Source organism: Rhamphochromis longiceps, linkage group LG1 (genome assembly GCF_057381845.1).
Source record: "Rhamphochromis longiceps isolate RC_006_pf linkage group LG1, R_longiceps_female_GT1.1, whole genome shotgun sequence".
NCBI classification, from domain to species: Eukaryota; Metazoa; Chordata; class Actinopteri; order Cichliformes; family Cichlidae; genus Rhamphochromis; species Rhamphochromis longiceps.
Window position 1 is genome coordinate 37,274,630 of NC_140557.1, and position 120,777 is coordinate 37,395,406.

Below are 120,777 nucleotides of genomic sequence, written 5' to 3' on the forward strand. Positions count from 1 at the left end.
TTTTTTTTAAATATGACATTTTAAAGTGTACAAATATAACTTGTAATTCATCTATTTAGAATTCAGTACTTACTTAACTCACCGAACACAGTCGAGGGCAAACACACCTCTTCTCCCACGAAGCCACAAGAATCCAGAAACTGTTGCGCACGTTACGAACATATGCTACGGGGTTGCCCTCGTCTGTCTGAATGGTCTCAATTCAAACAGGAAGGATGTTGAAACTCATTTTTACATGTTACACAAACTTAATATTTTCTGTTGTTGATTGATGACAAAAGTATTTTATTCAATATACTCAAACATTTAAGTTAAGGAGCTGTTTTTTAATTTTTGTGTTGCACTGACTTCTAACATTGATTATTCAACTCACTGAAACGTGTACATGTAGACAACTTACTTTTTTTAGCAGAAAAATGCTTTTTTGGTAAGTTCTACCGACAAACACAACGAATATTTTTTAGAGTGTAGTTGGTTCTGCTCAGTATGGGGTACTGGCAGGTTCCATTAACACCTAGAGCTTCGGAGATCTCTGCGTTCGTAACGCCCGATCACTTCCTCCAGTACACAGTGATGCCTTTCGGGTTATGTAATGCGCCCACAACGTTTCAACGCCTTATGCAGCAGGTGCTGTGTGGAGTGACTAAGTGTGAGGCATACTTGGACGGCGTAGTCGTCTATTCCTCCTCGTGGCCTGAACATGTGACAACACTTTCTGAGTTGTTCCAGCGGTTTAGTGATGCCTCCCTCACACTCAACCTTTCTAAATGTAAGTTCGGGAAAGCTACTATTACCTATCTGGGGAAGCAAGTGGGACAAGGGCAGGTACGGCCTGTAACTGCAAAAGTTCAGGCCATTGTTCACTTTCCTGTGCCACAAACCCGGGGCGCTTTGCGTCGGTTTCTGGGCATGGCCGGGTTCTATCGGGGGTTCTGTAAAAACTTTTTGGATGTGGTAAGCCCTTTACCCGACCTCGTTAGCCCCTCGAAGCCTTTTGTGTGGTCTGCTGCATGTCAAACAGCGTTCAGGTCGATCAAAGTGTTGTTGTGTAGTGCGCCGGTGCTTGCAGCACCTGATTTCGGTTGCCTGTTCAAATTGGTTGCCAGCGCATCTGGTGCAGGGGCTGTCTTGCTGCAAGAAAGCAAGCAGGGGATCGACCATCTCGTCTGCTACTTCTCTAAGAAGTTTCATAAACATCAGAGTCATTACAGCACTATCGAGAAAGAGGCTCTTGCCCTGCTATTGGCTCTACAACACTTTAAGGTGTATGTTGGATTGACAGTCAGGTATGTACTGATCACAAGTATGTACTGATCACAATCCACTGGTGTTTCTGTCTCAGATGCATAATTCCAACCAGCGACTGATGCGTTGGTCGCTGCTGCCAGATTTTAACTTGCAGCTTCACTACAAGAAAAGTAAAGATAACGTGCTAGCAGATGCTTTGTCTAGAGCCCTGGAGTTTTCTCCTTGAATTAAATATGTGGTGAAATGTTAATTCTTGGGGTATGGGGGTGTTACAGCTGCCGTCGTGGGCTGGGGTTCTGACATGTAAATGTGAGTGTGCAGGTGCGCCTCCAGGGGTGGTGGATCCCGAAGAGGGTGTGCCAGGATTGGATGCTGCTCTGGAGGTGGAGTATAAGACGGTGCGTTTGAGGACGGCAATCATCCATCCTCAGTTTTACCCCAACTGGCTGGGGCTGCGACATGCCCTGTGTTGTTTTGTGAATCCAGGAGGAAGTAGAGGTGGATCGCCTTTTCAGTTGGGCACAGTTTTCTCATGTTTAGTTAGTCAGGGAGGTAAGTGATTGTTGTTTGGTTATGTTTCTTTGGGGCTAGGTAAGCAGTCGCTCCCCTAAGTTAGTTTCCTTTTGTTTGTTATTTTGGCGTGGGTCCACCCCGAAGCCTGAGTGACTCCTGTGAAACCCATTTTTGTTTCGTGTCTGTAAATAAACCATTTCATTTTTTTTTTTTTTACAAGTGAATAATAATTAATTTAATTACATTAATTAAATCCCAGAAAACGTGCAGACATACTGAAAAGGAAAGAACAGTAAGAATTCAGCACGAGGCAGCAAAATCACCCGATTTAAAAAGTAAATTTCTGTTTATGTTCTTAAATAATCCTTCTTTACCGGTACCACTTTACTGTACTCAGACTTTTTTTTTTTCTTAAATTTTATTTTTGCATTTAAATTAAACATAACATGCTTATACAAAATCAACCAAGAACAATTACTGTTTTTAACATTTGTGAACTTATAAGCATGAAAGGAAAAAAAAAAGAAAGGAAAAAAGAAGAAAAAGAAGAGGAAGAAAAAAAACAAAAAAAAAAACCAAATAAAATAATTCACGCAGAGAGTGAGGCATGAATTATGATCAGTTTTTTTTTTTTTAAGAATTCTAGAAATGGTTGCCAAATCATACAAAAACTCGCCAGTTTCCCCTCTCTATCAAATCTTATCTGCTCCACCCTGGCCACAGACACCATCTCATTAAGCCACCTGTTAAAACACGGGGCCGAAGAAGACCGCCACTGTAAAAGAATAAGTTTCTTTGCAGCCAGCATACCCGTTGTAATTATCTGTTTTTGTGAAAAGGAAAAAGATTCGACTGATGCAAATGATCCAAGTATAGCCAATGTACCATCACGTGGTACTTTTTTCCTAAATTGGTTTGAAAACCACATAAAAATCCGGCTCCAAAAAGCATTCAAAACCGGGCAATGCCAAAATAAATGTGCAAGAGAACCTTCACCGACTTTACATCTGTCACATAAGGGGGATACAGAATTATAGATTAAGTTTAATTAATTAAGTTTAAGTTTAGAAAAGTGTAGTCTATGAATGACTTTAAACTGGATTAGTTTATATCTGGCATTTATTGAGCCTTTCTGAATATTGGACAAACAATTTGACCATTGGTCTTCAGACAGAGGGACCCCGAGGTCTTCAGCCCATGTTTTCTTAATTCGGTCGGAATCAACTGGGATTGTAAAGCACTTAACAAACTGAGATATCAAATGTTTAAAATCTGCTTTCCGAATTATATCAAAGTAAGTATAACTTCGTGGCTTCAGTGGAAAGTCTGAAAAGTTTTGTTGAACAAAATTCCTTATTTGAAGATAACGAAAAAAATGTGATTGAGGTAATTGAAACTTTTCTTGAAGTTGAAGGAAGGACATAAATTTGTCATCTGTATATAAGTCCTCAATGTATTTCAATCCCTTTTCCCCCCATTCTAAAACACCCTATCCATTTTACCTGGTTTAAACAAGTAGTTATGTATTATTGGCATTCCTACTGAAAAATCAGGTAGTTTGAGAGATTTCCTAATTTGACTTAATATCTTTAAGGAGTGTTTAACAACAAAATTACAACTGAGCGAATTGTTAAAAGAACCCGTGTTAGAAAACAATAAGACCGGTAATGAGGCTTCAGATACTGTTGCTGCCTCTACCTGGAGCCAGATCGGAAGCTTGTCATGACAATAATCAATAGGCGAACCCCACTGCCAGTGCAATAGAGCTCTTGAATTTGCTGCCCAATAATAATGTCTAAACACAGGGAGACCTAACCCCCCGCAGGAAGTGTTTTTTTGAAGATGAGCCATGGATATCCGAGGGGGTTTTCCTGCCCAAATAAATGAGTGAATCAATGAATCAAGCTGCTTAAAAAATTTAAGTGGCAAATGAATAGGAAGGTTTTGAAAAAGATATAAAAATCATGGCAAAGATACCATTCTAACTGCATTTATTTGACCGATCAGAGACAGAGGAAGCAGTTTCCATTTTCTAATATCTTCTTTGAGCTTATCCAGCATTTCCAGGAAATTCAATTTATAAAGGAGTTTGGGATTTTTAGAGATCTTAAGACCAAGATACAGTGGGGCAAAAAAGTATTTAGTCAGCCACCGATTGTGCAAGTTCCCCCACCTAAAATGATGACAGAGGTCAGTAATTTGCACCAGAGGTACACTTCAACTGTGAGAGACAGAATGTGAAAAAAAAAAATCCATGAATTCACATGGTAGGATTTGTAAAGAATTTATTGGTAAATCAGGGTGGAAAATAAGTATTTGGTCAATAACAAAAATACAACTCAATACTTTGTAACATAACCTTTGTTGGCAATAACAGAGGTCAAACGTTTACTATAGGTCTTTACCAGGTTTGCACACACAGTAGCTGGTATTTTGGCCCATTCCTCCATGCAGATCTTCTCGAGAGCAGTGATGTTTTGGGGCTGTCGCCGAGCAACACGGACTTTCAACTCCCGCCACAGATTTTCTATGGGGTTGAGGTCTGGAGACTGGCTAGGCCACTCCAGGACTTTCAAATGCTTCTTACGGAGCCACTCCTTTGTTGCCCGGGCGGTGTGTTTTGGATCATTGTCATGTTGGAAGACCCAGCCTCGTTTCATCTTCAAAGTTCTCACTGATGGAAGAAGGTTTTGGCTCAAAATCTCACGATACATGGCCCCATTCATTCTGTCCTTAACACGGATCAGTCGTCCTGTCCCCTTGGCAGAAAAACAGCCCCATAGCATGATGTTTCCACCCCCATGCTTCACAGTAGGTATGGTGTTCTTGGGATGCAACTCAGTATTCTTCTTCCTCCAATCACGACGAGTTGAGTTTATACCAAAAAGTTCTACTTTGGTTTCATCTGACCACATGACATTCTCCCAATCCTCTGCTGTATCATCCATGTGCTCTCTGGCAAACTTCAGACGGGCCTGGACATGCACTGGCTTCAGCAGCGGTACACGTCTGGCACTGCGGGATTTGATTCCCTGCCGTTGTAGTGTGTTACTGATGGTGACCTTTGTTACTTTGGTCCCAGCTCTCTGCAGGTCATTCACCAGGTCCCCCCGTGTGGTTCTGGGATCTTTGCTCACCGTTCTCATGATCATTTTGACCCCACGGGATGAGATCTTGCGTGGAGCCCCAGATTGAGGGAGATTATCAGTGGTCTTGTATGTCTTCCATTTTCTGATGATTGCTCCTACAGTTGATTTTTTCACACCAAGCTGCTTGCCTATTGTAGATTCACTCTTCCCAGTCTGGTGCAGGTCTACAATACTTTTCCTGGTGTCCTTCGAAAGCTCTTTGGTCTTGGCCATGGCGGAGTTTGGAGTCTGACTGTTTGAGGCTGTGGACAGGTGTCTTTTATACAGATGATGAGTTCAAACAGGTGCCATTCATACAGGTAACAAGTGGGGGACAGAAATCTTCTTACAGAAGACGTTACAGGTCTGTGAGAGCCAGAGATTTTCCTTGTTTGAGGTGACCAAATACTTATTTTCCACCCTAATTTACGAATAAATTCTTTACAAATCCTACCATGTGAATTCATGGATTTTTTTTTTTTCACATTCTGTCTCTCACAGTTGAAGTGTACCTCTGGTGCAAATTACTGACCTCTGTCATCATTTTAAGTGGGGGAACTTGCACAATCGGTGGCTGACTAAATACTTTTTTGCCCCACTGTAGGTAAAAGACGTAGTTACTAATTTGAATGGGAGTGAGCTGAGGAACTTTGGGCATAGATTATCTGTTATTGGCATAAATTCAGATTTATCCCAATTGATCATATATCCTGATAATTTCCCAAAGTGTTTAATACAATTTAAAAGATTAGGGAGTGAGATTTCTGGTTTGGAAAGGCAGATCAGTAAGTCATCTGCATACATGTTAACAAGACTTTCCACATTCCCAAATTTAACTCCCTGTATACCTGGGTGGTTTCTTATGTTAATGGCTAGGGGCTCCAGGGCTATATCAAAAAGAAGCGGTGAGAGGGGATCCCCCTGTCTCACCCCGCGTTGTAATTGAAAGGGAGAGGATTTATCTGCATTAGTGAGAATACAGGACACCGGACACAGATAAATCATTTTAATCCAATCCCTAAAGTACTCCCCAAAACCAAATTGTTTTAGAGTCTCAAATATATAAGACCATTCAATCTGATCAAACGCTTTTTGAGCATCCAGAGAAAGTACTGCTGTTTTAACCTCTTTTCCATAACCTGAGTAAATTGTATTTAATAATAAACGGACATTATTAAATGACCATCTACCAGGGATAAAACCTGTTTGATTAGGATGTATAATTGTTGAAATATGTTTACTCAATCTTGTAGCTAAGATTTTGGTTATGATTTTATGATCACAATTTAAAAGAGCAATGGGTCTATAATTTGCTGGATTGCCTTCCTCCTTTCCAGTTTTATGAAGCAAACAAATATTTGCCTCGTAAAGTGAAAACCATTTCATATTTTAACTTATGGTGTGATGTGCTGCTTGGGGTCGAGCAGGGGATGGACCATTCCTCTTGTTGCAGTCGGGTCCCCTAGACCGGCCGTAACACTCATGTATGGATCTCTGTGTCGCCACATCTGCCCAAAGCATAATCTGAAAGGCAAACATTGTGTTTACAGTGCGTATAAAACAGTTTTAGTTTTGTTTTTCGGTTTTATCACAGTTGTTTTAATAACCTCTCCATCTGGATAGTGTTAAAGCCTGGCCACTGTTTAAAGTTTTATCTCCTTTAATTCTGTTCACTGGACATCTTGGTCATCTTTGTGTTATTGGTATCTTTTGAAAACATTTTAATGGAACTGTCTGACAAGTGATATGTCACAGTGTGCTGTAACGTTTGAGCGTAAGTGGTGAGAGAAATTCCCCACTGTACTTAGTGTGCAACTATAATAAGCTAATTAGCACCACACCAACCCATACCATTTGTGGATACAGCTTTGCTCACATTAGCTTAGTATACCAACCTTTGGTCTACATGTAGTCACAGAAAAACCTTGTCAAAACCATCTCCAGCACAAACCCATAGGTGTTGTCACACTATGATGTAAGCATACCATCTGTCTAGAGAATAGAGACTATGTGCACCTTACCATATGCTACTTTCGGTGGGGAAACTCCTGTAGGGCGCTTCGTTTCCGGTGTGATATTCGCGTCTTGTTTACGGTCAGGTTTTCCAAAAAAAGTAAACCAAATGGACGACTCAAGCGGCGATTTAAATTTCTCAAGATGTCTTGGGCATTTACCAAATATATCTGTAGATGATGTTCATCGACTTGTCGATAGTTTTCCCTCGCACCTCAGAGCAGAAGAGAGAAAGGGTTGAAATTTCTCAGCATATACAGTTATGTTCTAAAAATAACCAGCGATAGGTGAAATCTGCGAAGTAGCCAACTTTATTTTTTACAATTATTTTAGATGTTTTAAGGCTGTAAAACCCGTCACTACACACTGCTAGTGATCGATGTAGCGATTCTGTACTGTACAGGAGAGCACGGCACAGCACAGAGGAGCTCGACAATGATCTACAGCCGATCGGGACGCAGAACACAATGCGCTTTAAAAAACACGGCGAAACAGCGAAGCTGCAAAAGGTGAACCGCGTTATAGCGAAGGACCACTGTAATTGTGAAGATACAGTAAGTCACAACATACCCTTCGTAAATACTAACATATAGAGACCCTTGCCAGCAATCATTCATGTATTTTTTATATCCTGTGGCTTTTTTTAACGGTTTGTTGACATGCTGTGTAGGTGTGTACTGATATCGACATAACTGGGAAACATCTGTCTCTGACTATTGTTCACCTTTAGTTTGAATGCTGAACATTTGCCTGTTTAAATCATAAAAACTGTCACTATACAGAGATGTGCTTCTGAATGTGGACGATGTGTCTTCTGCATGGTGAATGGTGAGTGTTCCCACCCTCTGCTCTTTGTAATTTAACGTAATCTTTCCGTTTTCGTATTTTGAGCATGATTTTTGAGTCCACCTTCGCAGTAGCAATTGACTGCAAAATAAAGCTACCGGAAATGTACAACCCTACATCCGGTCTTAACACAGGAAGTTATCATTGTCTTGTGTACAGGGTCTATAAAACATAAACTCTTAATGTTAAATGCTATGAAGTTATTCCTATCTATCATTACACACATAACATCCGTCCATCCACTCGCTTCTTCTTTTCAGGGTCGCCGGAGCCTATCCCAGCTGGCATAGGGCGAGAGACAGGGTACACCCTGGACAGGTCGCCAGTCTGTCGCAGGGCTAACATACAGAGACATTTACTCGCGCAGTCACACCTATTTTGATTGATTAAATTTTTGATTAATTTGGATTAATCAATTAACCTGTCCCCACAAACTGCATGTCTTTGGACAGTGGTAAGAAGCCAGGGTACCCGGAGGGACCCCACACAAACATGGGGAGAACATGCAAACCCCACACAGAAAGCCTGCTGCCTGATGGTGGAATTGAACTCATTACCTTCGTGCTGTGCGGCAACAGTGCTAACCACCATGCTGCCCATCATACACATACCTTTGTTATAAAATGGTGTGTGGATATGATGAAAACTATAAATGTTGAGGTTATACGTGACACTCACTATACAGTCATTGCATTACAGTTTCAATTTTCTTACACAAACAGTAAAGAGGACTCATATTCAGTTCAGCTTTCACTTATTGACTTTTCTGCACTCAACCTATATTAGATGTCTTTTAAATCATAACACAGACAGAATAGAGTTGTCTTTCACTTGGCAATATTTTTCCTTACCAGCCATTTTCCCTTTGTTTTTCTCATCTTATTGATTCCTCACACACTCCCTCTTATATGTTACCTCCCTCTTATATATGCATCTATACATCTCTTTGTTCTGTCTGTCTTTCTGGGCGCTGCACAGCAGTAACAAAGCATAATATTAGGGAGGATGAAGATGTCATGGCGGGCTTATCCTTGTATCTCTATTTCCACAGATGAAACAGAACGTTGTTATTAAACAAGGTTGCCTAGAGCTGCCTACGCACCGTGTCACCTGAAATATCCCCATATCCTCTACTTTTAAATTCTGCACTTTAAAGAGTTGACATTTCAAAGTTTTTTGTGAAGCTGTTCTCTAATTAACACCAGTGAAGACGACTCTGACATTCACGCACTGAGCCAACAGAAACACAAGCTCCCTCTTTCCTGCACTGACAGTCAGAGAGGCCATCTCTCCACATTGCTCATGTACAACATGTTGTAGGTTAATTGGCTGATCCCAGGTGGATGGAGTGATTGATGACCATGAAGAAGCAGAGAGGGACTGAGTAACAGACCGACACCGATGCAGAGTATGGCAGTTGGGGGAAAGAGAAAACTGGGGGACACTGAGACTAATTTAGCATCCTTCCCATCATTACCTGATAGCTGGGGGTGGGTCATTAGCTGAGCCTGTCCTATATGCTGGCTTCATGGTGCAGGATGAGGAACACCTGCTGAAGGTGGCAGATGGCAGATACAAAGAGCCCTGAAATAGACACAGTCAGGAGGGGACTGGTTCACATGATTGAGCTCTTGTTCCATTTCCTGTTGTTGGTTTATGTGTAGAAAACTAAAAGGACAGATTTATTTCTTTTCATTTTTAATGGAAAGACTGGCATTTAAGATGTGGCTCAAATTGTTGCAAAATTAGATGCAAAAGAAAATGCATATAAACGGCTGTATATAAACCACTAGCTTTCTGTGGTAGGAACAATGGCAATAATGTACATTTTGGCATCCTTTTTGAAAATTGCTTTGAAATAAAATGTCAGCTGCTTGACATTTTTATTTCAATAGATTGTTGTAATTTTCACCTTGATTGTCTCATTTTTATCCCTTCCCCTCCCCAAAAGTAAAATATGACGCAACACAAAGGTTTTGAAGTTAGCTTTGTTAAAAGATCCAAGATTGTTATGAAGAGTGTGTCAGACTGAGACAGGCAGTAAAAGCATTAAATCAAAAAAGATGAAAAGAGTTTAAGCTGCTCTAATTTAGGCTCAACAAATACAGGAGAACGTGACGAAGTGAAGGTGTCAAAGCTCTCATTTGTTTTTTCTTTTTGTAAACTCATTACACCGAAGCTTTAAGCATTAAAGTTGTTACTTTGTGTTAAAACATCATTCAATAAAGACTATTTTATAAATTAAACCTTTTCTTTGTAACTATATTGTTACGGCCGAGAGGGCCCGGCTGTGGGTGTGGACTCAAATGCAGACACAGAGGGAGGCAAACGGGCGTGAACACAGTGCTTTATTTACAAGTGTCTAGTGAAATTACACAACAGGAGACTATGAATGCTATGAATTATGAAATGCTATGAACTGTGAACTGTGAGGCCAAACTGTGAACATGAAACTGAGTGCTATGGCTAGGTGCTGGACTTCACGGATGGAAAAAAAGGGGCAGCGGCTTGGATGGAGGTACGCAGTCACTATAATGAGAAGAGACAAGTAGTCAGTGGCAGTCCAGTGAATCACAGCTGCAGGATTAGGCTATGGAGGTTAGGGCTTACGCGTTGCAGGTTTAAAGTGTCATGCGAGGAAGGGGTGTCCAGGGGGTTCCGGGTGAGGAGTGTCCAGAGAGGATCCAGAGTATGCGTGGAGTGAGGGACTTGGCAGGGAGGCAGGCAGGTGTAGTCCGATGGTGGAGAGGAAGAAACCAGATGACAGAACCAGCGTCCAGGCGGAGATGAGAGTAGTTCGGGAAACGTGACTGCCAGGTGGGTCCTATGACAAAGAAAAACACGGTGAGGGAAAAGCAGTAGTTGAGGGTTCTCACAAGGGGTTCGCAGCCTAGCACTGACATGGGTTAGCAGAAGATCTGGCAGAGGTCTGTTGTGAATGCTGGTCTTATATGCAGGTGACTTGATTGGAACCAGGTGTGGAAGCTGATTGGAGTCTCTGCCTGAAGGTAGAACCCAGCGGAGTGGAAAAACCCCGTGCTCACCCGGACCATGACAGTACCCCCTCCTCAACGATCGCCCCCCGGCGACCGAGCAGACCCGGACACGCGACGAGACCTGAAAAAAATCAGAAACAAGCGCCGGGTCCAAGATCAGAGACCGAGACACCCACGAACGCTCCTCAGGCCCGTACCCCACCCAGTCCACCAGAAACTGCCGGCCCCTGCCCCACCGACGCACGTCCAGGATACGCCGCACCGAGAAGGCAGGAAGACCATCGACGAGCCGGGCGGGAGGAGGGGGGTCGGAAGGAGGGCACAGAGGACTAGACAACACTGGCTTGACCTGCGAAACATGGAACACCGGATGGATCCGCAACGATGCAGGCAATGTGAGCCGGACTGCCGCAGGGCCAATCAGCCTGTCAATCACGAAAGGCCCAATATAGTGCGGAGACAGCTTGCGGGAGGTTCCCTGGAGCGGGATATCCTTAGCCGCCAGCCACACTTTTTGCCCCGGAGAGTAAGTAGGAGCCGCCGTGCGCCGCTGGTTGGCGTAGTGGCATTGGCGAGACACAGCGCGCAACAGCGCCTCACGAGTCCGCGTCCAGGCCCGGCGGCAACGCTGCAGATGATGCTGGACAGAAGGCACCGCAAGCTCAGCTTCTTGCTCGGGGAACAGAGGTGGCTGGTAACCTAAGGACGCCTCAAAAGGTGAAAGACCTGTGGCCGAGGCGGTGAGTGTGTTATGCGCATATTCAACCCACGGCAAGAATGTGGACCAAGAGGCCGGATTATGGGCAGTGACGCAGCGAAGAGTGGTCTCGAGTTCTTGGTTCAGGCGCTCAGTTTGGCCATTGGTCTGTGGATGGTAGCCTGAGCTCAAACAGGGCTTGGCCCCCAGGGCCGTACAAAAGGCTCCCCAGGCCTGAGAAGCAAACTGGGGACCCCTGTCAGACACTATTTCCATAGGGATCCCATGGAGTCTGAAAACATGTTCAACCAACAGTTTAGCTGTTTCTGAAGCAGTGGGCAGTTTATCTAGAGCTATGAAATGTGCTGCCTTGGAAAATCTGTCAACTATGGTAAGTATGGTAGTCTTTCCTGCAGAGTTTGGAAGCCCTGTTACAAAATCCAACGCAATATGTGACCATGGCCGGTGTGGGGTGGTTAGTGGGTGAAGCAGTCCGTAAGGACGGTGATTCCTGGACTTATTACGAGCACAAACCGTGCAAGCAGCTACGTATTCACGTACATCCCTATCCAACGTCTCCCACCAAAAGTGTCTCTTCAGTAGCATAGCTGTCCTACCTCGGCCCGGGTGACCTGTGAACTTGGCCGTGTGAACCCATTCCAAAACCTTGGTGCGGGCTGCTGTGGGTACATAGCGCTTGTTAGCTGGACCGGTGCCCGGATCAGGTTCTGCTTGCAGAGCCCGCTGAATGACGGAGTCTACTTCCCATGTGACAGCCCCTACACGACAGCTGGCAGGGAGTATGGAGGGCACCCCTGACCGCTCTGAGGCAGCTTCGAACTGGCGGGAGAGAGCATCTGGCTTAACATTCCGGGTACCTGGGCGATATGAGATAGAAAAGTTGAAACGGGCAAAAAACAGTGACCAACGGGCTTGGCGTGTATTTAGTCTCTTTGCATTCCGTAGGTATGTTAAATTTTTATGGTCTGTCCAGACTATGAATGGGTGCTCAGCCCCCTCCAGCAGGTGCCGCCACTCCTCCAATGCTAGTTTCACAGCAAGCAGCTCACGGTCCCCAATATCGTAGTTTCTCTCTGCCGGAGACAAGCGACGCGAGAAGAAAGCGCAGGGTTGTAACTTTGCTGATGGGCCAGTATGTTGAGACAACACTGCCCCCACTCCAACATCTGATGCGTCCACCTCAACGATGAAGGGCTTGCTGGTGTCGGGCTGAATTAGCACGGGAGCTGTTGTAAACAGTTGTTTCAGCTTGTTGAAAGCTCTGTCGGCTTCGGTAGGCCACGTGAATGGGTGCTTTGTAGACGTGAGGCGTGTTAGAGGTGCAACTACCTGACTGTAGTTCCTGACGAATCGCCTGTAGAAGTTGGCAAAGCCCAGGAATCTCTGGAGAAGCTTACGGGATGTGGGCACCGGCCACTCTGTGACTGCCTTGACCTTTGCTGGATCAGTCTTCAGTTGCCCCCCTGCCAGGATATAACCAAGAAAAGAGACTGACGATGCATGAAACTCACACTTTTCTGCCTTTATGTACAGTTTGTTCTCCAATAAGCGCTGGATGACAGCACGGACATGAGCGTGATGTTCCTGGAGCGATCTGGAAAATACGAGTATGTCATCCAGATATACGAACACAAATCTGTTCAGAAAGTCCCTGAGAACATCATTCACCAAAGCTTGAAATACGGCTGGGGCGTTCGTTAGTCCAAAGGGCATGACCAGGTACTCGAAGTGGCCCAGTGGCGTGTTAAAGGCCGTCTTCCACTCATCTCCCTGCCTAATGCGAACCAAATGATAAGCATTACGAAGATCCAGCTTAGTGAAGATAGTGGCGCCTTGCAGGGACTCTGACACAGAACTGATGAGTGGCAATGGGTATTTATTCTTAATAGTTATGTCGTTGAGACCACGGAAATCAATACATGGTCGTAGCGACCCGTCCTTCTTACCCACAAAGAAGAATCCGGCAGCAACAGGTGAAGACGACGGTCGAATTATTCCAGCAGCAAGTGACTCTCTGATGTACTTCTCCATAGCAACACGTTCTGGTTTAGATATGTTGTATAATCGACTGGAGGGCAAAGGAGCACCGGGGAGAAGGTCTATGGCACAGTCGTATTGTCTGTGAGGCGGCAAAGCTTGCGCCTTACTCTTACTAAAAATCTCTTTGAAATCGTGATATTCCATGGGCACACCAGTGAGATCGGGGGTTGTTTCTTCCAACGCATAGGGCTCCTCGGGGCCCGGGGGACACGCCGACCTCAAACAATTAGCATGGCAGAATACACTCCAGCTTATTATCTTCCGTCCAGACCAATCCAAGTGTGGATTGTGTAGCTTTAACCAAGGGTAGCCGAATGTGAGGGGAGTGTCAGGCGATGAGAGGGCGAAGAAAGTGAGCTCCTCCCTATGATTTCCTGAAGTGATTACAGTCACTGGCTCAGTGTGGTGAGTTATTTGTGCAAAGACCTGGTTATTAAGTGCTTTCGCAGAAATGGGCGGATCTAAAGGCACAAGGTGCAATCCTAACCGTGTGGCGTGGTCAAAACTGATTAGGTTTTGCTCTGAACCGGAGTCGACCAGGGCCTGAAAGGTGTGCGTGGCACGGTTGATAACTAAACTGACTGTGAGAAGCAAACAGGGTTTATCATCACTATGAGAACCGCCCACCCGTATCCCCGAATCTACTGGCGGGCTGGCCCTTTTCCCCTCTTGGGACATGCTGCGATTAAATGTTCTGTCGACCCGCAATAAAAACACGCGCGTGCACGAAAGCGACGCTCTCTCTCCTCCGGCGGCAGCTGAGCGCGGCCGATCTGCATCGGTTCCGGCGCCGCGTCCACGACGGAGGGAGAGGCGGCCGACACAGGCGACTGCATTATGGGTGGGGCTGGCGTAAACGAACACGGAAGTGGGCGGAGGAGGGGACGTTGGGGTTTGTAGTTCCTTTCATTCTCCCTCTCTCTCAGCCTGATGTCAATACGGAGAGAAAGGGAGACTAACTCCTCAAACGTAGCGGGCTCATCCCGTGAAGCAAGCTGATCTTTCATGTTATCATTCAGGGACTGTAGAAAGATTCCCTGCAACGCGTGATCTGGCCACCCCGTCTCCGCGGCGGCCGTTCGAAAATCTATGAGGTAATCAGCAACACTACGGCGACCCTGGCGCAGCTTTAACAACTTACGGGCCGAACTGCCCTCAGAGATAGGATGAGTGAATGTTTTTTTAAACTCACCCAGGAAGTCATCATAAGAGCAAGTTCGCAGGGGATGGCTTGACAGGTATGCTTCTGCCCATTTTAGAGCACGGTCCCGTAATTTCCCTATGAAATAGGAAATCCGAGCGGCGTTGTCAATGAAGGTGCGCGGTGAGCGGCCAAATACCAGATCGCACTGAAGTAGGAACCCCGTGCAGCTCCCCGGATCCCCAGAAAAAGGTTCGGGCTCCGGGGATGATGCGTCGCGAAAAATCGGCCCACTTTGGAGCGCGTAAGCCGAGGCAGGGGACGAAGTGGATGGCTGTGTGTCTTGTGCAGGGGGCGCGGGTTCGGGGGCAGGACGCGGCACGGAAGCGAGGTTAGCTTGTAGAGTCTCTAGGGCAGCAAAGATCTTAGCCTGTCCCTCACCAAGGTCTTTCTGTGAAGCCAGGAGATATTGAATGGATTGCTCGTGGTGACCTAGGATTGCACCTTGTTTCTGAATGGCTGTCCGCTCTGCGTCTGCTGAGTCCATATTGTGGCCAGATCTTACTGTTACGGCCGAGAGGGCCCGGCTGTGGGTGTGGACTCAAATGCAGACACAGAGGGAGGCAAACGGGCGTGAACACAGTGCTTTATTTACAAGTGTCTAGTGAAATTACACAACAGGAGACTATGAATGCTATGAATTATGAAATGCTATGAACTGTGAACTGTGAGGCCAAACTGTGAACATGAAACTGAGTGCTATGGCTAGGTGCTGGACTTCACGGATGGAAAAAAGGGGCAGCGGCTTGGATGGAGGTACGCAGTCACTATAATGAGAAGAGACAAGTAGTCAGTGGCAGTCCAGTGAATCACAGCTGCAGGATTAGGCTATGGAGGTTAGGGCTTACGCGTTGCAGGTTTAAAGTGTCATGCGAGGAAGGGGTGTCCAGGGGGTTCCGGGTGAGGAGTGTCCAGAGAGGATCCAGAGTATGCGTGGAGTGAGGGACTTGGCAGGGAGGCAGGCAGGTGTAGTCCGATGGTGGAGAGGAAGAAACCAGATGACAGAACCAGCGTCCAGGCGGAGATGAGAGTAGTTCGGGAAACGTGACTGCCAGGTGGGTCCTATGACAAAGAAAAACACGGTGAGGGAAAAGCAGTAGTTGAGGGTTCTCACAAGGGGTTCGCAGCCTAGCACTGACATGGGTTAGCAGAAGATCTGGCAGAGGTCTGTTGTGAATGCTGGTCTTATATGCAGGTGACTTGATTGGAACCAGGTGTGGAAGCTGATTGGAGTCTCTGCCTGAAGGTAGAACCCAGCGGAGTGGAAAAACCCCGTGCTCACCCGGACCATGACATATATAAGATAGCTTACTCAACAACTCAACAGCCTAAGAAAGGAGTGCGTGTGCAATGCATTCAGCACACACATAAATGACTGTATTTACTTGCATTAAGTCTAATATGTAGTTGCAGCTGACAACATTAGCATTTACTGCGTCTTCCAGAAACCATTAGACATGACCTCTCCCAAACATTTTTGTTTTTGTTTTGTTTTGGGATTTTTTGTAAAGCTTAGGAGTAAGTGCTTAAAAGGATCATTCCAGTGTCTGTTTCCCATTAATGTGGCTGCTGTGGCTCTCTAGGTCATGGTAATTTTACTCTCTCTGTCTCCATTGTAGAGATTGAAAAGGCTTCCTTGATGTTAGAAAAAATTACCATTGAATTTATTTGTTTACTTTCCATCAGACTTTAAAACAAACATGAAAAGTGATTTACATTAATATTGTGCCTTCTGGAAAAGCTGCAGGAAGCTCGTGCTGTTTGTTCTGATGAAAAAAAGAAAAGCTCACATTATACAACTTACCTTGTCTATATTGGAGCATGCGTCTGTGTGTCTGGGGCTTTTTGACCCTCAGCCCCTGTGGGACGTGGTCATTGAGGGAGGGGCTGGATGCTGCATGTGGGTACTTGTTGGTTCAGTGGCACGTGGCTGCATGTTGTGGCGTTGTCAGGAGGGGGGGCTCTGCCGATGTTTGGGGGTCTGAAGCCATGGGACCTGTTCTTGGCTCGTACCAGGGTGGCCAGCCTCTAGCAGGGTAGCAGCCCATTGCCTCTGGTAAGTCCTTTAGCTTAGCTCCTGCCCTGCAGAAGCCTATCGTAAAAAGAAGAATTCATGGCGTACAAAAAAATATAATTTTTTTGTTTATTTTGTAGTGTACTCAACCTCAGTGAGAAAATCTACATCTTGCAGCTATTTTCTTTGTTTTTTTAACCATTCAGCCATAAAAGACTGATGGGGTTTTCTCATCACCTGATCGATGGGCAGTGTTAAATACCCCAATTCTTTGATCTTTGGGCTGAAGGAAGAACAACACTCGGTGTATAAATGACAAAAGCATTACAAAATTCCGGACGGGAGATGTGCATAGAGAGGGTCACAGCAGATCTGTCATGATCCTGGGTCCTTTTGACCCAGCGTTTTGTGTTTTCTCTTCGCGATTTTGGTTCTGTTCTCTAATTGGTGTTTACCCTGTTTCCCCCCCGTGTGTTCCTGTTTTATTGTGAAGGTCTGCGTCTTATGTGAGTGTTTTCAGTTTGCCTCCCTGGTCTCGTCATGTTAATCACTCCCAGCTGTGTCTCCCACCTGTGTGTAATCTCCCTGTGTTCTGAGTGTATTTAAGTTGTATTTTCTGTCTCAGTAATCGCTGATTCGTCTGTGTTGTTTCCCCTCGGTCTCCCTGCGTCTTCCCGTATGTATTTCCCCGGACCTCCCTGCATCCTCGTTTCTGGTTTGTGTTATTAGTTTTACCCAGTTTAGGTTTTCCTGTTTCATGGTACCCACACCATTGCTGTTTGTATTTTCGGTTGTCAAATAAACACTCATCTGCACCAGAGCTGCCGCATTTTGGGTCCTATTTCATATTCCACACGGCTTGCCCCGGCAAACCGTGACAGTACGAACCAGCCACCATGGACCCAGCGGCAGTAAATCCGTCCGAGGAGCTCCAGGACGACATTACGTACAATGTGGAGATTCTCCTTGGGCTATGGCTAGAGAACCCTCCAGAGGAGCTCCGTCGTGCCGTGGAAAGTCGGCTACAACGGCTCTTTTCTGGCCTGCCATGGCTTCTGCAGTCGCTCCCTCCGACCATGCAGGCTTTTCTCCGGCTCACACCTCACCTCCTCTCAGCCACTCCTACCTCGCTGCCCGACTCGCCGGATGTGATCTTGCCCGGCCCGTCGGAGCCGTCTGCGGGGAGGAGACGCCAATCGCGCCGCAAGCGCGCCACCCCACAGCCGGACGTTCGGGCTTCTAAATCGCCGGCTGTGGTGAGTGAGGACTCTTTTTCATTTTCGGACTGCATGACCGTTCATTCAGGGGCTATGTTCTGTGCAGCATATGATATTGTGAACAGCATATCACCAGCTCAGTTAGCTCCCCCGCAGCCACTCCCAGCTCAGTTAGCTCCCCCGCAGCCACTCCCAGCTCAGTCTCCAGTGTCACTTTCAGCTCAGTCTCCAGTGTCACTTTCAGCTCAGTCTCCAGTGCCACCCTCAGTTCAGTCTCCAGTGCCACCCTCAGTTCAGTCTCCAGTGCCGCCTGTAGCGCAGGCCCCAGTAGCTCCAGTGCCGCCTGTAGCGCAGGCCCCAGTAGCTCCAGAGCCCCCGCTACCCGTAGCCCAGCTCCAGTATCCCCGGTTTCACTCATTCACTCCATGCAGGGAGAAAGTCTAATTTCACCTCAAGGTGCTTTTCATGGTTCAGCCGCCATTGGCACAGTTTGCCGCTCCAGGGCTTCCCCAGAGGCTAGGTCTCAGTCCCCGGCTGATTCTGGACCCCTGAAGTCTATGCAGCCACCTGAGAACTGCACCATGTCAGCGTTGCCTGGGCAGAGCCAGTGCTCAGTGCATCGCCAGTTGCCTTCGTGTTTGCCAGAGGACTCCATGACTGCTGGCTTAATGGTGACTTCTGCTGGAGGGTCCGTAGGACCACTCCGGCCTTCGTCTCTAGTCTCCGCTGGAGGGTCCGAGGGACCGCTCCGGCCTTCGTCTCTAGTCTCCGCTGGAGGGTCCGAGGGACCGCTCCGGCCTTCGTCTCCTGCCTCCGCTGGAGGGTCCGAGGGGCCCGTTCAGCCTCCTGCCTCCGCTGGAGGGTCCGAGGGGCCCGTTCAGCCTCCTGCCTCCGCTGGAGGGTCCGAGGGGCCTGTTCAGCCCATCCAGCCGCCTGCTGTAGCTCCATCATCATCCTCGCCTGCTGCAGCTCCAGGGCCTTCAGCCTCGCCTGCTGCAGCTCCAGGGCCTTCAGCCTCGCCTGGCCCAGCCTCCGTGTCTTCAGCCTCGCCTGGCCCAGCCTCCGTGTCTTCAGCCTCGCCTGGCCCAGCCGCAGAGCCTTCAGCCTCGCCTGGTCCAGCCTCCGCCTCTTCATCCTCGCCTGGCCCAGCCTCCGCCTGTGCTTCGCCTGGCCCAGCTTCTGCCTGTGCTTCGCCTGGCCCAGCTTCAACCTGTGCTTCGCCTGGTCCAGCTTCAGCCTGTGCTTCGCCTGGTCCAGCTTCAGCCTGTGCTTCGCCTGGTCCGGATCGCCATCGCCTGAGTCGCCGCTGTTGCCGTCCGCACGGTCGATCCTCGGAACTGCTCCGTCGTCTCCCTCGTCGCCGCCGTTGCCTTCCGGCCCCCCGACCGCCATTGCCTGAGTGGCCGTCGTTGCCTTCCGCACGGCCGGCCCCCCGACCGCCATCGCCTGAGTGGCCGCCGTTGCCTTCCGCACGGCCGGCCCCCGGACCGCCATCGCCTGAGTGGCCGCCGTTGCCGTCCGCACGGCCGGCCCCCCGAACTGTGTCCACGTCGCCGCCGTTGCCGTCCGCACAGCCGGCCCCCCGAACTGTGTCCACGTCGCCGCCGTTGCCGTCCGCACGGTCGGCCCCCCGAACTGTGTCCGCGTCGCCGCCGTTGCCATCCGCACGGTTGGCCCCCCGAACTGTTTGGACTCCTGTGCTGTCGGCCCCCTGGCCGGCCCCCTGAACTGTTTGGACTCCTGTGCTGTCGGCCCCCTGGACTCTTCTATTTTGGACTCTGTTTTTCCTTTGTTCTGGTGTGCTTCGTTTCTTTTGGGTTTGGGCTCGTTTTTTGTTTTTGTCTTTTGGCCTTCTGGTGCTCCGGTTTTGTTTTGCTTCGAGCCCTCCTTCCTGGGCCCCCACCGCCCGCCCTGGTCGGGTTGTTTTCTGTTTTTTCTGGCTGTTTTGTTTCTTGTTGGGCTGTCTGGAGCCTGCCTTTGAGGGGGGGGTACTGTCATGATCCTGGGTCCTTTTGACCCAGCGTTTTGTGTTTTCTCTTCGCAATTTTGGTTCTGTTCTCTAATTGGTGTTTACCCTGTTTTCCCCCCGTGTGTTCCTGTTTTATTGTGAAGGTCTGCGTCTTATGTGAGTGTTTTCAGTTTGCCTCCCTGGTCTCGTCATGTTAATCACTCCCAGCTGTGTCTCCCACCTGTGTGTAATCTCCCTGTGTTCTGAGTGTATTTAAGTTGTATTTTCTGTCTCAGTAATCACTGGTTCGTCTGTGTTGTTTCCCCTCGGTCTCCCTGCGTCTTCCCGTATGTATTTCCCCGGACCTCCCTGCATCCTCGTTTCTGGTTTGTGTTATTAGTTTTACCCAGTTTAGGTTTTCCTGTTTCATGGTACCCACACCATTGCTGTTTGTATTTTCGGTTGTCAAATAAACACTCATCTGCACCAGAGCTGCCGCATTTTGGGTCCTATTTCATATTCCACACGGCTTGCCCCAGCAAACCGTGACAAAATCTGGACGTGTCTCACAGTTACACAGACTCTAATAGCTTCTCTCCCGCTAAACAAATACAGGCCATTTACCATTTATACCTCAGCAGGATAATGCATCATAAAACAGTGTAATGATTTCGTAATCTTTAATAGTGATGGTAAATTTCATTTTTACTGAATCGAGTTTTAATGAGTCACTCACCAAAGTGAATCGGCTTTTTTGAGTCATTTGATTCACTGAGTCAGTTGACCAGAGAGTGCAAAAAATGTACATTTTCACTCAAACTTAATTTGTTTCTGTTTTCATGTAAATCCTACTGCTAAGATGAATGATTCTAAAAAAAACAACAACTATTTTATAGAGCAAAAAAGAGCAAAAACATTTCTAAAATTAAACAATTTCGTATCAAAATTGCTTAATAAATATTTATTTTGTTTATTTTTATTTTATTAGCATTTTCCTTAAATGTGTTAAATATATATTTTCTCATCTAAATGTCTACTGAGCTGTGAGCCAGGGGGCGGTAATGCACCTTAACATTGGTTGCCAACCAAGAAGAAGAAGAAGCTGTGAGCCAGGAGGGAGGGGGTGAGTGAGTGTTCCCTTTCAGTCGATTCACTCGGTACAACACATAAGTATGGGATATCACGCCCTCGCTTGTCCTGGCTGAAGAAACCTTTAATCACACCTTTAAGGCAGATGACGTGTGATGACACGTGCACGGCCCCGCCTGCATTCATAGCCGCTGTCATCACAGTCATCCCTCGGTTCTTACACTCTTCACCTCGCTGAGAACACCTCTGCTGAGTTGGGCTAGCTAGCTGCTGCTAGTTAGCTCCGTTGTCTGCCAACTTGAACTTAGCTTAACTGCCCCTGTTGGTGTTAGCCTCCACCGCGCAGTTGGTGTGTAGGCTGCCTGCGGAGCGCTAATTTCAAGTTTCCCCGTGCAGTGTTTTGCTTTGTGTTTTGGAATGGACTCCAAACCGAAGCGAGCAAAGCAGAAATCTTCTCTTCGCCCCTGTCCTCAGGGATGCGGTTTGTCTTTGCACGACAGCGACCAGCACGATGCCTGTCCTGTCTGCCTGGGGATCGTCCATGCTAGGAGAGCGTTGACGATGATGACGTACTGGACATCGGCCTGGACATCCATGGTTTGTCGGAGGATGAGCAGGAGAGCTCATTGTCGGCCCAATGTACCGCTGCTGCTGCGCCGGTCGGCCACGGTGACGCCTCTCTTTTCTCCCTGTTTCATCGTGCTGCTGAGAAGCTGCAGGTGGACTGGCCCTCTCCTCTGCCAGCTCAGCCATGTGGTGAATTGAGAAAAGGATCCAAGATGCAGGCACTGACTGGGGTGCGAGTGAATGTTTATTTGCAGAGGTGATAAGCTGACAAAAATAGGAGGAGCAGAGCAGGGAGTAAACCAATCTAAACTGGGGAAAACTAAAGAACTCAACTTAAACCAAACACGCACGGGAGGAGGAACAAAATACACAATGAAAGATGGCGGAGAGACGCAGACTGAACACCGGGTTACACAGAATGATGCAGAGTCCAAAAAGGCCCAGACGGACAAGTTCAGGGGGCCGACCCGGAGGCCGACAGCGCCAGAGGCCAAAACAGTTCAGTTCCGGGGGCCGACCGTGTGAAAGGCAGCGGCAGTGGGGCAGGTCCAGAGGCCAGCCACGCAGTAGGCAGTGGCATGGAAACAGTTCTGGGGCCGACCGTGCGGACGGCAACAGCGGCATAAAAGCAGTTCTGGGGGCCGACCGTGCGGACGGCAACAGCGGCATGAAAGCAGTTCTGGGGGCCGACCGTGCGGACGGCAACAGCGGCATGAAAGCAGTTCTGGGGGCTGACCGTGCGGACGGCAACAGCGGCATGAAAGCAGTTCTGGGGGCCGACCGTGCTCACGACAGTGGTGGCAACAAAGCAAGTCCGGAGGCCGGCCACGGTGGCGAAGATGCCCAACATGCGGCCTGGCAGATGACCGACGATGTTGAGGCGGCAGCTGGGGACCAGAAGGCTGCGTGGCCCCCCAGTACCAGGTGAGAAGGAGGCTGGACCAGACGAGGCAGAAGCAGAGGCTGGACCAGACGAGGCAGAAGCTGAAGCTGAACCAGGCGGTGTGGGTGAAGCTGAAGCTGGACAAGGCGACGGCTGGACCAGGCGGAGGCGAAGCCGAAGCTGAAGCTGGACAAGGCGACGGCGTGGGTGAAGCTGAAGCTGGACCAGGCGACGGCGTGGGTGAAGCTGAAGCTGGAGCTGGCGACGGCGTGGGTGAGGCTGAAGCTGGACCAGGCGACGGCGTGGGTGAAGCTGAAGCTGGACCAGGCGACGGCGTGGGTGAAGCTGAAGCCGGACCAGGCAAAGCTGAGGCAGAGGCTGGACCAGGCGAAGCTGATGAAGCTGATGAGGAGGCTGCTGCGGACGAGGATGATGAGACTGCAGCTGGCGAGGATGATGAGTCTTGGGGCTGGACGGGCTCCTCGGGCCCTCCAGCTGACGAGGCAGGAAGCTGGCTAGGTTCTCCTGAACCTCCAGCTGACGAATCTTGGGGCTGGACGGGCTCCTCGGGCCCTCCAGCTGACGAGGCAGGAAGCTGGCTAGGTTCTCCTGAACCTCCAGCTGACGAGTCTTGAGGCTGGATGGGCCCCTCGGGCCCTCCAGCTGACGAGTCTTGGGGCTGGACGGGCTCTTCGGGCCCTCCAGCTGACAAGGCAGGAAGCTGGACGGGCTCCTCGGGCCCTCCAGCTGATGAGGCAGGAAGCTGGACGGGCTCCTCGGGCCCCCCAGCGAAGACAGTCTCAGAACCAGTGGGCACTGGTGGGCACTCTCACTATGAACAGCCCCAGAAAACACAGTCTCAGAAGCACCAGCGTCCTTAAAACTCACCACAGATGGTCGCACAGGAGTCCCTGAATCCGGCTGTGGGGTGAAGCGCTGGTGGCGCGAACGTTGCTTCCCCACCACTGACGGCTCCGACGGGCAGGGCAAAACCTCCGGCGGGTCGGGCCGTGAAACCTCCGGTGGGTGAAGCTGAGACGGCTGCTTCGGGACGGTCGTAGTCCACTGTTGCTGGGCAGAACCCACCACTTCCCGAGCTTGCACTGCCTCCCGGGCTTTATGCAGCTCAGAGATTAAATCCGTAAATCCCCTGACCTGGTGGAGATAGGGATTTCCATCCAGAATAGCCTCAATGGCATTTAACCCCACAACCTTCGCTCGTGCGTTGGAGGTGTGGGTTACCCAGTCCGCCAGGCGTAGGGCGCGTGTGAGGTCGCTCTCCCCGGTCGAGGCCGCTGGATCCATCTTGTGGTCGCGTCGTACTGTCACGGCTGCACAGCAGTCATGTGGTGAATTGAGAAAAGGATCCAAGATGCAGGCACTGACTGGGGTGTGAGTGAATGTTTATTTGCAGAGGTGATAAGGTGACAAAAACAGGAGGAGCAGAGCGGGGAGTAAACCAATCTAAACTGGGGAAAACTAAAGAACTCAACTTAAACCAAACAAAATACACAATGAAAGATGGCGGAGAGACGCAGACTGAACACCGGGTTACACAGAATGATGCAGACGGACATGGAGTTAAACAGACGACACGACAGAGAGCACAGGAAAACTCAGGGCTTAAATACACGGGGAGGAATCACGGAATGGGCCAAAGGAGGGAGACACAGCTGGGAGCAATTAGGCTAACGAGACAGGGGAGCGGTAAAACTGAACACACTGACATGAAACATGAACTTTCAGAATAAAACAGGAAACTAACAGACACAGAGAACCAGACAGGACACTGAACTTGACAGGCAGACTCATGAGCAGACACAATAACACCATGGACAGACAGAGGGAACACAGAGAAGTGGGAGCAGGCAGGCAAAGAACAGAAACCTAACAAATGGCAAAATCACAACAGAATACACACTCGGAATGAACAAAAGCATAAGGAAACACAAAACACTGAGTCCTCAGACTCAGGACCATGACAGTCGCGGTTCGCGGGGTTTTTCCTCCCACCGGAGCCTGCAACGGCCAAAAACTGCCTTCCCATGTTCCCAGACTTTCTCTGCGAGCTAACAGCATCATGGGACAAACCTCTGTCTACCCGCGTCACTATGGACAGTACATGGAATTGGACGGCGCCGAGGGGGCTGGCCTAGCTAACCCACCCCCTATGGAGCCGTCTCTGGCTGCTTATCTGGCCCCGTCCCATAACCATGGTGTCGGCGGCCCCGCAACTCCGCAACTCTGCCTGCTTCGCAGCTGGAGAAGATTTATCGAGCTCAGGCCGGCACTGCTCGCGCCATGAGCTCTGTCACCATGCTCCAGACGTACCAGGCAATGTGCCTGGCGGAGGTCGGATCGCTGGTTCTTGATGACAGCCCGCTGGCACCTCTTACCTTAACGAGGTCAGAGTCGCCACAGATTACATCCTCTGTGCGTCTCGCTGTGCAGCGCTCTCCCTGGGCAGAGGGATGACTTCGACAGTAGTGGCGCAGAGGCACCTGTGGCTAACCCTCTCTGACGTCCCGGATAGGGACAGGGCGGTATATCTAGACGCACCAGTGTCTGCAGCTGGGTTATTCGGACATTCACTTGAAGCCATTCAGGCTAGATTCGATCTGAGGAAGAAGCAGACGGAAGCTCTGCGCAACATCATCCCCAGACGTCAGCCCAAGCCCACAGCTAGCTCTCACAGGCCCGCCGCTCCTCTGCCGACTGGCAAGAGACCGGCGCCCACTGCTGAAGTGGGTGTTCCGCCAGCGAGAGCACATCCTCCGGCCCGAGCTCCACGCCAGTCGGCCTGGAGCAAAGGCCCACCCTCGGGACCCGACGCCCAGGAGGAAGAAGCCTCAGCCCTCCTAGCTGTGGTTTCGAGTGGAGAGGGGGTCCAGCAGCAGGGAGACGCTGTTTTTACCCCTCTGTTGCCGCACAAGAGGTGCCGCTTAAGTTCTGTTCAGGTTGTCAGCCCCAGAAGGCGCTGCACTTTCCTAACACTGTCTCCCAAGCACAAAACCCCTGCACACAAAATGCCTCATGCCTGTTCAGGTGTGTTAAATGTTCAGGTGACCACATCGAGTGTTCCCGCTGTTTTTCATTGTTGTGCCCCAGAAAAGGTGCCTCCAACAAAATGTATAAATGTACATTTTACAATTTTACAATCAATAAAGAGTGTTGTTTATTCTCAAACAATCACAAATGCTCAGCGTGCAGGCAGAATGAGCCAGTTCAGGCAGGTGATGCAGTCCCCTGCAGACACACTGGGGGGCGACAACGCCCCGCCGACGGTGCTGCAGGTCAGCTGGCTGGCTGCTCACTTCCCTCCGTGGCATGCTTGCGCCCCCTCTCCGTGCGTGCTGTGAACCATTGCCATGGGTTACCGGTTGCAGTTCCGGGTCAAGCCGCCTTGTTTCCAAAGAGTCGTAAACACGACTTTCAACACCGAGGCGGCCATGATAGGAAACAAAGGCGCTATTGCAGAAAAGAGCAATACGAGTGGTCCCCGTTCGGAGACAGACAAAGGTTGGCTTCTGCCAAGTCTTGCATGCCATTCCATCCTGACAGGTAGGTGTGAAAGCGATAGAGGTTCCACAGAAGACTGTCTTCCAGAGCTCAAGTTCGTCATTACTGGGGTCGGAGCTTGGGTTCTCTGGCCATGTATCAGGACTGCTGAGCAGAAAGGGGGGTCCATTAGACCACCAATTAGGCACTTTGAGCTCGGCCAGAGCCTTCCCTCTTGTCAGGTCATCCGCTGGGTTACTCTCTGAGTCTATGTAGCGCCAGGTACAGTGTTCCGTCAACTCCTGTATCTCAGCTACCCTGGCTCCTACAAAAACCTTGTTGCGGCAGGACTGTGAGCTCAACCAAGTGAGAACAGTGGTCGAATCAGACCACAGGACTGTTCTTTCAATCGCTGAGGTGAGTTCCCTATTCAGGGTACTGGCCAGCTGCGCTGCCAGCAAAGCTTCGCAGAGCTCGAGGCGGGGAATAGAGAGAGCTTGTTTGGGGGCTACACAGGATCGAGCTAGGATGAAGGTGAAGGGAACTTGCCCATCCTGTTCTACAGTCCTCATATAAGACACCTCTCCATAAGCTTTCTCAGAAGCATCTGCCAAAATGTGCACCTCACGGATGGCCCCCTTTGAGTTAGCACTGGCAGGAACATAGGCACGTGGGAAGGTAAGGTGAGGTAAAAACTGAAGTTCCGCCTCCCAGTCAGACAAAGCTTGCAGGAGGGTGGAGGGGAGATTCGAGTCGTCCCAACCATGCTTCTTATCCCATAGCTGCCTGAGGAGGAGCTTGGCCTGAGTGGTGAAGGGTAACAGATAGCCCAAAGGGTCGTACTATGAGGCTAGGACTCTATAGATGTTTCTGAGGGTTGGCATCTCATAGGACACGGGCATGTGCTTATACCCCAAGGAGTCGGTATTCCAGTCCAAGCTGAGCCCGAGCGTGGTCTCTAGCGGGTTGGATTTGTCCTCATCTAGCCACAGATCCAGACTCTGTGATCTAGCTTCTGGAGGCAAATGGCTCAGGACACTTGGATCATTACAAGCCCACTGACGTAGCTCAAAGCCGATTTCAGCAACTCTCTTAGCCAATCCACCAGATCTCTAGCTTCTTCCGGTGAGCGTAGTGTAATAAGCTACTTTTCTGACACAGTAATTAGATAAGTATTTTAACAATATTGACTAAGTAATTAGTAATTAGTAATTAATTACTTTTTTAAAGTAACTTACCCAACACTGCACCATAGTGATGGAAATTTATAAGGCTGCTATTTCTTTGTGTCAAGCTGATCTTACTGAAAGAAAAGCTCCATATAGTCTTACTTCGTCTACTTTGTTTTTCTTTCAAAAAACATGCAGACTGCTACGATGCTGTCTGTACTGTTGTTTGACCACTTTACAAAGGTAAATAAAATGCATAAAGAAATGCACCTCAGTTTATTTCAGATTTCCATAACAAGGTTGGTCGCAAAAGTAAGACCCCCATGGATGATTGGATCTTGAGTCAAAGATGGAAAGTGAATGATCATTCTGGAAAAATGCACTAACAGCCCCTACCTTGCAAAGATAAGGGACAAAGAGAGATGACCTTTTGGATCCCACACAGCCTCCACTGGGGTCTTCGGGATTGAATCACATTGTCCTCCATTGTGATTGGGGCCATGGGCTTGTTTCGTTACTTCACACTAAAGCAACTAGCTTGTCACAATGTCACTCTAAGCCAGTGGTTCCCAAACTTTTTTTGCTAGGCCCCCCTTTGTTCGCCCCCCGCGCACAAACACATCCTCCAACCACACACACCTATTTTGCTCCATTGCAGTTTATTTCACACCTCAAACATTTAGTAAACAATTAAGCAAATACAAGTAATCTGCAATAAATTACAGGTAGTAATAAAATAAACTACTAACTCTGTTACGCTACGTCCACACCTACACGGGTGATTTTGAAAACGCAGCTGTTTCATCTACACGTAAACGGCGTTTCGAATCACCAAAAACTGAGATTTTTTTAAAACTCCTTTTTTGCGTTTCCGTGTGGACGAGGAATACAGAGTTCAACACGCAACGTCAAAGGTAAGTGCCTTTTTTCACGTCAGCTGTGCGCCACGTTATTGTTTACATGAGATGAATTGCAGAATGGCAGATAGACACAAAATACTGTTAATCTGACTATCTGCAGGTTTTACACACTTACATACACACACGCAGTTACTGTCCCTCCATTTAGAAAGGCAGATGCTCACGGTGTAATTATTTTACCTGTAGTTATTTTTTTCCTGTGTAATAATATTCAACACTGCTATCAATACATTTTTCCAAAAATGCCTCTCTGTGCAAAATGGGTTCAAAAACATAAACAACTGTGGGATACTGTTTGTCCATGTTTTGAACCAAGGGAACAAATCGTGGCAGGATCAGCCTGATGTTATTTGTATCCCGCTGTAACTTTACTGTATAAAGAGCTAATATCTCCAAAATGTCAGGAGTAGTTAGTCATTATGAGAAGTGTTTGTGAACTAAAAATCAAGAATGTGGGATACTGTTTGTCCGTGATTTGAACAGCCCAGCACGTGCTCCTGACTAAGGGAAAACCAATTATGCAGGGGAGAGCTACCTTGGCACTTGTGCAGGTGAAGCCAAAGGGAAGATATGCTTCACCATATTTTCTAGTCTTTGGCTTAGAATGAAGTTGGTTTGGAAACATATTCAGCGATGCGTCATCTCCTGCTTTGCGTTTGTGTAGGTGCCCCGTGCTAGCAGTGTCCAAGCCTTTTTTCATACCACGCCCCCCTGCAATGGCTCTGCCCCCCCAAGGGGCGGGCCCCACACTTTGGGAAGGTCTGCTCTAAGCTTACTCACAAGATCGGCTGCCTTGAAGGCAAAAGGCTGTTACCCTTCTTCTAATTTTAGCTTCTGTCAGACCACAAGCTGGTCTCTGAGTCCAATCAAGGATCCTGAGCTTGGAAGCAGTGGGCAGCCATAGACATCATAGTTACAGTATTAATTGGTTATGGTTTTAGAAGCGTGGTTGGAGACATTCGAGGCTGTCTCAGTAACACAAGCCTCTCTAATGTTTCAAACAGTCAGACAAGATGAAAAAGAAGGCCTTTTCTGTCATGGTCCCTGTGCTCCGCTGGTCAATCCTCTATTGGGCAGGGCCGGCCCGTGGCATAGGCCGTATAGGCAAATGCTAAGGGCGCTGTCCATCAGGGGGCGCCACGCCAGTGCCACAAATGTTGGGGGAAAAAAAAAAAAGTTGGTACTATTATTTCTAAATACAAAAAATAATCCCACGTTAATTAAAATGCAAAGTAAAGCTTATTTAATAGAAATATTATTTGTTACAACATTACACTACACTGCTGATGTAGGGGGGCGCCACCTAAAATCTTGCCTAGGGCGCCAGATTGGTTAGGGCCGTTTCTGCTATTGGGCAATATGTTTGTGGTTTGTTTGCTCTCTCGCTCTCGCTCTCTCTCTCTCTCACTCTCTCTCTCTCTCGCCACGGTGATGCTCACTGCGGGCTCCCGCTGCTGGCCCACACACCTGCTCATCACCACACTGGCCGCTGATCCCAGCTGATTACTGCACTACTTAGATGGCGAGTCTGCACTAGTCTTCGCTGGATCGTTGAGCTATCAGTGTCAGTTAGACTTGTGTTTCTGCTAACCTGTACTTTGAGAATTTCTTATAATTATCCTTCTAACCCGACGTTTTGTGTGTAGATCGTTTTTGGAACCCGATGCGGAGAGGAGTGATTGAGGGGGAACGTTTTTGTACAGAAAATATGGAACACCCTTCTCCCAACCCTGATTCCCAAGGACCCTGGCGACCCGGACCCGTTTCCCCTGCACGTTGTATATAGCCACTTGGTGTATGTGTTCACTGTAAATAAACGCACTGTCCTTCGCTTAAAGGAAAACCCTGGCCTGTGCCTGAGTCTCTTTCGGAAACCTTATCATTTTCAAACAGTTCTAGACCTCAAAAAACCCCAAAGACTCAATGAAGACAACAATATGGTGAGCTGACACCAGTTCTTGAAAAGCACAAACAAACTGGAGCTTATTTATTCAGTTGTTTGCTAACACCACAGTCTTTCTAGTTTTTCTGCGGTTATGTGTGAAAAGTTACAAGAATTTCAGAAACGCTCTGTCAGTGTCATCCTGAGCTTTGGTCCATTCACACTCATTTACCTTCAAAGTGGGTTGCATGTGTACTGCCTGACATTAGATCTGTGTGGCCTCAATGCCCACTCTTTTAGTTCTATATACGCGTATTGGCCAGTTTGCCGAGAAGCGTCCAGGAAGATGGAGAGCAACAGAGCACGGCAGCCTGCCAAAGGCTGACCGAGAAAAGCGAAAGCACAGGAGGGATTTAGTCAAGTGCTCATTTAAATATGAGTGAGCAACAGACTGTGGAATTTGAATGAGATTATAAAGGGAGACGGGTAGGATGAATTTCAATTTGAGAGCATTACACGTATTCTCTGTGTGTCTCTTCATCCCACTACCCCCGCGCCTTACCCACCATCCTCCCAGAGGTGAGAAAATAACTCCCAACAAAGAAGCGGGAGGGAGGAAGTTGGCAGCGCTGTCGCCAAATAGCGAAGCCCAACGGTTGTTATGGCACGGAGACTCCTCCCCTCCCATTATCTGTGAACATACACACAAACACGCACACACCAGAAAACACAGGTGGGAACACATACACACGCATGCACACACACACAGACTAGGATCTAGGTTAACAGAGCATCATATCCGAGTGCATCTCTCCAGCACTGCAGTGGTACGCATTGCACCTCATCTAAAAGCTCTTTATCAAATTATAGCCTCCAATAGCAATATAGCCGTAGAATATATACATATATATGTACAAAGACAAGATGAGCAGCAGCAGGTTGATGGAAGGCACTGAAGTAGGGAGAAAAAGACAGATGGAGAAAACACAGTGAGTTACAGGGAAAAAAGAGCAAAAAGGGAAAGCCGGGAGGGTGGGAGAGCAGACTGCGAGAGAGAGAGAGAGAGAGAGAGAGAGAGAGAGAGAGAGAGAGAGAGAGAGTGAGGGGGGGAGGTTTATCCAGCAGCGCTGATGAGACAGAAGTTTCAGCTCTGTGCGTTGTACACGGCCAGGACAGAAGAGACCTTCCGCATACATACAGGTGAGACAGCTCACTTCTTCTTCCCCTCTGAAGCGCGGCTTGTAGCCTTTGTGCATGCTGAAACGTAATGCAGACATTCAGGTGCAACAGAGAATGCTAGGAACGCAGCCTAAGTTGTGAGTGTGCTGGCATTCATCGAGCGCATCACTCGGGGTTCAGCAGATGTCCCGAGAGACAAACAAGACAACCAGTCCAGAATGTGCTCTGATTTTTCTGATAAGTAATTTCCCAGATGAGCTCAAAAAGCAAAGGGGCAGCGTAAGTGTTGGTGTGATGTTAATGGATGCTTTAAGTGTTGCTTGCTGTGTAAGTGCTGGGAGAAAAGAGCTATACTGCCTTCAGTGCGCATTCAGCAGTCATGCCGCGTCTGAGCAGCATGCATTATTTATCTGCACTGATCTCCAGAAACAGTGACACCTCACAAAAGCAGAGGGTGTAATGCATATAATGTCTATATAATGTCACATGTGGCAGCTGGGCTGATATAATGCACTGTGGGAATGCGAGCAGAGGGACAACCTGCAGCTTGCATATGTTTAGCTGAGCTACAGTTGCTTTGTCTTGTTTGTAACATCTTGCCACGGTGGGTTGCAGTGTGGCAAAGACAGCATGCGTGGATATCCTATGGTTTATTTATCTGCCATTATCTGCGGCAGAGATACAGGAGAGCAGAAGGAGGCTGTGAATTAGGCTGAGGAGATGAGATCTCTCTTATCTTAAGATGGGTTTTCTGCACAAAGGCGGTTGACTCCTTTTGTCTGCAGATACAATATCTTAATCCGCATCAGTGTAACATACGGCTGCGGCGGGCTACAGATTGATCCTCGTGCTCAGTGTGTGTGCAGATTACACATTTGTCAGGGACATATGCTGGTGTTATTTACAGCATCTGTGTGTGTGTGTGTGTGTGTGTGTGTGCCTGCATCCAGCTGCTTCTGCCTTCTTTTATTGAGGAGCTCTTGATGTCGTGAGAGCAAACAAAGAAACCTAGAGTTATGAGATATAAAAATATACACACTGCCAGCGCAATAAATTGACAAGTAAAGAATTGTCTCAACCAAACACAGCCCGGAGGGAGGGAGCATCAAGCGGTTGAGGAAAGTTTCAAGCTTGTTGCTTTGCAGTAGATTGCAGCTGTAAATGGTGTCGTTTTACCTGTTGTACGGTTTTACCATACAGGCAGAGCCTTCAGTTTTCAGGCCCCTCTTCTCTGGAACCAGTTTCCTGTTTGGATTCAGGAGACAGACACTATCTCTACTTTTAAGATTATTCATTACTAAGATTATTCTCTCACCCCAGCATGTCACAGCAGATGGCCCCGCCCCTCCGTGAGCCTGGTTCTGCCGGAGGTTTCTTCCTGTTAAAAGGGAGTTTTTCCTTCCCACTGTTGCCAAAGTGCTTGCTCATAGGGGGTCATATGATTGTTGGGTTTTTCTCTGTATTTAGTTTTGTAGGATCTACCTTACCATATAAAGCGCCTTGAGACGACTGTTGTTGTGATTTGGTGCTATATAAATAAAATAAAATTGAATTGCTGTATTAAGTCGACCATCCTTTTGACATCATACACTCTATGCAGACGATAGATGTAGCCACATGACATTACGCACTGGTTTGTGGACTTTTTGCTTTTTGGCTGCTGCTTTATCTGTGTCATGATCATGAAACACAAAAGCATGTGTTTCTTAGGATGCTTAACAAAGAAGTAAAACCAGCAGCTTAACAAGTTCTTTGGCTTAAGCAACCAAGTTTTATTCAAGTGAGCCCTTTTTTTCATAATAAATACGAGCCTGTAGCATTTAGTGACAATAGCATATGAAGACTGTAGCTTGAGGCGACTGCATTTACGTACTTCTGAGGATGATGTTTGGGGTTTTAACAGACAGACTGAGATTAAAATAGTTGCAGCTACACAACCCTAAAGCTTCTGTAAATAACATTTAATCTTCTGCATTCCTGCACCAAACAGTCAGCCTGTCTTGTTCATTTGTGCTGACGACCTTGGATTGGAAATCAACTTGTTGCATGCAATATTGTTGCATATTCAACACTAACAGCGTGGTTTGTATGAGTGTGTGAGAGCGAAAAGGCCGGTAACCCCTCTCAAATATTCAAAAAGAAAAAGCTCGAATGCTTGAAAAACAGGGCAAAGATTTATTCAAGTTGAAGCCATGCTGTTCTCAGTCAGTCTCCTTTTTGTCATGCTTTAATTCTCATTTAGAAAGGGCTCACTCTGCTGCTCACTGCTCCAACTGTGACAGGTGCAGCTTTTCCCAAAGGAATGCCTTCTGATGGGAGCTTTAAAAAAAATCTATATCAATGCATTCTTTTTTTCTGGATTTCTCCTGACACATGAAGGGTATAGGAAAGAAAAACAGTGGTCCATCTTTTCATTGACCACATCTACACATAGTTCAGGCGTTCAGTGTTAAAAGGCACTGAAGGCATAAAGAGCCGATCACTACAGATCCAGATCCATCATGATGTTACTGAGGTGTGACTCACTTTAAAAAGAAAACAGCAGAAATGCAGTTTACTTGTACTCGTGCTAGAGAGTTTTCTTTGTTTTCTTTGTATTACTGTGGGGTCTTTACTTTACACCTTGAGAGAACTGTTGTTGTGATTTAGCATTAGATTGATAAATTGAAGTCAATCATTTGCAGAAAAATACTGTATTTATCAAAGCCAACATAAATTATACTTTTTTTGTTGTCCTTTAATCACAGTTTAAAATCTCATAATCACATATAATTTAATATTAATCACACAATTACTGAGCAGTAAGCATCACTATTTTTATCCTTGGAAAATAAAAACACTTAGATGAACCAGAGATCACAAAAATAGATAATGAGATACTTTCTGTGTTTTTGTGCTTAATGGTATTTAACTAAGACACCTGAGTGATGTATGAGCAACTAATTATGTGAGCAACCTTCTCCAAGTCATCTGGGGTAGCAGTGTTTGATCTTTGAAACATCACAGCAAACACAACATTTCAGTTTGGAAATAGTTTGTGCAAATCCAAGCTCAACCACGAGACATTGCTTTTTTTTATTTGTCATGAATTGAAGAGAACAGCTTTGGGGGACATTAAGGCCACCGTCACAAAGAGACCAGCTGGCAACCTGCTGTCAGCTTGTCAAGAATGAGGGAGGTTGCTTGGTGTCACTAGGTGAAATCAGTCACAAAGAAGTATTTGCCACTGTATTGAAAACCTCATTGTAATTGCTGTGGTTGCTAGCAGATTAGTATGGTCACGTGTAATTTATGAGAGAGTTGCCAACACGTGCAAACACTTGTTAACGATTTGGTAAGCAGCAGTGAAACGGGAAACAGAGACCAACCATCTGTAAAGAAAACACCTTTGAAAAGTGGTGGTTTCAACAGAAAGGCACACATTTTATTTTGAAGGTGAACGCTCTCCATTCCTGATTTAGATTTTTCAAATTTCACTACTTGTCTGTGGTTATTTGGCAATTTGCAGACAACTTGTCATCTTCTATACAAACTACAGGCAACCACAGCAATCCAAGGAGTCACGAGTCCCCTGTGTTATTGAGGCTTACCAGGCTATAGTGTGACATTACGGCTGCCAGCACCTTCCAAATAAAACTGAATGTGGAATATTTGCAAGAGCCACTTCAGTCACTGATTGCCCATCTGTAAGCACCAACCAGAATACTCAAAGCAGGTGGAGATCTGTTTGTTCAGAGCTTGCCAATCTTGAAAGCACAACATGCATCCCACGCAGGAAAAAGTAACTACTAAGCCAATTACACGAGATTTTGACCAACAGCAGGTGAGCATGTTGTGGAACAGTGGAAGTGTGAATGCAAAGCATGATGTGAGAAGCACACAAGGAAAAAAGAGAGAAGCACTCTGATTATTTTAAATCTCACACCTTTGGATCAGTGCAAGTTACAAATAAATCCCAAAATAAGCCCCAAGAAGAGGAAAGTGACAGTACTGCAGCAGAGGATGTCTTTGAGTTGTACCGCGTCATCATCTGACAATCCCTCTGTTGCTGCACTAATCTGTCTCCAGCAACATCCTGACGATATCTCTCTCACACACACACACACACACACACACACACACACACACACACACACACACACAGTTCACTCCACCCTGAACCCTTTCATACTTTCCCCGAAGCACAGTCCCCACCCCAAATGGAAAACAATCCATCTGTGGATTCTTCTGTTGTGATTATACAGGTTCACAATGCTTCAATGCTTTTGTTTCCTCACTTTCTCAGGCCATGGAAAAAGACTTTCGGACTGCCTCGAAGAGATTCTAGCAAACCATCAGGCAATTCAGGAGGGGAAAGCGGTGCTTTACCTGCACTGTGTATAGTGCGGGTGGAGTGCTGCTGACTTCGACTGAGAAAATTGTCAGGCGGTGGAAGAAAGGAATACACACCTCTATTGCGTGGAGATCAGGGGCAGTACCCCTGGATTGGCAGACCAGGGTGGTGGTTCCCATCTTTAAGAAAGGGGACCCGGTGTGTGTTCCAACTACAGGGGAATCACACTCCTCAGCCTCCCTGGGAAAGACTATGCCGGGGTGCTGGAAAGGAGAGTTTGTCTGCTAGTCGAAACCTCGGATTCAGGAGGAACAATGCGGTCTTCGTCCTGGTCGTGGAACACTGGATCAGCTCTTTATCCTCTCGAGGATACTTGAGGGGACATGGCCCAACCAGTCTACATGTGTTTTGTGGACTTGGAGAAGGCATTCGATCGTGTCCCTTGGGGTGTCCTGTCGGGGGTGCTCCAGGAGTATGGGGTGACTGGCCCATTGCTACGGGCCATTCAGTCCTTATACAACCGTTGCATAGCCGGCAATAAGTCGAACTTGTTCCTGGTGGGTCAGCCAGGGCAGCCCTTTATCACAGATTCTGTTCATAATTTGTATGGACAGAATTTCAAGGCGTAGCCAAGTGGCAGAAGGCTTTCACTTTGGTGGTCTCAGGATATCATCTCTGCTTTTCGCAGATGATGTGGTTCTGTTGGCTTCATCAGGTGATGGCCTCCAGCTCGCCTTGAATAGTTCGCAGCCGAGTGTGACGCAGCTGGAAATGAGAATCAGCACCTCCAAATCTGAGGCCATGGTCTTCAGGCGGAAAAGAGTGTAGTGCCCACTCCGGGTCAGGGACGAGACCCTGCCCCAAGTGAAGGAGTTTAAGTATCTCTGGGTCTTGTTTGCGAGTGATGGGAGAAGGGAGCGGGAGATCGACAGACGGATTGGTGCGGCGGCCACAGTGATGCGGATGCTGTACCGGTCTGTTGTGTTGAAGAGAGAGCTGAGAGTAAAAGCGAAGCTTTCAGTTGACCAGTCGATCTACGTCCCTACCCTCACCTATGGTCACGAGCTGTGGGTAGTGACCAAAAGAACGAGATCGCGAATAAAAGCGGCAGAAATGGGCTTCCTCCGATGGGTGGCCGGCCTCTCCCTTGGAGATAGGGTGAGAAGTTTGCCCATCCGGGAGGGGCTCAGAGTAGAGCTGCTGCTCCTCCACATCGAAAGGAGCCAGTTGAGGTGGTTCGGGCATCTGACAAGGAGGCCTCCAGGTATGTCCCACCATGAGGAGGCCCCGGGGCAGACCCAGGACATGCTGGAGAGATTACACCTCTCGGCTGGCCTGGGAACACCTTGGTGTCCCCCCGGATAAGCTGGAGGAGTTTGCTGAGGAGACGGAGGTCTGGGCTTCTCTGCTTTGGCTGCTGCCCCCGCGACCCGGCCCCGGATAAGCGGAAGAAAATGAAAGAAAGTATACTTTATTGATCCCCATGGGGAAAGTCCTCTCTGCATTTAACCCATTCACTCAGTGAAGCAGTGGGCAGCCATTGGGCACCCGGGGAGCAGTGTGTAGGGATGGTACTTTGCTCAGGGGTACCTCAGGGTAGCCGTTCAGTGGATTCGAACCACCAACCTTCCGATCATGGGGCCACCACTACCTACTGAGCTATCCCTGCCGCAGTGGATGGATAGATGGATGGGTGAAATAAGTTATCCCACACAGAACAGTGTGCATGCTGTCAAATGCAAGCTGTCTTTAGAACAACTTTCAGTCCAGTTTCCAGAAATTCAACAGTCAGCACAAGTAAACATGACTCACTGCATTGTGTTTGTTTATGACCATCAAGCATTACACAGTGAGCTACCAACGTACAATCATGCAGTAAATGATGGGATGGGAATGACGGGATGGGAATGACGGGAGTGAAAACTGGGTAAAGAGACACTGGTGCTGGTGCAGGTGTAGAGTCAGAAGGGTAAAACAAATAAACAGCAAGGACAGAAGCTGTAAATGGACTGGTTCTTAAGCAGAACTTTCCTCTCTGGTTAAGCACTCAAAGTGCTTCATTCAACTTGTCTTAGTCACATTCATACAAGCGCTTTTTTCCAACATCTAAGTGCTTTCTGTCTAACACTCACACACTCCAGTGAATGCATCAGGGGCAGCTCAGGGTTCAGAGTTTTGGTGAAGCATGCAGACTGAAGCAGCCAGGGATCAAAATACCAACCACCCAATTAGCAGATGACCTGCTGTGACCCTCAGCCACCCCAAACTGTGGTATGAGAAGAAGATTGATGCCCATCTACAAACTTTGTCAAACAGAAGTTCACAGACCAAATTTAGCACCACTTACTACAGGATAAAAACAAACTAGCAGCCACTGCTGGTTTTTACAGTGGCTCTTTAGGGACAGCACAGCTGCTCTTTCAGCTGGTGCGCCTCTTTTAGCCAACTGAAATATCTTTGTTCAAAATTTTAAAAATCTTAAGGAGACTTTTATTATCGCAACTCAGAAATACCAGGAAGGATATAGTCTGGGGTAAAAATAATTGTTTTCACAAGCAGAACAACTCATCTCTGTGCAGGTTGCCAAGAGATGAGTGGAAAAATTGAGTCACTAATCCAACTTAAGGTGGAAATAAGTGAGAGCATGGGCTGGTGCTAAATATAGTAAGCCCAGATGATTAATACTACTGACTTTGGATTCTTCGTCCATGAGGTTGAATTTCAATGTCACAAAGTTTACACAGCAGAATGAAGTGTGATCTCTTTATTGACCCGTGTTGTGGTATATAACCAAAGTGGTAGCTAAACGTGATGTGGACACCAAACTGACTGGACAAACACGACTCAGGATCAGCAGGTTCATCGCTTTCAGCGTGTTTAGAATTTAGTTCAAGAAATGCTTGCATAATCAATTCAATTCAATTTTATTTACACAGCACCAAATCAGAACAACAGTCACCTCAAGGCACTTTATATTGTAAGGTAGACCCTACAATAACACATGCAGAGAAAAACCCAACAATCATATGACCCCCTATGAGCAAGCACTTTGGCAACAGTGGGAAGGAAAAACTCCCTTTTAACAGGAAGAAACCTCTGGCAGAACCAGGCTCAGGGAGGGCGGGGCCATCTGCTGTGACTGCTGCAAGCTCACTAAGCCGCTAGCAAGTCTCTGGACTCTTCTGCTGCTTTCATTGTCCTTCAGTACACAGATGCATTTTCAGTTTGTAGAGAGGATGTGATCAGTCAGCACCGTGGATGTTTGATACACTCACTATTTAAGATACCATGGATTACACACCTCCGTTTATGATAGAAAGGGAACTGGATCAAAATCAAATAAGCATGACAAAGTTGGATATTTCTTAAGCATTAAACAAACGGACCAAAAATAAGTGGGTGGAGATTTCTAACTATATGCTTAGAAGTTCTTTGATTCTGAATATGTGTCCTGCTAGTCTTAGATCATTAAACCCGTCCTGGTGGGCTGGAAACATCCTCCTGTGCTAATTATTCACCTTCCTCACAAGACCATAACAGCTGACCACAAATTGCAGGATAGTTTGCGACGGGAAGTTTGTTGGTGTTTAAATCTTACTGAAATCTAAACCAGCTCCTTACCTGACTACCATCTGTTTCTTCAACCCCTGTAATCGCACATATAATGGGCCGAGGCAGCAGTCAGCTCACTCCCACTGCTGCTTCACTTGTACCTCGTATGTCACTGATGAATCGAACCTCGCCATGTTTTCTGGCAAGAAACTAGGCTGCTGCCACAGCTGATATTCTCCTTGCTTTCTCTCTCTATTCCTTCTCTCTTTCTGTTTCTTTAGCAGGTGAATTGACAGGATTGAGAGAGCAGTGTTTCTGCTTTGGGTTTTCTTTGTACTCAGACACTGGCAGGAAAAAGAAGACACTTACAGGATGGATTAGAGTTCATAGAAATTGATCTCTTCTGTTGTTTGCTAGGGCTGACAAGCTTGGCTTACACCTCCAACTCTTTTTTTCTCTTTCATATTGGATCTGTCAGTTCTCTCTCTTTGTCTTTCCATCTTTCTTTCCATCCCTGCCATGCATCCCATCCCCAGGCTGGTCCGTGTGTCTACAGTTGAGCAGGCAGCTGACAGCTTGGTGACAAGTGCTGAAGAAGGGAGGAGGAAAAGCAGTGAAGGGAAGGAGGGAGGGAGAAGGATTAATGAGAGGGGCAGAAGCAGTAGAGGTCTGCCACTGCACCTCCAGATAACAACCCCCCAATTCTCTTTGATATGAGGCCCAGGTCGCCAGGCTGCTCCATCAGGCTGCTCCATCAGTTTGTATTTTTGAGGAAGGGTTGGGCTCTTATTATACCTTCCTCCCTTTATTTTCTTCGTGTATTTTAAAAGGGAGGAAAAGAGGAACCAGTGTAGGGTGGTGCCAAACCTCCGAAGAATAAAAAGCCAAAAGTAGAACTGAAAAAAACACCTTTGGGAAAGGACAAAAGGAAAGAAACTGGTTATCCACCCAAAGCACGTTCCCCCTGCTGTGCTGATAAATACAGGATGGTGTACAAGAGGAACTGCATGATGTCTCAGCAGTGAGAGGTTGGCAAATACAACATGGGAAATGTCTAAACAACTCGACTACTAAATCAAAACTTTAATACAACAGATACAGACACACTGAGACTTGATATATATATTTGGCAATTACACTCCGATGATCCATCATGGGAGAACTGAATCCCAGCACTGATAGGCTTTAGGACACCTCCCCGGAGTCTGAGGCTTAGATGGAGCTATGACTGAGGTATCTGTGAGTTCGAGATGGGGGGAACGAATGAGTCTGAAAGGGACAATAATGGACACTTAAACCAAACAACGGGAGGCTCATTGGGTCAAAGAAGGTAGAAGGAAGATGATAGGACAAGAGTAATGATGTCAGACAACGTGAGAATTGATATATAAACATGTTTCTACACATGATATAGAAACATGTATAAATCATAGGTTTTAAAAGATGGATGTAACTTCTGGTTCTAAGAAGATTTAGGTACCTTAATCTTAATCTTTAGGAACCTATTCCTAATTAATACCTTAATCCTACAGTCCTTCCAGTGACCAGCAGGGGCAGCTCCTCATCCCAATCCTCTTGATGCAAAAAGAGTCTGATTGTATAGAAGTCTATGGGGAAGCGTCTCTAATGCTAACTTATCTATGACTTCAGTCAAGATTTTAATTGTGAGTTTGTGGTCTCTGTTCTTAGTTTCAAGTCTCATTTAATATGATATGATGTTCATTTTGTAATTTTTCCTCATTTATAATAATAAATTAAACACTAAACATGGAGTGATTTGGAGTGTGTGTCACAGTCTGGCGAGAGCAGACTGTATGTATTGTGAAGAGTGGACCCAAAATGCAGACACCAAGGAACTTGGATCAAAACTTGAGTAACAAAAAGCGAGCCGTTTAATGAGGCTGGCAGAAAAGGTACAAATAACGGGCAAGGCAAACAGAAATAAAACTAACATTAACCTAAACTGGGAGAACTAAACAAACAACATGAAAAAACCTGGACATGAAACCTAGAAACATGGCATGGAGAACATGGCGTGAACAACAGACGACCTGACAATCACACACTGAAAACAGAGGACTTAAATACACAGGAGGTGATTAGGGGAAGTGGAGACACATGAGGAAACAGCTGGCACACATGAACATAATGACGTCACAGTGGGAGAGTAAAACTGAACATGATGAACACAGAACACCAGACCTCTTCACAATAAAACAGGAAACATAATGAGACATAGACATGACAACCCGAACTTGACAACGTAAGACACAGACATGAAACGCATGAAGAGCAGGGGGGATTTAACATGGTTGGAAACACGAGGGGAAAATAATAACTAGAAACACTTAGGCATAATAATACAAACTTGATAACAAATGACACGCAGCATGAAACACGAAGGTTGAGGGGAAACTTAAATACAGGGGAAGAAAACACAAGGAGTCTAATAACCAAATGAACTTAGATAACCTAATGAACAAAATAAACTCAAACTTAAAACGCTGGGTCAAAAGACCCAGGATCATGACAGAGCCCCCCCTTCAAGGGCGGATTCCAGACGCCCAAAACCATGAACAAAGAAAAGAAGCAGCAAGAAAACAAACACGAAACAAAAACAACACAACCCACCCAGGGCGGGCGGTGGGGGCCCAGGATGGAGGGCCAGAAACAAAACAAAGAAACCGAAGCACTCAGTCCAAACACAAGGGCTTAAGAGTCCGAGACCCTGTTTCAGGAGGGCGACCATGATCTTGGCAGAAAAGGAGTTCATGGCACAGTAGTTCAGGTGGCCGACCTGGAGGCCGATGGCACAGTAGTCCATGGTCGAACAGTTCCGGGGGCCGTCCGTGCGGACGGCAATGGTGGCGACATGGAAACCGTTCAGGGGGCCGACCGTGCGGAAGGCGGCGGCGGCGCCCAAGTGTCAGGCGTACCGGCCGAGGCTTGGAGGGCACAGGACCAGGCGAGGCCGAAGACTCTGACGAGGCCGGACCAGGCGAGGCCGAAGACTCTGACGAGGCCGGACCAGGCGAGGCCGAAGACTCTGACGAGGCCGGACCAGGCGAGGCCGAAGAGGCTGGAGCTGCGGCTGACGAAGCACAGGCTGGAGCTGCGGCTGACGAAGCACAGGCTGGAGCTGCGGCTGACGAAGCACAGGCTGGAGCTGCGGCTGACGAAGCACAGGCTGGAGCTGCGGCTGACGAAGCACAGGCTGGAGCTGCGGCTGACGAAGCACAGGCTGGAGCTGCGGCTGACGAAGCACAGGCTGGAGCTGCGGCTGACGAAGCACAGGCTGGAGCTGCGGCTGACGAAGCACAGGCTGGAGCTGCGGCTGACGAAGCACAGGCTGGAGCTGCGGCTGACGAAGCACAGGCTGGAGCTGCGGCTGACGAAGCACAGGCTGGAGCTGCGGCTGACGAAGCACAGGCTGGAGCTGCGGCTGACGAAGCACAGGCTGGAGCTGCGGCTGACGAAGCACAGGCTGGAGCTGCGGCTGACGAAGCACAGGCTGGAGCTGCGGCTGACGAAGCACAGGCTGGAGCTGCGGCTGACGAAGCACAGGCTGGAGCTGCGGCTGACGAAGCACAGGCTGGAGCTGCGGCTGACGAAGCACAGGCTGGAGCTGCGGCTGACGAAGCACAGGCTGGAGCTGCGGCTGACGAAGCACAGGCTGGAGCTGCGGCTGACGAAGCACAGGCTGGAGCTGCGGCTGACGAAGCACAGGCTGGAGCTGCGGCTGACGAAGCACAGGCTGGAGCTGCGGCTGACGAAGCACAGGCTGGAGCTGCGGCTGACGAAGCACAGGCTGGAGCTGCGGCTGACGAAGCACAGGCTGGAGCTGCGGCTGACGAAGCACAGGCTGGAGCTGCGGCTGACGAAGCAGAGGCAGAACCAGGTAACAGTGAGGCAGCCACAGGTGGTGAAGCAGAAGGTGGCCAGACGGGCTCCTCAGGCCCTCCAGCTGACGAAGCATGAGGCTGAACGGGCTCCTCGGGCCCGCCAGCAGACGTGGCGTGAGGCTGGACGGGCTCCTCGGGCCCGCCAGCAGACGTGGCGTGAGGCTGGACGGGCTCCTCGGGCCCGCCAGCAGACGTGGCGTGAGGCTGGACGGGCTCCTCGGGCCCGCCAGCAGACGTGGCGTGAGGCTGGACGGGCTCCTCGGGCCCGCCAGCAGACGTGGCGTGAGGCTGGACATGGCGAGGCTGATGTGGTTCTCCCGAACCTTCAGCAGACGAGACATGAAGCTGGCTGGGTTCTCCCGAACCTCCAGCAGACGAGACATGAAGCTGGCTGGATTCTTCTGAACCTCCAGCAGACGAGACATGAGGCTGGCTGGATTCTCCTGAACCTCCAGCAAACGAAACATGAGGCTGGCTGGGTTCTCCTGAACCTTCAGCAGATGAAGCATGAAGCTGGCTGGGTTCTCCTGAACCTCCAGCAAATGAAGCATGAAGCTGGCTGGGTTCTCCTGAACCTCCAGCAGACGAAACATGAGGCCGGACGGGCTCCCCGGGCCCTCCGGCTGACACTGAAATTGGCTGCACCAGCTGTACCTCCGTCTCCGGCTCCAACCCGGCCTGGATAGCAGTCCCACAGCAGCTTAGCTGAGCCTGATGGCTAGCTTTTCCAGGGCAAACAGTCTCTGTATAGCCGGGTTGCGTTTGTGATACGGGGCGTCGGTGGCGCGCACGCCGCTTTTTCTTAGGAGTGGGAGACGGCGGAGCGATGGGCGGAAGTCCCTGGTAACTCCGAGGTCCCCCGAGAGCCAGTCGAGTTCCCCGGAAAGAGTGCTCGTGCTCCGGAATGAGCCACGGCTTCCACCGGAGCTCCTCCTCCAAGAGAGCGCAGAATATAGACTGGCGCTCGTCGTCGTCCAAGTCTATGGTGTGCGGCGCTTCCTCGCGCTGAACTGTGACAGGAGTATGGCGAGACTGTGATGAGGGCGTGGAAACTGGTGAGCTGAGAGGTGGTGACGCTGCGGCGAATCTCAGCGAACCGACACGAACACACTCAGGTTCCGGAGGCAGCAATGGAGACGACTGATTGTGGGGTTGTTGTGACTGGTGGGTGCTGGAAGCCATTTCCTGACTCGACAGTCCCTGGGCCTGCAGCATCTCCTTTATCCTCGTAAAGGCATCAACTATGGCAGGTGAGTCCGGGAGCTGGAGAAGGCGGGGATCCCTCTCCATAATAGCTTCAGCAGCGTTAATCATTACCAGCTTGCTCTTCAAATCGGGCGCTGTGAGGACGCGGTTGAGGATCGCTTGGATCTGAGCCATCTCCTCCAGACACTCGGTGAGAGCAGAGTCTGCTGGGTCCATGACTGGTCAGGTCGTTCTGTCACAGTCTGGCGAGAGCAGACTGTATGTATTGTGAAGAGTGGACCCAAAATGCAGACACCAAGGAACTTGGATCAAAACTTGAGTAACAAAAAGCGAGCCGTTTAATGAGGCTGGCAGAAAAGGTACAAATAACGGGCAAGGCAAACAGAAATAAAACTAACATTAACCTAAACTGGGAGAACTAAACAAACAACATGAAAAAACCTGGACATGAAACCTAGAAACATGGCATGGAGAACATGGCGTGAACAACAGACGACCTGACAATCACACACTGAAAACAGAGGACTTAAATACACAGGAGGTGATTAGGGGAAGTGGAGACACATGAGGAAACAGCTGGCACACATGAACATAATGACGTCACAGTGGGAGAGTAAAACTGAACATGATGAACACAGAACACCAGACCTCTTCACAATAAAACAGGAAACATAATGAGACATAGACATGACAACCCGAACTTGACAACGTAAGACACAGACATGAAACGCATGAAGAGCAGGGGGGATTTAACATGGTTGGAAACACGAGGGGAAAATAATAACTAGAAACACTTAGGCATAATAATACAAACTTGATAACAAATGACACGCAGCATGAAACACGAAGGTTGAGGGGAAACTTAAATACAGGGGAAGAAAACACAAGGAGTCTAATAACCAAATGAACTTAGATAACCTAATGAACAAAATAAACTCAAACTTAAAACGCTGGGTCAAAAGACCCAGGATCATGACAGAGTGGCTATCTTCTGATTGATAAGTACCTCACTAATCAAATTAATGAGTGTTGTCATTCTGGCTACATCCATCTTTTCTATTCAGTCTGGGGTATAAATACATTCACATTCATTGTTTGTTTGTTTTTTCAAAGCTTTAATTTAAGCATATGTTTTTACTGCTCTGGGATTTATGCTCCCTCACTGGTCAGGAGCTGAGCTGTATGCACAGGGCAGTTTTCAGATGGGGGGGAGCAATGAAAGGACCTGTTGAAACAAACAGACCTTGTGATGAAACACTTTGCATATTCCTGCAGAAAACAAAATCCACCAATAGGCTTTATTTTTTATGTAAATAGCAAAGAACCTAATCCAGCCCTCCAGCTTTTCACTTTCATATAAACTTTACATGGATTTCCATAATACTGCTGTAGATAACGAAGTGAAAACAAGGCACACATAAATCCCAATGAACCCGACCCTCTGACGTCGTAATGCCCCTCATGATCAGGGCTCTTGTGTGTGTCCTGCCCTTTGGCAGCATACTCTGTTTAAAGTTGAAGACATTTACTGTAGCACCAAAATATAATATCAAGTACCTCATTTACACTTAATTCAAATCTAACATGGCAGTGAACTGTGCCACATGTTTGGTAGAGCAGCAGATAATGTTAAGCTCTGAGTCATTCTTAGATAATCTGCCGTAGCTCCTCAGATAAAACATTACATTACAATAAAGATGTGCACACATCACCCAGAGGTTAAGCTGCAGGGATACAGATTTAATCAATGGGACTTTTCCTAACTGGTAATAAATTAATTTTGTAAGTCAAAATATTTACAATGAATTACCCAGTCCCAGTACACTCCCTTATTTAGATTTGTATGTACTGATGGTGGACGTGATGTTTGTTTGTTACATGAAAGCTCCAGATAACATTACCAACTATTGTGCTCATGCTTGGATTCACATTTGATTACAATTTGATTAAAATGTATATCTTAAGAGAATTTTGGAGCAACAGAAATTGCTCAAGTCATGTAAACTTGCACTATTTTATAATCTGCTACTAGAAGATTACGGCATGTCAGCTGAATGGAGCTGGTAGCTTTCAGTGTTTGAATGCAGATAATGCTTTAATAAGACAAGTCTTATTAAAGTCCATCTCCTTCTCTTAGCTGATGAAGGGACCAAAACAAAACTTTACACTTGTGCTAAATAACGACCCTAGACATCTTCTCAGAATGTGTTTAAGGACAATGAAATCCAGAGACATATTTGAATCCTTCATTTTACACTTTGTCAGATAGCTGTTGCAATAACTGTTTTAGTTAAAAAGCAGAAAGTCCTGCTTCTCAGCCTGGTTTAGAAGACAGAGTGAATTAGAAGCATTACAAATCTATAAAGGTGACTTTGAGGGCAACAGAAGGTTTTTTAGCTCAGACTCGGGTGTTACCTGTCATCATCCTGTCCAAGAGCTTCAGACTCATCTGGGATTTTGTCTGCACACTTCTGATTATACGACCTGTGTAACGCAGACATCAGTGGGGATGCTAAAAACAATCTTCTACAGTAGAAATCTTTGATCCAGTCCCAAAGGGCATAATCATTCAGGATCACCCCGTGACTCTTATTTCTTCTCCTGGGGCTGCTCCTTGTGATAATGGACATAATCATAACACTAGACTGAACACTTTGATGTCCATCCTCAGTCCCAGTCTACATTTTGATATTGACTTCTAGTCAGAGGTGTGAACTTTCCTATCCACCCTCCCTCAGAAGCCTGTGCTTTGATTTTGCCCTCCCAGCAGGTAGAGCCGAGGGAGGCGGCTTCACAACATCAGTCGCAGCCTGCTGCCTTCATGGGAAACAGAGCAGACAGTATTGGTCATTATGGAGGCCTTTATGTGCTTTTCACAGAGTATAAGGGCGAGCACGGGCATGCATGTGCAAAATTATTATCATCAAGCTAACTGGAGGACGTACAGGGTAAGATGGGCGTTGAGTGTTCTTTGGTGGAACAAAAAAAGAACCAGGTAACATGTATACTGGTTTTTATGCTTTTTCAGAGCAGGAATGTTACTGGGACTTAATATGTACGTCCTGTACTGTGGATAACTCTATTGACCTTCATATCAACCCGTGGTAAAATCTGATGATGACAGGTACTGTGGATAAACTACTGCACATTTCTGTGTAAAATGCAAGTTAAAAAGTAGAATGCATCAGTTCTGTTTGTCCCGATTTAAAATGTGATGTGTTGCTTTTTGGTTCAAACTGTAAATAGAAACAATGCAGTAATTGTTTTGTTTTTTTTTTGTTTTTTTGTTTTTTTTGTTTTTTGTTTTTTTGTCCCGTTTGGATCTTTAGCCATCAGAATTGTTGTCTTAAGGCCAAGAAAGATGCCAAGCGGATTTATTTTACCAAGTGGATCATCATGGCCTTGCCATATTGGTCCATTTGATTGACCTTTATTATAATTATGAATTTATTTTATTTTCAGTTGCTACAAACGGGACAGACATGACTGGGGGATAGGACAGGGAGAAAGAATGAAAGAAAGAGAGGGAGAGAAAGAAAGAAAACCAGAGGGGAGAAGAGACGGTGAGAAAGGGGGGAAGAAAGAAAGAAAAACAAACAAACAAACAAACAAAACACCTGGGTCACCTGTATGGAGAAAAAAAACAGAGAAAGCAAACAAAGAGCAACATAATAAAAAAAACGGCACCATCACAATAAACTAGCTAGCAGTAGATATCAGTAGATACTAAATAATAAACGATATTGTGCAGCACGCAAGATAGACAGCGCACAATGTGCTTTGAGGCAGCAGCCAAGAAAGCTGTAGTCTGCGTCTGTGAATACCCGTGTGTACACCTGTGTGCATACCTGTGTGGATCAGCATGCTTGCATTCCAAAGGTTTCTCCATGTAACAATCTGCTAGGGAGTGTGGGGAGCCACAGCCCTGTCCTCCAGGGTATGAAGCAGGTATGGAGGAGATCGAAACTCCAGACATCCAGAGGCCCCCAGAACACAAGAGACCAAGGAAGACCAACAGAGGGGCAGCCGCGCCACTGTCCCAGTAAGAGCTGAGGAGAGTCCCAGATGAGGGCTCACTCAGCAGCCGCGGAGCAGAAGCCAGGGGGAGTTGCAGTGACGCGCCCGTGAGCTCCGCCGGCAGCCAGCTGCGCCTGAGTGACCGAGCCCCAGGCCGAGAGGCCGGGGGCACCCCACCTCCGAAGTGGCCCGAGCGAGCCGCAGGCTCCAGGCCCCGATAAGCGGCCGCCAAGGAGTGAGCCGGTGTGTACCCGGACGCCCACCCCCAGACACAAAGAACCACCAACGCACCGACACCTGAGGGAGTCCGCCACTGGCAGGGGAAGTGGTGGTGGTGGGGGGAGATAGGCCTCCAAACCTTGGAGGGCCTGAGATGTCCCCAGAGAGGTGGCGTCTGATACCCAACCTGACATATAGACACAGACATACAGGCACACACAGACACAAACATCCATTCCCACCCTCATGCTCTCATATGCACTTACTCCACACTCAACCAACGTACACACGATCACACTCCCCAAGCGTACTCTACGAACCGGGTCTAGGTACCCTTGCCCCTGGAGGGGGGAACTGCACCCAGACCCAGGTGCACAATGCAGCAATTAAAACATGAGCCGCATTTTGCACGAGCGTTGGGTTTTCTTTTTCAGCCGTGGTAGCAGTAACTTCACTCTGCTGTTACCACTACAGTTGTTTCAGTTTAACCGCATAATACAGATCAAGGTCAGACGAGAAACTGCTGAAATGCATTCTGGGAAAGTACATAATCACAAACCTGTGTAGAGAAAGGTGACTGAGGGGAGGAACATTGTGTCGTGCGCTCTTTATTCTAAATGATGAATATGGAGCATGTGGTTATGCCAACTGACCGTAAGCTTTAAGTTTAGATTTAACTTCATCAACCGTGTACAAACGGTCTTTTTTATACTTGGTAAAAAAAAACTGCACATTTGTTTTTTTGTGTACAACCCGATCCTGTTATATGCAACTTATCACATTATAATCATCGAGGGAAATCTTGGGGTAGACACAAGCTCGAACCACCAACAGTGGTCCGTACACTGGCATCTTTCCCTTTGTAGGCTTGCAAACCACCAGTGCCTTCTTTTTCATCTCGTTCACCTTCACAGTTTTCACCAGTTTCATGAGAGCCTGGATGTTTGCGGTGAGCAACTTGAAACCTTGTTCCAAACATAGCATGGACCATACTCACAGTGTGTTATCTAAATGTGTAGAGGAGGCCATTTAAAACATGTCAGAAACATCCAACTTGGATTTCTGACAACTTAATGCTCTTTGAAACATTTTAGAAGGAAATATGTTTTTAATTTATGCTGAGCTTTTAGCACTTTTTGTTTTGAACTCACCGGTCACTCTTGGTAATCATCTAAATAAGTCAATCATCGGCAGAAAACTACAAGGATTTGGAACAATCAAAAATCTCACTGCTGCTTCCAAGCAGTCCTTCCTGCTGATGCCATGGAGACTACTCGCTGCACATCCTACCCATTCATCTCGTGCATCCATACAGATTTCACTGGATTTCCAGTGGCCTCATTTATCTGTAGCTAGCAGTACAGAAGCAAAGCAGGCATATAAGCTATGTTTTTAAAATTAGCAGGTCATTTCAAATGTCAACAAATATGGCCTGAAACAGACTATCAACTGGATTTTGAAACACAAACTGTTAGCTAGCTATCGGTCCATTTGCTGTATTTGAGATCAATCTCTGAGATGGCGAGAGTGACAACACAGAAAATCCAGTCTCAAAATTATATCCGCTCTCTCATTAAGCACTTTATCCAGCTCTTCTGACCAAGGTGTTCCCAAGCCAGAGGTGTAATCTGTCCAGCGTTTCTGAGTATGCCTCATCCCAGGAGGACATACCTGGATTACCTCGCACAGGAGATGCCCAGGATGTATACTGATGCCTGCACTACATCATCTCACTCCTTTAACGTGGAGGAGTGGTCCCTCCTAAGTGACCACAGCTAAGGCTGAGCCTAGCCACCTTTAGTATCCATGATCTCATTCTTTAATCCGCAGGTCATGAACCAAGACCTGAAGATACTTAAAGTCACGAACCATGGCCCTTGGCAGGTGTTGCTGAATTTCTCTTGTTAGTTTGTATTGCTACTTTTATTTTTACAATAGATTGTTTTTTAAGTAATAAAAAAGAAATTTAAAGGTTGTGTTAGAAAGTAAGCATAGACTAAACATGGTAGGTTGCAGTATTATGTCAGAATTTACAGAATTTACAGTAACATGCTCTGCACTGTTAGAATAACCCAGCGTAGGAGTTACTAATGTGAAATTTAGCTGATGGTGCCTTTTAGTGTAACTAACCAAAGTCCACCTGAGACCAGCTTTATTCTGGCAGGGTTTGGGAAGCAGTGGTGAAAACATCTGTCTATATGCAGTTAGCCAAATCAGTCCTTCTGGAAACAAACTGGGTAGCCATCTTGAAACACCGCCTGGGAGTTATTTTAGAAGAATTGACTTTAATTTAAATTTCAACACCAATTTCTCCCTTAGATTTTTATTTGAAAATTTTAGTACCATTCTCTTACAATGTCTCTTGATAAATGAACAAAAGCACTAAATCTCCAGGTTAGCAGCAGCACTGGTTATCCCATCATAGCCACAAACAAACATGCAATGCTGCTTTCAGTACAAATTATGAGACTTATTTATAAGTTAGTAACTTTTTGCACTATCTCTAGCTAAATCCTTAAAGCTGAATACTTGCTGTAGGTTGGTGCCCGGGTCATGGTCAGAGCATTTTACAGAGAGCTTTTTTGGTGAAAATGGTTATAGCGCAACTGAAACACGGTGAGGGGAGGAAGATTTAACCAAAACACTAAAACTTTGGGATGAAGGGCTGAAAACAGTGCACTAAAATTCCACAAGGTGGAAGGAAGCTGCAGATTCAACACTTCACGGTTTCCAGTGTGTTATTGAAAGAAAGCACCTCTGGTACTCTCAAAGATGAAAGGCTTCATTTTGATTGTACTATGTGCTTTGAAACACAATGAAATCATCGATCTTAATGTGCTATGTTGATAAAAATGACTCTCTGAAACTGATGACAGTGATATTGCTTTAATGTGCAGTAAAGACAGCTGATGAGATCACACATGAAATAAGCTGATAGACTGTTACCAGAAATAAGCACGACGCCCGTTCCTATTGTCCCGCAGCATCTTATATTCCTGCTCATTTACAGCATCCAATGAGCATCCGTACCACTAAACACAAAGTGTCGTGCATGCTGCTCTCCGCTCAGCAGCCGTTGGATTTGGATCGGCTCTCACTGACTCTGTCTGTGTGGCTTTCAAGGTTGCGTGCTGCAGTTCCAGTCAAAGTCATTTTCAAAGGAGCTTTTGTACTCAGATGCCAGTGGGAGAGGAGGAATCAGCAGCCTGCACCCCTGTGTGTTTAGAGGACAGGAGGAGGGAGCCGGTCTTGAGCTGGAACTTCATGTTTGCTCCAGCTCATGAAGCAAAACATGTTTCATCTGTTAAGAATGGGTAAACATGTCAGCAAATGGCAAATTATGCCTTTGGTTCCCATTTTTCAGGCTTTTGCCATTTAAACATGGCAGCTTACTATATGGATGTTTTTTTAGCTGAAACGTTTGTGAGATAAACCATTACACAGCCTACAGACTGCAACCATCAGTCAACCTCTGCTCCCAGGGAAAATATGTATTCTCCAAATGGGTGTAACTATTTGCTGGAAGTTGTTGTGAAATCAGTTGCTAAAGCCCGAGGATTAGAGACCAGTAAGGCCCCAGTAACCATCGATTGCTGGGGAAAAGTGTGTATTCCACGACAAATTGTTTGCTGAAGGTTGATAGGTGTTGCTAAAGTGAAACTGGCTGCAAAGAGACATACGGTGCTGCACCAACAGCATGAAATTGCTTTGGTTGCTTGGTTGGTTCCATGCAAACTCGAAGCAATGATCTGCTGGTGACCAAAGCAGGCGCAAGGACATTTTTGATATGGCATCATCGTCGTCAACAACCTCCAGCAACCACTCCACAAGTGACTATTTTTCCATCGCAGTCATAAGTTTCCAGACAATTTCTAAGCCTGTGTGGTTCACAGGACATTTAACATATGATAATATGTAAAACTCCCACTTTAGAGGTGTTTTGTATTTGTTACCTACATGATGTTAACAATATTTTGCAGTGTATGTGCTTAGTTTCATACCTAAGAATAAACATGTGTCATCAACTCCCTCAGAACGTAGCCAAAGCTCACCAGTCAAGGAGACGGTGTTATGAATTTTTCAACAGGTATTATAATATAAATTTGAATATATTTTTTTTTATTTGAATCAGCATTTGAAACAACAGTAGGGGCTTACAACCATCAAAACACAGTGGAGCCTTTATCATGGTTTGCAGTATTGGGAGGTTACTTTTAAAATGTATTCCACTACAGATTACAGATTACATGCCCCAAAATGTATTTTGTAACGTATTCCGTCACGTTACTCAATGAGAGTAACGTATTCTGAATACTTTGGATCACTTAATATATTATCATGCTTTTTACAACTACATGAATGTACTATTGCTGTGTGATTTATTACTATTACTGAAGACTACTCGTCATACCAACTAGATGTTTAAATCTTAATATAAATGAGTAACAGTAGGTGGACATTAGGTAAAGCTGCACTTTCTGCAGCGATCTCGTATAGAAAACTATTCGGCGCGTATATAAAACAGGTCCGCGGCTCCGAACCGTAGTAAAGGGACCTCTGGCTAATACGTCGAGTTCACGGTTTGCCCCTCTGGGGGCGGGGGTACCCGGACCTGGGATATAGAGTATGTTTGGGGAGTGTGAATGTGTGTACAGTGTCTATTTGTGTCTGTCTCCACGTCGGGTGAGTGCCGAGTATTTGTTTGTGTATATGGGGGTGGGAATGCACGTTTGTGTCTGCGTGCGCCTGTTCATCTGTGTCTATATGTCAGCTTGGGTTTTAGACTCCACCTCTCTGGGAACATCTCAGGCTCTCCAAGGTATGGAGGCCTTTCTTCCCTCACCACACTCCCAGTGGCTGATGCCCTCCGACGTTGGTGTGTTGGTGGTTCTTGGTGTCTGGGGCTGGGTGCTCATGTATGTACCGGCTCACTCCTGGTGGCCGATTGGTGGTGCCTGGCGCCTGTGGCCCGGCTGGGCCCCTTCCGAGGGCCTGAGGCCCGGTCCTGTCTGGCACAGCTGGCTGCCAGCAGAGCCCGCGGGCACGTCACTGCAACCCCCTCTGGCCTCTGCTCCGTGGCTGCTGGGTGACCTCTCGTTTGAGGCTCTCCTCAGCTCTTCCCAGGAGGGTGGCACGGTTGCCCCCTGGTGGTCCTCCTTCGGTCCTCGTATTCTGGGGCCTCTGGATGTCTGGGGCCTGGATATCCTCCATACCTGCTTCATGCCCTGGGGGATGGGGCTTTGGCTCCCCACACTCCCTAGCAGATCGTTACATGGAGAAACCTTTTTGAATACAAGCGTGCTGATCCACACAGGCGTACACACGGGTGTTCACAGACATAAACTACACCTTTCTTGGCTGCTACCTCAAAGCACATTGTGCGCTGTCGATCTTGCGTACTGCACAATAACATGTAATATTTAGCATCTACTGTTATCTACTGTTAGCTAGTTTATTGTGATGGTGTTGTATTTATTAAATTCAATTCAATTCAATTTTATTTATATAGCGCCAAATCACAACAAAAGTCATCTCAAGGCGCTTCATAGATACAGAGAAAAACCCAACAATCATATGACCCCCTATGAGCAAGCGCTTTGGCAACAGTGGGAAGGAAAAACTCCCTTTTAACAGGAAGAAACCTCCGGCAGAACCAGGCTCAGGGAGGGGGGGCCATCTGCTGTGATTGGTTGTGGTGAGAGAAGGAAGACAGGATAAAGACATGCTGTGGAAGAGAGACAGAGGTTAATAACAGATATGATTCAATGCAGAGAGGTCTATTAACACATAGTGAGTGAGAAAGGTGACTGGAAAGGAAAAACTCAATGCATCATGGGAATCCCCCGGCAGCCTACGTCTATTGCAGCATAACTAAGGGTGGATTCAGGGTCACCTGGTCCAGCCCTAACTATATGCTTTAGCAAAAAGGAAAGTTTGAAGCCTAATCTTAAAAGTAGAGATAGTGTCTGTCTCCTGAATCTAAACTGGAAGCTGGTTCCACAGAAGAGGGGCCTGAAAGCTGAAGGCTCTGCCTCCCATTCTACTTTTAAATACACTAGGAACAACAAGTAGGTCTGCAGTGTGAGAGCAAAGTGCTTTAATAGGGTGATATGGTACTACAAGGTCATTAAGATAAGATGGGGCCTGATTATTTAAGACCTTGTATGTGAGGAGCAGGATTTTGAATTCAATTCTGGATTTAACAGGAAGCCAATGAAGGGAAGCCAATACAGGAGAAATCTGCTCTCTCTTCCAAGTCCCTGTCAGGACTCTTGCTGCAGCATTTTGGATTAGCTGAAGGTTTTTCAGCGAGTTTTTAGGACATCCTGATAATAATGAATTACAGTAGTCCAGCCTGGAAGTAATAAATGCATGAACTAGTTTTTCAGCGTCACTCTGAGACAGGATACTTCTAACTTTAGAGATGTTGCACAAATCGAAGAAAGCAGTGTTACTGGAGGCCAAGGTAATGCCATCCAGAGTAAGAGTCTGGTTAGATACCATATTTCTAAGATTTTCAGGTCCGGGTACAATAACCTCAGTTTGATCTGAATGAAGAAGCAGAAAGTTAGCGGCCATCCAGGTCTTTATGTCTTTAAGACATTCCTGCAGTTTAACTAATTGGTGTGTGTTGTCTGGCTTCATGGACAGATAGAGCTGGGTGTCATCTGCATTGCAGTGAACATTTATGCTATGTCTTCTAATGATGCTGCCTAAGGGAAGCATGTATAATGTAAACAGAATTGGTCCTAGCACTGAACCCTGTGGAACTCCATAATTAACCTCAGTGTGTGAAGAGGACTCTCCATTTACATGAACAGATTGGAGTCTATTAGATAGATACGATACAAACCACTGCAGCGCAGTACCTGTAATACCTACAGCATGTTCTAATCGCTCTAATAGGATATTATGGTCGACAGTATTGAACGCTGACTGAGGTCTAGCAGGACAAGCACAGAGATGAGTCCACTGTCAGAGGCCATAAGAAGATCATTTGTAACCTTCACTAAAGCTGTTTCTGTGCTGTGATGAGCTCTGAAACCGACTGAAACTCTTCAAATAAGCCATTCCTCTGCAGATGATCTGTTAGCTGTTTGACAACTACTCTTTCAAGGATTTTTGATATGAAAGGAAGGTTGGAGATTGGCCTATAATTAGCTAAGACTGCTGGGTCTAGAGATGCTTTTTGAGTAAAGGTTTAACTACAGCCACCTTGAAGGCCTGTGGTACATAGCCGATTATTAGAGATAGGTTGATCATATTTAAGATCGAAGAATTAATTAATGGCAGGACTTCTTTGAGCAGTTTTGTAGGAATGGGGTCTAAAATGGTTTGGAGGAAGTAATTATTGAAGTTAACTCAGAAAGATCAATTGGAGAAAATGAGTCTAACTTAACATCAATGGTACTAAAAGTAGCTGTAGATAATATTACATATGTGGGATGATTATTGGTAATTTTTTCTGTAATGATAAAAATTTTATTTGTGAAGAAGTTCATGAAGTCATTACTAGTTAACGTTAAAGGGATGGTTGGCTCAACAGTGTTCTGACTGTTTGTCAGCCTGGCTACAGAGCTGAAGAGAAACCTGGGGTTGTTCTTATTTGCTTCAATCAGTGATGAATAGTAAGATGTTCTGGCTTTGCGGAGGGCTTTCTTATAAAGCAACAAACTATTTCTCCAGGCTAAATGATGATCCTCTAAATTTGTGACACGCCATTTCCGCTCCAGCTTATGAGTCATCTGCTTTAGGCTACGTGTTACTTCTGATTTGAGACCTTAGTTTTCACCGGAGCTACAGTATCCAGAGTCGTACGTAGTGAAGAGGTAAAATTATTAACCAGATAATCGAGCTCTGTTGGGGTAGCGTTCAGATAGCTGCTCTGCTCTGTGTTGATACAGGGCAATGAAGATGATAACAGTGGGTGGATTATATTCTTAAACTTAGTTACAGCGCTTTCAGAAAGACATCTACTTTGATAAAGTCTACTCTCCACTGCTGTGTAATCAATTATTGTAAATGTAAATGTTATCAGGAAATGATCAGACAGGAGAGGGTTTTCAGGAAACACTGTTAAATGTTCAGTTTCTATGCCATATGTTAAAACAAGATCTAGAGCAGGGGTGTCAAACTCAAATACACAGTGGGCCAAAATTCAAAACTGGAACAAAGTCGCGGGCTAACGTTAATATTTATTGAAATATATTTATTCCTCCAGATATAAGAATGAATCTTTTCTTATGGACTCAAACACGTTTTGCTGAAAAACTGAATATGGAACAAGCAAAGCTTAATACTAAACAATATATATATTAGCTGTATAATACCAGTAGGCCAGCTCTAATAGTAATTTGGCCCGCGGGCCAGAGTTTGGCACCTATGATCTAGAGTGTGATTAACCCTTTAAGACCTACCATAGAACCAAGTCCGCCAGAGCTTATATTATATTTTTACATGCTGTGGAGCCATTTTTGGGAGCATTTCAAGTTGCTATACATCAATACAACCATTATAGCCCAGATTTTAATAATATGTATTCATTAAGTGCATAGTAATTACATAAATTGCAAAAAAGTGCAATAAACTACAAAAAAATTGAAAATCGTTTTTGATTTTTTAACATATATTTGTAGTTAGAGAAATTTAAGAGGCTTATCCCTCAAAACTGTAAATACAAAAAAGTTGCACAAAATAGTTTCCCACCACAGGAAATTTATTTTGAGTGTCTTCATAGTTTTATTTTTGAAATACACCAATTTTTATACACTGCAGGAAAAACGAAAATAAATATTATACTGCAAATTTGCAAAAAAGCAGCATATGCATCAAAATAAACTATTTCCAGCAGTGCAATATGAGTCCTAAGCATCCCAGAAACGACACAGAAAGTCATAAAGTCAAACATAACTTTTAAAAAGAGCAGTATAGGCCCTGAGGCCCTGATCGCAAAAAAGACTACATTTCCGCGAAAATGACGTCACTTCCGGTTTCGGCCAGGTAATGGCGGAAATGCAAAAGTTCGCGCTGACGTCTATTCCAACGTAGGAAGTGTTTTGAACAGCTGATCGGACCGGCAAAGCGTGTTTCTGGAATATTATGTTTTTGTTCCTGCAAGCGCTTTTTATGCAGTTTTTGCAAAGCTTTATGTGGAAGGAAACCGTGACCTAGGACAAGCTGATGGCACAATATGTAAGTACAACTCCTCCGGTTTCATATGCAAAAAGAATTTTTGCGCTAGCTTACGTGGTTGCAGTGCTACCAGGATTTAAAAATAGTTACGCATAACAGAGCGTTCCCGCTCCGATCGGCTCTAAAGGGTTAAAGTGGGTGGGTTCTTTTACATTTTGAGAGAAGCCAATTGAGTCTAATAACAGATTAAATGCCATGTTGAGGCTGTCATTTTTAGCATCTACATTGATGTTAAAATCACCCACAATAATTATTTTATCTGAGCTGAGCACTAAATTAGATATAAAGTCTGAGAAATCAGACAGAAACTCTGTGTAAGGCCCAGGTGGACGATAGATGATAACAAGTAAGACTGGTTTCTGAGTTTTACACAAGGCTAAGCATCAGGCTTTCAAATGAATTAAAAGTCTGTCTGGGTCTTTGGTTGATTAATAGGCTGGTGTGAAAAATTGCTGCCACACCGCCCCCTCGGCCTGTGCTTCGAGATTTCTGGTAGTTAGAATGACTCGGGGGTGTTGATTCATTTAAGATAACATAATCATCCTGCTGCAACCAGGTTTCTGTAAGGCAGAGTAAATTGATTTGTTGATCAATTATTAAGTTTAATAATCCACATTTCACTGTTTTACTCTTTGGTTCAGATGTGGATACTGTATTGTTCTTTCTTTGTGATTGTTTATGTTTAAGTTGTTTGTTGCTGGTTTTTAGTTTTTTTTTTTTGTCTGTTTGGAAGCTGACACAGTCTCTATGGGGATGGGTTTTTGGGGGGGTAGCAGGAGGAGAGAAGCTGCAGAGAGGCGTGTAAGACTGCAACTCTGCTTCCTGGTCCCAACTCTGGATAGTCATATTATGGGGGGTTTAATAAATTTGTCCATATTTCTAGAAATGAGAGCTGCTCCATCCAAAGTGGGATGGATGCCGTCTCTCCTAACAAGACCAGGTTTCCTCCAGAAGGTTTGCCAATTATCTATGAAGCCCACATCGTTTCTGGGACACCACTCAGACAGCCAGCAATTTAAGGAGAACATGCGGCTAAACATGTCACTCCTGGTCTGACTGGGAAGGGGACCACAGAAAACTACAGAGTCCGACATTGTTTTGGCAAAGTTGCACACCGATTCAATATTGATTTTAGTGACCTCCGATTGGCGTACCCGGGTGTCATTACTACCGACGTGAATTATGATTTTACTGAATTAGGTATTTATTATGTTGCTCTTTTCTGTTTGTTTTCTCTTCTGTTTTTTCTTATCTCCATACAGGTGATCCAAGTGTTTTGTTTGTTTTTCTTTTTTTTCTTCCACCCTTTCTCACCATCTCTTCTCCCCTCTATTTTTCTTTCTCTCTCTCTCTCTTTCTTTCATTCTTTCTCCCTGTCCTATCCCCCAGTCATGTCTGTCCCGTCTGTAACAACCGAAAATCTAATCAAATAAATACATAATTATAATAAAGGTCAATCAAATGGACCAATATGGCAAGGCCGTGATGATCCACTTGATAAAGTAAATCTTTCTTGGCCTTCAGACAACAATTCTGATGGCTAAAGATCCAAACGGGAAAGGCAAAAAAAACCCAAAAAAAACCCCACATATACATATACACACATGCATAAACTGATGGTTTGGTAGTGTGGCGTTGGGGGTCTTCTGAAAACTGTTGGAATTATCAGTGTCACATTTTGACCATAATGCAACAACATCTGGAAAGCATCTGATTGGCAACAGCTTCATTTTTTAGTTTGTCGTTGATCCCAAACACACTGATACTTTTGTTTTGTTTTTTTTCTCTTGCTTTCACAGAGCAAAAGCAGTTGTACTGGCCTATACAATGCAACAATAGTTCTCTGTGTGGCTTTGATCTAATGAAGAATAGTGTGTGTGTGTGTGTGTGTGTGTGTGTGTGTGTGTGTGTGTGTGTGTGTGTGTGTGTGTGTGGTGGGGGTGGGTGTATCAGAAAGAGAGCGCTATTGCTCAGAGGAAAGCAAAAGCTGGGTTACACAATGAGACTGAATCAGCTGCTTATATCTTTGTTTTTGCTGAACCAAAGGTCTTGCCATAGAAATTGAACCATGCTGTTTTAAAGAGTGATAGCACGGCTATTATTAGAACAGTTACAGTTACTAACATCACATTCACATCAGAGCACTGGCTAGTAAACATGATGAAAATGAAGGTTTCTACCATCACTGCACATTGGTGTAAAAGCTAAAGGTCGAAGGGAGCAGCTGGCCTCAGTGATAGTTATTACCAACATGAAAAGGGAAATGAAAATTAATTTGGGAGTAGAGACTATGTCTGCATTATGGTATGAAATATTAAAATGCAGGTTTGCATTTGTCCACACCTAGGGACGCATGCAGACAACCAGCTAACCCTGTGAATAATCACAAGGACAGAAAAGTACATACACTTTGTTTTCATAGGCTTTATGCAGCCATGCGTACACGCTGTTACTGTGAACTACTAAAAGTGCATTTCTTCTATCGTCTTTAGCAGCAAGTGGAAGCAGACCGTCTCATTTTTCATCATTTGCATACAGAATCACTGTTTGCTCCACAAGTTATTTGACAATAATTTTTTAATAAGACAATATCAAAGTAGACATGCAATTTTACAGACTGTGAAACTGAGAGAGTCACAGGAGAAGTGGGTGAAATGTGCTTTTGTTGTTGAGAACAGAAGAAAAGCTACTGAGGAACAACAAATGTGATGGAGGCGATCGATCCTTTAAGTTCAGGGTACAGAACGCTGCTGCAAGGAAAAAATAGACTTTAAAAAATAAGCTCAAATCACAGAAGAAGAGTCAATAATTACAGGTAACAGAAAGAGCTGTAGATAGATGTGTTCATAAACATGCAATATAACAACAATACATGGTTGTAGTTTCACTGTCCTTTATAAAGCTTATTTATGTGTTAGAAAGCATGTGCATGGTCTATGTGTGTCATTTATACATGTGGCCAAAGCACTACAGATTATTTCTGCAAATGATGCAATCTGATGGAGGACAAGGGTTTGTTAAGAGCTTGTTTGCTGCCTGTTGTTGTTGGAAATGGGGCTGATAAAAAACACTTGGACTAAGCTGTAGAATAAGCTGCCATTAAACCAAAACACTGAGCTAGAAGAGGCTAAAAGCCTACACATATCTGCACAGCTGGGTAAAATCTGTAAGGTCTTTTTACAGAATCCCTGAAGTCAGTTTATTCAGTGCTATACAGTACTTTTGTCTGTTTGTGCCAGGATAACAGGTTATAGAGTAAAGTCTTCCCTTTCCCTGATTTACTTAGCAGACTAAATATTGCAAATCTTTCACATTTACTAAGCAGTGTCATCAGAAAGCCAGAACATTTTAGAAAATTAAGATATCTGATTTTATGATACTGGCTGTTAACTTCATGTCAATGTACATGTAAACTACATGTAGGTCCAAACAATCTTAGACAATGACACAGTTAATTTGAAATCACACAGTGCGTGTGTGACTGAAGTACAGACTTTAAGCTTTAATTTGAGGTGCAAACAAAAGTATTGCATTAATTGTTTCACAGTCATTTTTATACGCATGCCTTCATATTCAAAGGCTCAAGAGAAATTGATAAAGCTGTTTTATGGTCAGGTCAGTTTCCTCATAAGTCCATGAAAAATTCAGCAGAAATAAAGTCTTGAGTTGATTCCAAGAGTTGCATTTTATTTGGTCTATCTTCACTGGAACTCTGTTTGACTGTCAAAGACACGTGGATGCAAATGAGGAAGACTGAAACAAACAACAAAATCAGAGTAAGAGTAAAAACATTCGCATTGTCCAAATCACCATCTAACAAAGTCAGAACATTCATGAATAGATCGCTGCATCACTGCCAAGTCTACAATGAAGAGACACATTCATACAGTAAATGAAAATAAAAAGGGTTTGCAGTGGTGCAAAGCACTGGTTACACTGACAAATGGGAATTCCATTAAAACAAAAAAGGCCACACAGGTCTGGAATAAAGTTCTTTGGACAGAAGAAAGTAAAATGAACTTAGATTAACCAGAATGATGGGAAGAGAAAAGTCTGGAGAAGAAGAGAAATAGCTCATGAGGTAAAACATACCATACCAGTGTTGTGGGATGGGCATGCAAACGCCTGCCAGTGAAACTGTGTCACTAGTGTTTATTGATGATGTGAGTGCTGATAAAAGCAGCAGGATCAGTTTGAATCTGCTCAGATTTGGCCAAATGCTGCAAAATCAATCGGACAGCACTTCACAGTCCAAATGTATCCAAATGGATAGTAGCTCAAGGAGTACTGCAAAGAAACTGGATGTTCATCAACAGCCAGGTCAGGCAGATGCTGGAGATAAAACTGAAGGCAGAGAGAGCCATGAACAGACACAGTGGGACTGAAAGCGGCTGCAGTACAGAGGCAAATGACCAGAAATGCGTCCACAAATGTAAACTGCAGCTACACTTTAATGTCAGTCTTTTTTGGCTTTGTCTTGTTTACAGTTGTAAAAAAAAAACTGAGCCATGGAGGAAAAAAGACTGTGCTCATATTGGTCAGTTCACACAAAAGAGACAGAACCATGATGACTCAAGAGGATTTTAACGTGCCAGTCCTTCTGTCACAATGATGTGAAATGTCTCAGATGCATTGGTTTGGTTCCATTATTAAACACCATGAGAAATAAAATGCTGAACTGTTGAGCACAAAATTTGTTCTTTTTTTGTTCCTGTCCTACACGTTCTCAGCTTCAGTCATCGTCCTTAGATTAGCTGAGGAAATCTTAGCTGAGGGTTAAATGGGAGACGATGGCGCTGCAGTTTGTGGACAGCAGTAGCAGGAAAAATGAAAACATATTAACAGGTTCTCTTAAAGGTAATATGAACTAGTCATCCTGAGCCAGCTGGAGAAAGCTGGAGAATGGCTGTTTTGCTTCAGTCTGTAGGCTAATGTGTCTGTTATCACCTCGAGCAGATGGCTCAGCATGGAAGAGAGAGATTCACAAATGCACGCACAAATAAACCAACTCTTCCCTGCACATCCACAAAAACACTCTGAAGTATGTTTGTCATACACATGTACAGCAGCGCAAAAATAAACGTGAAAAAATTCCCCCCAGAAACCAAATATTCTGTCCACTACTGACATTTATTCATTTCTGAGTGACAAGAGGGTAACAGAAATGATTTAAAGGTTTGCTGGGAATCTGCATAAAAATATAACCACAAAAATATTCTAATGGAGGGGAAAAGGTCATATTAAAGCTGGTCGGTATAAGCAGTGTGTCTGTAGTGTCTGTAACATTCCTCTGTAGATTAAACCATGCACATGCCGAGGTGACAAAGTTGCACTGCAAAATAAAACTTGGTGTGTGACCTTCAACATATTTCTTTTTCAGCAAGCTCCAACTAGTGCCAAAGTATCCTGTCACATGCTGTATAACTTATGTATACAGTGTATTTAGTGTTTGACCAGATTATTTATGTTTGAGAAAGAAAAAAAGACAATTTAATCATCCTGAAACAAGATACTGTGACATATACAGTAGAATATAGACATAAAGTCATATACAGGGAGGGAAATAATAATTTGAACCCCTGCTGACTTTGTGTGTTTTTCCACTTATAAAGAAATCAAGAGTTTATGTTATGATCATTTCATTTTAATGGAGAGAGACAGAATTCCAAAGCCAACATAACGTAATACTTGGTGGAGAAACCCGTGTTGGCAAGAACAGCAGTAAGATGTTTCTTCTTGTAGCTGGTCAACAGGTTTGCACATATCGCAGGAGGGATTTTGGCCCAGTCCTCTTTACAGAAACTCACTAAATCCTTTAAGGTTTCTTGGCTGCCAATTCGATGTTCAGATCCCTCCACAGATTTCCTACAGGTTGGAAGTAGACTGGTTTGGCCACTCCAAGAACTTAATGTGCCTCTTCAAAGCCACTCCTTTGTTGGCTTGGTGGTATATTTTGGGTTACTGTTATGCTGAATCCTCAAATGTTCTGGCTGAGGGAAAGAGCTTCCTGTGCAAGATTTTGTGGTACCTAATACCATCAACTGGCCCCACAATGCATTGAAGTCATCCTGAACCCTTAGCAGAAAAACAGCCCCAAAGCATAATGCTTCCACCTCCATGCTTGACTCTTTGGGTCATACTCAGCATTTCCTTTCCTCCAACCATAGCAGGTCAAGTTGATGACATTTTATATAAGCATTGGAAATTTCTTCTGTTTCACACCAAGACTTGTTGCCTTCTCAGTAAGCCTCGTGCTGATGATCTTATACTGTAACCCATTCCAGCCTTGTGCAGCCCTGGGCACAAAGCCAGTCTGTGGGATCCCACATTCTGGCTAGGTTGTAGGGGAGCAAGCACTTTTGTACGGTGGCCCCTAGAGACAAAGCACGTACAAACTCCAAAGCACGTACAAATTCCAAAACACGTGCAAACCCCAAAACACAACGGAAGTGCTCCAGGACCCTAGGTGCAATGTTGAGCTTTTGTTACCTAGTGGCTACACAAGCCAGCAAGTACCAACGACCAGATTTGGTGTGTGGTAGTAACAGGTAAATTACCATCCATCCATCCATTCGCTTCCGCTTCTCCTTTTCAGGGTCGTGGGGGGCGCTGGAGCCTATCCCAGCTGTCATAGGGCGAGAGGCGGGGTACACCCTGGACAGGTCGCCAGTCTGTCGCAGGGCCAACACACAGGGACAGACAACCATTCGCGCTCACATTCACTCGCACATTCACACCTAATGGCAATTTGGATTTTCCAATTAACCTATCCCCCACAAGCTGCATGTCTTTGGACGGTGGGAGGAAGCCGGAGTACCCGGAGGAAACCCACACAAACACGGGGAGAACATGCAAACTCCACACAGAAAGACCCCGGCCTGATGTTGGAATTGAACTCAGGACCTTCTTGCTGTGCGGCAACAGTGCTAACCACCGTGCCACCGTGCCACCGACAAAAAATTGGTTAAGGGTTCCCCAAGCTTTCACGCCCCTCATGTTCTTCATGTGCCCACCACTAGAAGCATGCCTATGGAAAAAGTGCGCCGGCACACAGTGCAGTGCGCTTTATAGGTGTTATCGTGCACTTTCCCAGCCAGGTGTTTTCCTTTTCCCATTCCTCCCTGTACTTTTGCAGCCTTTTTTTTTTCTTTCTCTGAGGGGAACAAACATTGCTGCTCTAATGCTGGGCTTACACTGTGCGATTTTTGGCCCATTTTGAGCCGATTTTTGAGTCGTGCGGCCGATTTGGTGATCGGCCCGATTTTGGCCTTCATCGTGCATCGTGTAGTATACGTGGGGTAACGAGAAGCGATTAACACCTCACGACCAGCTCCCGATCATCAATCGCTCGTGAGGGTGTCACCACAGCCGCTCACACTGCTCACGCGCAAACACGTAAACGTCGGTGAAAAAGACGGAGCAGCACGGCTGTGCAGCGTGTGATCTGGACACAAGCGATAGAGGCACAACTTGTAGAACTTTGGAAAGCTCACCCGAGCCTTTTCAATGTGGCATCACAAAATTATCACGACCACAACAACCGTGAAAATAGTTGGATTTACACTGCTGCTTTATCACAGCTGCCTGATCAATGCTTTTCATTAGCAATTTAGCAAAGTTGATGGTGGTGGTGTGCGTGTCTGTGTGAGTGAAAGACAGAGAGGGAGAGAGCAACAGATTTTCTGTTATAACCTTCATTTTATGGACGCACAGTGTGAGCTCTCAGGTCGCATCAGAGCATCGGGCGGTATAGTGTGAGACCCTGCATCGTGACCTACCAACTTCTAACCCCTGTGAGTCAATCGTGCAGTTTGAAAATCGCACAGTGTCTGCCCAGCTTTAGGTGTACTGTCAACCGAGACTTGCACCGCAGTGTCGGCATTTGTTTCCCTGTTGGCCATGCTTCTTGTTGTGGTCATCTGTTGTCTTCCAGTATTTTCTCCGCAAGCGACCTTTCCTCGACCAATGAGATGAGCGGTAATCTGAATTGTCATACTCGAATTGTCATAAGTGTGCTGTCAGCTCATTGGTCACAAAGCAGGAGAGGGGCTGGGAATTATGTTTTCAAACAAAGCATTAATTCCATTAACATTTATAGACTACTTTTGATTCTCACTGTATTACGGGACAAAGTGCGTCCCTTATTAGCTCAATACGGTACGTGTACTTTTGTTTCTAAATACGGGACGATTCCGTTTTTTAAGGGACGGTTGGCAATCCTAGGCTCCCCAGACCCTCCAGCTGGCGAGGCAGGATGCTGGCTGGGTTCTCCTGAACCCCCAGTTGATGTAGACGGCGGCATGGAAGCTGCTGGGTGCAGCGGAAGCCGATGCAGGACCAGCAGGTATGGAGGCCCCCTGCACAACTGAGAGCGTGGCAGCAGGGTGCGCCAACAGCTGAGCTGCTAAGCGTACAGGGAGCTGAGCTGCTACTTGTGCAAGTAAAAGCGCATGTGACTGATCTAGAGGCAAAACTAGAGATTGAGCAGGTGGCTGAACTGTGGCCTGCGCCAAGGACTGAGGCATAATCATGCAGAGAGAGAGAGCAGGTGAAAAACAGTCCATAGTGCCCACAATCTGTAAACAAGCGGCCATGAAATTAGTAGTGTTAATGATCACTGATCCTGAGCCAGCAGTCTTTACGTTCTCAGAGTCTGAGGCAGTCTTAATTGGCTTAAAGGCAAATGGTCCAGTCTCTTCAGACACAGAAGAATTCAGTATAGGCTGGTTGAATTCAATCAATGACAGTTCCTTAAAGTTCAGAGGGGCTGGTCCAGCCACACGAAAAACAAGGATCACAACCTGGCACACAAAAACATGACTTAGACCTTTATGGTGAGGCTCGAGGACAAACATTAAATACTCAGGTATGTATCTGGTTAATGACAACAGAATGATAGTGGTAAGTGGTACATTTAGATTGTATGGAGAAATGGGTGCAGATAACGCTGCGCTAGAATCCTTAATGAAAAGAGATGACTTTTCAGATTGTGACTGGGTGGTAACACTGTTATCCCAACATGAAACCTCGTCTAGTGATGAGTTTACAGAGCCAGAGAAGACAGACATCACGTTAACTCTGGGAGGGGATAACAGAAGTTCACTAACAGTTAGATTGGACTCCCCACTTTCAGCCATGATCACCTGATTGGAGGTGACAGTGCTGGAGTTAAACAGTTCAGAAGCATCCTGCTTAATATTCAGAGGAAAACAGATTTCAGGTTGAGTAATGTTACCGCTTGGATTTCTATGATCTGAATTCGTGTTGTTGTCAGTGAGTTTCATAGTGAGTCTTTGACCAGCATCTATAGTTTTCAGTTCTTTGCACACAACAGCAGGCAATACCTTATCACTTGTCACTTCACACACGGTCTGTTCACACTTTAATTCAGGACTGGCCACCTCTGAAATGTCTTTACTTGCTATGAAAGCAGAGGGGCCTGGAGGAGAAGAAACACAGTCTCTGAAGACAGGCTCCAAAAGAGGGTGTGGCTAGGGAACCAATCAGTTCTGGTACATTGAAATCTTTATTTTGAACAAGATCCCCAAACATGACTTTCTCCAGTGACTCAGTAACACCATCATTAGCTTCTTGAAGTGGCTCTGGGGTGAGCAGAGCAGACACAGGAAGGGAGGCATCGGTCACACATAGTTCAGTCTGTGATGGAACCCTTGGCACAACATATGTCGCAGAAGAAAGCACCTCCACCCCACCGCCCACACTATTCACATTATGATCTGTGAAAGTCTCTTTTAGTCTAAATGCAGCATCAGAGGACTTTACAGGAGTACTAGAATTGTTCACAATTGTTTTAGAAACAAAATCTCCTGTCTGTGGCTTGGTTAGCGGCGCATTACTTACCGTATTTTCACGACCATAAGACGCACTGTACTAAAAGGCGCAGTCTCAGTTATGTGTGCCATTACTGTATTTAACACACACATAAGGCGCACTGGATCATAGGGCGCATACAAGTACCGTATGCGTATTTAAAAATAAAGCGGGAGCAAACCTGAGTTCGGTACCTTACTCACATTTTTATTACCAGTAATCGTCATCATCAAGAACACACAAGCATACAAGTGTGCGTATTTAAAAATAAAGCAGGAGCAAAACAAAGTTTGGTACTCACATTTTTATCATCAATCAAACCCATCGAAGTCCTCATCCTCTGTGTCTGAATTGAACAGCTGCGCTAAATCTCCATCAAACATGCCAGGTTCACTTTCTTCACTGTCAGAGTCACTTTCTGTGCCGTGCGGCTCCTCGGAAATGATGCCGGCTTTTGCGAAAGCTCGAACAACAGTGCCAGCAGACATGTTAGCCCAAGCATCTACAATCCATTCGCAAATTGTGGCGTAACTCGCCCGGCGCTGCCTTCCACTCTTGGTGAAACTGTGGTCTCCATCGGTCATCCATCGCTCCCAGGCCGCTCGCAGCCTTACTTTGAACGGGCGGTTCACACCGATGTCCAGCGGTTGGAATTCCTTTGTCAGGCCTCCCGGAATGACAGCAAGCTCACAGTTCATTTGTTTCACTAGTTTTTTCACATCGGCTGTGAGATGGGCACGCATAGAGTCACAGATTAAGAGCGATGGTGATGCGTGGAAAAAACCACCTGGTCTCCTTACATACACCTCCCTCAGCCACTCTTTCATCATTTCCTCATCCATCCAGCCCTTTTCATTTGCCTTAATGATGATTCCTGCTGGAAACTTCTCTTTAGGAAAAGTCTTTCTCTTAAAAATCTCCATAGGCGGCAGTTTCTGTCCATTAGCATGGCAGCCAAGCACAACAGTAAAAGAAGACTTTTCGTGCCCCGTTGTGCGTATCGCTACCGTGCTGGTCCCCTTCTTCTCCACAGTGTGACTCACCGGGATGTCAAAAGTGAGCGGGACCTCGTCCATGTTTGTGATGTGGCTGGGCTGGATGTTTTTGTCGCCGATGTGTTTGCTGCAGTAGGAGCGGAAGATGGCCAGCTTTTCCTTATAATCCGCTGGAAGTTGCTGCGCTACCGTAGTCCTGGTCCGGATGGAAAAATGGCACCGTTTCATAAAAAGTGAAAGTGAAACTGCTTTTAGCCGAATGGTGACCGTCGAAACGCTTCTCCCGCTCATTCTTTGCTCGATGATCCACCGCTCGAGTCTTTCCTCCAACTCGGGCCACCTCGCCTTATGTCCGCGGAAACTCAGCTGCGTTTTCTTGACCTGCCGGAGCTTGTTTTCTAGCTTCCTCCATTTGCGAACCATCGATTCGTTAATCTTAAATTCTCTCGCCGCTGCTCGATTTCCATGTTCCTCCGCGTAGCTGATGGCCTTCAGTTTAAACTGTGCTTCATAAGCGTGTCTCTTTGCCATTTTCAGGGTTGCGCCCACACTTCACCCTTTAGCGTTCTCATGGTGTTCTCTACTACATCCTCCTTACAACACACAGGGCGCACTGCGCTATAGGGCGCGCCGTACTTTTTGAAGAAAATCTAAGACTTTTAAGTGCGCCTTATGGTCGTGAAAATACGGTAGCTGAAACTCAGCACTGTCTAACTCTGAACAAACGTCTTCACAAACAGGAGGACACATGACACAGGATTCCCCGTCAGCGCAGCAGCTGAGCCGTCAATCTCCTGTTTGGAAGGGCGTGACAAAAACACAGGCTGAAACTCTCCAGTGCTGGAATTCACAGTCTGTGTGGGTCTTACTCCTTGTGCATAGAAGCCAGACGAACAGACCACACCATTCTCAGTACTACAGTCGGCCATCTTCACACTATGAGTCTCTTTTAACTTTGACTCTTGAATCTGTAATTCTGAATCTAGTTCATCTTCTAATGTTTCAACGAAGACTGGTGATGAAAGACTGCATTCACTCACCTCCAGTCGTTGCGCAGCGCGACGGCGACACGAACGCCGTTTCTTCTTGATGGTGGTTTCCAATGAACCAGACAGCGGTTCCTCATGCACCATTGCAGAGGCTGGGGAACTAGGTGCTGACAGAGCGGTAGGGGAGAGTTTCTGGCAGCTCAGGGGGCCCCCGAGAGCCAGGCAAGTTCCCCGGAAAATCTTGTCATAGTTAGGAGTGAACCACGGCTTCCACCGGAGCTCTTCCCCTAGTTGAGCGCATGCAGCGCACTGCCGCTCCTCGAGGTTGAAATCCATGACCTCCACAGCATCCTTGTGCTGCTCAGTGGAGGCAAGACATGCCGTAGCAATGCACGACGGCGACGTGAACGCCGCTTCCTCTTTGAAGCGGCCGTGGACAAAACTTGAATTTCCCCTCGTCCTCCAACCACATCCGTGCCAGATAGGAAACAGGAGATGAGTAGTCCGATTGAGGCGGCGAAGGTGAGTGGCCGGTCCGAAGCGGGGCGACTGGCGAGAGCTCCTCCACGAAAATGAGCCAGGGCTTCCAACGGAGCTCTTCCTCCCGAAAGGCTCGTAACACCTGCTGCCGCTCATCGTCACCAAAATTGATGGCCTCCACCACCTCTGTGCAGCTTGACTGTGGCGGAGATGAGGAAGCCGATGAATGGTGAGACGCTGGCAGAGCAGTGGCGAGCTTCAGCATTCCAACTCTGACTGCCTCTGGCTCACGAGGCAGCGGCGACGACACCCGTTTACGGGGTGAATTCGTGGGTGCTGCTGCGGCTTTCAACACTCTCTAAGCCAGCGATGGGTGCGAAGCTCCTCCTTCAGGGGGGCCAGAGAGTCGAATGCCTCAAAAAGCTGGGGAAACTGCCGGAGCTGCGACAGGATGGCGTCTATAGCCGCCAACACAGTGGACACCACTCTGGGGTCCATGCACCCGCAGATGCGTGTCATGAGCTGGCTGATCCGCTGCAGCTCCTCCCCCATCTCATCTGGACTGTCCGCTGGGTCTGACATGGTCAGGTCGTGCTGTCACGGCGGGGTGCGCCGGTGTGTAGATGAGGTAGACCCAAAAGCAGATACAGTGAAGACAGAACTAAGTCCAAAAATAAAGCGAGCCTTTGTTGTGGCTGATGGCATGAGAACAACTCTAGAGACACACTGAAACTGGGAAAACTAAGGGGACTAAGAACACTGTGTAAACTAAATGACAATGACACTCTGTGAAAGAACTATGAAAAACTATGAACACAGAGTAACTAGGAATGCTATGAAATACAGTGAAACAATGAGGGAAAACTATTAAATCTGTGGTGAGGATAACACACAACCTGACAAAGAACAGTAAGAGACAAAGGACTTAAATATACACATAAGGTGATCAGGGGGAGTGGAGACACATGAGGAAACAGCTGACTAGGATGAACATAATGATGCACAGGAAATGTAAACCAAAACACAAAGACATGGAAACTGGACTTTCATAATAAACAGGAAAACATGATAAGAAGCAGGCATGACACAAACTTGACAACATTAACCAGGCAGGCAAGAAACATGACCAATAACACACAATAAACAACATGGGGAACTTTACATGTTGTAAAGTTCCCCATGTTGACACAAAGAAATTAAGAAACAAAGGACTAATAGCAACCTAGAAATTGACTGGATGAGCTAAACTGAAACTAGAACACAAATTAATACAAAATGACACATTAACAACCCACACACTGGCTCCCATGACCCAGTACCGTGACAGACTCATTAATGTTGAATTCTCTGGCAGCTGCTCTATTCCCATGTTGTTGCAGTATATTAATGACTAACCTCGTATTGTGGATGAATAATCTCAGTTGTTCTCCTGACTGAAGTTTGGTCCGTTTACAGCATCCTGCCATGCGATTGCATTTGTCCCTAACCATCGGGAACCCTCAGGCTAACTTTTATCAAGGGGAAAAAAGTTAGCGTTCATCCTCCAGCTTCACTGTGTTTATGCTATGCTAACATAACTGTGTCGCTAGCCACCACGTAGCACATCATTATATACCAGCTAGCCCAACTTCGGTAACCCTACAAACGTCACTGCTGTTTAGTTTTCTGTCTTCATTTATGTTGGAAGTGATAGCAGAGCTGTACGTTTGAAATTTTCAGAAATCTCTCACTCAGAACATGTTATATCATGATTAGGTGGAAACTAGTGAGCTAACTTCCTGCTAACTTCTAACTCAGTGAAATGTAATAAATTCCTTTTTCATGGATGCCTGGATGTTAAACTTAATTGTTTCACCTGGTAAAGCAGCAACGCTGATGATTTTATTAAAGATGAAAGAATTTCAGACTTTGGGACCTGAAGCGGATGGAGTTTAGGACCCAGATTATTCCGCGAGGCTCCTGACTACGGTAGCCGTAATGCTCCAACAATCCATCAAGTGGTGCGGCTTTGTAGCTTACCAACATTTTTTGACAGATATTTGACCACATAAAATCAGTTCGAGGTCAGTAAGGACAACCAGAATTCATACATAAGGCACACTGTCGATTTTTGAGAAAATAAAAGGATTTTAAGTGCACCTTATTGTCTGAAAAATATTGTAATATTTCCTGGGCCCTGTGGCTGATATTCTGCCTCTCTCCATTAAAATGAGACAACCATATAGATTACAGGCTGTTCCCTTCTTTGTAAGTGAGCACACTTACTGATTCAGGGCATGAAAGGATTATTTCCCCCACTGTTCATATAACCTTAACCACATTATATAGGGCAGAAACAAGCATGATTCAGATGTGTGAACCCACATGTGCACAAAAATATAACTTTAATCAGCACACACAGATAAATTCACACTCGCAGTCACACATTTCTTCTGATACACACCACCAACAACCCACGCAGCAGAGACTACACAAAAACGCACACCACCACCCACATGACAAAGTTATATAGGCCACATGAGCACGCATGCACAAACACACACACTATTACTGTATTTTAAATCCCCAGTAACCACTCAACAGCTAGATCCACTCCAAGAAATTCTGCCAGATTTGTTCATCGTTCTTCTCTTTCTCCACCTTTCCTCCATTTTCTCTCCCTCCTCTTGTCCTCCTTCTCTCTCCCATCTCAATCGTCAGGTATCGATCTGTTTCCAGGGAGGAGAAATCAGCCCTTCTCCTCCCTCTATTTTTAGACGCGGGGCATATCTCGGGGAGAACCACAACACGAGAGAAAATGGACTAGAAGCACCAACTCTACTGACAACACAAGATGGTGCTTAATCTGATGGCAAGCTGATATTAGAAAAGAATAAAGACAAAGCTCGTAAAGCAATGAACCTGCCAAGGATTCGCTGTCTCTGAGGACATTTGGTTCACTGCGGTGCAATCCATGACACCACACTGATATGCATTTGTAGTATTTTAACTAACTTCTACAAGAGAAATTCTCTGTGAGACTCTTTTAAAATCCTCTCTACAAACTCAAAAATGCATGAAGGTCAATCTAAGAATAAGGCTGGTTTTGAAATCCCCCACAGGCTGACCTTTGGAGACAAAGAGGAGTTTGGCTCACATGTTTCTGCTGTCTGAAAAACACACAGATATTTCTGTGTGTTCCTCAGTGTCTCTGCTTAATCTGTGGATCACAGAGAGTGTAGATATTAGAAATCACATGGTGAAAAAACTATTATTCAACTGAGTATGATAGCTTATGATTTTACCTCTACAAACAATCATTATGGCCTTTTAAGAACAAACACAGATGAGTATTTAAAACCCCTTTGAATCCATCACATCTGTGCAAGCCCGTTTTATTTTCAACCCCATCGAACAACAAGATGAGACTTTTTGAGTAAAGCTACTTAGATTTGGGGAAACAATTTGTTCAGGGAGGCCATGAAATCAAGCTCAGCTGATTCTTTCTCTAACTGCTCTGCCTATAGTTGCTTACACCAACAAGCCACTTTGCAACCCACCTTAACCCAGTTCCTACTTTGATGACTTAAATTGAATGAATATCTTATCAGTTTTCACCAATGCCTACTATCAGTTTGGGGATCTTGGAGTTTTTCTTCTCCACCTCTCGCTCCATGTATGCACATATTGGCAAATACAAATGACTGCAGATGGTGGTTTTCTTGGCTAATGCACAAATCTCTGAATCTCTTGGGAAGATGGATGCCTTTTCAAATGCAGGATGCTTTGTGTTTTGTGTTTTAGCCATCAGAAAATACAGCAGCTCTGTAACACTCATGCTGTGTATACAGTGAACAGACACACAACCAGCTCTGTGCTGCTGCTTTATCACTCAGCTGAGTGGTGGGGAGTCCCGTACAGACAGTGATTGATCCCCTCTAGGATCAGAGCTCTTTTGATAAGATTGCTGCGACTGTCACTGAGGCATGCAACCTTTCATCTTCTGTGATAATGTTGATTTTCCAGCAAGGTGAAGGACTTGGAGTTAAACTGGCAGAACACAACAGTGCAAAAGCACATGATTCATACTCCATGTATTTTATGGCAAATACATTAATTACACAACTTGCTTTTGTAGTTAACCAAATGCCAAGAAGGTGGAAAACATTCATTAGGAAAAGAAGTTTCAAAAAATCTTCTGTCTGTATTTTGTCGTAGACTGTACAAAATACAGCTGGAGCCTCCACAGCTGCAAAATGAACTTTGACTCTTCCGCTACCATCTGCACTGTGTTTACTGTAACGGAAAGAAGAGGTGAGGTAATCCTGTACCTCCAGCACATTTGGTGTGTTGATGTTCAGTTGCAAATAGTTGAACACACACTAGTCTACCACTCTCAGGTATTCTGAAAGCTCATCCGGTATCCGGTAGCTGCAGATCCTGTTCTGAATATGAGATGCCACTGCCTATGTGTACAGGGGGCAGAGTGAAAAGGGAATAAGACACAGTTCCTTGCAGTGGCCGTCCAAACTTCTGTGTCTGACACAGTTTTAAATGTGAATGTGCTAGCGTACAGTAATCTGTGTTTAACGCAGTTCTGACCAGTGAGGAAATATCTCAGCTATAAGTGTTTCATGTTCTGCATCTGCGTTAAAAATCCAAGTTTATGCTTTTATTTTGATACATATAAGAAAACTATTCTGGAGGTCTTCAAAACAACACTCTGAAAGGATTAAGAGGTGTATCAATGTGCAGGACAGTCATTCAGGACCAGTGTTGGGTAAGTTACTTTAAAAAAGTAATTAATTACTAATTACTAATTACTTAGTCAATATTGTATTTAAAATACTTATCTAATTACTGTGTCAGAAAAGTAACTTAATTACTAAATAAGTAATTTAACTAAATACTTCTTAAAATCCCTATAAACCTTGAATGGGCAAACAATAGAAATTAAACTCTTTAAATAATAAATACATTTTTTTAAAGACGGAGACTCTACAGTACGCAGCGGTAGCATCTCTTCCACAATGTAGCCCGCAATCATTTTTTAAGCTCACCTTCAGACGCTTTCTGTGCTGCTGAAGTAAAATCACGTTTTGCCTGCTTAGCAGGAGTTGTCGCGGTGTTATCCATGGATGATGAACAAGGATCACTCAGAAGTGTTCGTCTATGCTCTCGTGTCAGGTGCTTCAGTAGATTACTCGTGCTATTAACAGCGGCCGATAGTTTTTTCTCCCCAAGACATAGCTTACATTTTACTGTAATGTTCTTGTCTGCTTGTTTCAGAAAAGTGAAGAGATGGGAATATGTCCATTTCATAAAACAGCCACTCGCTTCAGCTGAGTCCGACATCTTCCGCTTTAGAATACGACTATGCAGCAAACTGGTGCGAAATGACGCGCAGCTGCACTACAGCGGTGTTAAAGCAGCAGAGCTTACTTCTACGTTGTAAGTACATTGTAAGTAACTGTAATTAAAATACCTAAAAATGAACAGTAATTAGTTACTCTACTTTTTCAGTGGAAAAGTAATTTAATTACAGTACGCATTACACCCAACACTGTTCAGGACATTTTGAAATGTGCTGAAGACACTGGAGAAATCAAAGAGCATCATTTGGACAGCCCCTCCTGTCCTGTCCAGATGGATGTAGGCACGGTGGATTAGGTGTATCGCGGCAGCGCCAACTCGTACATCCGGTTGGTTGGCGAACTGAGTAATGAATCAGTCCCCGTGGATTTTCCCAGAACATGTTTCCTGGCACTTTGAAACAGCTAGTACTGACACGGATATTTGCATACCATGGAGTTTAAGAACTCACCGAATATCTGGACAACTACAGATAAACTACTGAGCAGTCTGAAGGCAAGACAAAAGAGGCAGTTTGATGGCAGCATTTACATGTTTGTTTGTTTGTTTTTTGCTTATTGTAATTTGTTTTTCATGTGTTCAGTTCCACCTGATTCTACAGTGTATGTAAACACAGCTCTGGCCTACTTCTGTTGTTGCCCTGAGACAAAAAGCCAGAAAACACAAACAGTATTTAAGGGGAATGAGGGTAGGAGATGTTTTACTCCAGTACATAGTAAATCCTCTGGCACATGGAAGAACAGACGTCTTTTGTTAAAAGGAACATATCCAGGACTCACTGGGACCATAACGGGATCTCCCAGTCTGCTCAGACTACTCAGTATTCCCCTCAGAAGAAGCTGCTGGACTCGTAAGCTGTTCAAAAAGGGAATTCTGGCTTCAGCCCAGTTAAATATAGAAATCGACGTATGAACAGACATTTGGAGATAAGTAACTAGTAAAAAGAAATAGTAAATAAGATTCATGGCAGTCAAATTCATTAGCTGATACATTTCCTCATATTATATCTGTCACAGCTGATGTTAGTCTGATGGCTTCCCTCAGTCTCTGTATTGGCCATCACAGCCGAGTGCTAGCAGTCACATTAAGTTAACATATGGTTTTATTTGCAGGAGGGTTAAACAGAGCTGTTGTCCTCTTGAAACAAGAGTACACTCCAACGAGGTAATTAACTTGTGAAGCTGTTGAGCTTCAAGAATAACAAAAATATATTTCAGTAACATAACACTAAAGTAATTTCCACAAATTATTAATTTATTGTTACAGGTTTGGTTTCAGAACATATACACATCTATATTATGATCCAATAACTTATTGAACTTACACTTCTGACTGATAGATAACAAATTGCCTGTGACTTGGAGCCTATTTAATATTAGCAGCTTCACCAATTCTGCACAGTCTGTCTCGGCCTGTGGGGAAGCAAGAAATTAGAAACACAATTAACAGCAGAGTGAACAAATATGAAAGTCAGCTATCCCGTGATGACTGAGCCTCTGCAGGCAGCAGCCCCTATCTTCAGGCGTTTTGTTGCCAGATGGCAGATAACTCGTATCTGAGCCAATACTTCATCTTACTTGCAGTGCTTATTGTTTACAGACCTCTGGGCTTGCGGTACTTACATTAGTATTATTTATTTTTAACCTTAATACATTATGTCATTTTATTACTGCAGTAATCACCGGACACCCTGCTACTGAGTAAAACTACAACAACTAATCAAATGTCGTGGTATGCTACTCATCATGCTGTATAGCAAATGTTAGCATGCTACCATGCTCAGGCAGTTAACATGCATAAAGGGGCTTTTGGCCAACAGGGATTACTGTGCTAGCACCACTGTGTTGTCCATATGACCGTCATACACTTTTACATGACAGAAACAGCAGTAGGTCTACTTTAACATCGACGTGTTAGCATAATCAGTGAACATATGTTAGCATATGTTCAGCTCAAAGTAGTGCTTTGCAGCATTGTTAGCTACACCTCAGTACAGCTAGCATAGCCATTTAGTGTTTTTCTGTTTGTTTCTGGTTAAAATGAAGAATATTCACTGCAGCACACACTGAGCAGCACATAGTCAAACACACTCAGTGTGTAACAGATATTGTTGTGTTATGCATACTAAAAAAGCTTGTACAATCAGATAATTGTAACCACACAATTACAATGCTCCGCGCATAATAATGTTAACACTAAACTTCAAGAAAGTCAGCCAAAGAGAAATATGCACCTGAGGTGCATTTTAACTATAGAACTGTGCAGGGCACTAGAAAGAGGCTCGTTAGTTACATTTTTTGAAAAAGTATCACCATGTACTCTTTATTCTTGAATGGACTTACTCAGCTCCATCCCGTTCTGTTGCTTCGCTCTGTGCTTTACTCCCATGGGTGCTCATTATGGAGGAAGTTTGTTTGATCTGTTCTTTTATTACTGTTTGAACCCGAAGCGTCTCTCTGCGGAGAATCAACATGACTAGTTAAAACTGCTGCCATTACATAGACAAACACTATTTTTTTAATGTAAGGTGCCATTATGTGAACAAGACTAACTACTGCATCATCTGCTTTTTTAAGACTGTTATGATTCATAAAGGAAAATTATGATATCTGCAGCACTATTTGCTTTCTCAGAAAAGATTTCTCTCTCTGCTGCAATGGGACGAGTAATCACACAGAAGTGATCAGTTGTGCCTCGGTGCCTTAAGTACAATTAACCACTATAATTAGTTTCCATTTAAAGAGGTCGATTTAGTATAGCCATACAAGAAGAACATTTAGTTTCACCAGTAAATAACTTTCAAAGATTACAAGTTATAGAGAACCATATAATATACAACACTTTGCACATTAGATGAGGTAAGACGCCACAATGCCGGTTTGTCATGAGAACAAATTCTAATCAATAACAGCCAGTAAAAATCCCAGCAGAACAAAATATACGGACCTATTTCCTGCTTCATATAAGTTATATACACCGATCAGCCATAACATCATGATTTCATGCATGTGAAGTGAATAACGCTGATTATCTCTTCATTCTGTTCCCTTCTGTTGGGGAGGACATGACCTTTGTGTCCTCAAAGTTAATGTGTTAGAAAACTGGACAAGCTTAAGGAGTCAAAACGTTATCCCCAGTCAGTGTGTGTGCTGTGTACATGCAGCCTGTATGTATGAACCTGTTTTAAGTCTTATAGTTTCCACTTTTCTCACCAGTTAGGCATGCAAACCTGTTACACTACTGCAAAAGTGTTGCACAAAGTAATGGTGTGTTTACTGTGTTTGGTTTGACAGTGAATGTTAGTCTGTGCGTCTAAGCTTGTGCATTTAACCCAAGTAAAAACATGCAGTTCATAAAACCATTTCCAAAAGAACAAGAACACTGTGTAAGAGTGTAAATTAAAACATAATGCAGTGGAATATAATGTGACCAAAAGTGTGTGAGACTCTAAGAATGATAGTCTGGCCCTCGGGTGGAACTGTACTAAAGGGATTCTGTCATGGAAATCTCTGCATGGGCTCAGGAACACTTCTAGAAATCACTGTCTATGTTTGCCCACAAATCTGCATCATGCATGTGTGAGCACTGCTGAAACACTGCTGTCGTCTCTGCGCCAAACTGTAAGCTGACTGGAGCAAAGTGGAAAACTGTTCTGTGGTCACACACTTTTTTATTATTTTGCGTTATCTGGACTGAAGAGGAGATGGACAGTTTATAATCAGTACAAGTTCAGCAGCCTTCATCTGTGATGATAATCAGGTGTGTTAGTGCCTGTGGAACTGGATCTGGAGAGGCAGCATCAATGCTAAAGGTACATACAGCCTTGTCTATGTCAGCAGGACAAAGACAAAAACTGCACACTGCAATTTTTACAACAGCATGGCGGGGTAACTGAGCTGCCTGCAGCCCAGACCGTTCACCAATAAAAAATATTTGGAGCATTATGAAATGAAAGACACGGCAAAGAAGATCCAGTCAAGAATCAGAAAAGAACGAGTCGACATTCATCTCCCAAAAGCAGCCGGTATCCCTGATTTTCCCAGATGTTTACGGACTGTCGTCAGTAGAAGGGATGCTACACGTTCGTAAACATGGCCCAGCTTCAGATGTGTTGCTGTCAACAAAATCAAAAGCACCTATTTTCTAACTGAAATGGTACATTTTCTCAATTGAAACATTTGATTTGCTGTCTGTGTTCTACTGTAAATAAAATCTTTGCATTCTGTTTCTATTTGTATTTTCCACAGCATGCCAGCTTTCTGCAGTTGTGATGCTGAACATATGTGCAATGCTGTCGTCTGGGTTGGTAGGCAGATTAGCCTTGTCAGGTCACCAGTAAAAGATCCATCATAAAATATGATATAAAAATATGCAGACATTTGGTTTAACAAAATAAGCAGCATCCAGAAGTCCAGAGTGCCTTCCTCTGCAAAAATAACCTGTGAGACGGGAGAAACCTGCAGTGTGGTCGGGAAATGTTACTCACTTTTAATTTGTCTTGTAAGATACACTGCACTCAATTTCTTCATGGAGCAGGACCGTCAGTCATTCCAGTTCAAACTGACCTTGACCTAACCTAACAGTTACCATGGAAACCACAGCCAAATCTAGAGGAAACTTTACAACAATGCTGCAAACTAACCAGGGGCCCGTTCTTCGTACCTCGCTAAGTAGGTTAGCCGGATTAGATTGTTGACGATTTCGCGTGATCCTGGATCAGTCGGTTCCCCGAAGCTCATCCGGGACTTGCTGTCATAGCAACAGAGCCGTAAGCGTAAACCTGCTCGGGAGCAGGTTTACTTTATGTAAACAGGATTAGATCGCGGCCACGCAGGTATGTCCGCGTCATCATACGAAAGCAACAGCGATATTCCACCACTGTTTCACCATAAATAAATAACATCAATGTAACTAAAGACAATGCAGCACCTGATCCATTTATTGATTTCACACAGGTCATTTCCTAAAAAAGGGAAATGTACTATTAACATTCTATTACATGTATGTGATTATTACAGATTCAATTCATATTTCAGAGTAGCAATTGTAAATTACTTCGTGTAATCAAGATGAGAGACCACGGCTATAAAAGCGAAGGTGGATTTGGGAAGCCTGTCGCAGCCATGTCCTGTCCGTATACGCGAGCCACCCATTGCGGAAGGTGCAAGATTGATAAGGAGAGTCCTCAGAATTCAGCGTATATTGCGGGATAGACAGGATCCTTTAGCTCAGCGCGACAGTGTGCTCATAGAGAGATATCGATTTTCCCGTGAGGGTATTATTCACTTAACCAACTTGTTGACGAGGGGGTGCAGGACCACCACCTGTCTTTTTTTCCTCTGCCCTTTTCTTGGTTGCTGTTATAAACAAACAGATTATTCCAGGGTCTCTTTCCAAGAGACTAAAAGCAATATAAGTGATAAATATTACCATTCTGTAGGATATTCTTATATTTCACTTTTACCTGTTCCCATGTTCTAGTGGGTCCTGTCGTGGCTCTAATGTGAAAGAGGATAAAATATAACATATTATAATATAATGTAATATAATATTGGATAATATAGTGTAATATAATAAATCTACCCTACCGCCTACTGGTGTTGGCCAGAGGGGCCGATGGCGCGATATGGCAGCCTGGCTTCTGTCAGTCTGCCCCAGGGCAGCTGTGGCTACAACTGTAGCTGCCTCCACCAGTGTGTGAATGTGAGAGTGACTGAATAGTGGCATTGTAAAGCGCTTTGGGTGCCTTGAAAAGCGCTATATCAATCCACTCCATTATTATTGTTATTATTAAATTACTTACGAGTTTAATTTGTCAGCAACTTCCTGCCAGCCCTCGCTCCTTGCTTTTGCAGCCTTTGCAGTGTTCCCTTGCGTTCTGATTAAACTCTGAAACTCCTGAAATCCCTCACTCAAGAGTTCTTGCTCTGCTGCCGAAAAATACCGAGCCGAGCGCGCTCCGTCGACATTTTCGCCGACCAATCAGAGGGTTGCCGATCAATGTTTCTACTATCGATGCGTGGCCCCTTTTACGACACCCAGTGATGTCACATTACTGCGTCCAGCTGTACTAATCGTCAACAGCAGGTGTGTTCGGGGAACCGGATTAGCGAGCTCACGGTTAGCGCGATGATTTGATCTTGGATGTGTCATTTGATCTTGGATGTAGTAAGCGACGTACGAAGAACGGGCCCCAGCTCCACATCCTGCACTTATATAATCTGTCAACATTTGCAAAATAAAACAATAACTGAGATATGTCACAGTGTAAAAAATGAATCTGACAGTATGGATTAACCACTTATCTCTAAATGTTTCATTTAATGAGTTTCATGTTTATTGTTTTATTTTTTTATCAGCTATAGTGTTTAAAATAAATGAATGGTACCTACGTGAGGGCCTGGGAGGGAGTATAACACCAGAACCTTAAGAGCACAGCAGCACCCTCGCTATGAGAGCATTCACAGCTACAGTACAGAGAGCCAGTAGCAGCATCAGGTGACTCAAGTATTGATTTTGGGGGGGGGAAGTGTGTGACAGGGTTTATGACTATATAAACCTTCTGATACCTCACTGTCACTTGTCATAAAACTCCACCGTCTGCTCACAATTTGAATTAGAGTTCAGATTCTTCTGATTGTGTGAAATACTGAAGCATATTGTTGACACAACTGCATCTAATTTTCTTCATATTCTCTAACGTTCTGCATTGTTTGTTTTGTGAGTGGATGGTTGTTATATGTAATAAGTCCAAATGTAAAACTAAGGTGGTGATCATGTATTCGCTGTGCTGAACATGGAGACCACTCCCCCGAGTCTCTGCTCCTTACATGTTAAGCCTCGTCCTTTTGTTCTGACAAGCTTTCAGAGCCCTGCAGCTCCACCTGTGTGTGTGTGTGTGTGTGTGTGTGTCTACTTCCTGTTGGTTCACTGGGGGAGGACAATAAGACAATGAAAGCGCTTGTCGCTGCTAATAAAGAACACAATACCTCCTTTACTGAGCACGAACTGCTTGAGTGATTCAAACCCTGCTCTGGGACTGCGTGTTTTTCTTTCATTGAAAAGCTTTTTTTGTTGTCGTTTTTGATGTGCAAATGTGTAGTTGCTCCACTGTATGGGGGTCGGGTTTGTCCAGTGTGGTTCTAATGTTGATACAAATATGTGCCTCCACTGTGCAAATGACAGATGTGGCTGAAATGACTGCACGGTCTGTCATGACCAGGAAGGGGCAGCTTCTCTGACTGCAGAAGAAAACCTGATTGTAATGAAGTCGACAAGAAAGTGATGCTTTGGCTTCTCCAGGTTTGTCCACTTATTACAGTAACAGTGTTACTGAAGGCAAGATTATATTTATTTTGTAAATTATAAAGGATAAAAACACAGGGTGTGATTCAGAGCTTGTGTCAGGCAGTCGTGCTGTGACAGACGAGTTGCTACCATATGAGAGTGAAGTGTTCCTCAGCTTCTAAGACAGGCCAAAAATTCGGCTTGGTTTTTAAAACTGATCTAGATGGCAGTGGACAAATAGCTCAGCTTGATGGAGCAATGTCATCTTTCATATGCAGTAAATGGCCTTTGCTTAACAGTTGAAGCTCAGTTATTTATTATTGTCCATAATTCTCTACGATGGACATTTTTGTCAGGTGATGTTTTGAGTTGGTGCTAAATTTCAGGAAGTTTCTGCTGGTTCAAGTGTGCCGACAACACTGACTCAGTGAGAGTAGCTCAGGTACATCCAGGAGGTCAGTGACTGCCTCAAAGCAAGGCTGCGACAGCACGTAAGCAGCATCCATCCATTTACAGGTGTGTGTGTGTGTGTGTGTGTGTGTGTGTGTGTGTGTGTGTGTGTGTGTGTGTGTGTGTGTGTGTGTGTGTGTGTGTGTGTGTGTGTGTGTGCATTCACATTCACATCTTTGGGCAGTTTAGGATCACCAATTATCTGAATCCTACCAACTACGTGTCTCTGAGATGAGGGATGGAGAGAGAACTCACACAGGTACGAGGCAAACACTTTCAGGTGTGAGGCAGTGGTGTTAGCCACCACGTTACTGTGTTGCCATGGTGATGATTAAGAAACCATCGACAGAAAAAAACTAGTCCAACTCTTCTCCACAGAAATGGGTTCTGGTTTATCTCCATTTATCTCCATGTGCTAGTTCACTATGAGCATTGGTATATCAAATCATGTGAAGGGGACGAATACGATGCTGTGGAAATTAATGAAACAACCGTTACAAATGTTCCAGCCACTAAGCAGCAAGATAAATGAACACAAGGCTTCAGGCAGCTGGAGCTGATGTGCTGTTTAAGCAGATTGAACACAACAGGGTTATTTATTAAATCCCACTCGGAATCATGGAGTAAGACAAGGCAGCAAGGGAAATTCCATATCCTAACTTCCCTGTCACGTATTGATTATACACTGCTGTTTGCCAAGTGATCCATGGAAACCTTTCTATGATAGACTGTCACAAAAACCGCAGCTAGGACTGAAACTCTGAGATGTGTGACTGAAACTTTGCAAACCTGTATTTGAGGTAAACGTGTCCCTTCTTTCTTTCTGTCTACAGATAAGATGCTGCTCCCAGCCGGCCTGTTGATTGTCCTGCTGTGCCTGAGTCACATGGGCAGTGCGTGGGGTTTCGCCCGTCTGCTTGATGATGTAGAGCTGCGCTCAGCTTTCTCGGTCGCTCGCACCAGCAGCATGGAAGGTGGACCAAAGATGACGGTAACCTTTGACGCTGTTTACGTCAACATCGGTGGGGACTTTGATGCCAAGTCTGGTCTGTTCCGCTGTCGTATCCCTGGAGCCTACTACTTTTCCTTCACCGTGGGAAAGTTTCCACATAAGGACCTGTCTGTGATGCTGATGAAAAACAGGAATGAGGTGCAGGCCATTGTGTATGAAGAAAATGCAGGGGAGGAGAGGAAGGTACGCTTCAGAGCTTCAATCTTATTTGTTTTTATGTACAGAAAGCTGCTAGCGGCCAAATCTTATAATCCAGTAGTGCTTTACATGTTCAGCAGGTATTACTGGTTAGGATTACTACACTTGGAGGATGAGACTGACCTAAACTTTTATCCCCTTGTCAAAGTGGGTAATAAACACCCCGGTATCTCTCTCTTGTCAGTGACTGAGCGGAAATGCACCAAGCCCTAATACACCTCTGCTTATTATAATAAAGTGACTGTTTTTTAACTTTGGAGCCTGCTTCAGGTTTTTATGGAAGTGAGCTCCAGCTCCACAGTTAGTACTTTGACTGGCCACAACATTAAATAATCTACCTTACATTGTGCTTATACACACAGCTGGCCCAGCAGGACACGGTTAAAGAAGCTCCGAGTGCAGATCTGTCAGGCACTGGGACTTTGGGACTTTGCTTTGTGAAGTGAAATTCCTGACACTGAGAACTGTACTGAAGGTGTCCTGGGCTAAGATCCCCCAGCATGAATCTGTTGTGTTTTTTAGTGCTCAGTCAGAATCAAGAAGACTGGGTCAGGGTCTCTGGCTCTGTTTCATGTGCCTCAGCTGTCCTGAGGGCACGCTCTCCTACTGGGTGAAGCCATGCACACCTTCTGGTATATTCCAGTGGCATGCACATGAATGTCAGACCCAGAGGTTTCCCAGCAGATCATTGCATTTCATGCACATTTAAAAAATGCAAAAGCTTCTAATCTAATCAAGCTACCAGATTTCCCAAAATATGGAACTTCAATAACCTTTAAACAGGCCCCGGCACTTTATAGAGACATCTTATAATTGATTGAATCAATCTCTCTCGATGTGTGTTTTTTCTCCCCATATTTACAGCGCTCTTTTATGATGTCAGAGGTTGTGGTAGCACTCACAGAGGGTGTGTTTGTGTGGGGATGGGAATGAGATCAGATCAGAGCGGATTATTCCGTCCAATGAAAGGCTGTGTGACAGGATCATGTGTTTGTTGTTGATGTGAAACAGGCCTCGGTATGACTACACCGGCATAACAGTCTGCATCATTCCTCAGGTGCAGAGCCAGAGTGTCATGTTGCAGCTGGAGTTCGGGGACACTGTCTGGCTCCGTCTCCATGGCGACCCTCGCTACGCGCTGTACAGCAACACCGGACACTACACCACCTTCAATGGTTACCTTGTGTACCCCGATGTCTACGGCTACCAAACGCACCACCATCACCACCAGCAGCACGCCGACTCCGAGCAGCCACTGCAAGACAACATCCCACTGCCGAGCGACAACCAGGCCACGGATCATGTCAGACCCGGAATGACGGATGGGGAGAAGGAGCCGCAAATGAAAGAGGAAGAAGAGGAGGAGGAGGACGAAGAGGATGACCAGAGATCTGCTTTCTCGGTGGGGCGCACCCAAAGCATTGTGGGCGTGAACCAACTGGGCATGCCGCAACACCAGCCGGTGAGCTTCGACACTGCATTTGTTAACATAGGGGAAGACTTCAACGTGACAGAGGGAGTGTTCACCTGCCGCATTCCCGGGGCGTACTATTTCTCCTTCAACGTGGGCAAGATGCCACAGAAGACACTGTCCGTCAAACTGATGAAGAACCGCCTGGAAGTGCAAGCGATGATCTATGACGATAGCCAAGGTGAGAAAGCTCTGCAAAGCCAGAGTTTGATGCTGTCACTTAAACCAGGGGACACAGTCTGGCTCTACTCCCACCAGAGAGATGGATTCGGTGCCTACAGCAACCACGCCAAGTACATCACTTTTACCGGCTTCCTGGTATACCCAGATTTTCCTGCTGCCGCCACCACCAATACTGCCACCAGCCAATCATATGCAGACAAGAAACCCTAGCTGCAGCACCTTGACTAGGCACCGAACATTTCTGGAGGAATTCATATAAGATGGAAAAGTCTCAGATTTCACAGAAAGTACTGGGGAGCTGTACTCCAAATGAATGCTGCTTTGTGGCTGTCTTTCTGCTTCATATGAATTCCTTCACAAAGTCACAGCGACCCGGACTGAGTGCAGCGCTTACAACAAAATCAATGTTCAGCCAGTGGCTTCCCAGGATATGATGTTGGCAGATGTGAATATTTAACTCTTTAATGAAAGTTCAGTGGTTATCACCCACTCACTCCTGTGTTAGCTCATCAGTTAGCGTCCATGTCTTTTATACAGCTCAAAAACAGAGTGGGATTCAGAAATGCTCTGTGATATACTGTTAATGATTATTATATGATTGGATGGATATTGGGACAATATGGTGGAATGCTAAGGTGGAATGCTAGCAAGCTAACTTCTAAGTTGGGCAACAAAGATAGGTTAGCGAGCTGCATGTGCGGTCACAGATATCTGATAATTAATGCCAGCTGTTAGAAAGTCACTCACAAACACTGAATCCAAGGCGGTGCAATAAACACAGCAAGTTATTTTTTAGACAGCAGCAATGAAAATGCCCCAAAAGACAGTTTCACTTCTCGCTATAAAGACAAAGATAAAAAACTGAACCTAACTCTACACCTGCGTATTTCTGCTGCACTGAAACTGAGTTGTTTCCGTTGTCAGGCCCAAGTGGCTCATAGATTTGGCTTTGTTAGCTTCTTTTTTAGACGAGGCTGCTGCTCGTTGCCGCTTGATGACATTAAGTTGTTCACAAATAAACACATATGTTACTTGCCAACTACATTGCTAGATTAAGTGATTAAATGAGGCGACTTTAGTTAAAGTGTTATATGATTATTTAATGTTGACAGTTGGCCGGTGCGTACCACAGTACATCGTCCTTGTAAAGTCTTTATATTTGATTGCATTTTGAACATAAGATCTTGCTCTGAAGAGAAACTTGTAAGCATGTTTTGATAAATGTGCAGTAAACGTCCTGTGTAATGTACTGCAGAATTATAAGGGAAGGGTTAAACTGCAAAACGATGTACTTAATTCCATTACATTGAGCAAAATGAAAATTCAAACTGCATGCACACTTCAGTCTGACCTGTAGACATAAAGCTGTGGTAGATAATCACTGAATTTTTCATTTTTTTGAGCAAAATATTCCTCCAAGTGCATTTGTTACCCTCGTCCAAGGTGTTTCTGCTTGTAAAGTGTCTTTACTTTCTTTGTCTATAGAGGCATGTAAATTGATATGAAATTTGTGTGTTTTGTGTCAAAATTAGTCTTTTTTTTTTTTAAGTTTGGTGTTTCTCGCCCAAATATCAGCCGCAGGAGGAGCAGAGCGCGACGGGAACAAACTGACGTAGCTGTAGAAATGTGCAGACTCCATATCCATCCGACTGTTGACCACATGCCACCTCTGAGCCTGCAGGGATCTGGACCTTAATTTGATTTCTAATTCTAGCGGCACTTAATTCATGTCTTCAGAACCACTGTGGGGAAAATGTAATTGCTTCTCCCGGCAGCTATAATATGCATGTCTGTTTAATTTCATGCCGCAGGGGAAACGATGATGCTGTTCAAGTTGTGATGAACCTTGACTTTATGAAATCACCTTCTCTGTTGGAAAGGCAACATGTGAAATCATACTTCACTTTTACTGAACATTTACATTTTTATTACAGTTAACTGGCTATAAATTCACAGGAATGAGGTTCTCATATAACCAACGATCAAAACCAGGGGTGTCCACCTCCAGGCCTCGAGGGCCGGTGTCCTGCAGGATTTAGATCTCACCCTGGGTCAGTACACCTGAATCACATGATTAGTTCATTCCCAGGCCTCTGGAGAACTTCAGGACATGTTGAGGAGGTCATTTAGCCATTTGAATCAGCTGTGTTGGATCAAGGACACATCGAAAACATCCAGGACACCTGCCCTCGAGGCCTGGAGGTGGACACCCCTGATCTAAACACACCAGTGTATAAAAAATGCAAACCTGCTTCCTGAAGACTAAAATAACAAATCAACATTAGTTTCATTAATCAGTATTTTGGTGGTACTGACAGCATAAATGGCTGTGCAATTATAAAAGGTTGCCCAGTGTCGAACCCACACTGAATTATTATCCCATTTTGCTTAACAGCTCACTCTCACAGCAAACAACAGAGTCTGTGCTCGTGTGCATTTAACCCAACACAGTTTCCTCAATAGAGGAAATAGAGACTGACTGGCATTCATCAGGTGGAGAGAAGTGGTGCTCCACCTGAGCAGTGGTGGTGTTCATGTACATCTGCTGCAGGTGCAGCTGCTTTTGTGTCCAACCAGACACTACAGTCCAATCACTTCCAAAATCCCTCTTTTATTATTTGGATAAGCAGAATCTTTCAAATCAAGGCAAATATTCTGCCTAAATTCAAGCAAACTTTTTTTTTTTAATTGTTAGAGGAGTCAACAAATTAAACGTGAAGAAAAAAGATAGAAAGCTTTTGTCCCCTAGCAACAAAATCTGTTATTAGTATCAAAAGTTAAAAAGGCCATTAACAAAACATTTCACATTAAATACCAGAGGCCTTGACTTTGCTTTCTTTTAGCTTTTATCAGATCGCTCAAGATATAATTTTCCTCTTGTAAAGCTGTGGGTGGAGAAGTTCACACTTAAATAAGACATAAGCTATGATGTCCACATCATAACCAGCGAATCAGAGATCTCGGACAACTGCCGATCCTGAGCCACACAGAAAAATCTCTATTAATTAATTAGCCCAGGAAACTTGTGTATAAACACTTCCTCTTGCTCCAGTGAAGTGCATTCAGACTGAAGCACCACAGCAGGGGTAATCATCGCGTGGGTAGCCACGCTTCAGTTGGCAGGCTGAATGGCAGTGAATGTTGCAGCCAATACACGTAACTCCTAAAATAATCCAAACAGCCACGCTATTAATAAACTAGATGCCCGTTAACCACGCTGCGGTCCTGCCAGTTTTACCGGCCCTTGGAGCGCCGCAATGGTGAAAAATTCATTGGAAGGAAACATAAACAGTGGGCTGGTGCAAAGTCATTTGGACTGATTAGGAAAAAATACAAGCTGCATTATAAGAAGCATGCAACCCTTCATGTATCCCTGAATTCTGACTATCCCTCATCTGGCAGTAATGTGATTAATTGCTAATATTAAGAGCAGAAATTTCTAACCACACACACCGTGGCAAAGAAGGAGACAGAAATGAGAGTGTGCAGCAGCAGGAAGTTACATCAAATGGACCAAGGTCTTTAAAACTGGGCTTTAAAATTATGAAAACCTGAAGAGATAAACCTGAAAATGTTCCTAAACGACAGCGTTAGAGTAGTGGAAAGTAAAAAGAAAAGTCTTTGCTTCATTGTCACATCTTTTGGGCACAGGAGAAATGATTTTGCACCAGCTGATCTCCGGCTTCAGGTGGCTCCACATTCACAGTCTCACTAATCCACAATTTCCTGTCCTTTACGGGCTGCACTCACTTCTGAGAAATTCAGAAAAATATGCCTTTTTTTTAACAGTATGAAATTACACTGTGAGCGTGGCTCATTGCAGATATATTCTGTCACAGTCTAACACTCAGTGAGGAGGAGTGCACACAGGTGGAACGCCTCAGTTCAGCTTTCAGAACCGTGACCAGTCTGCAAAGGTGTCCAGAAATCCTGCACCAAACTCGTGTGATGCATGCATTTAAGTGAAATACATGAAAAAGATACTTTGTCACGATTGCAGAGCAGCTTCACAGACCCACTCGATGCCTGCTGTGTACTTTTCTTGATTAGTGACTTATCTGTATAGTAACTGACGATATGTTGGATGTTTCGGGTCTGTGCTTCTCTGTTTCTGATAATCCCCAATGGAAGACTGTGTATTAGTAAATATGTGGCACAGACATGGGTCGAAATGTGCTCGCTTTCTGGAACAGCATCATTTTACTCGGCATGATTGAAACTGAAACTGTGACCCTGCTTATGGGGAAAGAGGGCTCAGTTTGACCCACAGCCTGTCTGCAGTAGTCTGCCTCACGTTGACTCTTTAAAGTGTTTCGAGTATTTTTTATTTGTAAAATGAATGCTTCAATGAAGATGTTTGACAAAATAAAAAATAAACATAAAGGTTTGAGTGTCATTCTGACTGCGATGAAAGACATTCCAGCTTTATATTCAGTGCTGCAGCGCCACCTGCTGGCTAAATTTAGTGTTTGAAATTTGAAAAGACTTCAGTGGTCACAAACAAAAAGTTTGTTTCATGTTTGGCTTTCACGTTAGCCATAGTTTAAAACGTCTGGTTTCATTTTTTCGGTTGTGTGTTTGTGTGTGTGTTGGGGGGGGGGGGGGGGGGGGGGTATGAAGTTCATAACAGACACTGCAATGTAAAAACTATAATCACAGTCACATGAACATCCTAGCCTCGGTAAACATTTGGAGACAACTTTGACCAACCACACAGACTTTTTCACTCACTCACAGTTTGTTAGTTTTCTCTTTTATCAACTTGCTAAAGCTGCTGCCTCGGTAGGAACAGTTTATTTGGGGCCCATAATACACAGCGTCCCCCAGTTTAGTTACCTCGGGTTGGTCCCTTATTTCCCCTTATTCAGCACAGATTTGATGCTGGATGCCCTCGTGTCAGGAACACATCGGGAACAAAAGGATGCTGCGTCATTTGTTAGAAATTAACATTTTCTACCTACCCAGGGCTGAATTTAAGAAAACTCTGAAAATCAAAGGGAAGGAAATGCAGCACGTTAGCTCATTTTGCCAAAAGAACAATTCTGAAACTCAAATAGTGTCAGTAGTTTGTATGACCCCCATGTGGTTGCATGCATGCCTGACAATGTTGGGACATGCTCCTAATGAGACAACCGATGGAGTGATTCCTCCCAGACCAAAACCAGTGAAAAAACACAGAAGTTGAGGTCAGCAACTGAGGTGCCAAAATTTTAGTTTTTTTTCCCTTTTTGTTTGAATTCCCCCAGGTCGATATTCTGCTGCTCATGATTCCAACATGAATGTAAATTCTTTAAGGACTTATTTTGAAAAATTAAACAAAATAAGGCTTTGTGCATTATTGGGTTTACTTTTAAAAACATTTTCCCAGTTTATGGTGAAAGTGACAGGTCTGTACCCCTCTGTCAAATCCTTTCAGATACTTTTTTCATCAACTGGAAGAAAAAAAAGCCACAATATTCCAGATGTTTTACTAGTATCTTTATTTACATAAATATCAGGATTGCTGGGGGGTTGGACTCCCAGAATAACACAAAAACAAAACATGGTGATGAAGATGTGGAGGCTAAACAAGAGGACGTCACTTCTTCTCAGGGGCCTTTTCACCAGCCTCCAGCTTGGGTGCATCCTCTTTGGGATCTCGGTAGGCGGGGAACACCTCCCAGGGCGTGTTTAAATCAAACTTCCTAAACTCCTGCGCCAGCTCCACAGGCTCCGCCACCACACGTTTCAACTCATCGTCATAACGAACCTGCAGAGGGAGGCATGCTTCGGGTCAGATTCCTTCCCGTCTCTCACATTGCTGGAGTTGAATAAAGTGGACTCAAAGTAAACTCACCTCCACATATCCCGACAGAGGGAAGTCCTTCCTGAAGGGGTGACCCTCGAAGCCATAGTCTGTCAGGATCCGCCTCAGGTCGGGATGGTTGGCAAAGAAAACTCCAAACATGTCCCACACCTGTGGTAATACAGCTTTGCTCTCAGTTTGTCTGTAATGTTAGTATAAACCACTGCTGAGTTTCACAAGTGCAGCGGGCAACTCACCTCCCTCTCGTACCAGTTAGCGGCCATGTGGACGGGGACAGCGGAGTCAACCGGTGTTAACTCATCGGTGTAGGTCTTGACGCGGATACGGGAGTTGTAACGCAGTGAGAGCAGGTTGTACACAATCTGTAGACCAGCATACACAGTGAGTCAGAGTACTATAGTACACAATCAATGCATAAATTAGACTACCTAATGTCCCACCACAGCCCTTCTCTTGGACTGAGTCTGGACATGATTCTTTTCAGCTCTTCTGTTACAGATCGGTTGGTTTGCTGTGATCCTGTTACATGACCTAATGTCACCAGGCTTTAGCTCTCAGAGAGATGGCCTCATATTTGACTTATATTTGAACCCCCCTCAGTATGCAGAGCAATGCCCCTAAATGACTCAAGGTCCAAACAGGCCTTGGCCTTCCTGGTGCCGCCCCTGTGACCCAGCTCCAGATAAGTGGAAGAAAATGGTTCGCTGGATGAAGGTTAGAGCCTGAGCATTTAATATTAAACTGAAAATTTTTATTATATTATATTATATTATATTATACTATACATATTTATTATATATTATGTGTGGTTTTTGGTGCTTTGGAAAACTGTACAAAATGACCAAAACACAATAATAAATACAATTATTATTGAACGTGGTGGCAGAAGTATTTTTAAAGGTTTATGGTAAAATGTCCTAATGCAGACAGGCTCTATGATGCACAGTCAGAGGGACTACTCCATTTGTTAAAGAAGTACAAAGTAATTCAGGAACAAATGTTGATAAATCACAGACGCTGCTGTGAAACGTCTTGAAGCACAGATTGGTGCAGACGCTCGGTTGATAAATGAGCCGCAACATTGCAGAAATCTCCAGGCTGTCATCAGGTTTATCATTGAACATGCTAACTGAGCCCTGCACACTTTGAGATGCAGTGTTTGGGTTTATTCCAGATTCCCGGAGCGTTGCCTGTTCTGACCTTGAGGTACATTTGTCTGTCTTGAATGCTTTCCACTTTTTTATAATTCTTCTTTCTTTCTCATTGTAGAATAATGGACTGATGAGCATAAATAATTGCTTCTTTATCAGTGCTTATCTTTCCTCCTTGGCTGGCCGTGCTGATGATCAATTAACCCTTTAAAACCTACCATAGCACCAAATCCGCCAGAGCTTACTTTATATTTTTACATGCTGTGGAGCCATTTTTGGGAGCATTTCAAGTTGCTATACATCAATACAACTGTTATAGCCCAGATTGTAATAATATGTATGCATTAAGTCCATAGTAACTACATAATAGTTTATTTTAAAAAAATTGCAATAAATTACAAAAAAAATAAATAGAAAATCGTTTGTTTTTTTACATATATTTCTACTTTAAGAAGTTTATCCCTCAAAACTTTAAATACAAAAAAAGTTGCAAAAAATAGTTTCCAACAACTGAAAATTTATTTTGAGTGTCTTCATAGTTTTATTTTTCAGATACACCAATTTTTATAAACTGCAGAAAAAACGAAAAACAATCCTACAATGCACATTTGCAAAGAAAACAGCATGTGCATCAAAATAAACTATTTCCAGCAGTGCAATTTGAGTTCTAAGCATCACAGAAACTATTCAGAAAAGCTTAAAGTCAAACATGACTTTTAAAAACACCAGTATAGGCTTATAAAAGGCCTACAAGTAAAAAACTAAATTTTCCGTAAAAATGACATCACTTCCGGTTACGGGCAGGTAATGGCGGACATGCGACAGTTCGCGCTGACGTCTATTTCAATGTAGGAAGTGTTATGAACAGCTGATCGGATCGGCAAAGCGTGTTTCTGGGATATTATGTTTTTGTTCCTGCAAGTGCTTTTTATGCAATTTTTGCAAAGCTATATGTGGAAGGAAACCGTGACCGAGGACAAGCTGATGGCATGAGATGTAAGTACAACTCCTCTGGTTTCATATGCAAAAATCATTATTGCGCTAGCTTACGTGGTTCCAGTTCTACGGGGATTTAAAAATAGTTATGCAAAACGGAGCGTGCCCGCGCTGACCGGCTTTAAAGGGTTAATCAAATGCATTGATTACCAGCACCAGGCTCTACTTTCCCTCATAATTCCTATCAAAGCATTAATTGTAGACTTGGTCTTTCACGCACCAAATTTTGGATACATTTTTGTTAAACAAATAATGACATAGTGTAACATGTTATATGTTGTTGTTCACCTGCACTGAGAGTTCTACTTTCTTGTAACCATGGCTACACAGGCATGCACCTGCAGATAGGATGCTTAAATCCTTGCCTCTCTTAGCAATAACCTCAGGCAGCTCACGGTTCAGTCAGTTCCAGTTTATCTCTGTACCTCAAAACGGTTCTGTCGTGTCGGGATGTCGACAGCTGTCAAGTCAGTCATGTTCCTGAACTGAGCATTGGTGTGGTCCCTCAGGAAGGTCAGCACAGGGATGACTCCATCAGGATGGATCATCACCTCCAGCTCATTGTAGCAGGTCACCTACACACATGAACACAGTCTTTTAGGCCCTGCTGCAGGTTTCTGAATCTAAACATGCATTCATCCATTCTCTTCCTTTTTCAAATCAGAGTAAATCCAAACATCCATCCATCCATTCGCTTCCGCTTATCCTTTTCAGGGTCGCGGGGGGTGCTGGAGCCTATCCCAGCTGTCATGGGGCTGGAGGCGGGGTACACCCTGGACAGGTCGCCAGTTTGTCGCAGGGCCAACACGCAGGGACAGACAACCATTCGCACTCACATTCCCTCACACATTCAAACCTAGTGGCAATTTGGATTATCCAATTAACCTATCCCCACAAGTTGCATATCTTTGGACAGTGGGAGGAAGCCGGAGTACCCGGAGTGAACCCACGCAAACACGGGCAGAACATGCAAACTCCACACAGAAAGACCCTGGCCTGAAGGTGGAATTGAACTCAGGACCTTCTTGCTGTGCGGCAACAGTGCTAACCACCGTGCCACCGTGCTGCCTAAATCCAAACATAATAAGTCTAATTACAGTTTTAAAATATTTACTCAGGTCTTGATTAGTAACGGCACCAACACATTGATGGCTTTTCACAATAACTGTGAAAAACCATCAATGTGCTGTCTCGGTCAGCAGCAGGATTTGCAACAGAAGAGTGTACGTGCTCCCACTGTGATGTGAATATGAACTGACCTGGACCTGCTGAATATATTTGGGCATCATCTCTGCCACATACTCCCCAAACGCTGCCAGCTGGTTGTGAGCGACAGCATCCTTGGGCCTGACGGTGGCTGCAAAGAGCAGAGGAGACGACACCGTAAATTCACCACGACAGACGCTTCAGGCTGTGTAACATTTGACCAGAGTCACAGGCGCTGGGGCCGTTTGATATAACGATAGACATCGGATGACGATATAAAAACATCTATCATTTCATTTATGAAGCGCCTTGAGGCGACTTTTGTTGTGATTTGGCACTATATAAATAAAATTGAATTGAATTTTACGATATCGTTTGTATCGTTTTGATGGCCACTGTAGTGACTATATTCATTTCTTAAAGTTCTCTCTTTCTTTTATATTTAATATAACCACACTACGGACGGACAAGCGCCTGTTTTTATGCTTTGTTGTTAGCAACAACGACGGTAAAACCATTGCATGTCCGCTTGTTTATTTTCCACATAAACCTTTCACAATAAAGCTCAAGGTCCTATTGAGACTTTTCAAAATAAACTGAATCACGTGAAAGAGGATGCAAAAAAGAGCCGTCAGGTGCTAAAAAATAAACCTTAGACTCAAACGTTTGAACAGGCTGGCTGCCGGCGGAGCTCACAGGCACGTCACTGCAACCCCCCCTGGCTTCTGCTCCGCGGCTGCTGAGTGAGCCCTCATCTGGGACTCTCCTCAGCTCTTTCTGGGACAGTGGCGCGGCTGCCCCTCTGTTGGTCTTCCTTGGTCTCTTGTGTTCTGGGGGCCTCTGGATGTCCGGAGTTTTGATCTCCTCCATACCTGCTTCATGCCCTGGAGGACGGGGCTGTGGCCCCCCCCACACCCTCTAGCAGATTATTACATGAAGGAACCTTTTAAAAAACAAAAAACAAGCGCGTCCATGCTCACAGGTGTACACACGGGTGATCACACCCACAAACTACACCCTTTTTGGCTCCTACCTCAAAGCACACTGTGTTCTGTTGATCTTATATGCTGCACAATAATGTTTAATATTTAGTATTTACTGTTATATTCCCATATATCATCGTGATGTTGTTTATTATGTTGCTCTCGTTTTCTTCTGCTCGTTTTCTTTTTTCTTTCTCAACAGGTGATTGATATATGTATTTTTTTTCTGCTTATTTAGTTGTTTTTTTGCCCTTCATCCCCGTCCCTCTTCTCTGCTGTTTATTCCCCTTCTTCCTTTCTCCCTTTTCTTTTCCTCATTCAAGTCTGTCCCGTATCTAGCAAGTGAAAATAAACATTAGGACTAATAGCTGTTAAATGTACAGTTACAACTTATGTCTAAAAATGTATAGTTTCATTTTTAGACATAAGACTCCAGGTACACGACGTGCAGCTGGAAACACTTCACGCAAGTCAAGCTGCCCGAGATTCACAGAATTTTCAGAAAATGTTAAATTTTTGTGATTTATATCTTTATTGGGACGATAGATGTCTCATATTGGAATATGAGATTTTGGTCATATCGCACAGCCCTAACAGATGAAAAAATGCTTTTGTTTTTCTAATACAACCGATTGTCTTGCTGATGTGCTGAAGACTCTCCTGAGCATTAAGGAAACACGGATTCAGATTTTTCCCGGTTCCAATCTGATTACAAGACCTGGGTTTAAGGTTCTGCCAACACCAATCGCTGATCCGATACCAGTGTTGAAATAATAAAGTCACTGTGAGGGACAGTTTGGGAATCAGTGCTAATAACTTCAGGGTCAATGACGGTACGGCTGGGCCATATCATACCGTTCACAGTAATACTGGTATAATGTTGGGCAACAATAAGAAAATGAAATATTGCGGTAGAATATGGGTAAAACGCGCACGCGCAGTGTCTTTGTTTACATATGCACATGGCGGAAAAAGCACAGCGGCGACGGAGAATGAGAAGAGCGAAAGTGGATCGTTGAATGAAACGGATGAACCGAGAACTGGTTTGTAAAAATGCTGCAACTTCAGTGGTGTGGAACTGGTTTGGCTTTCGTACGTTAGATACACAACAAAGCACTATTTTTGGTAGCACATGCTAGCGGGACGTCGTTATTACCGTGTTTTTTGGAAAATACGGCACACTTAAAATCAATGCTTTGATTTTTCTGAAAATCGACACTGCCCCTTATAGTCCCGTGTGCTTTATGTATGAATTCTGGTTGTGTTTACTGACCTCGAAACGATTTTATGTGGTACACGTAGAGCTGGGCGATATGAGATTTTTTCATATCACGATATGTTTTTTTCATTTCAGGCGATAACGATATCTATCACGATATGAGCCAAATAACTATATTTGTAAGATTTAAATGTGCCGTTGCTCACAAGTAAAATGTGAAATAATCAGCAGCTTGTTTTTAAATATTTATTTCCCATAATAAGTTCAACAGGGTAGATGTACTTAAGGAACATGAGACTTTTTCAGATAAATAAAGGCAAATATTGCAAACTACACAAAAGACAGCCGCTAAAGCGTTTAAGTTTCAAAATAGAACAAATGAAACAGACTAAATTGTCAATTCCACTTAGAAACAAAATATTAATTCTAAAAATAAATCTTAGTTTGTTTTACAGAAGAACAGACAAAACTGACTAACTTTTGTCAATATCAAATAAACTGAGAACTAAAAGGAAATTCTCAATCTCTCCTTGTTGTATAGCTTAGCTTTTCAAACAGTTTTAACAGTTACTTTAGTCTGACAAAAGCCGAATGACGAATTAGCGCTTCCAGTCAGAGACTGAGGCTACGTCCACACGTACACGGGTATTTTTGAAAACGGAGATTTTCCGTTTTCGTTTTAAAAAATAATCCCGTCCACACGTAAAGGCAGAAATGAAGGAAAACGCTGCTATGAACATGCCAAAGCAGCAGGTGGCGCTAGATTCCTAACCGTGCAGAAATGTTGGCCAATCAGAAGTCTAGAAGCCTCGGTGGGAAAAAGTAAACAAAGCTGGGGCATAGAAGCAGAACCGAGTCGTATGTGTGGACGGACAGTAACTGTGTGTATATGTAAGCATTTAAACACTGCAGAGAGTAGAATTAACAGTAACAGTATTGTAGAAATTCATTTCACCAAAACAATAACGTGGCGCACAGTGTGACGCATGCACCAGTTTATTGTATTTCCAGACTTGCTTTCGGCACAATTTACAGTGCACGCTACTCTGTTTTTTGTCAGACTTGAAATAGCCGAAATACCTTCACACTACGGAACTTCTTTGGCTCTTCCGTTCGACAATCTCTCCGGCATTGGAACCATTATCTGTTTTCTCTTCGGTCACGCTCGGTTGATTTTTCTAGTCGGCACACTCATTTCCTCCATTATGCGCTGGCTCCATTACCCGCTGGCTGCTTCCCAAACAAACACACGTGCGGCTTGGCACTAATATATATATATATATATATATATATATATATATATATATATATATATATATATATATATATATATATATAAAATTAGCAAATTGTAAAGATAAAGGAAACATCGTGAGTCATTACTGGGACTCCCCTCCCTAAGGACGATTCAACACAGATGTTTCAGCCCAAAGATCAGACTTCAAGAAGCGGCACACTAAGCCAGCAGCTGTGCTACATACATGCGGTGTCGCCTCTTTGTTGCCAACTTTGTGCACCAGAGAGTTTTTTTTCTCATTCATCTGACACGCGCACAAAGTCACGAAAGTCTTTTACTGTTGGGAAAACACTAAATTTTCATTTGATGTATGTAGTGCTTTATCTGATAGGTCGAGCTTTGTGTGTCTGTCAGCAGACAAAATAACATCACAACAGTCACAAACACAGCAGCTTTCACTGTGGACCCCACTCCATGTGCTGTTACATATATGTGGACCCTCTGGATATTTTTAAAGCACCTGTCAGTGTTTAAAAAAAAAAGTCTGATGTTTTTAGTTGTTGCTGTGTAATGTTAGTACCGGGGACAAAAACAACCCGTCAATGCAACCATGTCCGTAGGTACAAACAATGATTTGCTGCTCCATACTCCCACAGTAACGTCCTGTTAACTAGTTGAGTTAAAACAATTCTAACTCTGGGGTTCTCAGCTATTAGTGACAGCTATTAGTCCTAATGTCAAACAGCTCGGTGGTTCAGCGGCACTACCCTGCACGATGAGTTAGTGTGTACTCACGTCTGGTCTCGGTGCTGGAGCCCTGCAGTCTGGTCTGCTGCTGCAGGAGACACGAAGTCCTCGCAACTGAGGAGGGACAGACAGAAAGGATCAATCACAGAGGTACTGACGAGTGAATCCGCACTGCTACACAAGAGCTGGCTAAAGGTAGCATTAGCTAGCTCGAAGGTCAAACACGGAGCATTTGACAGCTGAAGACGACACTATTGGTAGCACGCAAACGGACGCAGGCTAAAACGAATCACTGCAATCTACAGCCTGTATATGGATTTCTAGTTAACGTACTGTTAAAACTCCTTCCAAGACCTCCGCGGACAAACCGTACCAACGACGCCGCCATGTTGGCTCTCTCAAGTTTCCTCTTCGGGCCGAGAGCTGACTATCAGCGGCCAGTCGCCCCCTCGTGGACGGGAAGACAAATGTCACTCAATGTAAGATAAGATAAGATAAGATAAGATAGAACTTTATTAATCCCTCGGATGGGTTCCTCTGGGAAATTCGACTTCCAAAAAAAGCACAGCAACGACCGAAGTTACAGTTACAGAATTGTTATATATATATATATATATATATATATATATACACACACACACACACACACACACACACACACACACACACACACACACATATATAAATACAGAGACAAATATAAATAGAGTATACAAAGGGGATAAATAGAATAAATAGGAATAAAAAATAAAAATACAAGTGAATTGCACATTTCAAGTATTGAGTCTATTGCACTGTTGACTATTTACAAAAAGTATTGCACAAGGTATTGTACAGTGAGGTGAAGAGGCACTACAGCTTAGTTGTTCCCCCCTCCTTTGTCCTCCTGTTTCCTGTTTCCCCTCCCTCTCCCCTCCAGAGAGGAGTTAAACAGTCTGATGGCGTGTGGGACAAAGGAGTTTTTAAGTCTGTTAGTTCTTGTCTTTGTGAGAAGCAACCTGTCACTGAACAGACTCTTCTGATTGTTTATGGCCGTGTGCAGAGGATGCCCAGCATTGTCCATAATGTCCATCAGTTTCTTTAATGTCCTTTTCTCTGCCACTGTCACCAGAGTGTCCAGCTTCATGCCGACCACAGAGCTAGCCTTCCTGATCAGTTTCTCCAGCCTGGATGAGTCCCTCTTTGCTGTGCTGCTCCCCCAGCACACCACAGCATAGAAAAGTACTCCAGCAACCACCGACTGGTAAAACATCCTCAGGAGCTTCCTGCAGATGTTAAAAGACCTCAGCCTCCTGAGGAAGTACAGTCGGCTTTGGGCTTTTTTATACAGGTGCTCTGTGTTGCATGACCAGTCCAGTTTATTGTCCACCCACAGCCCGAGGTACTTGTACTTGTTGACCACCTCCACCTCCTCCCCCTCTATCTGAACCGGCAGTGGACCTTCTCTGGACCTCCCGAAGTCCACAACCAGTTCCTTAGTCTTTGAGGTGTTGAGTTGCAGGTGGTTTGTGTGACTCCATGCGACAAAGTTCCTCACCAGACTTCTGTACTCCTCTTCCTGATCATCCCAGATACACCCCATGATGGCCGTGTCATCTGCAAACTTCTGAATATGGCATAATTCAGAGTTGTAGCAGAAGTCAGAGGTGTACAGGGTGAAGAGAAGAGGGGACAGCACAGTTCCCTGTGGTGCTCCTGTGCTGCTCACCACTGTGTCAGACGTGATGTCCTTCAGCCTGACGTACTGTGGTCTGTCGGTGAGGTAGTCGGAGATCCAAGCCACCAGGCAGGGGTCCACCTCCATCCTGTTCAGTTTTTCCTGAAGCATACAGGGCCGGATGGTATTAAAGGCACTGGAAAAGTCAAGAAACAGTATCCTGACCGTGCCTTTTCCCCCATCCAGGTGTGAGTGGGCTCTGTGTAGGAGGTACAGGATGGCATCCTCCACTCCAACACCCGCCTTGTATGCAAACTGTAGTGGGTCCTGGGCATGTTGTACCTGTGGTCGGAGGAAGTTGAGGAAGAGCCGCTCTAGAGTCTTCATAAGATGTGACGTCAGTGCCACCGGTCGAAAGTCATTCAGCTCATTGGGCCGGTTCCTTTTGGGGGCCGGGACGATGCAGGATGTCTTCCATAGGGCGGGCACTCTCCCCAGTCGCAGACTGAGGTTGAAGACTCGTTGTAGCGGCTCCCCAAGTTCAGCAGCACACGCCTTTAGCATCCTAGGACACACCTTGTCTGGGCCTGCTGCCTTTCTGGGGCGAAGCTTCCTCAGTTGCCTCCTGACCTGATCCACTGTGACACTGGGAGATGTTTGGGAGGAGGGGAGGGGGGGAGATGTCTTGCTGCTGAGAGAGGAATTGGAGGAGGGGGGTGTCATGGTGTCAGGAAGGGGGGGAAGCGAGGGAGGCAGGAGAGTGGGGAGAGGACTCTGTAGTGAAGGTGAGGGTGAGGGTGGGGGGGTTGTGGGCTGGTCAAACCTGTTGAAGGAGTTGTTGAGTTCGTTTGCCTTCTCCACAGTCCCCCCCACTGTGCTTTTCTTGGTGTTGTGGCCTGTGATGGTTTTCACACCATTCCAGACCTCCCTCATATTGTTCCTCTCCAACTTCTGCTCCACCTTCCTCCTGTAGGTGTCCTTTGCTTCCCTCAGGCAGCGTTTCACCTCCCGCTGTGCTGCTTTCATCTCCTCCTTCACTTTGCTCCTGAAAGCGTGCCCTGGAAAATGCCCTGGAAAATGCACTGAAACGGAAATATTCAAACATCACATTTTAAGAGTGCCAAATGATTTCATTAAATAATTACTAATTCAATATTTTTAAATAAAATTGTAAATAATTAAATATTTAAAACTGTAATTACTGAATAAATTATTTCAATTTTTAATTAATCCATGCTACATTTAGTTATTTACAGATGTATTTAATTAATTGAGTTTGGCACTCGCGTGTAATTTTTTAGCCCCAAACCATGCAAATGCTTAAAATACCATGATTTATATAACAATGTGTCATGATACGATGCAGCACTGGCAGTCGACAAGTCAGACTACGCCGAGTGGCCTCTCAAGTCTGGATTAAAGGGGAGGGTTGTGTCAGGAAGATCATCCAGCACAAAATGGTCAGTGCTGTTAGCCAACAGCGTGTCAGTGGAAACTAATATTAAATGTTAAAGTTAAATGAACTTCCAATAAACAGCTACCCTACTAGGATGTAAAAGTTGACCAAATGTTTGTCCACGCTACAGTTAGATTTAGGTTTTATTTTGTTTTACTTCAATTTAATTTTTCTATTTGTTTGCATGAAATAGAATCTAACAGTATTATCACTTGAACATTTTTCATGTGTGTTTGCTTCGGGGACTCCATCCTCATATTAAACCTTCTTGATAACTGTCACATTGGAACATCCTAACTTTATTTAAATATGTGCTTGCCAATATGAACAAACTACTGAAAATAAAGAAGCACCATTACTCTTTTTGTCATAAACATTTATTTATGGTCATTTTTTTACATTATGAGGCACTGCAGAAAAATATAAAGCAAATATTTTCCAGTCTACACAGAAACACCTTCATTACTGAATTATTTACTACAGTGTTCTCATCCTGTTGACTAAACTCCAGCTGACGTCAGCCGGCTCTGAGGGGAGTGTTTTCTTTTTTTAAAAACAAATGTGGAGAGCATTGCAGTGATTTGTCTTAGTTTGTTAGTTAAAACAGAATAACGTGGCTGGAAATCAAATTATAAAAAGAAAATTTTCTTTCAACAAAATTATATTAAAGAGTAACAAAAACAGATAAACAACATGTTCTGTTCTGCAGCTGTACACATGCCAAAGAGCACTTGCTGAAAAGGCAACAGTTGCATTTCCTGTTACAGTTGTTTTGATCAAGGCTCTGAGTCGCCGTCTCCCACCTCCAGTGGGAACACGATGAGGTCCGACACACTGCCCCACTTTCTCAGCTGGACTGTGCACATATCTGCTGGTAGTACTTCCTCAGCATCTCCAGCTGAGCGGAGCGTACTAGGATGTGCGGTCGAACAGATGCCAGCTTCTGACAGGCCTCGTCTGGAGTCCAGCAGTGTAACTGTCAGCAGGAAAGCAAACGGTCAACACAGCAAACCTGTCGCTTGATGCCTGAGCGACTCATCAGCCATGAGCATGTTTCATACAGTCACCACTCTGGAATATTGACTTAAACACTCTGTGGTTCAGTGCATGTGGAGGTAAACGGGTCAAAAACGGAGTTAAATGTGGCATGTGTTTTATCTGAAATGACCATGAGATTATATTTACATACAAATACTTTAAAGGTAAGTACGCTGGAATAAGAGGGTAAAAAGTCAGGGTTTTTTCAGGAAACAAAGAAATATATTACATTGTAATTTAGCAGTATGCTGTACTGTTCAGGGAGAGGGCCATATTATGAAGCGGATTAACCTCGGCCAGTTTCTGGGTATTTTACAGGAAAGGAGACACAGCTTACAGTGTAAGTAATTTTAAATACACTGTAAGTTAAAAAGAACAACTGAATAACAGAAAATCCATCATGTACACAGTGTAACAAAATAAGGATGTAAAAAGGGAAGGTTAAGTCACTCAACATTTACAGCCGTCAACACAAAAACTGCATCAAAAATATTGTTTTTCTGCAAAATTACCAGCTAATTACACACCACTTAAAACAGGCTCTGAAACTGAAACGATGTCATCTCATTGGAAGACCACTTTGTGTTCAAGTAGTAATAAAAAACGAAACAAACAAGAAAACACCCACAAATATTTCTGAAAATGTTTTGTTTTGTTTTTTAAATTTCAAATATTGTATAACGAGACAAAACTGCAAACATGAACGCAGATTGTAACAAACTGAATCCTTTCATCGAACCACCAAACAAACACACTGGTCCTCTCTGTGCACACACGTGGCAGCACTGCTGCTGTCATTGTGTTCATGTTTAACAAAATAAACTGCAGACATGAGTGTGACTCTGTCACTGAGCTAACAGCTGATCCCTCAGCATGTTTGTGCTCTCTGCTCATGCTGCCTTCATATTCAGTCATTCTCAGCTTTTTAAAGAACTTCAAAGACAAACTGCATGACATTTCTTCAAGTGGCCCCCAGGCTGCAAATATGAGACCCTGACTTAAAATAAGTTATGCAATACTCAAAATTACCTACAGTATAAATTGTGTCTCCTTTCCTCTAAAATACATGCAGGATAGGCACGTTTAGGCCACTCTGTAATATTGCCTGCTCCACAAAAAGTAACACGTACTTAGGACGTAAATACAGGGAAATATTGTTTGTTTTGCTGCTAAATTACCAGGAAATTACACAGTACTTAAAAGTACTTAAAAATACTTAAAAGTACTTAAAAGTACTTAAAAGTGCTTAAAAGTACTTAAAAGTGCTTATGCGCTGCTCAGATTTTATAGCAGTATAATTATTTGCTTCCTGTAAAAAACGGATTTGTTGCCACCTTATTCTTATTTGTTCAAAATTATCCAACATAACAAATGTAAATTTATTATTCTATTTATTATTTATTTCTTTATTTTTTATCCGCTCTTTATGCTTTATCTTGCGTTACCATGAAAAGTGGGATGTTCTTCTCTCCACTCGGTTTTTGTGCTGTCTGCAGTTCAAACAGCAGGTGGCAGTCTGAATGCATCATACTGACCCGTATGAGGTAGGCGGCAGCTAATGTGGCGCTCCGGGAACGTCCAGCCTTGCAGTGCACGTACACACTGGTTCCCTGCTCTTTATGCTGCAGTGCAAACTCCACGCCTCTGTGGAGGTTCTCCATGCTGGGGACACCAGTCAGGTCCACAGTGCTAAGCCTGAGCTGCTCCACACCAGCAGCCTGCCACTCCTGCACCAGCACCGCAACAATAAATGACACAGTGTATGAGGGGCGGCTCTTTGGCACTGTTAGGGTTTGAACTTCTATCACACATCAGTATTTAACTCATCTTGCATATGCATGACAGCACAGGGTCATTTCAAATATGAGCAGGGCGATTAAACTGCACGTTAACTTTTTTTTTTTTTTGGCCTGTCCCGTTTGGCTCTTTTGCCATCAGAATTGTTGTCTAAAGGCAAACAAAGATGCCCAACGGATTTACTTTACCGAATTGACCATCCCAGCCTTGCCGTAATGGTCCATTTGATTCACCTTTTATTGTTTATTTTATTTTCACTTACTGAATACGGGACAGAATTAACTGGGGGAAAGAAGGGGAGAAAGAAAGAGGGAAAGAGAAACAGCTGAGAAGAGGGACGGGGGAGAAGGGCAAAAGACAAAAACTAACAGAACGGGCAGAGAAAAAAAAAATGCATATATCGATCACCTGGGTCACCTGCTGAGAAAGAAAAAAGAAAACAAGCAGAAGAGAACAAGAGTAATAGAATAAACAACATCACAATGATATATGGGAATATGACAGTAAATACTAAATATTAAACATTATTGTGCAGCATATAAGATCAACAGAACACAGTGTGCTTTGAGGTAGGAGCCAAAAAGGGTGTAGTTTGTGGGTGTGATCACCCGTGTGTACACCTGTGAGCATGGACGCGCTTGTTTTTTGTTTTTTAAAAGGTTCCTTCATGTAATAATCTGCTAGAGGGTGTGGGGGGGCCACAGCCCCGTCCTCCAGGGCATGAAGCAGGTATGGAGGAGATCAAAACTCCAGACATCCAGAGGCCCCCAGAACACAAGAGACCAAGGAAGACCAACAGAGGGGCAGCCGCGCCACTGTCCCAGAAAGAGCTGAGGAGAGTCCCAGATGAGGGCTCACTCAGCAGCCGCGGAGCAGAAGCCAGGGGGGGTTGCAGTGACGTGCCCGTGAGCTCCGCCGGCAGCCAGCTGTGCCTGAGTGACCGAGCCCCAGGCCGAGAGGCCGGGGGCACCCCACCTCCGAAGTGGCCCGAGCGAGCCCCAGGCTCCAGGCCCCGATAAGCGGCCGCCAAGGAGTGAGCCAGTGTGTACCTGGACGCCCATCCCCGGACACAAAGAACCACCAACGCACCGATGTCTGAGGGAGTCCGCCACTGGCAGGGGAAGTGGTGGTAGGGGGAGATAGGCCTCCATACCTTGGAGGGCCTGAGATGTCCCCAGAGAGGTGGCGTCTGACACCCAACCTGACATATAGACACAGACATACAGGCACACACAGATACAAACATCCATTCCCACCCTCATGCTCTCATATGCACTTACTCCACACTCAACCAACGTGGAAACAGACATAAAGAGACGCTGTACACACGATCACACTCCCCAAGCGTACTCTACAAACCGGGTCTAGGTACCCTTGCCCCTGGAGGGGGAACTGCACCCAGACCCAGGTGGTGTTACCCTTTTCCCTGCGGTGGGGGGAGGCAGACCGCCCCGACTCCGCAGCAGCAGGAAGGCCCCACACTCCAGACCGCAGTCGGACGGCCAACTCCTCCTCCTAGCCCCCCCGCTCCAGCAGGTCGCAGAGAATGGGGGTGAGAGAAGACTCCAAACCTCCCTCCACCCGCTCATTGTAGTGTTGATGCATGTGTGTTCTAAGGTGCATTTAAAACCCAGGAGGGCATGGAGCTACCTGCCAGAGAGCAGCAAGTAAGCGCATGGTCCCTCCTGCTAGCCCTCAATGTCTGTATTTAAAATTGAGAGGTGGGCAACGACGCCAGGGGTGGGGTGTACACCCTGATGGTACTTTGGATTCCGTGTATCGTACCCCAAGATCCTATATGTATGTGTAATGAGAGTGTGAGTAATGTGAATGTCTAAGTTGTGGGATAAAATTGAGGCAGAGGCAGCCAGAAGGGGACGGGGGGGGGGGGGGGGGGGGGGTAGACTCCTCTGCACCCTGGTGACATACCCCTACTCCAAGGTCCTGCATGTGTGGGTGGTTGTGGTGGAGCGGGAAGAGGGAGGCAGCTGGAGATGGGGAGGGAAGGAAGGGAGGGGCAAGTGACCCCTCCCTGGGGCCAGCTCCCCCGCTGACCCCAGTAGGCACCCCCATACTCCGCGACCCGCCAGGGAAAGGGGGCCCAGGCCCATCCAGACCGGGGCCCAGTGCAGCAGCGCCTCCCGGCCCCACAGAGCCCGGGACAGTCCACCCAACCCCACCACAGAGAAAACTGCACCAACCCCACCATCCACTCATCTTCCAGACTACATAAGACAATAAACACCCAGGCTGAGATCTTCCTCCACCTCTCCTGTATCTCCCCCTCCTGCAGAGGGAGCTCCTGAGGAGAGGAAAGCTCCTGCAAGATGTGACAATCTCCCCCACCAGTTGAAGAGCCCCCCAGGTGGCTCGATGCACCGGCGGCACCCTGCTCCAGGGATGGGCCCCCATGCACTGCACGTTAACTTAATAATGGGAACTCAAACGAAGGGAACTCACCTGGGCTGAGTTGCAGAAATATTTGGTCTCGTACTCTTCGTTCATGGTGATCACCCCTCGAACATTTTCTGTTTCCACCAGCTGCAAAAGCAAAAACAGGCCATCAGCTCTCAGAGTTGAAAACTGCAACTGCCACGAGAGCAGCACTCTAAATACTCTTTCTCTCCTTTATTCCATTTTTTATGAGGTCTTGACAAAATATATTTCCAGTCTCCTTCTCTGCTCTTTATGCAAACACTGGTGCATCTCAGAAAATGGCAATATTGTGTAAAAGTTCATTTTTTTCCAAGATTTTTTTTTATTTCATTTTGATGATCACAAAAAACATAAATCTGGTATGTCAAATTATTAGAATATTTCATCTGGAGTCCACAGCCATGAGGAAGACTGCTGACTTACCAGATGCTCAGATGGCAAAATTCAACAACCACCAGAAGCCACCACAGTCACTGCTGCAAAAGCTGTCAGTTCACAGTGTGCAAATATTTATGGGAAGTTGACTAGAAGGGAAAAGTATACACAAACAACACACATGACATGAGAGTTTGCCAAGGAGTAGACTGAAGGTGGTGTCAGTGTCACAATGTACACAGCAAAGGGACCACAGCCATCGACTTCAATAATATCAGCCACTCATAAACAGGCATCTTACCTGAGCTAAGGAGAAAGATGCCTGTGGTCCTTATTCTAATCATGTAACAGGTAATATCCAGTATGTGTAATGTGACAAAAGCACAACGTTCAGTGTGTGTTTCATGGCATTTTTACGCAGCCAACCCAAAGTTGTGGAATGATCTGCCCTTGCACGTTAGACAGGCCTCTTCTCTTTCTGAGTTTAAAAGTTTTCTTAAAACATATTTATTCGCTGAAGCCTTTGGCACTGATTAAAGGGGTTGACTCAATTTGTTTTAATTTATTTTAGTTATTTAATTTATTTTATCTTATTTTTATTTACTTTACTTAGGCCATTTTGCATGTACAACACTTTGTGAACTCTGGTTTGATGTTAAAGTGCTTTATAAATAAAGGTGGTATGGTATGGTAGCATGTTCCTTGTGTAAGAGTCTTTACATTAATAAGCTGTATTCCTCACAATGAGGAAGGGATGTTTGCCTATCATTTAATAATCAAAAACATTTTAGAAATCAGTCCTACAATTATCCAAAAGCTTCTTTGCTGGGACCAAAATTACTTTTATAAAAGGAAAGCCCTTAGCTCGGGAAAAGGCCATTCAAAAGCTTTTTGGGTGCAAAGTATTCAAACACACAAATAAGTGGCCAAATGTGCATCTGTGGGTGGTGCTGGAGTGGCCACAGTGGCTGTAGGCAGGACGCACTGATGGGGCATCGTGAAGGAAGGGGCGGAGGTACAGAGCAGCAGAACAATAGCAACAGCGGTGTGTGAATTAATGCTAAACATAGTATGAACATTAGTCTTAGTGTTTTTCTACTGATGCACACTGCACTGTGTGCTCTGTCTGACTACTGAAGAAAAACAAACCTAATAAATCATGTTGACCGTCAGAGGTCTGATGATCCAAGAGGACCAACTATGGGCAAAAACTACTGAACTGCGAGACCGTTTCTGTTTCTGATATGTTAGCTTGTTAGATAACTGAGGCGGTGTTACAGCGGTTTCTGCTTCAGCTGGATCGAAGATGGTGAGAATCACCCACAAATCACAATATTCGCTGATTGAGATAATGACCTACTCACTGTGAGTTACTATTTCATAATTGTGGCTTCGCATATTACTGTCTTTACAGCATTTCTTTGAAATTGTACACACACACACCACTACTACTATAACAACTTGTCAAAACATTTGTTTAGAACAAAGTCAATGCCGCCTCGTTAGCGCAGGCTAGCTCGGCAGCTGGTCTAAAGAGTCGTTAGCGTAGTCGAGCGCTAGCTAGCAGCTTCAGTGTTTGACAGGCGGACCTGTTTGGTCATGGACCTGAACGGCAGCGCTCCGAGGATCACAGTTTCATCCACTCGGTCAAACCACCGTCTCGAGGACACCTTCTCCATGACAACGTTGTAGGCTAACGTGGGGTAGAAGAGCAGCCGTGCTAACACTCCCGACATGGCTGAGCTATTTTCTGACGAGTCGTGTAAGAACTGAATTTGTGCTGTGGAGAGCTCAGCCTCTCATCATTACTCCTCCGTGCTGCTGTGCGGCGTGTGCTTCGCAGCCTTCATCCCACATGCTGTCAGCTTCCTCCTCCTGAAGCACGACTTCCGCCGACTGCTACCCCTTCAACATAAACACACTGACCTTCCATCCATAGATTCAGTCTCAAATCAGAATATTTTTTCTGCTCGACCAGCTGATGTTAAGGTGCAAAGTCGAACATATATAATGAGTACAACAACTTCATATATCACATTTTTTAAAGGACTGTCAGAACTTTTTTTTTTTTACACATTAAAATTTAATCTCTCAAAAACTATTCCAAAATAAAAGCCTGATTTGTCACTGCGCTTTCTTATCGTCGAAATAAATCACGGTATCTGCCAAAGATACGTCAGAAAATCTCGCTAGTTAAAATATGAAAACAACAGCCCAGCACTCTGGCGTTTTTAAAAGTAGAATGGTAGGCAGAAGCTTCAGGTCTCAGTCCCCTCTCCTGACCTCACAGTTAGGGGTGGGTTTTTATAATCGATTCATCGATTAATGGGTAATGTTCATATGTAGATTAATGGTTTTCTTTCGTTTTTGATGTACTGCAGAATATTTTTATAAATCCCAGGCCAGGAAAACCTTCATGTTTTTCTGTGTTTTATCTTCAGCTACTTTGACACAAAGGCATCTGCTGTGACGCTTACACCTGTGATAAAGTCTTGCGTGTGTCAGCTTCCTTTTTATTGATACAAAAATATGTAAATGTACTGATCTGAATTATAATATTTCTGACTGTCAAAATTTCCCAGATTTAAATCGAATCGAATTAAATCGAATCGTGGATCGAATCGATTCGGGACCTTGTGAATCGGAATTGAATCGATTCTAGAAATCAGTGACGATACCCAGCCCTACTCACAGTTTGGACTCAGGACCAGAGGTGGAGCCAGACATTTGAAACACCTGGGGCTTAGCCCTAAAGGGTAGTATGCATGTGGGATTTTTTTTTTTTTTTTTTTTGGGGGGGGGGGGCTTAGAAATGACTGAAAGATTAATTGGCTCTGTTTTCAGTTTTGTTCAAAAAAAGAATGACTTCATATAGGGAAAAATATATATCACATATACAGGACACCTTGAACTAGTTGTCAGGGTCCTGGGTCTTCTGACCCAGCATTTTTAGTTCTTTGTGATTTTTGTATTATTGTACTTGTGTGTGATTTATTCTATGGTTTCTAGTTTTGATCCCTTGCCCTTCATGTCTCTCTGTGTCCCCTCTGTTCTGTGTAAGTCTGTGTCTGCATGTTTGAGTTTCCCTCTGTCTTTTGGTTCGAGTCCTCTGCCTTACTGGTTATGTCTCTGTTTCTTAGTTGCTGTCTCCACCGTGTCAAGTTCGCGTCTCTGTGTCATAGTTCCTGTTTTACTTTGAAGGTCTGTGTCTTATGTGAATGTGTTCAGTTTACGCTTCCTTGTCTCGTCAGTTCTGATTTCCCCCAGCTGTGCTCTCCTTCTGTGTCTCATTCCCCTCGTTACTTCCCAGTGTTTTTAAACCCTGTGTTTCTCTGAGTCAGTGTCGCGTTGTACCCTCAACAAGCTGTGTGTTTTGCCTCCAGTTCAGTATTTCTGCTACAATGTTTTAGTCCACCAGCGTTTTTGTTTGTCTTTTGGTGAGTTTAGTTTAGTAAGAGGTTTTTCCCAGCAATAAAGCTGTGCTTTAAGTTGTACTTCTGTGTCTGAGTCCTGCATTTTGGATCCACCACTCCTGCTTGCCTGCCTGCCACACAGCGATTCATGACACTAGTTTTTTAATTAAGCAGCAAGGCAGAACAAAGTCGGGCTGTATCAAGACACACAGACTAAACCCAAATTCAACCAGACACAGAACTGATCCGGAATTAAAACAGGACTACAACAGTTCAAAATCAGGAGTACTGAGGACTTAACCAAGACAGAACCACAATCAGAACTAGATGATAGTAGCACTAAAAATCATCATAGACCTGCACTACACTTATTTTTTTAATTCTACCAAAGTCCACTATTTAGATTGAGAAAAGTTTATATAATTATTTAGCCTTGTTGTGCAAACAAGCCTGCAAAAGTTAATAAATGTAGAATTTGAAAAATAGCAAACCTAAAAAGAAACACTAGGTACGAGATACATGAGGACCTATGATACGGTGATACTTTTGGTAAACAACCATTTTACTAACATGTGTGTCTCACCTGCTCTTGTTCCACCTCTGTTCTGTCCTCATTCTCCATCTCCCTCTCTGTTCCTCTCTCTCCCTCTTTGTGCTGACAATCATCAAATATACAGTTGAAACCAGATATTTATGTACTCTTCAGATCAAAACACAAACACTTTTTTAATTGTAACATCAAATCAGACTAAATGTTTATTTTTTTTAGATTGATAAATATAAAAAACATATTTGTTAACTTTAAGAGTAAAGAGAGAAACTATCTGTATTTCTTAATTGTAAATGGCACCAAATTGTATTCAAAATTGAGCCACACTTATGGAGCTCCACAATTCTTTTTCTGGTGTTTTGGTTGACATCTCTTAATTTTCCCATGTCACAGAAACAGGCTCTGTGTTTTGCCTTATATGCATCCACAGCTGTGCCACCAATTTACTCACATGGACTCTACTAACCAATCAGAAGCTTCTTCAGCTCAGAATGGAATCGTCTGCAGTTTTCTTATTAATGAACAATAAACTTAGTGTACATGTACTCCTAAATTTGACGAAAGTGATAAAAAATAGAAGCTCTGTCTCTCTTTATTCTGACATTTAACTAATTCAAAAGATATTTCAATATTTATTTATCCAAAACAAAACAAGTTTACTCTAAATTGATGTTGTACAGTAAAAAACATGTTCTTGTGTTTTCCATAAAGTGTATGTAAATATCTGGTTTCAGCTGTGAATGTACTGCTGTGTGTTGAAGTTCCTCTTGTTTTGCATAGAAATATACTGAACAACATACAAAGCATAATATATAAAATAACATCTACCTGAGTTTTTTCTTTGAAAGAAGCTCCTTATGTCCATTCTTGTATATCAGTGCATTACTGAAACCGATTTATTTAGCCGTGGAGGGTAACAACTGAAAATATGAAATAAACACACATGTAAGCTAAGACTCTCTAAAGAAACAGCATTGTTGTTGTTCCACTTTTCATTTCGCCGTTTGTTGATTCACTTAAAGACCAAGTAACGTAATATGGGTCAAGTGATCAGTCTGATATCAAGCTTTCGTGATTCACCGTCATATTTACATTATTTGTACAGTACGGATGATTTGCTTTGGTACCTGGTCGAACTTCAGTTCTCCTCTGTCTGCCTGGCTGCGTTTCTCTAACAGCGCACTCGCAGGCAGCAGCTGCCCCGCCCCGCTTAGTGCCTGAGCTCGGATCATACCAATATTAGGGGGGATTTACGCACAGTCGTAAATTCCCACAGTGTGCGCTATGTGCTTCGAATATTGTGTGTAGTTTTTTGCTTTATACAGTTGTCAGCCAGGCATCTAACTATGAAAAAATTACACTCCAAAAGACCCCGGGCTTCTGAAAAAACCACCCGGGCTTAAGCCACCCCCCGCTCCACCACTGCTCAGGACACAAATGATTTCTTCTTTTAAGGTTAGGCTCAAAATGTGCCTTTTGTCAACCCATGCTTCAGTTATGCTGTCATAGTCTGTATTTGCTGGGGGACTTGCCATGATGCACGGAGCACTACTTCTCCTCTCTGTCTCTCACTCCCATCGTGTTTATATACTGTGCTGACTCAAATTTCAATGTTGAGGTTTTCCTGTAATGTTTAGGGCTTTTCCATTGTTTAATATTGTCATTCTATCATAAATTTAAAAAAAGATTGTCATTGTGTGGTTTATTCTTCATATAATTTGTAACACATACGAGTATATATGAATAACAGTCTATTAGCATCCTGAGATCCAGCACCCTCATTTGGAAATATTCCATTTAGTCTTTTCCTTATACATCATTCAAAACATTTATATTAAAATGTAAATCTTTTCATTTAAAAATGATGACTTTGCTTTATGGTGTTGAATAAAACTATTCTCACCATACTAGGACATTAAAAGATAAAATGGATGTAAGTAACGGCTTCGTACTCAAAGATTACGTTTAGTTTTTATCATTATAAAGGCAGCTGTGCTGTGCAGCCTGGTGTGAGCTGAAAACATAATGCTATGGTTATGGTCGTCTTCTTTAGAGATGGTCCACATTTACAGGTGCATTTGGTGCAGGATGTAATTATAGTGCAATCACTGATGATTGGCTGCTTCTGGAAGAGGGCTGTGCAGGAGTGTCTAAAATTTGGGGCCTTTTTCCTTATTGACTCTCCCTGACTATGAGGCTTTACAGAAACACGTACCATTGCTAAGCTAACTGCAGAGGATACCTACAATAAGGTGACTGTTCAAGCACACCTGACATGTGTCTGACCTTGTTTGATCTTAGACTGGACAAACATTGCTCCCCCGATGTCAGCGGGAAACAACTAACAGAACTGAACTTTGAAAAACCCTGTTTGTGTGTCACCAAATACCGTTTTAATATATATTTTTTTTAGCAGAGAATGCAGTGGTTTAATCTTTAGATTTCTGGTCGGTTTGTCAAGATAGAGCCTCTTTGCAAAAGTGCTTCGATGATGTCTGCCCAGCTCAGTCCCACCGCCGACAAAGCGCAGGCACAGCTGCCATAACCCCCGCAGTACACTGACTTCATTTACTGAGGTTATATTTGTCGGGTTTTTATTTCCTTATCTGTCCTACGTGTTTCAGTCAACAATTCTGAATTATAACTAACATTAAAAACATGTTTAAAGAGGAGAGCGAGCAAATAAATCTGATTAACAGCCGATCTTTGGGTTTTTGTTCAGTAATCAGCGTGACCTGCGTATAAACGCATAAAAGAAATAACGTTGGTGTTTCATGTAGGAGTGGGCGATAGAAATGATATACGATAGAAACAATATAAATTTGGCCAAAGATAGAGATTTTGACTATACCGCTCTATCGGGATAGCACATGTGATGATGTCATCAAGCTGCGCCTGTTTTGGTCAAAAGCATGGCAGTGTGGCTACAACCATTATCATCTGCAAATTATTCCGGGCAACAGTCATAGCAAAGAGATGAAGCACTTTTGGAATATGGGGAAAGCCAAAAACTGCGCTTCCTCCACTTCCGTAACATTGATTCATTAATGTTGAATTCTCTCGCAGCTGCTCTATTCCCATGTTGTTGCAGTATATTAATAACTAACCCTGTATTGTGGATGAATAATCTCAGTTGTTCTCCTGACTGAAGTTTGGCCTGCTATGCGATTGCATTTGTCCCTGACCACCAGAATCCCTCACGTTAACTTTTAATGAGTGGAAAAAAAGTTGTGGTTCATCCTCCAGCTTCACTGTGCTAATGTTATGCTAACATAGCTGTGTCGCTAGCAATTGTAACGGAGCGAAGGTGATTTTATTTCCACAGTGTCTTTTTTTTTTAAAGGAAGGAAACCTTCCTCCAAACGGACAGAGCAGTGGAGCCGCCAAGGGAAAGCACACGATTAAAAAACTGTATAATTAAAATATAATTTATTATATTTAAATAGTTAAAAATGCAAAATGAATTAAAACAACCTTGGCCAAGGGGTAACACAATAAAAAGCAATAAAACACAACATTAAAAGTCCAGTGGCATCCGCCACGATATAAAAGTCACAAAGAACTAAAAAAGTCCAGCGAAGTGATGTAAAAGGGAAACCCAGCGGAGTCCTCGCCTTCCTCCCCGCATTCCGCGTCCTGGTACGCTGAAGAAAGGGAAGGAGCGGCAGTCACTATTCTTTTCGGCAATTTTCATTCAATAAAAGGGGCTAAGTCGAAGACTTACCCCGGGTGGGCAGAGCTCTCAACTCCGCCGGCCGCTTCTTTAAAACTGCAAATCGGCACCAGCTGTCTCGCCGCCTCTGCTCTCCCGCAGTGCACAAGCTGGGCTCTCGTTACTACTGCCGTCCGCCTGTTCGCTCCGCGTCCCTAGTCGCTGGTGCTGTCCGTCCTCCTCGAACGCCAAGCTCCAACCCTCTTATGTGTCACTCAGCACTCTGTAAATTACACTGCCTTTCCTCTCAGGTGTGTCCAATTAGTAAAAATGGGGAAAGGCGGAGTCTCTCCAGGACAATTTGACGGTATAACCAAAACATGCAATCTAAATAAAACACTGCACAAAATATAACCAGTACATGCAATATAAAAATATAAATAAGTACACTTCACATTAAAATACAGCACAGCAAAACAACATCCATCCTTCCCTGGATGACATCCCCCCACACTGAAATATTATCAGTCCCTGCTAATGCTCCATCTCCCTATAACGCTCTGGTGGAATCCCACGCGTGGTCCTAATGGACCGTCTAAGGGACATACCTGAATCACTCTGGTGAGGTGACACACAGTCAGTAAGGGGTAAAAACCCATAAAACACTGGCGCTGGGAAATCCGAAGGGCCTGTGGTTGGCTCCTCCGTAGGAGGGGTAAAGTCTGTTTGAGGAGCAATGCACACTTTTAAGGCATTCCTATGTAAAGTTTGTATATTACCCCCCTTTTCTGGTTTGACCTTATACGCTAAGCCCACATCTCCCACCTGTTCCAACACCACATATGGCTCAGGAGACCACCAGGAGCACAGTTTTCCTTCGCCCTGTCTGTTTCGGTCACGTACCCAGACTCTCTCTCCGGGCAACAATGGGAGGGTACAGCCTCTTTTCTCATACTGGCTTTTGTGTTGGGAGGCCGCACTATACATCCTCTGCCCAGCCAAACGGTAAGCTAGGGAGAGTTTCTGTTGATGAGAATACACCCACTCACTTACATCCTGCCTCGCCTGCTGGGGGGCCACGCCTAACACCACGTCCACAGGAAGTCGCAAGTGTCGACCAAACATCAAATAGGCAGGCGCATAACCTGTGGAACTATGGATAGTATTATTATAAGCATGAACGAGTTCCGGCAGATTTCCTACCCACTGGCTCTGCCTAACTGATTCTAGGGAGCGGAGCATGTTCAATAGGGTCTGATTGAAACGTTCTACACTACCATTCCCTGCAGGGTGGTAAGGTGTCGTACGGCTTTTGGCTATACCATAGGTATCACAAAGCTGTTTCATTAATGCAGATTCGAAATTAGACCCACGGTCGGGGTGGAGTCGGCCTGGGCAACCGAACGGCTGTATCACATACAGTGGGGCAAAAAAGTATTTAGTCAGCCACCGATTGTGCAAGTTCCCCCACCTAAAATGATGACAGAGGTCAGTAATTTGCACCAGAGGTACACTTCAACTGTGAGAGACAGAATGTGAAAAAAAAATCCATGAATCCACATGGTAGGATTTGTAAAGAATTTATTCGTAAATCAGGGTGGAAAATAAGTATTTGGTCAATAACAAAAATACAACTCAATACTTTGTAACATAACCTTTGTTGGCAATAACAGAGGTCAAACATTTACTATAGGTCTTTACCAGGTTTGCACACACAGTAGCTGGTATTTTGGCCCATTCCTCCATGCAGATCTTCTCGAGAGCAGTGATGTTTTGGGGCTGTCGCCGAGCAACACGGACTTTCAACTCCCGCCACAGATTTTCTATGGGGTTGAGGTCTGGAGACTGGCTAGGCCACTCCAGGACTTTCAAATGCTTCTTACGGAGCCACTCGTTTGTTGCCCAGGCGGTGTGTTTTGGATCATTGTCATGTTGGAAGACCCAGCCTCGTTTCATCTTCAAAGTTCTCACTGATGGAAGGAGGTTTTGGCTCAAAATCTCACGATACATGGCCCCATTCATTCTGTCCTTAACACGGATCAGTCGTCCTGTCCCCTTGGCAGAAAAACAGCCCCATAGCATGATGTTTCCACCCCCATGCTTCACAGTAGGTATGGTGTTCTTGGGATGCAACTCAGTATTCTTCTTCCTCCAAACACGACGAGTTGAGTTTATACCAAAAAGTTCTACTTTGGTTTCATCTGACCACATGACATTCTCCCAATCCTCTGCTGTATCATCCATGTGCTCTCTGGCAAACTTCAGACGGGCCTGGACATGCACTGGCTTCAGCAGCGGAACACGTCTGGCACTGCGGGATTTGATTCCCTGCCGTTGTAGTGTGTTACTGATGGTGACCTTTGTTACTTTGGTCCCAGCTCTCTGCAGGTCATTCACCAGGTCCCCCCGTGTGGTTCTGGGATCTTTGCTCACCGTTCTCATGATCATTTTGACCCCACGGGATGAGATCTTGCGTGGAGCCCCAGATCGTGGGAGATTATCAGTGGTCTTGTATGTCTTCCATTTTCTGATGATTGCTCCCACAGTTGATTTTTTCACACCAAGCTGCTTGCCTATTGTAGATTCACTCTTCCCAGTCTGGTGCAGGTCTACAATACTTTTCCTGGTGTCCTTCGAAAGCTCTTTGGTCTTGGCCATGGCGGAGTTTGGAGTCTGACTGTTTGAGGCTGTGGACAGGTGTCTTTTATACAGATGATGAGTTCAAACAGGTGCCATTCATACAGGTAACGAGTGGGGGACAGAAAAGCGTCTTACAGAAGACGTTACAGGTCTGTGAGAGCCAGAGATTTTCCATGTTTGAGGTGACCAAATACTTATTTTCCACCCGAATTTACGAATAAATTCTTTACAAATCCTACCATGTGAATTCATGGATTTTTTTTTCACATTCTGTCTCTCACAGTTGAAGTGTACCTCTGGTGCAAATTACTGACCTCTGTCATCATTTTAAGTGGGGGAACTTGCACAATCGGTGGCTGACTAAATACTTTTTTGCCCCACTGTACTTCCACAAAGCCTTTACTGTAGTCTCTGCTGTTTGGTTTATTGTAGGGATAGCCCAAGCGAACCGCGTAAACAGATCAGTCACCACAAGTATATTTTGATAAGTGTCAGTTGGTCGACCTAAGGACAGGAAATCCATGCCTACAACCTCCAAAGGGTATGAGACCGAAATAGGGTGCAGTGGAGCCCTAGGTTCTACCCTCTCCTTTTGTAGACTACAGGGGACACAACCCAGATGAAACTGATGTACCTGCGCTTCCATGTTAACCCAGTAGAACCGCTGCCGTATCCGAGAGAGGGTTCGATCTACCCCCGAATGGGCAGCAGCCTCATGGATCTTCCGCCACACCTCATGGCACCTGGAACTAGGACACACAACTTGATAACGAGTCTCCTGGGTATATTCGTCCGACACTTTACGGCACAGTACTCCGTCTTTAATAAAAAGTCTTTTTTGCTGCTGTAGGAGTCGCCGCACACCATGCGACAATGCCTGACGTTCTGACTTTGTGGGTGCGACCTGAGCTTCCAGAAGTTGTTTTACCACTTGAATATCCGGATCGTGAACTTGTGCTTCTACCCAGTCACTCCCCTCTACCTCACAGGTCAATTCAATGGCTGCTGAAGTGACTCCACGCTCTGATCCAGCCCCCTCCAGGTGCTCTGCTGGGACAGTGGGGAATCGAGAAAGGGCATCAGCATTAATATTGCTCTTACCCGAACGATACTTGATCTCGTAGTCGAAAGAGGCCAGCTGGGCAACCCAACGTTGTTCTACTGCGCCCAAGCGAGCAGTCTGTAAATGGGCCACAGGGTTATTATCAGTATACACAACGAATCGTGCACCAGTCAGATAGTCTTTAAACTTTTCGGTAACTGCCCACTTAAGGGCTAACAGCTCCAACTTGAAGGAACTATAGTTTGCGTCATTCCGTTCCGTGTGGTGTAAGCTTCTGCTGGCGTACGCTATTACCCTTTCTTGACCTTCTTGAACCTGCGCCAGAACGGCTCCCAACCCGCACCCACTGGCATCAGTATACACAATAAAGGGAAGGGAGTAATCTGCGTATGCTAAAACAGGTGCTCGCGGACACAAAACGTCTGTAGTAGCCAGCCAGGCCCAAAAAGGATCTGACTTGTCTGATGGTATCAGGGACCGGCCAATCCATCACTGCAGAAATCTTATCAGGGTCTGGTCTTACACCATACTTATCCACTACATGCCCCAGAAATTTCACCTCCTGTTGCAGGAACTCGCACTTGTTCGGCTGTAACTTCAACCCATGACGCCACAGCCTCTGAAACACTTCATCTAGATGCTGTAAATGAGACGAAAAGTCAGGTGAATAAATGATAATGTCATCTAAGTACACCAATAAAGACTCTGCAATCTGTCCACTCAAACAGTGCTGCATCAGGCGTTGAAATGTAGCGGGTGCATTGCACAGACCAAACGGCATCCGCTCGAACTCAAACAACCCGACTGGGGTAGTAAAACTGGATGACACAATCACGTAGCACAACATTATATACCAGGTCGCCCAACTTCAGTAACCCTGCAAACGTCACTGCTGTTTAGTTTTCTGTCTTCATTTATGTTGGAAGTGATAGCAGAGCTGTACATTTGAATTAGTTTCAAAAATCTCTCAGTCAGAACATGGCACCCCCAAAATGGTGCTTCAGCACCCCCAAAATGAATCAAAGCACCCCAAAGATTTTTTACTCTTTTTTTTGACAATAGTTTTGCTGTTTGTGTGACACACTACTAAAAATATAAAAATCATTCAGTACTTGGTTGAGACGTAACATTTTAACAACAAAAGTATAGATAACCCCCTCCCACCACCCAAAAAATGGTTTGTTCCAGCTCGCCTCTCCCCTACTCTGGCTCTAGCGCTGTTGCTGCAAGAGCTATAGTGGCTGAGACGCAGCTGAGTGGAGGTGTGAGCATCTGGCTTAAAACAAGACATATTAGCTGCATTTAACCTTCAGTTACTCTTATATAGTTAGGTAGGAGTCAGGCCATGTTTCTTTTTAGCTGAAAAACATTACACCAGGTAACCTGCAGTGTTGAAAACTTGTTTCCCAACTATGTTTGCTACCCTACAATCCGTCCTGCTCTGTAGTAAAATCAGCTACATTTGACTGTCCTGTTGCTCCCATTGACATTTATACAGACTATTTAAAATCTAAAACTTAACATTGTCCGTAGCCTGCTGCTGTTACCACTGTCCTGTTTGAAATGGAAAGAGAGAAGCTGGTTATTTTGTCATATGTGCCAATATGATACCCAGAA

General features: G+C 44.9%; 3 protein-coding genes and 1 pseudogene across 4 annotated transcripts; 1 reads left to right on the forward strand and 3 right to left on the reverse strand.

Moving 5' to 3' along the window:
- The first annotated feature begins 30,954 nt into the window (after positions 1–30,954).
- On the forward strand, positions 30,955–90,027 carry c1qtnf4 (C1q and TNF related 4). 2 transcript variants are annotated; one of them, XM_085408119.1, is made up of 3 exons: positions 30,955–31,090; positions 83,708–84,069; positions 85,142–90,027. In XM_085408119.1, the coding sequence occupies exons 1-3, from the start codon at positions 31,021–31,023 to the stop codon at positions 85,946–85,948; spliced, it is 1,239 nt and encodes a 412-aa protein (XP_085264245.1). In that variant the 5' UTR covers positions 30,955–31,020; the 3' UTR covers positions 85,949–90,027. The 2 variants fall into 2 exon arrangements, with proteins under 2 accessions (XP_085264245.1, XP_085264254.1); XM_085408128.1 differs by lacking the exon at positions 30,955–31,090 and adding an exon at positions 82,268–82,439.
- On the reverse strand, positions 69,667–70,367 carry LOC146679126 (uncharacterized; annotated as a pseudogene).
- A 1,174-nt stretch (positions 90,028–91,201) lies between the features above and the next one.
- ndufs3 (NADH:ubiquinone oxidoreductase core subunit S3) lies at positions 91,202–99,527 on the reverse strand. The gene is made up of 7 exons (XM_085408111.1): positions 99,417–99,527; positions 99,132–99,197; positions 94,951–95,048; positions 94,117–94,266; positions 91,781–91,906; positions 91,575–91,694; positions 91,202–91,487 (listed from the first exon to the last, which is right to left on the reverse strand). Exons 1-7 carry the CDS (start codon positions 99,469–99,471, stop codon positions 91,317–91,319), a joined length of 786 nt encoding a protein of 261 aa, XP_085264237.1. The 5' UTR covers positions 99,472–99,527; the 3' UTR covers positions 91,202–91,316.
- Positions 99,528–102,555: 3,028 nt separating this feature from the next.
- Positions 102,556–109,717, reverse strand: ptpmt1 (protein tyrosine phosphatase mitochondrial 1). The gene is made up of 4 exons (XM_085408143.1): positions 109,432–109,717; positions 107,492–107,572; positions 104,770–104,961; positions 102,556–103,172 (listed from the first exon to the last, which is right to left on the reverse strand). The coding sequence occupies exons 1-4, from the start codon at positions 109,576–109,578 to the stop codon at positions 103,044–103,046; spliced, it is 549 nt and encodes a 182-aa protein (XP_085264269.1). The 5' UTR covers positions 109,579–109,717; the 3' UTR covers positions 102,556–103,043.
- Between the last annotated feature and the right edge of the window lie 11,060 nt (positions 109,718–120,777).

What these genes read in the sequence shown, in the direction of transcription:
- c1qtnf4 (XM_085408119.1), top strand. Translation starts at nt 31,021, where the DNA reads ATGAGACAGAAGTTTCAGCTCTGTGCGTTGTACACGGCCAGGACAGAA. An exon ending in GACCTTCCGCATACATACAG is followed by an intron (nt 31,091 to 83,707) that starts GTGAGACAGCTC and finishes TTCTGTCTACAG; the next exon opens with ATAAGATGCTGCTCCCAGCC. An exon ending in ATGCAGGGGAGGAGAGGAAG is followed by an intron (nt 84,070 to 85,141) that starts GTACGCTTCAGA and finishes ATCATTCCTCAG; the next exon opens with GTGCAGAGCCAGAGTGTCAT.
- ndufs3 (XM_085408111.1), bottom strand. Translation starts at nt 99,471, where the DNA reads ATGGCGGCGTCGTTGGTACGGTTTGTCCGCGGAGGTCTTGGAAGGAGT. An exon ending in AATATATTCAGCAGGTCCAG is followed by an intron (nt 94,267 to 94,950) that starts GTCAGTTCATAT and finishes TCATGTGTGTAG; the next exon opens with GTGACCTGCTACAATGAGCT. An exon ending in CTCTGTCGGGATATGTGGAG is followed by an intron (nt 91,488 to 91,574) that starts GTGAGTTTACTT and finishes CTCCCTCTGCAG; the next exon opens with GTTCGTTATGACGATGAGTT.
- ptpmt1 (XM_085408143.1), bottom strand. Translation starts at nt 109,578, where the DNA reads ATGTCGGGAGTGTTAGCACGGCTGCTCTTCTACCCCACGTTAGCCTAC. An exon ending in TCAGGTCCATGACCAAACAG is followed by an intron (nt 107,573 to 109,431) that starts GTCCGCCTGTCA and finishes TTGCTTTTGCAG; the next exon opens with CTGGTGGAAACAGAAAATGT. An exon ending in ATTTCTGCAACTCAGCCCAG is followed by an intron (nt 104,962 to 107,491) that starts GTGAGTTCCCTT and finishes GTGCTGGTGCAG; the next exon opens with GAGTGGCAGGCTGCTGGTGT.